The sequence below is a fragment of the Diadema antillarum genome, unplaced genomic scaffold (genome assembly GCF_040938485.1).
Source record: "Diadema antillarum isolate AM-2024a unplaced genomic scaffold, OU_Dant_1.0 scf00000008, whole genome shotgun sequence".
Lineage (NCBI taxonomy): Eukaryota > Metazoa > Echinodermata > Echinoidea > Diadematoida > Diadematidae > Diadema > Diadema antillarum.
Window position 1 is genome coordinate 4,709,725 of NW_027270897.1, and position 144,179 is coordinate 4,853,903.

The 144,179-nt window shown below is 39.4% G+C and overlaps 1 protein-coding gene across 2 annotated transcripts; it reads right to left on the reverse strand.

The window, feature by feature from the left end:
* Positions 1-56,139: 56,139 nt before the first annotated feature.
* On the reverse strand, positions 56,140-96,067 carry LOC139718211 (adenosine receptor A2b-like). 2 transcript variants are annotated; one of them, XM_071629693.1, is made up of 2 exons: positions 95,896-96,067; positions 56,140-58,520 (listed from the first exon to the last, which is right to left on the reverse strand). In XM_071629693.1, the coding sequence occupies exon 2, from the start codon at positions 57,638-57,640 to the stop codon at positions 56,432-56,434; it is 1,209 nt and encodes a 402-aa protein (XP_071485794.1). In that variant the 5' UTR covers positions 57,641-58,520; positions 95,896-96,067; the 3' UTR covers positions 56,140-56,431. The 2 variants fall into 2 exon arrangements, with proteins under 2 accessions (XP_071485794.1, XP_071485802.1); XM_071629701.1 differs by lacking the exon at positions 95,896-96,067 and adding an exon at positions 79,258-79,327.
* Positions 96,068-144,179: the final 48,112 nt, after the last annotated feature.

Genomic DNA, 144,179 nt, shown 5'->3' on the forward strand with positions numbered 1-144,179 from the left:
AACGCTCATTTTAATTACCTTCATAACAAAGTCGCCAAATATATATATATATATATATATATATATATTGTTAAGGTCAGTAACTTGTCCTGTATACTGGTTACTTCATAGTCAGGGTCAATGTCCTAATTCTTATCAGTATTCACCCACACATATATCTTGTACAGATTGAATATCCTTTGTCCTAAAGTCATAAACTGGAAAGCTTAGTTAGCCCCTATGTGTTAATTGAACCAAGACACACAAGTATAAGCTTAGTGTTGGTGCCTAGAATAAAGCAGTAATCGTATAGCCCTTTTCTCATCTACTATACTGACTATGCAACTTCCTATCCTTTGTCCTCCCCTAGTAGCTAAGATGTTTGATGTCACCCCTCTGTAATAGTCTCAACTTTATGTCCCTTTGTTCTATTGTTGTAGCCATGCCTCCCTCCAATTACCACCCTATTGCCCGATTGTACCTGTATTAGTTTCTCAGTTAATCTCTTCTATGACTATGGAAGTAGCCAACTGGTTAATTGTTTGTTTGATTGGCTGGGAACGATGCCAAGCTAAAACTCCTGTTAAGGAGTCAGTCTGAATTTGGTCCTCCTGAAGTCAAGACGCCAATAAATGTGCTCTCTGTAAATGCAATGATTTTATGTTGGTGTGATTGATTCATTGACTCTTGTTGGAAACGTAACACTGGTGAGCAGCGGTGGGATCCAAACTTATACACGCCAAAGAAATACACTTAGTTTAAGTATCCAAGATGCCGCAAACTCGAAGACAAAAGCGCCAAGCAGATGTGAAGCTGGAGAGAGAAAACAACGACCATGCTGAGGACGAAATTGAAGCTCTAAAGAAGGAAATTGCACAGTTAAAGTTGTCAAAGCCTGAGTTGGGGAATGTACCCCTCCCCCGTCAGACACCGTATGAGGGCACAACTTCCTTTGACGCCTTCAAACACCAGTTCCTGGGTTTATCGAAATGTAGTCGGTGGAGCGAGGAGGAAAAACGACTAAGACTCCTATCGTCATTGAAAGGTGATGCAGCTGATTATGTATTCCAGCTCCCAGACTTTTCAGAACTATCCTTTGAAGAGCTGATCGACAGCCTCGAAAGAAGGTTTGGAGATCATCGAAAGACAAGCTACTTCCTCTCACGATTGGAAACACGTCGACTGGGAAGGACAGAGAGCATAGCAGAGTATGTCGCTGACATCAGAACACTAGCCACCAAGGGATACCCTACAGCGGATCGAGAGACAATTGAATCAATATGCATTCGTCATTTCATCCGAGGGCTTGGCGACCAGCAACTGTCTATCACCGTGGGTATGCGAGAGCCTGCATCGCTGGAGGATGCCAGAGACATCGTTGAGATGTATAGGAGCTTGAGGGAGGATGAGGCTACCCCAGCTGGAACACGAGTCAGGCAGATCAACGTGTCTGATAGTGCAGTAACAGAGGAAAGACTCAAAGAATTCGGGGAGCAGCTCTCTGCCTCAGTAACTGGAAATGTCATCGCGCATTTGGGCAACATGGCACAATTCACTCGGGGGAGCTATCGTGGACGAGGTCGAGGATATCGACCGCGAAATACTGAACACATTCGCTGTTTCAACTGTGGCGAAATGGGTCATTATGCTCGTGACTGCAATGTAAACCAGCAGGAGGGTGCGCAGTATGGTGCCAGCTCAGCCACTCATCCTTCGGGAAACTAGTGGAGACCGGGTCATCCGGCCCGACACCGGTCTTACACACAGTGCAAGTGAGAAGGAGTGAGACAAACGCAGGAGCTTCAGCATCGGTGAGAGCTAAAGTCAATCAAGTCAAAGCAAATCTACTCATCGACACGGGAGCGGCAGTCACCATCATCTCAAAAAAACTGTATGATAAGATTCCAAGTGAATATAAGCCACCTCTCATAAATTCATCCGACAAAACAGTGTTAAAAACTGCCGATGACAATACAATGGATGTCACTGGACAGGTTACACTTCAAATTGAAATCGCTGGCAGAATATTCACTTGGGATGCATACGTGGCACCAATCCAAGATGATGCTCTCATTGGATTCGATTTCTTGTATCATTTTGATTGTGTTCTTGAAATGAGGAGAGGACTCAAGATTGGTGGTGTGTGGATCAACTGTGACTTGAGTGGAAATAATTTCCTAGTTGGGCGTGTGACTTTACATTCACCCGCAGTCATCCCAGCACAAAGTGAAATATTCACAATTGGAAATGTTGAAAAGGACGTCATAGATCCATGCCAGGAAATACTTATTGAACCGTTGCCATCTGGACTCGATTTTCACCAAAACACTGTTATAGTGGCTGCGTCTTTATGCAACTATGAACAAATTGAAAATGGCGTCCCTGTTCGAATTATGAACACATCAACTGAGGATGTTACCTTACCCAAAGGAAAAACTGTTGGTTTTGCTAGTGCGGTGGAGGATGTGCAAGAGTTTGACAATCAAGAAAATGACGCTAGTGTTATCATTAATCGTATCCGTCGAGTGAAGCCTAACACTACGCATGCAACTTGTCTTCCAGAATCTATCCCTTCCCCTCCCGTCGAAATTCTTCACCCAGCCTTAAATGAACTCTGGCAAAATAGCTCTGAAGGACTTGATGAGACAAGCAAAGATAAGCTACATGCGTTATTACATACACATTCAGATACATTTGCTAAGTCACCGAGTGACATGGGTAGGACAGGACTTCTACAACATGAAATTAGAACAGGAGACGCTCAACCGATCCGTCAGCCAGCTCGCAGACCACCCCGTGCGTTTCAACATGAGGAAGACAAAATAATCCAAGAACAATTGGATGCTGGGATCATTCGACCTTCTTCATCGCCATGGGCATCACCACTGGTTTTTGTGAAAAAGAAAGACGGCACTACTCGACCATGTGTTGACTATAGGAAATTGAATGCTGTGACTCAGTTTGACTGCTTCCCTCTGCCAAAAATTGATGAGTGCCTAGACAGTCTTGGTGGCAGCAAGTATTTTTCTACTTTGGACTTGCAATCAGGATACTGGCAGATCGAGGTGAAAGAAGAAGACAGACCGAAAACAGCATTCCGTACACGATCTGGTCTCTACGAATATGTCGTCATGCCCTTCGGCCTTTCTAATGCTCCAAGTACGTTTGAGCGATGTATGGAACTTGTACTGAAAGGTCTTCAATGGAAGACACTGTTAGTTTACCTGGACGATATCATCATTTTCAGCAGGACATTTGATGAACATTTGACACATTTGGATGAGGTTTTGAATCGTTTGAGCGGGGCCGGTCTCAAACTCAAACCCAGTAAATGTGCACTCTTTCAGTCAGAAGTTCTCTACCTAGGACATATTGTGACAGCAAGTGGAGTTATGCCTAACCCAGACAAAGTGAAGGCAGTCGCCGATTGGCCCATCCCTACTAATGTCGGAGATGTGCGCTCCTTTTTGGGACTGTGTTCCTACTATCGAAAATTCATCCCTGGATTTGCCACAATATCTCGTCCGCTGAACCGCCTTCTTAAATCTGGTGTGAAGTTTGAATGGAACGAGGAGTGTGAAAGTGCTTTCTCCCAGCTTAAAAACACTCTCACATGTGACACCGTCATGGCTTACCCTTGCAACACCGGAAAAAAATTCATTCTGGACACTGATGCATCGGCATTTGGTATCGGCGCCACTCTGTCGCAGGTGCAGACAAATCCAATGACAGGGAGGACTGAAGAAAGGCCGATAGCATTCGCTAGCCGGACACTAACAAAAACCCAACGTCGCTATTGTGTAACACGCCGAGAGCTGCTAGCTGTAGTGACCTTCGTTCACCACTTCAGGCACTATTTGCTGGGCCAGAAGTTCACTGTTCGGACTGACCACAGCTCTTTGAGATGGTTAATGTCGTTTCGCGAGCCTACAGACCAGATGGCAAGGTGGCTCGAGATGTTATCCCAATTCAACTTCGACATGGAGTATCGAGCGGGGAAGAGCCATTCCAACGCAGATGCCCTCTCACGAGCCCCATGCAGTCCAGACTCTTGCTCCTGCTACAATGGCCATGATGTTATTGATGCTCTACCATGCGGAGGATGCACACACTGTGAGAAACAACACGCTGCGTGGTCTTCATTCGTCAATCATGAGGACGTAATTCCACTCACAGCGAGAAGAGTGAGACATACCAAGGAAGATGGATTGCAGAACAATAGCGAATGTGTGACCAACGCATCAACACAAACACATGACACCAAAGATGAAGACAAGTCAGCAAACAGTGTGTATGGCTCGTATTTATGTTCTGCAATATGGTATGTCTCCTTTGTTTTGAATGTTCTTCTTACAATTTTTGTGGGTTCCCCTCTGCACATATGCAAGGTTATAAGAAATTTCTGTCTACACCCTCTTCAGGCAAAGTATGTAAGAGCAGTGACCACAAGATGGCAGTCCTCACAAAACAAAAGACCTCGTGACACCAAATATAGGGCTGGTAGTAAACAGAATGCAAAACAGGAAGTACAGTCACAGAATAGCGATGCAAATCGTATACTCAATGCTATGGGCTTTACTAACATCAGTCTGTCATCTCTCCAAAAGCAAGACAAAGATGTTGGTACCATCATTACTTGGCTTTCTGAATCAAACACTAGACCAGATAGACAAAGGGTGCAAGATAAGAGCCCAACTGTACGGCATCTTTGGTTGCTATGGGAACAGCTCGTTTTGATTGACGGTATCTTGTATAAGAAGTGGGATGATGGCCCCACACGATCACATCTAACTCTTGTCCCATCCAAAACCTTAATTAACACTATTCTCGAAGCAAACCATGATGCCGTACTGTCAGGCCATTTAGGCTTTAAGAAATCGCTCAGTCGAATCCGTCAAAACTATTACTGGTACAGAATGAGAGACTCAGTCAGAAACTATGTACGGGCTTGTAGTGTGTGTGGCGCTCGTAAAAGACCCTCAAAACTTCCACGTGCCCCTCTCAAAAATTATCACCAAGGTTCCCCAGTAGACAGAATTGCGATGGATATTCTTGGGCCTTTCCCCAAATCTGAGAAAGGCAACAAGTACATTCTTGTTGTCGGTGACACTTTCACTAAATGGATTGAGGCCTACCCCATTCCTGATCAGTGCTCACCTACGATTGCCAACAAATTTGTCCATGAATTCATTTCGCGATATGGGGTCCCCTTCGAAGTTCATACTGACCAGGGCAGGTCATTTGAATCATCACTATTTCAGGATGTTTGCAAAATTTTAGAAACCCACAAAACCAGAACTTCGAGCTATCATCCCCAATCAAACGGATTCATTGAGCGTTTCAATCAGACTCTTGTTAACATGATTTCTGCTTACGTCAGCAAACACCAACATAACTGGGATGCAAACCTCAATCTGCTAACTGCTGCATACCGTAGTTCAGTCCACGAGAGCACAGGGTTTTCCCCTAATTATTTGATGCTAGGGCGAGAAGTGAAAACTCCTCTTGAAGTCACCTTAGGCCTAAGAGCCAACCCCCTGCCTCGTAGTTATGAAGAGTATGCTGTCAACCTACAGGAGCAGCTAAGTGAGGCCTATCAACTCGCTAGAGAGCATATTGGGAAATCTGCCGAAAGGCAGAAAAGGGATCATGATGTCAGAGTAGCTTATAATTCTTTCGAATGTGGCGATTTAGTGTACTGCCTTGACACGACCAGAAGGAAGGGCCTCAGTCCTAAACTAAATTCGGAAAAATGGCAGGGACCCTTTGTCATAACCAGAAAATTGAATGACCTACTGTTTGAAATTCGCCAGAATAAATCCCGAATGAAGATAGTACATCATGATAGATTGAAGCCATACTTGAGTAACGATTTGCCCCAGTGGGTCCCAAAATTGAGGGAACAGATTTTATTGGGCCTACATAGTGCTTCTCGGTCACGTGCTGTACAAACTGACCGTTAGATCCCGATGCTTCGTTGTGTGTAAATAGTCTGTATATATATGTGTGTAATTTAGTGCACCAATTCGCATCTTATCACTTAGATTTCACATGCACATTGTTTTGGTTATGCTTTATCTTATGTGCTCTATTTACTGTTGCACATTGCTCATTCTGAGATCTCGAATATTCGTTAGATTATGGTTTGTTTGTTTTTTTTTAGTTTTTTAAAGATGTTACATGGGAGGGGAGAAAAGGAAGTTCAATTAGTGATGTTGAAACTACTTAAAATTCAGCATTAACAATTAATTGAAGTGATGAGTTGATTGATTTTTTTTCGTTTAGTAAATCCGTCAGTGATTTTAATTGGTGAGGGAATGACGGTAAATCCAACGATGGGGAAATCGGGAATCCTGTGTGTAGAGTGCATGGAGATTGGATTTACGATTACGATATGAATGTCAATGCGATTATTTTTTTTTTCCGTTTTACATGCAGTATATTGTCCATTTATAATTTTCTTACTTTGTTCCTTTTTAATTAAGAGTTTCCAGTACAGATTTATAAAATGTATACAATGATATTAGGCAGCTGGGACAAAATGGGCCATGTCCACAAACAGATGTTGAAAATGTGGCTATTGCAGCTATAGAAAGTTTAATCGGTGTTATGGACAAGACGTGCATATTGGTACTTGGGAAGTGAAACTCACAGGCGTGATGAGTGTGTAACCCTGTGATGAAGTTGGGATAATCTGCCCTGCATCTATACAAAGATGCCTCAGCCGGATATTTCCGGGCAGCAGTGATTTCCCCTGGAATTTGTGTAGATTGTGTTACCCACGAAGTTTACTGTGGAGGTGTATGCACTGTAGCTCTTGACTTTAAATCCAAACTTGTCCATAATACAATATACATTTTATAAAATTTTATAAGCATTTTTTTTTTGGCATAATGGATAATCCATCTAAGCTGGGAATTATTTTGCTCTGAACTGTCCTTTTCATCTCACTTTCATTACAATTCTTATTTCATGTTTGTTCTAACATGGGATTGGGTGCATTTTTTTTTGTATGTGTTTGGAACAGTGATCAATTTGTTTTTCACATATTGCAACATGTAAGCAAGGTTAAAACTTTAAGGATTCTTTTTTTTTTATTTCAATGATACTCTTGAGTGATTATGGTACTTTTTGTTTGTAACTGTGATTTTGCGACGTAGCCTTTCACTTTATGATTGATATATTTTGTGTTTTTATTTAGCTGTATACACAAGTGACCTCCTTTGATTATGGTATATGCTCAGACTTAGAGGTATATATCTGCACATGTACATTAACTTTCTTTTCTGTCTTCCCTAATTGATGGCACATTTCGCCCTCGTGTTCCTACCCTTCTTCTTAGCTAATTATTGATTTTTTTTTCTTGCATATTTGTACAGGTCAAGTTCAGTGACAAAACGTTTTGTTTAGACATGTTACTGCTCTGTCAGTACCGCTTATGAAATCATTATTTGTGTTTGTTCTCAATTTTTTTTTTTTGATATCATGTGATGTTAAGTCCCACATTCAATGTATATAGTGCGCACTATTTTTTTCACCTGGTAATCTTTTTTTTTCTTGTTGTCTTTGCCTTCTTCATTTCTATGCCTTCTGCTTCTAATAGCTCCCTCCCTGACTGATTCTTTATCCAGTAACTGTCATTCTTACTTCTTTACCCTTCTCTGTTCACTATGGTATCACTTCTTTTACCTTTCTTCCACGTTACTCTAACCCGACAACAAGTAGTAAAAAAAAAAATAAAATAAAAACCTTATTGCAGTATCATTATGATTCGCTATTAAGGTAATTCAATTAAAATGTATTAGTGAGCAAATGATAAATATGGAAGTGTATTTTTTTTTCCTCTCTCATTATGCTCCACATGCCACTCGATCTTATCAATGGTATGCGTTACATTTTTATGATGAGTCTTTTGTGTATGCTAGTTTTGCTAATAGCAATGACGCATTGCTTTGCATTTGATAATCCAAGTCATTCATGATGTTAGCTTTTTATAACTCGTCTCTCATTGTCTCTCTTCCTTTTCTCTTTCCTCTGTTTTCTTTCTTCATATCATGTAATCAGTTCTCCTGAGCACGAGAACATTTGACTCGATCATTATGACCTGAAGTCATGATGGAGCAATTTACTTAGTGTCAGTGTTTTGGGGTTTTTTTTTTCCTATAATTTGTGTATCTTGTATTGAGGACAATACCTTTTCTTTCAAAGGGGGGAGAAGTGTTAAGGTCAGTAACTTGTCCTGTATACTGGTTACTTCATAGTCAGGGTCAATGTCCTAATTCTTATCAGTATTCACCCACACATATATCTTGTACAGATTGAATATCCTTTGTCCTAAAGTCATAAACTGGAGAGCTTAGTTAGCCCCTATGTGTTAATTGAACCAAGACACACAAGTATAAGCTTAGTGTTGGTGCCTAGAATAAAGCAGTAATCGTATAGCCCTTTTCTCATCTACTATACTGACTATGCAACTTCCTATCCTTTGTCCTCCCCTATAACAGTAGTAGCTAAGATGTTTGATATCACCCCTCTGTAATAGTCTCAACTTTATGTCCCTTTGTTCTATTGTTGTAGCCATGCCTCCCTCCAATTACCACCCTATTGCCCGATTGTACCTGTATTAGTTTCTCAGTTAATCTCTTCTATGACTATGGAAGTAGCCAACTGGTTAATTGTTTGTTTGATTGGCTGGGAACGATGCCAAGCTAAAACTCCTGTTAAGGAGTCAGTCTGAATTTGGTCCTCCTGAAGTCAAGACGCCAATAAATGTGCTCTCTGTAAATGCAATGATTTTATGTTGGTGTGATTGATTCATTGACTCTTGTTGGAAACGTAACAATATATATATATATATATACGCAATATGATTGATTTCCGCGTCTCGTTGTTATTCTATAAATCTATAATACAGTCACATTTTGATTACCGTAATGTAGTCTGGGGGAATACAGGAAAGCATAACTATGATAAATTGCAGGTTCTTCAAAACCGTTCTCTAAGAATTGTCTTGCAGGTTGACTCTATGTTTCCTTCGAACAATTTGTATGACACTTTACATCTTGATTGTTTAAACGTTCGCAGGTCTAAACAAAAATTAGCTCACTCTCTCTTTAGAGCTGTGAGGCAGATTGGTCCCCCGTGCATTAGTGAACTCTTTATTCCTCGTGACGCTAGTTACAATACACGTTCTGGACATTCCCAGCTGAAGCTTCTTAGACCCAAAACCAATTATTGTAAGCGTAGGTTCGCATATAGAGGCACTAAATTGTGGAATAAGATTGAAAGAGCGGTAACTCCGTCCATGTCATTGGAGGCATTCAAGCGTTATATAAATACACTGACTGAAGATGTTTTATTGCTTCATAACTATGTTTGACTCATTGTATCTGTGTTTTATGACTGCTCCGTTGTTAAAATGAAATGCGTTTTTATCATTTTGTTTTATATGGTTTTATTTTATTTACATTAATTTAATTCAGTATTTTGTTTTTGGAACTTAAACTTTGTTTTCAGTTGTGTACTCTCTGCGTGACATTTACTTAAATTGTTGTTTGATGTACTTTTTAGATCCATATTTTCTGTAATGATGTGCAGTGTATTATTACGTTTTAACTTATTTTAGGGATTGTAATGGAACCAACTGTTTTTTCATTTCCAGGTGTAACTGCCAAAATTAGTTGTTACAGTTGTGTCACATGTATTTAACTTTTGAATCTAAGCTTGTTTTATGTATTTAGTATCGTTCTGTATGTATTGTTGTGTATACATGATTTTTGCTTTTACTCAAGATGTATGTATTCTTCGCTTTTTACCATTATGTATGTATGTACGTGGACCCCTATGGAAACCAGCTCTGCTGATCAGGGTATTCCACCCCATGAAGTGGCAATAAATTCAATTCAATTCAATTTATTCTACATGAAAGAAAAGTTAATTTGTTGTTCCGCTGCAGTTATTTCGTAAATTTCGATGACTTTCAAACCAAGATACAAATTGTATCTGCAAACAAAATGAAACCCATTGTTACATGAGTCATGAACGAACCTTAATCCTATGTGGTAAAGATATTTTGGTCTTAGTGGCAATAAGGTACAGAATCAGATCATTGCATCTGGACTCACTGTTTTATTTCCAAGAACGGTTTCAAGTCCGATCCTGGACGCTTGGTCAGCTCGTCTGATTTGACGGCGGGAAGGTGTCGTTGCCGATCGGCGCAGACGCACTGCCGACGTTATTGTTGGGAGTCAGTTGTCGAGGAGTTCTCCGGATTACAGAGCTGTACACTCGGGAGAAGTTGTGCCACAGTCCCCCACCTTTATTAAGTGTTGGGTTCCCGGGCCCCCTCTCAAACCACCGAAGCGCCATGTCTATTAAGATGAGCACATCTTATCTTTATCTTTGAAAGTATGTTTAGCTGTCTCCAGGTGGGAGAAGACGGCCGAATCGCTGCCCAGTGTCCCTGGTCTTCGATGTTGATATAATTGCTTATGTAGCAGCCGCTTCGTTTCACCAATGTAGTTCTCTTGGCAACCCTTCCCTTGACACTGAATCGCGTAGACGACGTTGTTTTTCTTTTCCTTTGGAACCTTATCCTTCAGACAAACAAAATTCTCCTTAAATGCATGTGTTAACGGGTTTGAAGTATATCGGAATACGGTAGCCCGAAAGGATCCGTTGGATTTGTTCAAAAAGTCCACTGACGTAGGGCGCAGAGACATCTATGACGCTGCTCTGCTGTACATGTTTCATTGTCCTGATGTTGACGTTTGCGTGGATGGGTAGATTTCTCGATACTCCATCTGTGGTTCCCACACACGCGAAGTGCTTCTCGTATGATGTTTATGCTCCTTTTCCTTTGCCTCCTCAGAAGACGTAAAATGTAAAAATCCCTGTGAAACAATGTTCTTACCACTCTCATCAGTGTGTGAATGAGGGGTTGGTGGGAGTCACACAGGAGGTATATTGGCCCGGATGGGTGGCTTTCCTGTAGACCGAGGAAAGGAGCGTCCCGTTGTCTTTGATGGTGATAAGACATTCTAGGAACGCCACTTGATTGTCTTGGCTCTCTCAACCGTACGGGTCGCAGCCGTTGATGTGTGCAAAGAAAGCGACTAGTTCTGCGGTCTTAATCTTGATCAAGGCGTCATCCACAATGAGAGGGTAAATTGCCGGGGGTAAACTCAAAGCTAGTAGTCTGCAAAATCTTCCATGTATAAACTGGCAAAAATTGGTGAGATGGGAGAGTCCATAGCACATCCATGTTTCTGTTTGTAGAGAGTACCGTCAAAAATGACATATGTTGTGGACAAGCATTAGGTCAGGTCACACCCGTAGCATTTCTGCCGTTGGGGCACTGAGATGTCGTTCTCCAGGTTTCCTTATCCTGCGCCATTAATTCTCATACAGATTTCCACCGGCTTCTCCACCCATCTCCTCACATCATCCACCCAATTCCTCCTTGGTCTTCCTTGAGCTCGCCGCCCATCCACCCGACCGTGCATTACCGTATGCGCTAGTGTACCTGGCCGTCGAGTGACATGTCCGAACCATTGCAGCTTCCTTCTCTTCATTGTGTCCAGCAGTGGTTCATAATCCCAGGTTTTCCTCCTGATCTCTTCCAGCACCGATGCATTGGTGCGGCGATCGTGCCAATGTATTCCGAGTAATCGGCGGAAACATCTCATCTCGAAAGCGGCTATTTTCTTCTCCAGATTTTTGCTGAGCGTCCGTGATTCGCATCCGTATAGGGCTATCGAGGTCACCAGTGCCTTCATCAGCTCAATCTTTGTTTTCTCTCTCACCTCTCTGCTTCTCCAGACATGGTTCATCTTGGACAACTGAGCAGTCGCTATGGCCATTCGTGTCTTTATTTCTGTTGCTGAAGTGGCCTCCTCATTCATCATGGCGCCCAGGTATTTGAATTGGTGGACTTCCTCTAGCGCGTGCCCATCCACCCATATCTTCTGCGCTTCGTCATTTTGTTTATTCTGTCTTGAAGTCGTCATTATCTTGCTTTTCTTGTGACTAATTTCCATGCCGTATCGGCGGGCAGCAGTGTCTAGCCGCGTAGTCAGCTCTGCTAGCTCTTCCCTATTTCCAGGTCAATGTCGTCAGCGAATCTCAGACTGCTGATTGTCCTTCCCGCGATTGCGACTGTGCCATCAAAATCTTCGAGTGCTTCCATCATGATCTGTTCCAGAAAGAGGTTGAAGAGGGTTTGCGAGAGAATGCATCCCTGGCTGACACCAACGTTGGTTTGGAACCATTCCAGAGTCCCGCTGTCATACATCCCTGCATTAGTGGCATTTTCATATAGCCACTCGCAGAGTTGGATCAGTTTTGGACTAATGTTATGTTTCCGCATTGTGTACCAGAGTGCTTTCCTCCATACCCTGTCGAAGGCTTTCTTGAAGTCGACAAAGTTATAGTTCTAGCAATATTGACAAATTTGATCAGGGTTGAGTTTGGTTCTTGAATTGAGAGCAGAGCCGTGAGCAATGCGTTTGCGAACTGTTTTTCTTGCCTTGTCGGGCGGAATGTTCTTGAAGAGGACAGACACATCAAGACAAACAATACATTCATCATCTTCCACCTTAATGTCCCGCATCTTTTTAATGAAGTCTTAAGTGTTTAACACGTTACGCTCTGATGAACCTACAAGCTGGCTGAGAATTGATGTAAGGAACTTGACAATGTTATACACACTAAGAAAAAATGATTCATTCTTGCACTTTTAAGGGTGCAAAGTGATGTCACACTGGTGGCTCCCTATGGGTGTTATCTTGCACCCTCGAGAAATGGGTGCAAAAGTGGTACCTTGCGCAAGGGTATAACCTTGCAACCTGTGGGTGCACCTTTGCACCGCCAAAGAAGGTGCAACATTGCACCCTTTATTGAGGGTGCGAAGTGGTTCCCTTGGGTGCATATTTCCACCCACACTAAGTGGTGCTAAGTTGCACCCTTTTCTTGAGGGTGCATCTTTCCACCCACACTAATTGGTGCTGAGATGCACCTTTCTTGAGGGTGCGATCTTTCTCCCTGTAATTTTCGGCGCAACTTTGCACCCTCTCTTGCCTCTACTTTTGGTGCAACTTTACACCTTTCGTGAGGGTGCAAAGAAGCACCCTAAGTTCCAAGATTGTAGCCTCTTTTGAGGGTGCGATTTTGTGCCATATATATAGGTATAATGTTGCACCTATGTGGTGCTTATTTGATCCATGACTGCAGCAAAATTGCTTCTTTAAAGGAGCCAGTCAGTGTCACTGTCTACGCCTTTAGAGGCGCAATGTTGCCCAGTATAACCTCAAGTGAACCTTGAGATTACTGGGCAATATTGCGTCTCTAGAGGAACAGGCAGCGACACTGATTGGCTCCTTTAAAAGAAGCAATTTTGCAGCAGTTATGGATGAAATAAGCACCACATATTTGCAACATTATACCTATAAGGTAAATATACTTAGCATCACATAACAAGGTACAATTTGGTTACTTAACTACTTTAAACCTTGAATAGTGCGAACTAATGCAAGCCAGTTTGCTCAGTATATCAAACTTATGCTGTTGTTGCACTCTGCAAAGTAAATAAGATTGGTGTAATTTGGATCCTGTGAATCATGAAATGTGTGCGTGGAATTTGTGAGTTTTGAAATGTTAATGTAGAAGTTAACTTATAGTTGTGTTTGAATGACATACTAAAACCAAATATTTACCCAATTACCTTTCCAATGAGGTGAGCACTATCACTATCTATCAAACAAACCCTCTAGGCAAGAGCATACATCTGCATGAAGGAAGAGGTAAAAATATGATATACATTTGTCTGGATACGTTTTATTCAAAACGTACTTGAATACGTACTTATTCACATAATCTATAAGAATAAGATATGCTTTTTGCCAGTACACAAAGCCTCAAAAAACAAAAGCATGCTACGTACATTTCTAAAGTATGCACCATATCTATAAAAAAAAATGTAAGAGGATTTAACAAGTTGTTTGTATGCATTTAAACGAATAGGCCTACATATTTCCATGCGTGCAATATTCATGTAACAGTGACGTCATCATGAATCATCAAAAAGATATGTTTCCAGCATAGACATGAATTTATCTAAAATTTAAAACATGTCTTACAATTAGGAGTTTGTTTTATAATGACGATGCCAATTGTCTTAAAGTCCTTATCACGACATGTCTTGGTGTTCACACTTATTCAAATCATGAGATTCTTGGCACTTAGATTACGACTACAATTTATTATGGTTTAGATACTTAACTGACATACGCATACCATATTCAGATATCCGGGCATTTCGATGAAAACATCTAAATACAAGGTGTAATTATAATATGAAAATCGAACTTGATACCAGCCCTTATGGGCTACCAATGGAGACTAGGCAGAATCGCAGTTATCATGGTTATGTATTCAGATTTTGTTTTGGGTGATCAATTCGAGTCCCTCGAGCTGAGATTCCGGAACTGCAATGAGCAAATCATCATAATGACTAACAAAGTGACTGAGAATAATACATGCACCAGTTTCTGTTTCGTTGTTCTATACATAGAAAGTTGTTACGTTTCCCAATCCTCTGTAGGCACACAGGGATTTGCAGATCACCTTTGGCTATAACGCCATGGTCGCGTGCAAAATGATTGCAGCTTATCTAACTTGTAGTTTTCACTACCGTGCTTATACATATTAATCGGATGATAGACCCCGTCAAAGAGTAAATTGCGGATATCGTATACCATTGTCAAATCCACTTTTTGTTCTGTACACAGTTTCACTGGACTCTAAATGAACCACTTAAGCATTACCAAATCATGGAGTATAAGAATAATCTTATGTTATTTCCTTGAAACGGCTGCATTTGGTATGAGCGGGAACAGTTTGGCATCATACATGACTAAATGCATGCATTATACAAGGTTTCAGGACACTTTGAACCGTGTCCCCCCCCCCCTCCCCCCCCAAAAAAAACACACACAAAACAAAACAAAGCAAAACAACAACAACGAGTGAAATGTTGTATACCCTAAGCCCATTAGTGTATGATCTTTGTCCTTTGAATACATTGCCCATATTTTTCAACGAATAAGCATCTGGATGCAACGTAGGTATATATAAAATGATTTTTTTAAAGGAAAATACATTTAACCACTTCAGAAATAACTATGGAACAAATAGCATAATATTGACACGTTCCCTTATTCCTAAATGACGTGACAGAAAACTTTCCTCACCGAAATCATTCTGTCGTTATTCAAGTACAAGACATTGATGCTTATATACCTAGTTCGATTAAAAGTATACATGGAGTCATTGCAAAAGTATCTAATGAATAGCATGCTTCAGAACTACATCATTGTCATTTATTCTATGACGCTGATAATAGAGTATTGTTCCGCCATACTGCCTGGCAGGTTGTAGTCCTCCTACGACGTTTGTTCAGCAAATAAGGCACAAAATAAAATTTTGCGAATTTTACACGCTGTTGCCAAAGTATCTAATCTTCTTTACCACTATTCTCAGACATAAGGTATGCTGATGCTGTATGAATTAGAAACGTAAGCTTCACAAATATTCACCATCTAACAAGGTAAAAGCGAAGTGATGTCTTGCTCACATATCGAATTTGTGATTACACTGATTTTCAAATGTAAGCTCATTGACTTTTTGACTGTTGACGGAGTCGGACTTCACCAATATCAACACTTGACAGCCATCTTTAGATGTTCTGGGGAGTGAATTAGGTGGTCATATAGCTCAAAAGTGTGGAAAGTTATTAAAAGAACACCACAATACTATGTCGACAGTGCTTACAAGGTGAGATACAAAGAAAGAGCACGAAATGACATTGTAGAATTTGACAATGACCTACAATATTTGACCTTGAACGCTGGCACCCACAAGGTGGTAGAAGTAACTTCATCCAATCGTACATACATATGCAAAGTTTCATTTGGATACCTCAAACAGTACTTAAAGGGGAATGAAACCCAAATGTACCCGTGGATTGGAGCAATATCATAAGAACACATAAGTGAACATGGAAAATCGTATGATCCAGTGGAAGTTATGCATTTTTTAAAGTTTCAGTGTCACTTTCATGTATGGAAACGTATATGACGAAAATATCAAGGGAATTCCATAAAATCTGATTCTAAATGAAAAGTACAAATTGCCTCCACTTATTTGTCGTTGCCATAATGTTAAGGGTAATATTACCCCCACCCCCTCCTGGAAGAAGTAAATCAAGTGCTCCTTTAGTAATGCTAGAAACGTGAAACTATGCCTATTTTCTTTACATTTCTTTATATAATTTTCCATGGTTGACGTCAAAGATGTAGCTTTCTCATCTCGTAATGGCGGCACTGAAACTCTAAACATATGTGTATATATAGCTCTTCAACGGATTTTCCGATATTCCTCAATTTGTGACGATGTGTTCAACTGCTAAAGTAATCTCCCTGCATTAATTTGTCCACTTGTACTTTTCGTTTCATTTCCCTTCGTGATACAACGTTGCCATAATCGATAACAGACTGATGTACGAACGGAGGGACAAGCTGAACAACATCATTTCTCTGGTGACAATTCCTTGTAAAAGTATACACCATGAAAACTTTAGGCTGGTAAACTATATCAAGACAATTATTGAACAATATTGTTAATGAAATGCCGTATGTTTTTCTTTGTGATAGTTGCCTGTTCAGATCAAGGCTTGCAATGTACTGCTGAAGTATGCATCAGGTGTTTCTGCCTTGTCTGGGATACTGAAAGCCACAGAGCACAGCAGGCCGGAAACATTGTAGCGAAAGAAGACACGATTGTATACAGGAATTCGGGCAGATTTCACAACCATCCAGCCAAATAGTGCGCAGCATTCACAGTGAAGATTGTGGGATTTAGTCCTGCCAGGTTCTGAAAGAGATTTTGGCATGAATAAATAATGACTGAATAAAATTTCGAAGGAAATAGGTCGTTTACACTATAGGCGGTTTTGTTGCTTATATAAACTAACAGGTTGCAACTATGACCATTGACCAGAAAATGGAAAATTAAATTGATTGCATAGATCTACTTCAGGTTTCTAACTGAAATAATGAGAAATGGTTTTGAAATAGCTGCGATATCCAAAACAGAGCAATAATAATATAATATAGGACTCACTTTTTATCACGATCGTTGCGTTTTATTTTGTTTTTGGATGGCTCATCCATTTCAAAACCAATTTTCATCAATAATCTTTAGAATTCCTCTTTAGAATGGCATACTCTCTATTATTTCATAAGTAGGTTATTGGTATATCACAAAAAGTTAAAAGCCCAAATCCTCACCTCCACCAATACTATACCCTTTAAGCTTTGATATTGGTTTCTAAACAAATCCGGTCGGATAGATTTATTTCAGCTCTTTGTCATATAAGTAAAACATGATAATGTTGCAAAGAAATATTCCTCTTATATTTCTAGTCACAAAGCAGATGGAATTCCCGTCTCCCATAAAAAAAAAAATAAAAGTGCAGCACTTACTTTGTCACAGACATACAGCATGTCCTCTCCAGGCAGACGGGGAATTAGGAGACAGCATGCCGACATCACTAAGTTAGAGCTGAAAAAAAAAAAGAATAAATGTGGAATAGCCTGAGTAAAGTCATGTTGAAAAGAAAAATGTCGCGAATTTGGACTGAGATGAAAATACACACCTTTTATGTAGGCCTGCATACATTTATGACATAGGGCATATTCAAATATTCCCACATTTTTCCTGACCAACTCAAAGTCTTCATAACATAAAATAACAAAGTAAGACAACATCAAATTACATGCCAATTTAACATCAGTTTGCTGTATATTTTACACAGTTAGGAAAGGAGTAAGACTTATAGACCTCAGCCATTCAGCCGTTGCTGAGCTTGCCACAGATGATGGTCCGGGTGCTGGCCATGGCAATGGGTGTAATGATGCCCATTATGGTTGACACCTGTAATCCTGCTACCACACACACAAAAAAGTGAAAATATAGCCCCCTCTACTTATTCATAACATTGATTTGATTTACTTTGATAATACTGGTTACAGAAAAGAAGATTACCCTCCCCCCCCCCCCAAAAAAAAAAAATAAATAATAATAATAATAATAATAAATAAAATAATATAGAAGAAAATAAATAATAAATAAATAAATAAATAAATAAATAAAAAATGAAAAAAAAATGAAGATTCTTGCGGGGTAGAGATGCTGTCTGTATGAGTTACAATCCATCATGGAGTTTTCAGGAAAAGTCCAAAAAAACTGAGAAGTAGAACGGAAAAGGCAAGAATGAATGATCGCAATGGTCCACTTGAGTAACATATCTCTCGATTATAGATGGTATCAAAAATTGCACTATAGTCTTATCAAATTTTCCGCAACCCACTAAACGGTGGCTACGTTATAGTAACTGATAAAACTGCGTTCATGTGTAATAATACGCTTTAATATAATATACTTCACGGATATCACATGCTGAAAATCTAGATGAATCAATAACCTGAAAATACATATACAAGTGTACATGTATTACGGATTAATCCATTAATGAAACTTACATATTCTGTTGAGGAATCACTCTGTCCTTCAGAATTGCATATCAGTTTACGTGATCAGGAGAATGCGCGCAAATTATTGTATCTTGCTTGAATACCTGAAAAGGAAAATAAAGTGTCATGAGTTCAAGGCCACTGTTCATGCGTGTGTAATAATTTTGCAGAAGAGCTAACTTATGTAAATGTGACTACATAACTCTCTCCATGGCAGCTTAATGTATAGTTCAATTTTCATGCACTGCCTTGCTGCATACAGGGTGAACTTAAGTCTACCACTAACACTACCTGACTACAGAGAATTATCCCAGCATAAAGATAAGCGTGCAATGTTTGCCATTATAAGTTTAGTTAGTACACTAGTCTATTTATCCATAAGTTTAACATAACATAACAATTATTCATCAACTTCAGTTCCGTTCCTTTTATTCGTTATTAATCAAATGTGGTATGGCACGACCCGATGTATTATCCTTGGGGATGTGTGTTTGTGTGTGTGTGTGGGGGGGGGGGGGAGGTGGCGTAAAGGTTATGTTAAGGATACACTTCCTATAGGAATATCCGATTCCACGTTTTCTTAACTATTTTGTTTTGTTGTTGATCGGTAAATATGAAGAATTACTTGAAATTTGTGATTATGTATGTGTTCACTGTATTGTGAGTATAAATTATGCTTGTATAATTGTGTATATGTAGTAAAAATTGTATCATTTATAATGTGTACATGTACATGAATATATGTGAGTTTATGCATGTATGTAGATATTCCTATGTGCACGCCCATGTACCAACAAAAAGAATTTCCTAAATGAACAATAAATGAATCTGAAATCTGAAATCGGAATGCCATGACGTCTTTAGCAAGACATTTTATCGCTAAAGCTGCTCTAATTCCACAGAATGGTTACGAAACAAAACAAAATAGAACAGAAAACAGCACGCATAAAACTAGCCAGTTTTAACAGAACTCTAAAATGAACATTTTAATATTACTGCATGCAAGCCTACATTATAAGACATGGCTATACAACCAAAAACATAACAGATACAAGAAATTTGATGAAGGGTAGTATCGAGAGTAAGGCCTTGGTCGAGAACATTGTGGATATTTCAAATCATGCTTTACGATGATGTTTTAACTCACCATTTTCCACGTGGTAGGAATCTGCAGGGTCTTGATATTATGAAGTGGACAAAATAATTTTGAAGTCAGAGTTGCAGTAAGCCGCTACGAAAAGCCTCAGAAGAGCTGATCTGCTATGGAAATGGAATTTGCGCTAGATGCTCAGCTCAAACACGCATGAACGAGCTGTACAATGAGCCATCTGGGAGTCAACTTATGTGCACATAAGTTTGCACGACTCAACAATTCATTGAATTCATAAATCATGTTCAAGAAAAGAATGAACATGCCCACACCAGGTGACCAAACTACTGGGTCCGTGAATTGACATTCTAGGAAACATCCATGTCATTATTTTGCATCGAATGTATTTTATGGATTAATAGGCGTTTAAAAAAAAATTCCACTTTTGATTCTTAATAATTCAGTAACTATATATCAGATAACACTATCATTGATATGGGAGATAGTTGTATAGTGTACAATTTCGTTGGAGGTGGTTTAAAACACAAATCAGTTTCATGAAATCCATGATCAATTTCACAGTTAGGTTACAGATTTTGCTCTATTTCCAACCCTCTGTACAAAATTTTCACTTTGCACAGGGGTCAATGGGTGTGTATGGGAGTATGTGGTTAACACCCTGACATTGGTGTTGAACAATAGCCAGGGTTTTAATGCTTTATTATTTATTCATGAGAAATTCCACTATCACAGCTAGTCTTTATTCATTCTAAAATGTGGTGTTTGCAAGCACACGGAAACATGTGCTTACATTTTTCATGTGCATGCATTTTACCCTTAGGCTTTACCGTGCATGAATCCATGAAAAAAAGGGGAAAAATCAACCCTTACAAATAAATCGTGTAGTTTGCACCCTTATATATCCGCGAGTTTGCTCTCTAAATGATTTTAGTTTATCATTTCCTTTACGTTCACTTAATAAAATATGCATACATAAAATGTGACAATGGTATGAATAAAATGACAATGTGACAAACAAACAAACAAAGCAAACAAACAGCAAAAGATATCAAGTGAAGGGGTGAGTGAGAAGGCAATTGGCCTTATTTAAAACTAATCCCGGAAAAGTAAATACATTGTATATACAGAGAAAAATATTGGCACACACACACACACACACAAACACACACACACTCACACATACACACACATGCATACACAGACAAAAACATGGACCAGCGCATATCAGCAATACACAAGATGTCATTTTCACAAACACACCCTATCTTGCTAGTCTCTTATAAATTCGTAAAATGATATTGGTAACTTCCAGAAAACCTTTCAAGTAAAATACGTTTTAAAGCTTCCTTAAAACTTTGAACCATTTCTTACATTTCACATCAGAGTGGATGGAATTCCAGATTTGAGGGCCTTGAAAAAATATTGACTTTTTTTTTCTGTCCCGAGATCGAGTCGCAACGAAAATCTTTAGCGTGTAGTAGGGTTTGATTCCATCATCGCACAGTAAGCATGCAGGGAATGCTGTGACATATTCCATTTTGATTGGTCAATACCAGACGAGCAGTCAAGTATTCTTCGTTAGCTTGTTCGCAGACCCTTTCATCAAAGACTCAACTTCATTTAAAGATGCTCCGATGAATGATTATGAAATTATGGGAGAACATCAAGTTTTATGATGTCTTTAAAAAAACATGTACATAGTAGCACCACGACGGTATGCAATATTGTATTCGAGTGTCAATCAACACCATATGGGTCTTTCTTTGAGACTTGTTATGGGCTCAATATTGCACCTTAGCAAGAATGAACCACAAACAGGAAGATATGTCTTTGTAATGGTAATTACGTTTCGACATCCCAACCAATAAGAGATAAGTTAGGTGAATGTTAAAGACACGGAGATACACGAATAGAAATTGCTCCAAAAAAATGAAATAAAACGAACATTATTCTAATAGGCATGCCTGGGCAGTAATCTGATGTTTCTATTGATAGAGAATTCTATTTGAAGATTCATATCAGTTTGCTTTGTCAGAATCATGAGGAAAAGTGATAAAATAAACCGGCTATCCAGGGTACAGTTTAAACACTTTCACATGAAACAGCTCTGATTAACACTTTTGCACAATAATATTTCTGTTCAGAATTGACTTTTGTTTTATATGTTTTTATCTTAAAGTATAGGATTTCATTTGAAGCAAAATATAGTCAAAATTATGTAAACGTCCAAAATGAATCTTCAGATTGCTCAGTGAGACGGCGGCATCGAATCCCGATCAGCGAAGGCACAAATGCACCTGTGGAATTGTTTTGTACAGCAATAGAAATCTGACGACTATTTGAATAATTACATCCAGTTGGAACTTCATCTGTTAAACCTCCTATGTTATGTGTACAATGTGATTGGTCAATACCAGACAAGCAATCAGGTATTCTACTTTTGTTTTTTTAGTAGACCCCTTTCATCATGGACTCAACTTAATTTGAAAATATACTCTCGATGAATGATTATAGAATGTGAAAGAAATTTAAGTTTCCTGATATCTAAAAATATATGTTCATAATATCAGCACAAGGATATGTACTATTGCATTTTAGTGCCGAGCAACACCATAGGATGGCCTTTGTTTTGAGACTAGTTTGGGGCGTAATATTGCACCGTCAATGACCGTGGCAAGATCGAACCCAAAATGAACCATATAAGAAGCAAAGTTCCACCATTTTCTCAAATCGTGTAGTTTGCACCCATTTTCGCGACTTCGAACCCTTCTAGCTCCCTTACTGAACCTTTTTTTCTTAGTGTGTATGTGACACTGTTTATGTTACTCTCAGTAGGTCTCAGAGGCACGTTCTTCTTGTGGATTTTGGGAAGCCCGTAGAAGGCGGGAACATTCTCACCTGGGTATAAACTGATATATGTAAATTTGTCAACAACCCCCCCCCCCCTTTCTCCAATTGTTGCAAAGTGACAATGGCTTTCTGTTAAAGATTGAAGAAGGATTACGCTCTTCAATTATGGCAATGTATTAAAGTAGATGATTTGACCAAGGAGGGTTAAGAGTTAAAGATCCAACTGGCTGTAGTTATTTAAACAGTTGTCAGATTTCTATCGATGTACAAAAGAATTTCACAGGTGCATTTGTGCCTTTGATGATGGATGTTCGACGCCGCTGTCTTGCTGAGCAATCTGAAGATTCATTTTGAACGTTAATGTTGGCCATATTTTGCTTAATTAAATGAAATGAAATTTCACTTAATGATAAAGCATGTAAAACAAAAGTCAATCCCGTGCAGAAATTTGTGCAAAGGTGTAAATCAGAGCTGTATCATGTGAAAATGTTTAAAACTGTACCATCCTGGAAAGCCGGTCTTATCACTTTTCCAATTATTTCCACATATAAACTGATATGGAATAATCTTCAAGTATAATTCTTTATTGATAGATACAATGTATATTAGATTAGTGCCCGGGTATGCCCAGTTGAGTAATTTTCATCTTTATTTCAGCATTTTTTTTTTGCGCAATTTCTATTCGCACATCCTCGTGTCTGTACCACCTACCTTTTATAAGAAGGGATAGCGAAAAATGATTACCATCACAAAGACATATCTTCCTTAGAAAGTGGCAGGTGATTATGCAATGAGACACGAGTCAATTGTCTTCCTATCTGCGTAACAGATTCTTTATTATTTCAATCTTTCTTTATTGATAATGATATTCTTTGCATTGTTCATTGTATAAGGTGTCTTCATGTATTTATGTATAATTGTTTTGTAAACGGGATTTATAAGTCTTCGGACTTTTCACCCGTCTGTGTGTTTTTGGATGGCAATAAACCTTATCAATTTCAATTTTAATGCAATTTCAACATCTAGCAAAGGAAATAAGACGGTTGTGACTCAATTCTCTTGAACCTCCTTGATTTGACTGATTGACAAATTGCCCTACATCGACGTAAATAAGCACTGAATTGATCAGCAAGTGTTGGTTCTAATTCTTATAGCATGCAGCGGGTACTGCGTAATTATTTAAATTCATGAAATTCTTCCGTCGAGATGTTTTCATTCCAACTGGTTGACAAATTGCCCTACATCGACGTAAATAAGCACTGAATTGATCAGTGTTTTAGTAGTAGCTATGATAAAAAATCATGGGAGTACATACTCGAGCAGGATTCGGATCTACGACCTCCTGATCTCCGGACAGGCGTCATCTCCACTATATAGACCACCAAGCTTCCGCCCGACAGCAAGTGTTGGTTCTAATCCTTATCGCATGCACCGGGTACTGCGTAATTATTGCGTACTTATAGTGGAGATGACGCCTGTCCGGAGATCAGGAGGTCGTAGGTTCGAATCCTGCTCGAGTATGTACGCCCATAGTTTTTTATCATGGCTACTACTGGAACACTGGATCAATTCAGTGCTCATTTAAGTCGATGTAGGGCAATTTGTAAATCAGTTGCAATGAAAACATCTCGACGGAAGAACTTCATGAATTTGAATAGGTGATTTGATTTGACTATCAATTGCTCTGCCAGGGTAGCCCAATTCAACAGAAGTTGGATTGAAATCGAATGGGGTCGTAGGATAAAATGAAAACACATATGCATATGTAAAATATCAACATGGACATAAGAAATAACAAGAAATGATAAGAAATACAATGTAAGCTGATGTCGACGTTTTTGTTCATGAATGAAAAGGCAGGAACGAAAATTAAAATCACTAACCAGTTCATGAGATCAAAGAGGATGATAGTATCATATCCATGTACACGAATGCAGATTTTATCGAGAAGCAACTGGTGCGATACTAAGACACACCATTGCTGCATCTGTCAGGGAAATGTAAGGACTCAAATCAAACTAGAATTTTGACTCCTGGGACACGTGTAAGCAGGCACGAAAACTGCTGACTCCATTGAACTTTAGTAAAAGACATATACACACACGCACACACACAAACTCACACAAAAATGTGTAAACAAATATAGCTATAGCTGTAAGCCCTTCTTACTTTAACGAAAATAATGTGTCAAAGTATGCTCCTATACACGCTATATCGAGCGTCTACAGGAGTGCGTGGCGTGGCCATTTTTATATATAGAGAGAGTCAAAATTCTAAATGCATTACAGGTTGAATGCACGGTTTGGTAAGCGGAAAGAGTGTGACACCTTCAGACCTGATAGGTCATGATGACACCTTTAGTGCACAAGTCTGAAAGTGTATCTTCGTCTTTATCTCTCTTTTTGCAAACCTTAAGTTATCATCCTCTCTGCCCGTTTCTCCTCATTCACTATGTATTTCTTTGTTCTGTGTCTCTCGCCTCCGCTTTTCAGCCCCATCACCGCTCACTAAAAGGAAAATGGAAACTCACACTTTCCTCGACCCTTGAAACCAGTCATCCTCCTTTCCTACCGTCCCGGCGAAGGAATGCATTGAGAGTGGAGCCAGCACATTGCCCCGGGGAGAAGATGAGGTGTATCTTACTGAAAACGGATATCCGGACAAACTGATAATTAGACGGGGCTATTTCTATGCACCACGGCACAGGTAAGCCGAGCGACAAAGTTAACAACTGTGGACTTGCGCTGTCTAGAGATACGTCAGCGTGTGTCCATGAATTATTGTATGATCATTATTCCACGAGGGTTCAAATGACATGAATGAAGAGAACGGAGAGTCAACTTGGGACAAAGAGAGATAGAATTTTTCTTGTACCTCTGTTCCTTTAATTCGACCGTGCTCTCGGTCAAATTCGATCAAACGGGAACACCAATGGGTGAAAACTTGATATCGTTGGGACATCTATTAAGTGTTACGTGATAGCATTTCCTCGGCTTAAGCACATACCGTCCGGGTGGTAGAAGGCTTCACGGTGCACCACGTATTCTTTCTAGGGTAAGTGTGTGACCCTAAAAAGGGCCTACCCAATCCCGACGTTTCGGTCGGTAGCGCGTCTGCCTCACGATCACGCGGCCCGGGTTCGAACCCGGGTCTGGACTGAGCAATGTTGTGTGTAGGCATACCGTCCCCTCTATGAAGAGGCAAAAAACTCTGTCCCTCGGATAGGACATAAAATGGAGGTCCCGTGTATGAGGGAGTAACAACTCATGCACGTAAAAGATCCGGCTTCATTCATTCATCGCATGAAGAGCAGGGTGTTTAACCCGGTGAAGTGGTCCCACCTCACATCCAACTGGACCCCATGGAAGACCAGCTTAACGTAGCTGAATATGGGCTATCCAGCCATCTTCTCAGATGGAAATGAACAAACAAACAAACGGTAAGCATGTTCACGCCGTTCTCAATTAAGGGAATGAGCAAGTGAGGTGAAATTCCGGCTTAAATACCGCCAGGAAGGATCAAATGGACTAGAAAGAATACGTGGTGCACCGTGAAGCCTTCTACCACCACGGAAGCCTTCAAAGATTTCACATACCGTCCATCCCAGCGTCCCAGGGTGGCAAATCTATCATCAAGAAGAGGAGACGATGTAGTCCTCTGTAACATCGCTTTTTCATTTGCAAAGTCGTTCTAGGTGAAAATTTAATGTAACAGACACTAGGTGTTGCTTTCATCTATAACTACTTTTATCGAAAAGAAAATCTATCAAGGGAAGAGATAATATAACCTTTCAAGGACGGATTCATCTGAAGAAGATTATGACACAAAACTGTAGATGAACTGTAAATTAGAAAAAAAAGCATCACTGTTTCTTTAAAACTGACAATGGACTAGAATAAAAACAAATATCTCTCGCCTATTATCATTTCTTACACTTTGAAGTTGGAGTGCCCAAAACATTGTCGCCTGTGAAATATTCCCTGTTTGGGAATAGTAAGAAATGCTTTAAAGTAAAACAAATTTAGTGTTGCGTCGATGTGGCACGGCTACTTTCGGAATCTATGGGTCATCTCTTAAACAATGTTTGTCCCTGTGTCCCGGAGACACCGTTTGTCCCTGTGTCCCGGAGACACCGTTTCTTAGGGTGTGATGGAAGGCTAATGATGAGTTCCGACTGATTTGTTTCTCACTTCAGGATAAATTTCAGAGAATGATTGATGGCAATGCACCTGAGAAAAGGAGCAGAGGGAATATTGTCAGAACGATTCCACTTTAGCTGGATTGAGGGAAAGAATGATCTTGGAAAAGATATCCTTTCCAGGCAATAAAGTTGATATTACTTCACCATTATAATGGTCATCATTCTTTCTGCAAGTCGGCTTTGCTACAGGTGACATTTGAAATCTAAAATCTCTCGTTAGATTTGCACTTGTACGAGGTAAACCACTGACTATTGCATTAGCAACACATCGGATGTGTTCCCACAGTGTTAATGATTAAAATAATTCGCTGTAATGGCTCCATTCCATCGCGCAGTAAACTAATACCAAATACAATCTACCGACAAATGTTTTATGGAGGTAACAGTGTATGCAACAAAGGTCGGCTTGTGCATCCATTATGTGATATTATTACATAGGGAGCATGGGCGGTGTGGAAATTGGGGAATGGCCGTGTAATACCTGTTGACATGTAATCTCATGACTTTCTACGGGCGCCATTATCTAGGGAGGGAATCAGAGGCGGAATTCTGTGATCTAGAAGACTGAGCGTTTCATTTTGAGCGCGACGCCAAGCCTTGCTCCCGGCGCTGAAATCTTAGCTCCATCTGTCCAGGAGTGGAAAAGGGTGAAGACTTGGATTAGAACTACTTGACGGGATTCCACGACTTGTAAATCGTTTTCATTCAGAGAGGCATCGACTGCACAAGAGTTTTCGCCCGGTTAAACTAAAATGACGCTAGAGTTTATGACAAAAACAACAGCCAAAGTTTTGCAGCACTTCTTTTTTTTTAAGCAGCTCGTGATTAATCATGACTTCGGCGTCCGTGAGAAGCCAATGCGAAACATTACCTTATTTTCCTGGACAAGTAAGGAAGCTAGCGAGCTCAAAACCCTTTATCCCTTGCAAAGGCATTCCAAGAAAACTATGGAGTTGGAATAAAGAGAAGAAAAAAATCGTTTCAGGTGCAGAATAAAAGATAGTATCACCTATAAAGTTATGGATGAAACTGCGTACAATTTCGGGAAAGGGCTTTTCGAGAAGCCTTAAATTTCCTCTTCACATGTCTTACTGTACATTGCTAATATTGTGAATATAGAGCATAATTGTAACATTGATAGTAATAGCTTCTATGGAAATGTCTTCTACAAATAGCTGCTCATGTTTCACGAACGTATGTGTGCTTTACAAAAGTTTATCAAGTTTGTTAAATCAAGAGATATCCGTACTCTTTAATCTGGTAAAGTGTAATGGAAAGGTACGTACGAAGACATCTATGCTATCAGTCTAGAAACACAATTAATCAAAACTTGAGGTGGCTATAAGGGCAGGTCATGACATCATTAATCACATGCCTTGGACAAATCAAACCATTAGCGACCAAAATTCTGTGTACGGAAAAACATCCCTAGCCTCGGGAATGCAATAACCAAATAAGAAGAATCATCGACTTTGAGCGAGAGGCATGCTTTGCATTCGAGGTATACGTTCGACTGTAACATTATTAATCAAGCATTGGAGAACACATTTTTCTCTGGCATAACAATTTTCTTTATTAGACAATAAAGAAATTTGACGTTATCAATTGTTATTTATTAGCCACTATCGTGCATGTCACGCGATGGAGACAGTCAATAACAGGAAACCACATGAAAGCATGTGACACGATAACTGATGATAATCACACATGAACACTACCGTCTTCTGTTTGGTTTTGGCAATGTACCCAGTGTCCTATGAAGTTTTTTTCTTCTTTAAACATCAATCGTTGGGGAACCTTCCACTGTAAGCGATTGCGTGTTTGCGCTGTTTGAATTTCACAGGTATAATTCCACTCCAATCCCTGTACTGACATTACCACATGATTAGTCAGGAGCTCCTACATATCTGTTTACTCTGCATGTTTATTTTGCATGGATACATAAAAGTCCGAGACTGCGTGCTATGTGCTTAAATCTGGTTTTCTTTCCCTCTCTCTCTCCCTCTCTCTCTCTCTCTCTCTCCCTCTCTTTCTCCCTTCTGTTCGGATCCCAGATGCCAATAACTTTCATCTTCGTGACATAAAATCATGAATGTGACAATAATTTGCTTGCATTGCTTCCAAAAGTTCGTATGGCCCAGTCAGCGATCAATGATACATTCTCGCCCAGGGGTTGAAACCCCATCCGGCCTCTTCCCCTATGCATGTCTGTCGTCGCTCGTAATTTCATGCAATTCGATACATTATATACTTATATTTAGAGGGGAAAAATCATGAAAGAGGTAGAGAGAGACGGACGGGGGCGGATGGGTTAAAGGACGATTGGAAATGCGCAAAGAAGAAAAAATGTTGAACTAACTGGGAACATTTCATCAACGTTTGTTTATTGCTTCTCGGGAAAGAGTAATCATAATTCAATGGTATAGTAAAGAATGAATTTGTGCATCAAATTACAATTTGTAAAATGCATACAGTTGTTTTATTTTCAAATAATTTCACTGTTGTATAGCAGGCATCCTCTAAAAGAGGCTTATGTCCTGGCAGGGTAGTGTATATCACTTACATTGTGAGAGTAATTGTCAACTGTCAACTCTGTCAACTTATAGCATGAGAACTTACTCCACCCCATGCTTACTATAGGTGCAGGTGACAAAGTCTGTTTATCATATTATATTTTACATAAAAACATAAAGGCATCGTGAGGTCAAAAGTTAAACACATTCCGACAAGTCAGGCTCTGATATTTAAGAGAGGGAGGCATTGTTCCTTTTAGTTTGTTTTGCCGAACCACCTTTAATAATGTAACACTTTGCAAAGTTGCCAGCTAGTTACGCTACGGCACTTCAAGTGTTTGTCACCCACATACACCAAGGACACGACACTAAATCGTTTATCGAGCGTATAATGTCTAGTGAATATTCATTACATGTACTACAATGTTTTAGAGTATCAGTTAAGAACTTCGTGCGTTTCATCCTGGCAGTATCAATGACAAGCACACCGAGCTACGAACTATACGTCGATAATTTTTCTTCGTATGATTTTCTGTCAATTACATATTTTTATGAGGTTTGTTTTTTATTTCTTTGTTTATTTTTTTTTTCTTTAGGGGATTCAGGTTGAAAATTTATCCTCACAGAGTAACGTGTCTATTCAACGAGTCCTTATCTTCAGTAGATAGTAACTGAGTATTCTCTGTCATCAATTACTGATGGTATCAAAACACATCAATGAAGAGACACTACCCTCGGTCTCAGGAGGATGTTATTACCCCTTATGACAATAGAAATAGGGTGCTCTTGAGGTTCTCGTGATTGATTGATAACACGCCAGCAATATAGAAAATATACGCCCAAAGCTATACCGGTATAGACATAGAATTCATTCAGACGTTTAAGGAACGTGCAGGCTTTGATAGTTCAGAATATGGACCTTATAAAAGTATGCCATTTCCATGCTGGTTTTATTTTGTGTCTATTGTTTCCTTAGATAAAATAAATAATTCTAATATACACACATCCAGAAGACATGTATAGTTAAGAAAACAAAATGTGAAGATATTGGGTAAAAGAAAATAAATCTTGGACTGGTTAGCACTTTCGTGTTTCTAGGTATTAAACATTGAGCCCGAGAGAATCACTGCACACGGCTGAATAACCAGCACTCGATCCTTCTCTTGAGATATGCTTTGAAGATTTCTACTAACGTGAGGAGTAATAACACTGTATCTGTAATTACAAACATGTGATGAAGACAAACATTTAGACGGAAGTTATTTATATTGAGGTTCACGTACGTCTTCATATGGACAGATGACAATCTAGATTCACTGATCCCGCGTCTTTACAACTTCTTTTCTCTTTGTTTGTATCTCCTTGTCTCTCATTACCAACTGGTTCTCCAAGAGTTTAAAACCTCCATTTTCTTTCTCATTCTCATTTAGTGGACACACCATGTTGCTCTCATGAGCTGTGTATGCTGGTGTGAAATCGTAATTTCCTATGTCGTTTAATTTATGGAAAACCTTCATGAAATTTGGCCATATCCTTGAGTGCAGTTCTGTCGAAGATGAAAAATGTGACAATAAGAGACGTTACGCATTGCATAATTGAAACGAGTAATGTGTTTTGGTCTATATTGCATTGAAGAAGGCGCAAAAAACACGTCTTGCTTGCATCAGCATGTGCGTCCAGCGAAATGACATCTTCGGGTCTTGATTGCGTTTCATATTTGAAATTCTCTAGTTCATTTTTGTAATCTCTGCAGATTACACAGATTATGGAGAAACGCATGCAGCGAAGCAGCAACTCAGCATTCGCACGCACACACACACACGCACACACACACACAAACAAACAAATCCTCCATAACACTAACACACATACACACGCGCACACACACACGCCTCACGCTGTCACACACACACACATCGAATATCAAGAAACACAACACGTCTATTCCCCTTTTTGACGTAGAAGACATCACACCAACACACAGTCACCCTGTACATCGGCTTCACCCCAGTGCCCCGCCGAAGGCGTTTCGTCCAGTCTCTGATCACTCCTTCCCCCAATTTCCGCTCCTGAGTTCCGTTGTGTTATTAGCTTCAAACCACCCGTTTTATAGTACGGACCCATTTTTTTTCTTTCTCTCTCTCCATCGTTCTCTCTTATCCCCCGTCCCTGCAAGAAGGAAAGTGTAGATGCGCATTATACATCCCCATAATCTTCCGTACTTCATTGTATTTCAACTCCACATTTCGATTATTTCAACAATAATTCTTTCAATTTATCTTTTTTTTTTTTCAATTTTCCTCGCTTCACGTCAGAATCCATGACGACAAAAGCGTGAGATTTTGTGATTACCCTCTGACTTTAATTTCCTCTTGGACATTCTCCCTCTTCACACACTGGCTCGGTTGGTCGAGTCAAGCGTAGGAGAACTAATGAATGTCATACCGCTTGTCAGAGGACAGATCGACAAGCTGCAGGAATGCCTTCCAAAGTAAATATTCATGAACAATTCTAGAGCAATATAGAGATTATGGTTCAGGGCTAATCCCGAGTACTCGTTGCATCAAATTATCGCTTGTGGTTACTGCGTTGGGTGACATTCAAATATAGATAGAAGAGACCCCGAAAGCCACGAAATCAGATTAATGGACAATAAATCGGTCGGCCACAAAAGGGTTTTTCTACGACCGACAGCTGGGATGTCTGTCATGGCTATCATAAGCATTCCGTCATTGCTATCATAAGTATTATGTATGAATTCATTACAGTATAGTACACGGGTAAAGTCAAATACTAGTCAGCGATTGGATAGATATGATCATGTGATAGCAAGACCATTTGTTACATTCTTCCAATGAAAATCATTTTCGCACAGTCAAGGGGCACACCAGCTGAGAAGCGGCGTTATGAAATGGTCTGAAGGTTAAGAATTATCGCCGATTTTATATGGACATCCTACATATGCCTGAAGGGAAAACTCATGTTAAAGTATTAGGCTTATAATCTATCATTCTGGTGAAAACACCTTTTAAAATCTAGAGCAAAATTAACAGCTGTTTACATGTACAAGTCGCCGATTAATTGGATTGCCACAGGAAAACAAAAACTGAAGCTTGCCAGAGCATGAGAATATCCATTTTTGGCGAAGTATCTGTGTGCACTTTGTTTCTTTCTTGAGTTTTCAATATATGTCTTTAATCAGAAATGGTCTCACAATACCATGTAAGGGTCATTAAAGAAAACCAAATCTCAACTATAAATGCGGATAGAGTAAATGTAGCAATATTAGTAGAACACATCAGTGAAAGTTTGAGGAGAATCGGACAATTCAATTTTCCTCTGTCTATGACATCATTGGGGACAACATAAAGAAAATAATGAAAGAAAATCAACATATTCACTTTTCTAGCATAATGAAAGAGCAATTGACATACATCTTTCAGAGAGCAAGGAGGTTATCTTCAACATTTTATGTGTCAGTAACAAGTTAATGGAATGTGTACTTTTGATGAAAATGACATTTTGTGGAATTCTCCTTATATTTTCTTCATAATGCCGTCCATAATGCCCTTATGAACTGTAGTAGTCTCCTTATCCAGCAATAACGGCACCGAAATTTTAAACATTCATAACTTTTGAACAGATTTGGTTTCCTGTAAGTGATAAAAAGTTAAGAAGAAGGAAACAGGTTTCAACACCCCTACAGCTTAGGAGACCTTAATTTCTGGGGAAAAAAACACCTTTTTTATTCAGACATGCAATGTCAAGACATAGCCCTGTATGACTACACTTTCAAGGTTATTTTGTGTGGACGTAGGGATTTTTTTTTTTTTTTTTACATACGAGTATCTCTTTCCGTAAAAAAAAACATGCGCTTTCCTAAGGACTAAGACGAAACAACAACACAAAATTTTGATAGGAAACTAGCTAAACAACTCTCTTTTTTTTTACATAAAGTAACGTGAAACAAACATTAACGTTTTGTTTGTTTGTTTTCTTTTTTCATCTGATTGTGAAATAGGAAAGATCGTATCGTAACGTCTCTTAAGCAATTTGCAGTGTCCAGACGAACGCCTTTCAATCATTGTCGCTCAAATTGAAATTTCCCTTATCGGACTCCTGTCGCCTGCATTTGCATCATGAAAACGCAACAATGTATCCCTCCCTTTGAACCCTAGACGGGTGGGACAGCATGGGGGAACTGCGATCGAAGTCTGTGGGAATGAGCGGATTATCAAAAGCGAGCATCACAGATTAGCGGGCTAGTGTCCAGCGATAAGACACACCTGCCGAAGTTAATTGGAAACGGCAGTGCATTCGTTGCGCCGCTTGACGGGGTGGGGGTGGGGTGGGGTGGGGACATCATCGACAAGTGGTATAGAGAGAAATCATCTTTAATAATGTCATAATAGATCAGAAAGATATTTTGATGAGGAATCGGTTGACCTATTCAACTGGCTGATAACAAATGCATGGCTTCTATCATGTTTGATATGAAAGGGATCGGTCACTCCATCTACAAAATATTCTTTTAGTGCAAAATATGGTTCTCTAGACACTTGAAAGAGCCACTCCTGTTTGATAATGGTTTCATTCATATTTACTCTCACTTCATTCACTCTCACATCAATGACACCTCCTAAACACAGCAGAAGCCAGAAAAGAAAAAAAAAAGAGCGGCTGAATTTTGCCTCAGATGATATATGATCGGCCGTCATCACTGGACACAACCAAATTATTTTTTGGCTTGGAATTTGACGTTCCTTTTCTTTGATATAAGCATGAAACAAATTTTTGTCATCGCTACTGTCAGTATGTCGCCGTAAACTGTTATGTGTTTTATGATCATTTTATTAACTCTGTCATTGCTTTACTCTCCAAGGTGGGTATATTATGTTACACGATTCTACACGATAGCACTTGTAAAGAAAACAAGATGCTACAGTAAGTTTATGATAAAGTCAAGAGCTGCAAGATTTCTGAGGTGTGTCTATAAACACAGAACAGAATTTAATATATATATGAATATATCTATCAATATATTACATATATAACATGAATGTATGTTTATCCCAGTACACCTCATTGAAACGATATTCCTTATAAGCAAATAAGGTACTCCCACTGTGAGGTTGTTCCTTTACGAATGCACGAAAGTTGTTTTCGGTTGCCCTTTGTAGTACCCCATGACATTTTACTCAGCAGATATCTCAATACCCTGCTGCCCCTTTATACTCTCTTCATTCCAGGAAGATTTCATCTGATATAACTCCATTCACCGAAAGGAGTCACATGGGAAGAAAACAAAAATGTTCTTTCCTAATATAGGTTTTCGCGGCCAATTTCATTGTTTTGTCAATCAATTTCATGTCAGAAGCATTCATTTTCGTCAAATTTGCTCAGGCATTGAAATACCGTCAATCCAAATCGTTTTTCTTCGTTCAAATTGACTAATTTGAAAACCGATTTCACATTTGCGCATTACAATTCATCGAATGGACATACATTTTCTGCAATGGTTATTCAACTTCATCTCCACCAGTCGCCACCTCTTTACGAGCGTTCAAATTCGCATATAGGCAGACAAGTTCATAAGTACATCATTCAAACCTTACCTGTGTGATATCCATTAAAAAGTACATTTATTGTACTGCGTTTTAAATTGAATGTTAAAAACGCCCTCATGTGGATCACACAATGGTGCAATAATGAGGATCACAAAGCAGTATGATGACTATGAATATGATAGATAATATGTCAAATGAAAATTATGAACACAATAATTTATGATAATCTCAGTGATAATAAAGATGTAAATTAGAGATAAAGAAAGTACCATGTGTTGACTGAAAAAATAAGGATTTTTTTATTGAAGTTTACATAACATGTTTAGCATCAGAAAATTAAGGATGGTCAAAATAATGAACAAATGCTGCTTATAATCATGCAATTCATGATAAAAAAGTATAAGTCTCATCCAATGATTAGCTGGACATAGTCACTCTTTCTTGTTTATAAGTGTACGAGCATCACGAAATTTAATACTCAATTGTAAAATTCGTTTGCTCAAAAACGAAATTGAAAGTGTTATTAAATGCTTATCCAGCCCATCGCACGAATTTAGATGAACAAGCTTGGAAATCCATGCCTAAACACGAAATTGAATGTTTACATCCGAATTTGAACTTGTGACCACTAATTTGGGTGCCTAAAAACGAATCTGAAAGAATTAGATGTGAAATCGTTTGACCAAACTCAGTGCACCGCTTCAAACATACGAAGTTGCATGCACATCATTATGAAAATTAATGGCAAGTTTACGAAATCAGACGGGAAAACCTATAGTTTCTTCATGGTACGGGTAATTATTCCGCTTAGAATTTTCAAAAATGAAACAAAATGATGTATCTTTCATGAATTTCATCTCCATGTAAATATACTCTCCCTTTAATATTTTCCTGTGGTTGATACAATCCAGAACAAATAGTTTACAAAATACTAGGAAACCTGCTGTAATGATTCATGTTCCCCAGACAGCTTCTAATGATTTATGTTTCTATGTGATTCTCTGCCCCACCCCTACCCCACCCCCATTAACGCTCTGTATTCTTCGGCTTCTGTCATCACTACATAATCGTATGCTCCCCACAGAGATATGCATCCATCGAGACATCCAGAGAGCACATTCTCCAGGCAAAGATGATCGATTTCATTCGGTCATATCGATCGTCAAACCACCTCCAGCGTTTAAACAAACCATTCGTCTCCATCTCAAGCAGCCGGGGTATTGCCTCCCCACTTTCCACACATCGGCCTCTGAACCCGCCTTGCCTGCCTCGTCGGTGCACGCAAAAGTCATACTGTGAAAGATGAACAACCACATTTTTTTTTTAAAGTCCACAAAGAATCAGGTCATCTGCAGTGACAAAGATGTTGACTCGCATGGGAGGGAACATACAGAATAGACCTATTCTATTTGAATAGTTTGGTATAGGCCTATGTTGTTGTTGAAAGTTGCAACCTTTTGGAATAATAAAATGCAAACCCTTGAGGTTCGACCAGCCTGTGTATTACTGACAGTATTGTCTGTTATATTACGTGGGTTGAATAGCCAAAGTATTCTGAGAGTACAGCATGCCTTCAATTTGAATTTTCGTTGGTAGCCATTGCGCATAGTCTTCAGAGCATCAGCCATAAGTCCACCGATAAATGCACAACTATATGCATCTTCGGTCTTCAGTAAGCAATACGTATGACACATCATAGTCTGTTTCCAGTTTTCTTTTGCTCATGTACCGTTTATTATATGTGTGTGTGCGTGTGTGTGTGTGGGTGTGTGTGTGTGTGTGGGTATGTGGGTGTGTGGGTATGTGTGTGTGTGTGTGTGTGTGTGGTGTGCGTGTGTGATGTGCGTGTCATTTGTTAACTCGAAAATACTCTCCCATCGGAGAACAACCTGAAAATGTGTTACCTATGTGAGAATATTTCTGGTATTCTATCACGACATAATGTGATCGCGTTTATCCAATCTGGCATTTGATTATAGTGTTTTTGCGTGTTTAGGTCTTTTAAAATGACATTGGTTATTGCCCTGTTTTATTCACTTCCTTAATTTAATGCCAAATCGTCGTACTCACTATTCTCCTCTTGCTCAATACTTTTATTTCAGTAACAAATTCAGCTACTGGTTTTGTTGCTATGTCACCATCTACTCTAGATTACAGTGCGTTTATTTTCTGAGAACATTAATCACTGTTAGCCGTCTGGGTAAGGACGTAAGTATCATTTGTTATATTATTAAAATCAATAATAGCAGTGATAGAAAGAACAAAAATCGATTTTGGTCCACGAAGTGAATGCTGGACAAACATATGGCCTATATTTATATACTCACAAAGACGAAGTGTCCACACATTACGTATATCGATTTTGCTTTCTTCCATTTGCATTCTTAATGTAGCATTTTTATTTTTAATCGTTGGAACATGTTAACCTGATTTGCGTGATGCGGTTGAACAGATTCTAGTAAAGTGGAATGCACGAATGTGTCTTTGTGAGGAACGGTTTACAATATTTACAATGTATGCTATCACGGAGAATGGATGACAAGTTACAAAGAAAAAATACTTCGCCAAGCGCTGTATCCGCAGTCCACGAGAAGAGTAACGCCCCTTTGGGTGGTTCCTTTGACAATTCCCTAACCAACCATCTGATCCTGCAATCATTGCCTGCCAGAAGGTTGAGAAGCTTTCGATATCGAAGCTAGTGTGCGGGTTTCTTACTTTCACGAGCTGTACCGTTTATATACATCTGTGAGAAATGATGCAACCAGCGCCCAACCCAGACAATGAAGTGGCAATTTAGCGGAGTCAAAGCGGTGTAGTATGGAGTCCTTTCCAGTGAACTCTATACGTCAGACGTATACAACCGGCAAAATGACACATACACTGTGGTAGAGAACTAGGAACAACGGAATCAGACTGAGTATGAATCATTGAATCACAGCATATTCCACACTATCAGTACATATCTTAACAGATGGTTTTTCCTGATAATGAACAAGGAAGTTCTTATAGAAAAAACAAAGACAGGAGAGGAATTACAACAATAACAACAATGATAATAATAATAATAATAATAACAGCAACATCAATATCAACAACAACAATAGCAGCAGCAGCAGCAGCAGCAGCAACCACAACAACACAACAAGCCGGAGGATGAAAAGAATACTATAAAGAGGAGGAGTATAATTATATCCCTTACATCATTCCGGTTATCTTGCTGTGGGGATTACTAATTTAAAGTTTTTATCTTATGGCTTGAAACGTTATATATTTATTTGAAATGTTAGTTTTGCAACACAAATGGAGAAATAAAGAGATTGCGACCATTTTTTGTTCTTTTTTTGTGGCAGAAATTTTCTTTGACAACATTACGTTTTGCATAAGTAGGACAATGAAGCGTGCACCCACCTGCTCCCCTCTTCCCCTCAGGTGGGAAATATATCAAATGTTGTCGGCATGTGCAGGAAAAGTGTTACTTTGAGTTGCGAGTACTTTTTTCTCCTCTGTTTCGTCGAGACACATTAATGTAGCAGGCTCTACTCAGCGTGGCCATGTGAGAATTTTGTCTTTTGGCATACAACCGCCGCACAATAACCACACAGAGACATGCCAACATGCGTTATAATGTTCACTTCTTCTTCTTCCAAGCAACACTGAACTCACAAACATGCACATAGATATATTTATTGGCATAGACGCAGAGAAGGAAATATGATCAGCATTGTGATTAAAGGATATCATTGACCAGTTTCACGTAGACTACCGAGTCACTCTGCATACAGCTTCCTCCTTATATAGCAGCTGCTTTTGTCTTGATAGGAGGGGTCAACTTTAATTCAGCTTTTCCTCGACACACTTGACACTATGAAAACACATAGGAAGAATTCCCTGTGGACAAAGCATTGACGAAACAATAGTAGTGTCAACGGCGATTCAATATTCATCGGAAAAACCAAACACAACAGCTCTCCAGAATTCATCAATGGATCGTAAAAAAAACAAAACAAAAAAAAAAAAACCCAAAGCAAAACAAAAGAAAAACCCTTCACCGTGCTCCTAATGCTAACAATGTAACATTTTCTTCCCTTTTCGCGTTTGTCACGTTGCTTGTTCATGGAAAAAACAAATAAAGGGAATAGTCCAGTGTGTCCTACGATGTTCCTATTTATTGGAGGCTATGTTGTCCTATTTCAAACCTGCATTTTCTACACAGACGTTATTTAAATGCTGTGCATATCATGATGCCATCTGCTGCATGTACTATCCAGGTGTACTTCTCTCATCGATAGATTAATCTACATAAGAGGCTCTTCCATCGGCCTCACCGAACCCATCTCTGCCCTGGACCAATCCTCTCTCGTGTCTCACGACAGAGGCAAACATCATCCTCCAGCCTCCAGACGACAGCCTTATACCAGCCGCCATTCACGGATGGCCGGTTTAATCAGCCTCCTCTGCACACTCTCACGAGCAGCCCCTTCCCAAATGAAGCGATATGTGTTCATACCCGCCAGTTCATCCCTTCACTTGGGTCAACATGCGTGTGAAATTAGGCTGGAAAAATGGCGCCGTGTTCGGGTGCCCAAGAAAGTCGTTAAGCGATCAAACAAAGACATGGAAAGACAAAGACCCCACAGTTATGGGAAAAGACAAAATTAGAATGACTCGGGATGCTGAAAGCAATTTTGTCGGAAAATAGAAGCAGAAAACTGCAGGATGACATTAGCCGAGGTTGAGTTGCGCTGGTTTTTGGTACATTGAAGCTCTGCCTGACACTTAAGTTTATGGCAAAAGCTCTTGAAAACTGGTGCATTCTCGCACAATAAAGCAATTATCATGAAGTAATACAACTCATCGTGACGTATATATATAGAGAGAGATTTAACATCAATATAACAATTGAATATTGATGACACATGTTAGATTAATTTAACGTGGATCATACAAGAATAATCTATTACACCACAACACTTAAAATACATTTGACTATTCTTTTTTAACTGCTATGCCATGAAATAGATAAAAACATATCACACATTTTAAGTTTAGACCTCAGATCTGGCTTAAAGTGCCGAATTTTTCTGTTTCTAATAATTGTTGTCTTGCCGAATAAGACATGCAGGACAGGTAGGTTGCAGTAAAGAATTGCTTTTTTTCTGCCTATAGTCTGTGATATGTGTACGACGTATGTGACTGCTAACGCCACCAATGTTGAGGATCAACGTAGGGTTTATTTTCGTCTCACTTTTCTCCGTCCTTCATCTCGTCTCTTCGCGGCCGGATCGCGGCCCAATGAACCGCACTCCGCAATACCGAGACGTGCTGCATAAACAGTGCCAATCATTCGGCCAATCAATATTTCCCCTCACTGCTGGATATCCCTATCTCCCATTCAAAGCAGGATCAAGGACAGGAGGAAGGATGACGGGATTGAACGTTTATCGACTGACAACTGAACAATCAGAGACAGGGACCTCTTTCTACTCACCTCTCTCGGAGGATTTCCATCACCAAGTGTCCGCTTTTCTCCAAGGTCTTTCATCTTATATGCACGTATTTCTTAAAGGAATGATGACTGCAACAAAGCGGTTGTTTCTTTAACGAGATAGGGAGTTGTGATCAAAGGAATAACAGCAGACTCCTTAAAGAAGATATGTTTCAAAATATGATCGAATATAAACGTTCACCAAGTCACTATTGTAATACATGTATATATATTTCGTTTTTGTATTACAGCCGTGGTATCAGGAGCAAATTGGAGTACATATTTCATTCACCTGTTGAGGAGCGTACAAGGAATTACTGTTCAAGTTTTTTTAACCCTCATTTTTTGAACTGATTGTATTTGAAAGTGTGTGTGTCACTGTGTGAGCATGTGCTTGTTAGTGATGAGTGTATTAGGATTGATTCGGATTTTTCCCCCGAGTATTCCCTAAGAGAATTACCCTTTTGGAAAGTAATACTTGCTGTAGAAAACAAAGTGTAACATTCAGAATCACTTTTTTTTTTCTTCCTCTGCAAAAATGATTGATATCATTCTGAAGTCTTTCTTTCCTTTCTCATTCACCGCCTCCCCAAAACGACAGCCCTCAGCAATATTTCTTGGAAAGTTCACTAAAAATTACTTAACCCTTTAAACAATCTGCGGTAACATCGAAATTGCTATGATGTTTCAAACGTCAGTTTTTCTGGGCGTTTTCCACAAAATGCAAACTACTATAGACTAGTAGGGTTCCAATTACCACAGCATTAGCAAATTAGCGATCAACGTACGTAATTTCCTAAGACGGTGGTTAAGGATGAGATTAATGTTCATCTAGCCAAGATTTTGCCCGCAGCCAATGGAGTGTAGTAAATGGAAGAAAACCAGTCAAGTGTTCTTAAGCTACTGTGATCAGTTTCGACCCCCCCCCCCCCCCCCCCCGTGCAGAGTTGAATGTACGAGTGGTTGGACATTGAGGGCGTTATTGGAGTGCGAATAATGTATAGTGTGAGTGCGGTAGATGCTTGACTCGTGTGTGTCTGATCATCAGGCTTTGCTGAAGATTACTGATTAAAACATATCCAGGTGTGCATATAGATGCTTACAACCAAATCCTTTGCAAGAATGTGATTAAAAAATTGATTGTTTTTGATAAACTACACCAGGTTTATGTTGTGTCAGTCGGTTTGTACCTCCTTTCATTAAAGAATATATATGTCAGAAATATATGGAGGGAGCGAAGATGAGAGTGGGGATGGTATGGGCTATTTCAATTTCTTCTTGGGGGTTGATGGTAAAGGCTTTGATCCAAGAAAGAAACTGCGATTTACAATTTAAAGTGTCTATATAGCCTGCTCTCTCCCTCTCTCTCTCTCTCTCTTTTTCTTGGAGTGTCATTGATCGTCTCTCGTGTGAATTTGTATGTATGTTATCAAAGTGAGACACAGCTCTGCCTAGAATTCTCCTCCTCTCTCTTTCTCTTTTCAACACATGAGGCTGTGCTATCAGTCGCATGCACTATTCAAAACACGCATTCATTAATGGGATATTGATTTGGAGAATATATTCATATGTGTATAAATATCCATTTTGAAAGCATCTCTTAATTCAACACAAGTTGGTGTTCAAATTCATGAATTTCTTCCGTCGAGATGCAGTACCCGCTGCATGCTATAAGGATTAGAGCGAAAGCTCGGTGGTCTAGTGGATATGACGCCTGTCCGGTGATCAGGAGGTCGTAGGTTCAAATCCTGGTCGAGTATGTACGCCCATGATTTTTTATCATGGCTACTACTAAAACGCTGATCAATTCAGTGCTTATTTACGTCGATGTAGGGCAATTTGTCAATCAGTTGCAACAAGTTGGTGTACTCATCATTTAAGAGGTTGATACATTAACATGTCTGTAAAGTTTTGTTGTCGATATATTTCTATTTCATGTACATGCTTCATGTACATACTTCATTCTCTGTTAGATTATATCATGTTTCGTTGTGTCATAACGCGTTTTTTTTTCAATGCTATGTTTTCATGTTCGAATGTCATGAATATGTTATTTTTCTGTGCTATATTACGTGTTTGCGTATTTACAAGGACTCAAAGAAAACGGACCTTCACCACTGAGGAGACTTCGTTGGATATAGATAACATTGGATAAATAAAAATCATATATATATATATATATATTATTATATATATATATATATATATATATATATATATATATATATATATATATATATGTATATATATACACTCAACAAAAAAAGTAAGTTCCCCCCCCCCCTAACATTTTTGGATATATCTCAAAAAGTATTTTACGGATGTTCATAATTCGAACGGGAATGGATAGGGAATTTCATTACTCATAACATGAATGGCATATCATTGCCACCAGATATCATTATTGGTGTAAAAAAATCGCATTTTATGTCAAAATGCATGGGAAAAAAGTTGCACTTTAGGCCATAGGAAGCATATTGTATACGTGTCCTATGTAAGTTAGCAACTGATCTTTTTAAATTGTGTAATTCTCAGGAATTTCTTCAGGTACAATGTGCTTCCCTATTAAACAGATGTTATGCATACTTTTTTAACAATAGGCCTTCACAATATGAAAATATTGGTAGAAGCCATGTGATTTGTAATTCCAATTTAGGTTGATCACATTAATGTGCCTGTGGGCATTTTGCATCATGTCCTCAAGTTGTAAATCAGTTTGCTGAGGGAAATGGCATCGAACGTATGGAGTGGCCTGCAAGATCCCTGACTGTAATCCAGTAGAGAATCTTTGGGATATCATGAAGTGGAAAGCGAGCAAGAAGTTGAAATATGACATTTCACTGCAAGAATTTCAGCGCATCTTGCAGAGAGCATGGGCCAACATTGAGCAGCGCCAAGTACAAACTTTAGTTAACAGTATGAGGAGGAGATGGCGGCTGGTTATTGCGGATGGTGGACATAATTATAAAATGCTTCACTGTAATTATCAAATGCTTCACTGTATGCTCATGAAAAGAAAGAGATAGAGAAATATGCAATAACCATGCTTAAATGTTCAGAATCATGAGTGATTGTTTGATTATTTGTGTAAAAGTCATTGCAAATCACTAAAGTGCAACTTTTGTTTCCATGCATTTTGACATAAAATGCATTTTTTCACACCAATAATGATATCTGGTGGCGATGGCTTGCCACTCATGTTATGAGTAATAAAATTCTTTATCCATTTCCGTTTGAATTATGAAAATCGGTTGAATACTTTTTGAGATATATCCACAAATGCTAGGGGGAGCTTACTTTTTTTGCTAAGTGTATATATATATATATATATATATATATACATATATACTATATATATATAAATATATATATATATATTATATATATATAACTACATATATATATATATATATATATATATATATATGTATACATACTTTTATGTATACATAACACGTATATACATACAATTATACGTATATGTACATAATAATCACTTCCATACATATGTAATGTGTGTTCGTGTGTGCGTAAGTCAGTTATAACTATTTTTTAAAGCTAGTTGATGAAGAAGAAACGAAATGAAGCAACATTTTACCATTTCAGATACAAATTTATTTTCAGATCCTCTTTTTCTCTCTGAGTAGTTTCTAATTTACAGTCGGAACGCAACCTCTATGTCAGAACAAACGCATCGATGTACCGCGCAGTTACTGTGTGTGAGCTGCCGAACCACACTTCGCCAGGTAAATGCACTTAATTCAAAAGATGTCGAATAAGTTATCATCTCATGGTATATACATACTGTACAAAGTTCTGACACCGAATACATGGATGCATCTTGCTCTACACACCGAGGCCGTGTCAGTCTCTGTGTTGTAAGGTCAGAGCTATAATGTCCTCATGTCTTGCAAATTTAACGAAGTTTGCGCGGTATCTTCTTTCAAGATGATAAATATATAGCACCCCGAGGCAACAATTAATTTCCATTTCCACACAAATACTAATTATATATTCTGTTTACTTTGAACTCGTTCGGCTTGGAAAGGACTTCTCTCGAGCGATATTCGGAGAGGAATAATTTTAAAAACATTACTCGTGAAACCACTGGCGTGTGACATATTAAAATATGCCACTCTGTCTAGCTCTTCTGGGTGTATGTTTGTTTTACAAATGTTTGGACTACAACTATACTCACTAACCTTATATTGCCTTAAAAGTTCCTGTGTTTATCTGCCTTCACGTTATTGATTTAACACTGACACTACATTCTCACTACTTTTGAGGGAAACATGATTGTTGACTCACAAATCATAATATCGGTGAGACTTGAAGTACAAGAGTTTCATATGATGATATGGCAGTTTATAAAAACATTACACCAGTAAATAAATCCACGTAAGACATATTAAGATTGCTTGTTTTGATACCATCATCGTGCTTACAATGCTCTAAAAATGACTGGCCAATAGATATTGGACACTGCTTGCAATGCAACGATGATCTAATGCAAAACTTTCTCACCAAAACTCATTATTTTCAACGTGACAACAAACATTGCTCCGTAAGCTTAATGATTACTGCGTATTACGATGAATAATTCCCAACTATCACAACTCATACATCAATGGAAAGACATATATATCCGTTGAGCTGGAGGTGGGGAGCTCTGCAATACACACCTGTTGCTAGGAGTTGCCACTCGATTTTGGAATGTGCCATTTATATATATTTCTTATAGTACATGAAGTAATCACGAAACTGTATGACGACAAGAAGTACTGATAAGTAGCATGAAAAACTCACGCTCAAAATTTTTCTGTGATATGGTGTAGTCGGTAGGACAACTACTAACGGGAATTAATTTCGTCATGTCAAAATATTGTAAAGATGTCGCGACGATTATGTCGTACCTTAAAGGTACACTCGTGTTCCTTAGTTGCTACTGCTTCTCTACTGCATTTCGCGTCTTCGCATTTTCCTACACATCAAGAGACAACGCCATCTTCAACAACTACATTGTAGATTTTTCTTACTAGTTCTTTTATTGGAATTTTAAGACTCAAATTTCGAAGTACCACGGTATGGTGTGCTTTACAAAGATCTAGACTCTGAAACAGGAAGTTAAATCATTCAATTCATGCTCGGCGCGCACATGCTCAGGCAAAATGTTTTTACCAACTACTATGCATTTCTGCAATGCATTTAGCTTGCTATTATGTAACATGGTGTCTTCAAAACGCGAAAAACAAAAATGCGACTCGTATTAACAGTGTGAATGTGATGCATATTGATATGACACGAACCACTCTATTTTTGATGGCGAAAAGGCAGAAGGAGCTTATGGAGCGGAAGACAATGAGAGACAGAGGGGAAAAGAGTGCTGATGATACCATTTTTACACTTAGTGAGAGTGAAATGAGAGAATGTGTGAATTCCCTCTGAATGAAGAATATTGACTGCTCGGAGCTAAGACGTTTTAACATGGAATCCACACATCTGCCTAATGGGGTATCAACTGTGCACAAGCGTGCATAACAGGCCATCTGTATCAACCAGGACAAGATCCAAGTTGCACAAGTTTGCACTTTCTGGACCTGTTATGATCTGCGAATGGAGAACATGAAAAAAGATGCGCGCACTAGCAACACTGTTCAGAAAATGTCAACCTAGAATAGAAATGGCTGGCGGGGTGGGGGTAGTTGCTGGGAGGATTATATGATGGCAAGAAATAACGTATGGTCTATTAGCTCCTTTCATGTTCTTTTTTTTACGTTCAACACCGTCTACAATCAAGCGCCTAAGCGCTATACCCTTGTCTCCGATATATTTTTTTAAGATTCTTTTTCATGTATCGGAATCGGGGAAAAATATCAACCGAACTCATCACTGTGCGGTTAATAAGTGTTCTTAAAATTAGGTTCACCATTGTAACATGTCTGCATGAGCGACAGTGTCGACTACATTTGCTAAATGTCCTGGAGTATCTCAAAAAGCTTATCATGACGTCAACCGATGACGCGAAAGGATGAAAAAAAAATCAACAATTTGTACTTAACCTGATGATGAAAGCCGTATTAACCCAGGGTGGCCTCCCCAGTATATGGGAGCTATTTCCCCTAGGGCCCTGTCACTACCACTCCCCTGATATTGCCAGCTACCCATCTATACTCGGGGGTCAAGAGGAACAATGAGACTTGTTTTCTAGAATATGGGACGATTCGATCCCACGGATGTCCTCATTACGAGTCGAGTGCTTTGTCCACAACGTCACTGCGCCCACATTGGAGAACACTGTCTTCAAAATCGCATGTCTGTGACGAGGTTCACGGAATATTTGGAATATCGTTTTGGTACAGTTTACAACAGTGACAGTATATAATTGTATTTCTGTTCATGGTATTTTCCTTTATTAAGATGCTGCATTGATTTTGTATAACTATGTATATGTGTATGTTACACTATAATTCATTTCTGTTGGAAACTGAATAAAGGACGTTAAATGAAATGATTAAACATTTGAAAATTTCGATACCGCGCTGTCTTTATGTCGAAAGGTTTGATTATCTGCGTTGTATCAGGTAGCAATAATCATAAACGAGATTTTGCATAATCATATTGGTGGCGTGCAGAAAAGGATTTTCTTTTTCTAATTCTCAAATTGGCGCAAAATATATTCTTGTAACAATCACTCCTTTTCTATATATTTTTTTACTTCCACTATACACATAAGGCTCATGATAACAATTGACTGTATCTTGTCATTTCTTTTTAAATTTGTACTTCAACTAATATGAAAAGCTCCATCACTGATGTAAATTTGTTACTGATACATTTTTGTGTTGCTGTTACTAAGGCAGAGCCAAACGAGATAAGTTTTACGTGGTGTCATTCAGTATCCATTTAATCTCCGCTCTACGTGGAATCGCTGAGCTACGATTGACGCATTGCCATTAACTCTTCGAGCCCAACCATACTCGCAAATTATCAATAAGAATTGATTTATGGAGGGTTTCCGAGAATACGAGAACATCTGATAACATCCTACACGTTGTCACTTTCATATATACCATCTCTTCACAAACAAAGTGGGATAAATTGGCGTGTTATTCAGTTACGACTCAAGTACAGTGAAGGAGAATTGTTAGTTATGACAAATTCAGAGGACAATAGATAGACCGACTGAATCAGTTTATTAGGGCAGAGCGCAGAGATGATCTCCCGTTATAGAGCACGTGGAATGTCCAGTCTCAGCGTTGTAACTTCAAGAACATTTCGCCCTCTTGCATGTATACAAAGATGCCTCATTTATAAAGACATACCAAAGATAATATTTATGATCAAGTTCCGACTAGACATTCTCATCAGATAGTGGCCAAACAGAATAAAACACCCTGGACACCATTTCACGAAGGTTGTCAGCCCTGACAAGTTGTCAGTCTCTGACAATTAACATAGCAACAGTCAGTGACCAGAGCTTCTCAGCCGATCAAAACCAACAGTTTTACTGAAATTGTCAGAGACTGACAACTTGTCAGGGTTGACAACTTTCATGAAAGAGTGCCCGACTGGACAGTGGTGCTTTTCACGTGATGACCGTACAACAAGTCAGGCACAAATAACGTAAACACTAGTTTGTGAACGCCTGTATTAATCTGAAGTCAGATGATGGGACAGGAGAAACTGAATATGATTCTGTAATAAGAAGCTCGCCGCCTTGCATCGTACGATTTATCTCGGTGAGCAATGGTGAGGGAGCGTTTTATTAGCTCAGATTGCACTATATGTTAGGCTCTTTCAGATCTCCCGTCATTCTTTCCAAAAAGTTCGATAATAATCTACATGATCTTGGATAACAATAGTATTGAAATAGTATAAAAATAAAATCGGTGTCAGTTTCACTCTTTTATTCAAAGGAGTTCTACCGGACTATTCGGATTTTGATTCATATCAAGAAAGATGGCACCTCTACATGACATTATTTCTCAGCGGTGCCAGTTTTAGATGGAAGAATGTGCTGAATGTTATCATCTTCTTGGTGGATTTGTGGACAATCACATCATGTAAAAGCCATCGAGAATGATGGCTGAAAACTCAAAAGTTTACAGTTGTTCTGACTTCAGATTAAAAAGAATTAAAAGAATTAAAAGAATTCTGTCGAATATTTTTTCTGTAGTAGTCATATGAAAAGGAACAGAGACATACACAACCCTTTCATCAGAACAGCTGTTGGTTCCCATGGTAGGAGTGGCGCCGCCATAGGGGAATGACGGCAATCTTACCCAATGAGACTCTCACTTCAGTAGAAAGCACGAATTGGCTTAGCCGCCTTTAAAGTGTAGAACTGATTATAAGGGAGTCGAATAGTAAGACCTAATTTTACGCCAGTCTCCCATTTCGGGAACCGCGCTGACACCAGCGCCTTGACTAATGTGCAGCGCAAGAATGAAGGTAATGTGAACATAGTCCGCTGTCCCGCAGCAACTATGGGGGATTAATTTTTCATGCCAAATTCCGAGGTCGTTAAGAAAATGTATAAAATTCGATTTCTCCAAAAATTGCATTCAAAATTTGATCGTAAATTAAGCTGTAAATGCATATTGAGGCTGAGAAAAGAGAGATTTTTTGTTGTACGCAAAGGTTGGAAGGTGGTATGCGTGTACAAGACTAAACCACAAAACTATTTGCATTGCTCAATTTTTCCAATACGTAGTGATTTAGGTTGGCATCCCACCAACAAATGTTACATTTTTCTTAGAGGAAAAAATGCGAGTGCTTCATTATCACTTATGCTTCGAAGGAGGGTAAACAAGGTAAACACAATAAGCTGTACGCACCGTATCGTCAGATCAAATGTGAGTATAAAGTGTTACGGTGGTGAACGATTGTAAATTGTGTGCAAATACTGATATTCTTTTGTTGTTTACCACTCTACATATCGAGCAAATTGGTTTTAAAGTTTATTTGCCTTGTGCTCTAACATTTTAATTGCACAAAGAATAAATTACTCTGAACAACAGAAAAATTGTGTGTTTTTTTAAAATATATAATACATACTGCAAACACGTAAAAATATAGGATTTCGTCTCTTTTTCACATTTAGGACTCTATTTTTTGTCCGAGTTATTCAGAAATTATAACTTTTCGATATCCCTGAGGGAACTTTACAAAAAGGCAAAAATTTCCTCCAAAGAATTTGCTTGGAAGTGTAGGTGCAAGAGGCTTTGGCGTGTGATTGTCTGTGTGAGTAGGCTCAGGCAGGTGAACCTCCCTGGTAGGCTATATGACATTCTATGTGCATATGTGTGCGTCAATATGCAGCGAATTGACCCCCCCCCCCCCGCCTCATATTATAATGGAGTTATAATTCAAACGGTTTTAAGGTTATCATGATGACAAATTAAGAGTTTCTTCCATAGCTTTCCCATGTCTTTGACTCGAAGGATTGAAAGAATTCAGATATGAGCGCATAGTAAGAGAGAACAGTGTTGACGTCAATCTGAAAACTTAATTTAGCCTTAGTTTCATCTACCTTTGCTGAGATTATTCATCCAACGTGGCGGGGTACAATTTCGTTCGACAGAGGCTCAGCAATTGGTAGCCAGCACCCGCTCCGCGCGGTGCGTGTGATCCGAGTCAGGTAGGCATACATGTTTGGCCTAATTCTATCATCCCTCTCGCATTTTCATTTGACTTATCCTCCCTGCTTCAGCCTACCTTCCTTCCTCTTTTTAGTTTTGTCTCTTATCCACGCCCTATCCTCCTGGTTCGAACAGCCCTCACTAACAAACTTTGTCACATAGCCAGGAGTTTTAATGAAACTCAGCTCCCATATAGAAGGAGCAAGAGAGAGAAAAAGACAGAGAGAAAGGGCGGGAGAGATGGCCGAGTAATTTTTCCATCGGTCCGGGGAGATTTCTCCAAACTAACGAGCTCAGAATCCTGGCTGTCTGTGTAGATTGGCCTGATTGGGGGCTGGCAGGGGCTCTGGGGAGGACCTCGAGGAGGAGAAAGCAGGAGAAAATGTGGTAAAACCATTCATAGCTATCGTGAACTCATCTCGCAAAAGTTATGGTTAATTGGAATGGCGCGGCAATGTATTTCCGCTATCGCTTTCTTTATGAAGAAACATTTGTCAGTTAATGTTTGATTGTGAAACGAGAAATGTTTCTTGCTCTAATGAAAACACTGTTTTCCTACACTTCGACATCTGCTTCATGCTTGGGTATATTGATTACTGCACATTGGTATTCAGTCAGATGTGTTTGAATATTATTGATCTTGACACAGGTGGATTCTGCCGCGTGCCTCGAGACCCGTGGTAAGACATGTGTCTTGGATTCTTACAACCGACTAGAATGAACCTGTCTCCAGTCTGATTATATATATCTACCAGTCGTCTAGTTCGGGACATTGAAAAACCTAGCAATTCTGTCGAGTGCGTGTTTCGTTTAAGTGCCGTATCACTTTGCCTGTTAGAAACTTGCAGTTTTATCAGCTGGGATTTCCTGCTGATGATTCCTACCAGCCCTTTTTATTTCATGAGGCAAATGATCCAGTTAGAATCCACATGTCTCACTTCGAAGGAAACCAACAAGGCCGCCTTTTCATCAATGCTGTGATTGATCCCAAGACTCATACATCGACAAGAACATCTTAATCACAACCCGATCCACATGGCAACAGGGGCCCTCATAATCTTGCATTACAAACGCATGAAATAATGATCGTTAGGCTGATATTGATCGTAACTCAATACCTTACAGTATGTAAAGGTAAAGTTACCATTAAATAATCTATCTTATATTACAGGGTCGGTGAAAATGAGTAAATTTGGCATAGTTCTGGCATTCAAGCATATTACGTCGATATTACGTTCACATCAATAAATGAATAAGGTCTATCGATTGCGTAGATTTTACGGAAACCTCATATCGTCCTAAGATCATTATTATACGTTGATTTTACGAAAGATATGATTAATGTGAAGGAAAACGTGAACATACAACATCAAAACCATCAAAAACCAACCATACACAGTGACAGTGACATCCAGCATTCACCTTGATATTCATAATATTAGCTTAACTGGTAACTGGCAACAGCTTAACTTCGCATTTCATTTCAGCATGTATGATGAATCTTGCGTTATTCACTTTCTTTTGCTGGTCTTTTAAATCAAAGGCTAAGTTCATACGACGGCGATAAAAGGGTAATTATTTCGGATACAATACCTTGGAACACATTCTTTTTGCCGGAGCATTATTGTCATCAAAGCTACTAGAAAAGAACGACAATTTTAGATGTTGTTCGTCATTCTGAAAATAATCTTAATTTGCAGTCTTTCATGCGGAAAAGCACCTCACGTCCGAACCTTGCGCGACCCAGATCTGCGTCACATGGTGCGAGTATAATCCGTGAGTGATTTAGCGTTTGGTATGCATTGCGGCTCGTTTCTCTCATGGAGGGGCAACTCTACTCCAGGACGCTGTAACCCATCCAAATGCGACGACATTTCCTGCTATGATGGGATAAAACCTCAACGATATCAATCCAAATCCGAAGATCGCCTTGGTAAGAGAGAAGTGTAGGCAATGCTTTAGCTCAAAAACTTTGGAGGTTTGCAATAATCTAGACTGGTAACATGACAGCTAGGCAGGCACGTGGGAGGTTTTCCTCATTTTTAAAAGAAAATTTGGCTAAATATGCTATATAACAGCGTATGATGGATAGTGGTGTCAGTAACAGAGGTGCTCATCACTCAATGTCGAATTTAGTACAATGTATAACATGATGTGACATATCACGCATGTATAAAGAAAAAAAATCATGGCATTTAGGAATCAATGAAACGCCATCAAATTTTTATTTCTTCTTGGATATCATCCCTTTTCTCTGTGTGACATTGCTCATTGTTTTGTTCTCAATTTTCGTTTCGCTCTGCTCCCCTTCCTCGTCAACAAAACATTTTTTCGACAGATTTTGACATGGTCCCGCATCTACAAATTTAAATTAAGCTCTGACTTTTCAAATTTTAATGCACGGCACGATTGTATTGGCTTGCATTTGATAACAAAAAGCTCCTTTGCCTCACTGGACGTCCAAAACTCACTACAGTGATATGTCGTTGGAGGTGTACAGAGAGAGTGCAGAAAACTCCCTGTCCTGCTTCTATAGGTTGATGAAGTCAGCTGTTTCGAGAGAATATCCTAAAGAACCTAGAGTATAAAGTCATTAACAACGTTTAATGGCTCTGTAATAAATGAGTGAGGCACTGTATATTTTCACAGGACTGTCTCCATCGACCTAATTCCTTATGCACCATCTATTAATGCCTTAAGGTCATTACCAGGTAAAGCGAAGGATGACTTGCACATTCTATACATATAATAGGACATACATTAGGGGATGAAATACTTATCGTTGCCTTTTGTTCACTGTTGTTTTTGTTCCTCGTTTCGACTATTGACGGTGCTACTCGCAGATCTAGCTCCCAAACTCCAAGCTTACACCACCTTTAGCCTTTAATCTGTGGAATATTATAGCCTTGGCTCCTAGAGCCTAGGGCACCTCAGATGATTTAGTCCTTATTTTATATGCATATTTGAAGATGAGCCTCAAACAAACTTTTACATTTAACTTTCTTCAAAGCATCCCTGCCGGCCATTGTGTCAAAGAAGTGAAATGATGTATATGTAGCGGTGACTGCAGGGACGTTACCGCACATTAATTTATGGGCTATTAACGCAAACGAAACAGACCATTAGGTCAATTAATCGCGATAAGAGAGCACTGTCTCTACAGCAAACGTCATTGATTTGTATCATGTATATTGGCTCTATCTCAGATAATATGACAACCGTAACCTATGTGATAGATTTGATTGGTTGGTTGAGTGGTCGGTTTGTTCTTCACGGCCAACCATACGACCTTTTTTCCGCCTCATGACATTCAGTGACACTCTTTCGTCGTTGGGACAATAGACTGCACAAATTTACATGCAGTTGGATCTGTATTTCAGGATCCACAATCATAGTGAACATTTCTTGAGTATCGAAGGTTCTGCCGACAATGAAAACGTTACCTTCACCTTTCACAATTTGCCAATCTGCTCCATGATTTCTCACTGTTATACATGGGACCAATGAGTAAAAGCAAGGCCACGCCATAACCCTTCTGCTAAAATTACGAATTACTAAATAAGAATAATAGCAGTATTTCTGTAACACTCTCTTAAGGGCAATCAGGGCACTCAGTTTTCAAATGTCGCACCTTAACATGATGGAGTAAAAATGATCCGTGTGTAAGTGTCTGTTTCTGTGTTATCACAGCATTGAGATCAATCGCCCGAGGAAAGCTGCATCATATTTCCATCGCCGTTACTGCTATTTCACAAATGTTTTATATTGGAAATATTCGATTGTCTTAAATCTCTAATAAATGGACACTTTTCACCACGCATACGATGCGCATGTCTCTTCCAATATTTCAGGGGGTCGCGCGCAGATTTAAAAAAAAAAACGGGGGGGAGGGGGTGTCGTGGATTTTTTTTTTCTGGAACGCAGCTAAGAATATCTTCATTGAATATGAAGTCGTTCGGCAATGTTGGGCACCCATCTCTTACTCTTTCTCTGTCTGGACTTTGTCGTCAATCTGATTTCTGTTTGATTTAAGAATCCCCGCAGCGCAAAACTCCTAATGTTTCAAACAAGATCTACTATCCGTGACAGCAAGTGGCGAAGTCACAAGATCCGAAAAATCCATTAAATTTCATCCTGGGATAACTTATAGCCAAAGAGGAACCTTTGTCTTAAGTTCAAGTAGAATAGCACTCTGTACGAAGAATTTAACAATTTAAGTCATTTTCTTTACTAAACATCAAAACATCACTTTTCTTTGATATCATAAAGAGCCGAGTGACGTTAGTTAGTCTGAAGGTTCGTTATTCCGAAACAACAACAACAACAACAACAAATTACAAATCCCTATACCTACAGTGGATGTTCGTTAATCCGAAGACGGAATAAGGTTCGTTCATCTGAGCATTTATGGCGTTATTCCAAAGGTTCGCTAATCCGAAGATGTAATGATATAAGGTTTGTTATTCAAAAAATGAAATAAGGGCCGTTATTCCGAAGGTTCGTTAATCCGAAAATGAAAGAAAGTGCGTACTACCGAACCCTCGGAGTTTCGACCCTTATTTTGTTTTCGGATCAGCGAACCTTCGGAATATCGAACCTTGTTTTTGTTTGTTTGTTTGTTTTCAATTTTTTTAGAAACTAAACATCAAAATAACAAACCTTATTTTATCTTCGGATTTACGAACCTTCTGAATATAGGACCTTATTTCATTTTTTGAATAACGAACCTTATTTCATCTGCGGATTGACTAACAAGTTGTAACCTCATTGAAAGCAGAAATATTGACATGTCAATAGGAAAGTGGAAATTTTATCATCAATTTCCTTGATTACATAAACTAATATGATCCCGGACAATGTGGAGGCTCGTAGTCATGACATAATCTTTGTCCTAAATATTCAACTCAGCGAAAATGGACGCTTTTAACGCCATTAACGTTTCAAGATTTATTTGTCTTCTATGGCTCTTTGGTTACAGTTCCTTATTACGAAGGCTTGTTATTCTGAAGGTTCGTTATTCAGTAAGGCGATCATCTTCCCTTAGTTTTACACTTGGGACACTGATTGTGTCACGACTATGAGCCTGCACATTGCCAGGGATATCATAAGCCTATGTAAACAAGGAAATTGGTGATAGCATATCCGTCTAGACTGTGCAATATTTTTGTTTTCAGTATGGATGGACCGAGACCAGATTGTATTTATGTGTTAGTTTGCCATTCGTGTTTTGACAATTGCCAGGAAACGATTGGTTTCAAGAGGATCTATCACTATTGACAATAGATTCAATCATAAACTTGCTAGTCAGTGCTCGGTGAGGACTGTACTGCCTTCTAAACTTCTTGAGGATCCCACACTAGAAGTAACCAATGGAAGCATCGTGATTCGACGCTCATAGAGGATATATGAATTCATAATAGCCACGAGTTTCATTAAAAAAAAACCAACTTTCTGTTCACGTGCTACCACTGAAGTATACTACACCGTAATCATGAGAGCAAGAAATTTGTTAATATGAGCAACAGTACACTGTACTTAAAACAATATGACAACAAAATAAATGAAATAGATATGCCAATAGATTATATCACACGAGTTTGTCCTTTCATTCAAACTTGTAAAGAGTATGTTTCACAATATACCAAGCAATACAAACTTGGTCGTGGGAATGAAATTCGCTTCCGACGGACAAATAAACAAGTTTGTTGACCATAATGGGTAGATTTCATCTTCTCAAACAATACTTTCTTGGCAAGACGGTTTTGAGGAACCATGTGTTAGGACAAGACACAGTCTAATATACAAGAGTATGTATTAAAATGCAAATGCTGATACATAGCACAATAATTGAATGGTGTATAATCCCAATTTGTTAAAACTTTCTCTCAGATTCTTCTTTAAACAGTGCAGATGAACATCACAGTAACGATCAGAATACCATGCAATCTATTACATAACTGATTAACATCCGTCAAGTTGCCTGTAATACGATTACATCATTATTCCAAGTTATTTCAGTTCCTTTATTATCAAACTCCTTGATTAATCATAGATTTTACTTATAAACTAAAAAAAAATGGCTATCACCACTTTGACACTAACAACAGTTCCTTTTTGATCAGTTGTTTTTATCTTTCGTAGCGATATTGGGTGTAAAATTAATATGCAGAGCCACCAAATATTCAGCAATGACGGGTCTAACCAAGGTGAAATACATATAAACTTTACATATTGTATGTAATATCAATCGAAAAATAATGGAATAAGATGACTGCATTTTTACAGACAACAAAATGCATATGAAAAATACGGTGTATATGTATTTTTTGCTGACAAAATAGTACTCACCTATCGCCCATGTCAGACATACGCACATTATATGGCACGAAAGTTACACGTCAATGGATATAATCATAAGCTGCACATGGATATTTCTATTCATGCATTGTATTTAGTTAAATAAAAAGCACCTTCTGTCAGACGAAAGCGGCCTATTACCTATCCACCGAGGAACTCCTCTGACCATTGGTCTGTGACTTTGGACTGCCATTAGTCCGCTTCCGGTCAATCTTTTGCATGCATATCGCTGATTTCCTATTGATGTTGGATGTCGTCGAAGTCGGCATGTTAGTAGGTGGCGAGCTTCGAACTCCATTCCTCACCGTCTGGTATCCGCTGGTAAACCGCGACACCTCGTTGCATTCCGGACCAGCTGTCATGCCCGCGTAGTCGTCCCCCGAATCGCAGTTATTCACCTGTATGATGCCGCAGAGAGTGACCCGGAAGATGAGCTTGTGGAACGTCCGTCTGAACTCGCGATTGCTGAACGCGTACAAAATAGGATTCATGGCTGAGTTGGCGTGCGAAAGGATAATCGCAGGAAGGAGAACTTCGTAGGGCACGGGTTGCCATAGCAACGAGATGCAATTCATGACGTGTAGGGGGAGCCAACTGATTGCGAAGAGGAGGATGACAATGGCAAGAAGTTTGGCGGCGTTTCCCTCTTTCACCGCGAGACGCGACCGTCTCCGCGACATATCATCCTGGCTGCCCACGACTGTCCGAGAAATGGCGGCATACTGAATGCGCACCACTTGAAAGATTTTCACGTAGACGAAGAGCATCACGACCAGCGGAGGGAGCACGAAGCCGAAGAAGTTAAAGTACACCATGTACTTGAGATCGATGAGTTCTACAAAAATACAAAAGCCATGATCTGGCTTGCCCATGTTCCACCCAAACAACGGCGTGAGTCCTATGATGAAGGCTAGTACCCATGTTGACAAGAGAATCATCAACGCGCATCTCGACGTCGCGACCCGCCGATACCGGAGTGGCCGCGTTACCGCAAAATAACGGTCCAGTGCCACCGCAAGGAGACCGAAAATCGAACTTTGGGTGAGCGCCACCACAAAGGAGTTGGTGAAAAGACACGCATAGAAGTTGTCCTGCGGGAGACCTGCATTGGTGGCCAGCGCGAATGGGATGGCGAACAAACCTACGAGCATGTCTGCAATGGCCAGGGATACGATGTAGTAGTTTGTGACAGATCGCAGCCGTTTGTTGTAGTACACGGCCCATATCACGAGGAAGTTGCCGAAGGTTGCGGCTATCGCTATGGGAATCTCCGTGGCCAAGCCGGCTATGATGTACTTGGCAGTAGGCTTGTAGCCGGGATCTTCTGTATCGTTATACGAAGACATTGTGCAAGGATAACAAATCAGACAGTACCGCTCTGTGTACTTGCAGTTTACAAACTAAATAGGACTATTGACAATGGACTGGTTTGGTAATATTTCCTCGCAGCGTCTAAATAGTACATAGTCGCCCGTGACCCAATTAAAGAGTGACATGACATGACGGGCTGGTTTTGATTGCGTAGATGTGTGCAGCCCTCGAGCATCGATAGCAGTCTCCCCTGTCACTATGTGCTTGGGAAGCATCCGAAATCCCGTCATCGGTGGCCGTTGCGCATGCAGTAGAATCGAATCATTAACCGCTGTTGTATTTCTCAAGTACATGTACAGAAGACCTTGCCGGGTGACGAAAAAATTGTGGGTATCGATCACACCTCAAAACACTGCAGAACTCCCTGTGTTCACGACTGTCGTGTGTATAAATGCGGATGCGCTAAAGCTTCCATGACATCGAATTAGGTAATGTTTACGCTACAGACTTGAACGAGTGCTCAAAAACATCAACACTGTATTTCTCGTAGCTGGGTAGCAAAGAAGTGTTTGACAAACAATGTGTGACTAATGCAGCTACGCAACATCGAAGTAGTTCTCATTCGTGCAAAATCAGCAGCGAAGTCCTTGAACAAGTTTAATCATGAGGTGAACGAAGGGTGAAACAGCTGACAGCTTCCACCCTATGTCGGCATTGACCTCAGACACGGACCCGATGCATTTCAAACCTGATTTCGGATCCTTTCCGGAAACACCCACATGTGTGGACGAGGTCCTGGATACCTCTGACAGTGCAGCCCCATTGTGCTGCCTCCATAAATAGACTTGAAATAGCGATGAGTGCAGTTGACTGATGGCACACGAATTTCCACAGCATCTACAATCGAATAGGGTCCTGCATGGGGAAAAGATAATAAAAGCAAACCTTATTGTTTGGTGTTGATTACTCGCGAATGATGTGTGAGCAGAGTTCGTTATCAAGAGTTAACCACGTGTTACGTTCTTCATTTCAAAGTTTGCACAATCACAACTCTTTTAGATTCGAAACATTCATGACCCGCGTGGACAGTATAGTCACGATAGTAGACTTCCTGTAACAGGAAATACAAAACTTCGCATCTGACTATTCTGCACGTCATATGGGCCTTTGATTAGCACGTTGTTTCACAAGTCATAAGTGGTGCCATTTCAAAGTTTCAAGACAAAACAAAACGAAAATAGTTGAATAAGAATGTACTAATTAGGGGATGCCGTGAATGGAGAGAACATGACAAACAATGATTATTGCATCTACACAACTTACCTTAAAACCCTTAAAAAACATTTAAACCCGCAGAGTTACAGACACAAACGAAAGATAAGTGATAAACAGCATTACAGAATAACGATTACACCCTTAATGGAGGAAGGAGGAAAAATTGACCATATTACAATGTTTGTTGCGTGCTTTTATATCATAGCTCTAATACCCTTTGTGCGCGGTTGGATGATCAAGTTACATCTCATAACCATCTCCAGGGCAGTCATGATTAAGCACAGAAACTCCCATAGAACAAGGTTTCGTATGAAGTGGCACTTCGACAACATTGTAAAACAGACAGTGTGCGTCTATGACAGAACTACGACATTGTAATACACTCAGCAAATAAAAAAAAAGGTTAACACTTTTTCAAGGTTATTGTGAAAAATATCAGCCCGCCCCCTCCTTTACTTTTTGTTAAAACAAAAGAAAGAAAAAGAAAAAACGGGGGGGGGGGGCGTGCGCCTCTTTAGATTTTTTAAAGCCCCCCCCCCCCCTTTTTAGGAATTCGGCTCCGCCCCTGAATATGGTATGCAATACATTGATCTTTATCAAAATCATCCATGTAAGATATGAATTAGAAAAAGTATACACCTTCTTTTTACGCATAGTGTAGAATAGATTCTTTTATAAAACACCCGCTATGATACATGACATTGTATTTTGATGAGAATACTTTAATATTCGATACGTAGATGTGACTGCAAACAAATCATTTTCATTGCTTTGCTTTGTATTTGTCTTATCTTAAATTTCTCTGTTTCTGTGAAGTAGCTGCTCCTCTCTCTCTCTCCCTCGTCTGGTGATCTGTCCCCCAGTGTTATATTTTGATTGAACTTGGAAGCTCCATGGTATTTCTGTCTGTCTTTGAGTGCATTCTCACCTAACACCTCACGTCCTGTCGGTTCGTACCTGAATCAACCACTTCACCTCCACTCACTACCCCCCCCCCCCCGCCTACATACACACTGTCGGGATTCGCCTGAAACTGAATGTTTTCACCGACAACTGTGTCATGGTGAAAGACGTGGTATCGATATCTACATTAGCTAATGTATACAGCGATGGGGATGATGGACACAAGGCGAACTTAACCCAGACACAGCCAACTCGCCAAACTGTCATTCGCATTGTACACGAAGAGGTTGTTAATGGGAATGATAGAGCTATACAGACGCTGTTTGTATCGTTTCTATTCTAAAACGTAGCGAACAGTAATCCATCGAGGACAAAAACATCAACGGCTTCCGGCTCCATATCCCCCTCGTACTGAAGCTTTTTAAGTAATTTTGATGCCCAAAGTCTAACACTGCATTGTTAATACAGAATTAAATATGCCTGGTATAAAGAGGGTTGTTGGACAAAACTATTTAAAGTCAGCAAAGTAAGAGTGCCACGGAGCGTAGGTAATCAATGATTTGCAAACATACACGCACACACACACACACACACATACACACGCACACGTTTTTTAAAGCAAACATGGAAGTGAGAGTGTATGTGTATGGGGGAGACATACGCAGACAGATGCGTATGTCTTCCTTTCGTACTATATGCCAACGTCTAGACGTGGGTATATTCCGAAAGGGAGACATCTAACAGTAAAGATTACAGCTTGGATTGGTTTATCAAGTTCTTTTTGGGTCCTTGTCAAAAAAAACATGTCTATTTTGGTGCATTGCCGATATTCGAGGTACCAGCTGGTACCATATATCTGTATCTATTTATTTGACCAGAAGTGAACAATAGTTGATATCATAATCATGCTGTCATATGGAATCAACATCCCAGTATCAATCCGAGTCACCTGACCCAACAAATAAAATCTGATACTTTGAACGTATCGGCCTCATGAGATCAACAGTCACTTCTGCACATTCACAAAAATTTAGTACACTTGTAACACAAAGCCACTTTCAGACCATAAGGGCGGTGATTTGGCTCAAATCCAAAGGACCCGGGTTCGACTTCCGGGTCTAGCTGAGCAATGCTGTGTGTAATCATACCGTCCCCTCTCAAGAGGCAAAACTCTCTGTCCCTTGGATATAGGACATTAAATGGAGGTCGCGGGTATGCGCGAGTAACAACTCATGCACGTAAAAGATCCCGCTTCATTCATTCATCGCAAAGAGCAGGGTGTTTAACCCAGTGAAGTGGTCCCGCCTAACATCCAACTGGACCCCATGGAAGACCAGCTAGTGCAGCTGATTGTGGGTTATCCAGCCATCTTCTCAGATGGAAAATAAAACAAACAAACAAACAAACAAACAAACAAACAAACAAACAAACAAACAATAAAACAATAAAACAAACAAAACCACAGACTGTCAATCTGAGGTGCGTGATTTGAGATCCACCTAGTAAACCTACAGCGGTTATACCTCTCGGCAAAGCAGTTTGTCCTAATTACCTAGTTCTTCAGACAGCTAGAGGGTACTTTAAGCCCGTCAATCGCGTGTTTGCTTCCTTAACATGAACCCATTCTTCCGTAGCGGTCACGTAAAACGAATCAATTCAGTTCAGCTGTCTGTCAGTTTGTATGTTCCTTTAGCCGCGTTTGAATAATTTGCCAGGCGTTTTGAGCATCTTTCTAGATCGAGTTCGATGCATCATCAATTGTCACTGTTATCATATCAATTACTCAAGCCAGCTGGATGGCCAACGCGAAGAAATAGTCATCTATTTTCATCTATGTTGCAAGAATGTTTCTATCTCTAATTTTACCCTTTAATGGTTTCTCATGCATCTTGTCCCTTCAGGTAACAAATATTCAGCAAACGATGTCCCATTTGGATGCACGAGTTCTTGCTACAAGACGCGACATCGCCGTTCATTCTGCAAAAGAAAAAAAAAAGCTGCAGCGACAGATGAGGAGGAAGAGGACACAAAAGGCTCCCCACTTTGATAGCTTTTAATTCTTATTTTACACTCGTCCTGAGGTACATATTATGTATTCATACAGTAAAAATGAACAAAATGAAGCAGGATGAGAATTGATAGCAATTCAAGGTGACCGTCGATGTAGAAAGTATACAGTCCATCACTTCGGTCCTACCGTGGAGGTGATACAACAGTATCTGCATGGTCCCATACAGACCCTTTAATGGTTTATGAGAACCATCGGCACCCCGTTGACTTGAATTAGGGTCTTTATGAGAAAACTTGAGAGTGAATCCATGAATTCTCCTCAAAGCAATCCAAGACATAATAAAGGATGGAAAAGGATACAGTGGATGCTTGAATGCAGTTTTAATCAAAGCACTTCACATTATGGACTCAATTTAAGGTTTCGCTTTCGCTCAAGTTAAGCACACTGACTATACTTCAGTATTCGATGCTAATCACGATGAACTGAAACATAACACTTATGGTTCCCTTCATCTGCTGGTCTACTTTTAGTTATGCCCACCTCCCAACACACACGCACACACAGACACACAGACACACACACACACACACACACACACACACACACACACACACTCACACAAACGCATGTAATTGGACAGATGGTGATAATTACACTACGCATGGAAAATAAGTTTTCTCCTTGACATAGTAACCCACTTCCTACAACGTAATTTCGGTTTAGGATTATGCGTGCCGTCATTGTATTCACCACAGGATTTCGTGCGCTGTTCGCAATAGACCATACATTATGAAAATAATTAGTAAGCGCACGTAGATGCCGAAAAATATTCATATAAAAGATTTTCATATAATAAGATTATCGTATCTAATATAACTGTGCTCCCTCGTAAAGGCATTGTCTACCATTAGGAGCAGTGATGTACAAAAATGGTTGAGTTATCACATTTGATGTATATGTGTAAGTCAGCTGTATCACAAAACATCCTACTATATAAAAATCTCGCAATAGAGCCTATAAGGAGATAGCACGATTTCTCTCGATAAACCGTAACTATAGACGGTTTATTCTGGAAACAATGTTATAATGTCAAAAAAGTATTTTCACGTTTTTTTTTTATTCAAGAACACTCAATAACATTGGTTATATTGATTAATATTTTTACATTGGTTGTTTCTATCCCGAACTCACATTTTGAAACTATTTTAAAGCACGAAAGCTGGGTCTTTGTTTCATCTGCAAATGGTAAATAGTATAGGGGGACTATCCGCGCATATCGAAAAAGATCCCATTTTTTAAATGCATAATCCACAACGTCCCATGTCCCTTCCAACAGACGGCAGCCGTCTTCATATGGTCTTTACATTTTCAATCACGGACATTTTGTTGCACGCCCCGATTTCGCGGCGACAGACTCTAAAGCCCCCGTTCCACTATCACGATTTGGACCCCGATCTGTCCCGATCTAGCAGATCGGGAGAGAGCGGCAAAAGCGTACGGGGATCGGAAGCATCGTAGCAGCAGCGTGTGGAGGTCGGGGTTGGAGCGGGCAGTTTTTCAGATCGGGAAGAAATTTTGAACCGGTTCAAAATTTCTTCCCAATCTCCCCGATCAAAATTGACATATTTTTAATCTTACGGCAAGCGGGGAGAGCGTAGTGACAGCGTAAACGCAGCGGGGAGAGCGTAATGACGGCGTAAACGCAGCGGGATGAGCGTAACAAGGTCTTTCTGAGCGTAGTAACATCGGCACAAGAACGGGAAGTAATTTTAGCTGTAATTTTCGAAGAAGAAGAAGAGATGAAGAAAAAGAAGAGAAGAAAGCAGCGAAGCAGCTACCCAAAAGGCGAAGAAAGAGAGACTGCACGTGATGCTGAAAGAGGAGGAAGAGGACATAGCAGAATTTTGAAGAATATGAAATCATCTACAACTGGAGGAAGACGGACGATAAAAGCAAGGACATCAAGAAAAATCCTTTGAAAAATCAGCACGTCTTTGTTTATATAATGCATTGCTGCAAAAGAACCGTGAGTTGAGGAGGCTCTTCAAGTTCAAGTTTAAGTTGATTTATTTCACTTCCAACAAACAAATAATAAAAAATACAAAGAAACGCTCATATGCACAGACGTCATGAAATCAGTACCACAATGCGATGAACAGAATAACATCGTAAAAGAGATACAGGCAAATTATCAACAGAGATACAAATAACAGTTACGTCACTGTGGTAAATGCATACAAAATATTGCTGGAAATGGAGGGGACTGCTAAAAAGCAGAGCTTGTAGTATTAGAATGCAGTCCCATCATAGAGAAAAATATATAATTGCAAAAAACAACAACAACAAATTTCCCTAAGCGGTAGCAAAAAAAAAAGACAGACAGAGTAATACACACATACATGCACACATACGGACGCACATTAACAAACACATGGCGGCTCTCTTGTAAGGAAAAAATTGATGAGAGGATAGAAAGATATAGTAGTGAAGAAGGTAGTAAGTCCGAGGTGGACAAGGGGGGGGGGGGGGGAGGAGGGGAGAGGAGAGGGAAATGGTGGGTCATAACCAGGGATGGAGGCACAGAAGCACGGGCTCGCTGATGAAGAAAGAGTAGTGAGAATAACGAAGCAACAACAACTTTGAAAATCAAAAGTAAAAAAAGAAGTATGAATCTTCGAGGTCCACAGTATATTTCTTCGGTTCTGCATGCTAATAAGTTGACTGACTGCTGACCCACAGTCGAATCGGGGTACATCGGGGCACATCGGGCACTTTTCAGCTCTCTGAACGGGGTAACAGCGTGATAAGATCGTATAGATCGTTCAGAGCGTAGATACAGCGTGCATTGATCGGATAACATCGGCAACATCGCACTAACAGCGTAGCTACATCGTTCTAAAGCGTACCGGCAGCGGCAGAGATCGCAATGTCTAATTCCCGCTCATCGTAGTAAGAGCGTAGCAAGCACTTGGTAGTCGTAACTGTAGCGTACTTAGAGCGTTCTAACATCGTACTGTGTCCAGATCGGCTCAGGTTTTACCCGATCCTTCCCGACCTGAGATAATTGTCAAATCGTAGCGAGAACGGCATAGTGGAACGGGGGCTTCACTATTTAACTATTATGCTCCATGTAGCCACGTACTGCCTGAGTGAAATTAGCAAGACGGTCGGTGGGCCAGAATTGAGACTCTTAATGCGTCCTGGTTGGTAAATGCGATCGCCACAGTGCTCACTTGCCTCATTAAGTACAGTTAAGTCTACACGCATAGAGCAGGTGCCAACGAAGGACATAGAAATTGATATCCGTGTAAAACGTGTCATCTCTTATAATGGTAGAGATATGCATTGGTGTGCACATGTGTGCGTGTGTGTATTTCGTCACTCTTGCATACGCTATGTGTTTTGAAATTACATTGTAAAAACTGAATTGTAATAAATGGCTTTGTGACTGAATTGTTGAATTATTTAAAGAATATCAAATGAAGACTTAGGAAAAACAAAATATGCGCTTTGGATAGCAATAAAAGGGGGAAAACCATCCTTACTCGTAAAATAATAGGCCTATACTAGAAGCCATTTGGAAAGAACCTTCTTTGTGTATAAGATCGAACCCTAAAGTTTACTGCTATAGAGTGTATAGGGATAATTATGATGTACTTATGTCCTGCTGTAGACTTTGAGTTTGCATTTGAAGTTTAATTCCACTTTAATCCATTGCCAAACACCCGAAACTGTTCACCATGAGAAGGCCATCATAAGTTCAGCTGCTTTTAATTGTCAAGGTAGACAAAGATAGCACACAAGGGACCTGGGCGACCACAATTCACCTTCGGTTACTACTGATGATGAATGATCCTAGCCTAATGCGATGTCTGACTGACAGTGAAAACCTTTTTCCATTAGTGCTATCATGCCTCATTTCATGGGGCGAAGGATCCACGAAATATTGAAAATCGCCACCACGCCAGAAATAATGAAGGACGATGGTGGCCGTTCCACTCACCACAACGTGACTATTAAATCAATCGTGATGGTAGGAGCACGACAGGGGAATATCTCGCAGAGCGGACTCGTATAGCGTTTTACAGGTTCAGAAATGATCTTCGTGCTTTACAAGCACCTCGCGTCATGAATACTGAATTAAAGGCGCACGTTCTAAAAGGGATCTCCACTCCTTGTTTAAATCTACTTTATGAAAAAGGTAATGTCAAGCAAATAGGGAGTTGAAATGACACAAACACACGCACGACGCACACGTGTAAAGTAAGGCAGAAAAGGGGTAAGATTACACGTATTTATAACAAAACTTTCATCCTTCTGTTATCTAAAACTTTGTTCATACGGACAACTCGCTCAGGATATGAAGTTCTACAATCATAATTATTCTATGTTAGTTCTGATATTCAAGAACCACAACTTCTACTGAAACTGCACAAATAAAAACATATGCTATGTTGGCTAAGGTCAACTTGCACAACAGATGAGATTCTAAATTATATTTAGTTCCGATATCCATATTGTCACTGGAAATGAACATCACTGAATGAAATGAAATTGATAAGAAAACATGGACGTTGAGATCTGTCAGTAGAACTATAGCGAAATGTCCGTTGCTTGTCGAAGTTTAGTGACAAGCGATTCTTCTTTTCATAAAATAGTTAGTGTTGATAGAACGGTTCACAATGTGAATACGCCATATACATCACGTTTTACTATAAGGACTGCCAAGGACCAACCACTCTTCGTAAAGTTCCAGAGACATTTACAATTTCACACCCCCTTCCCTGCAGAGCAAAGATTGAACATGTATGCAGTCTGAAAACTTTTCAGATTCAGCAGATGATAGTGCAGAGTTAATTATGTGTGCTTTATATTTACGTCGAAATTTGTTTAGTAAATGGCATATCTTTAGCCCAGGATACATACTGAAATAACGTGTGGCAAATTATCATAATTTGGCCTAATGACGTCATAACGCAACCTCCACAACCTTTATGACGTATATTTTCCGAAAGAAAAATAAAGTGGCTCTCCAAAGAGTTGCCGATGAGATTCAGACGGCAGGGACAGATGCTCCCTTTTGACTGTATCCGTTGCCTTTTTATAGAAAATTTAGACAAGTTGGCGCGCCTTCATTCTATTAATGCTTCCAAGAAAACAATTGATTTTTGAAAGTTAATATACCTTCTAATCTCTAATCTCTGCGCTCTTTAAACTGTCTTGTAATCAAATAGTCAACGTCTAGAAAAGATACGAAACGCAGTCGAAATGTAGTAGGTATTCCTTTATCTATGTTCTTGTCTCTGTTGATGTGTCAAAAAAGGAAGAATCATGTAAGTGAACGAACTAAATCATTTAGTTTAATGTAAGCAAACCCAGGGTAAGAGCACAGCCGTGTCGATAATTAAACAGGGGTGACGTTGGGACATTATATTTGAATAATAGTACGTTGAACTTCAAAAAAAATCCTGCCGTACTTTGACGAGCAAAATTCTTTCTCCAGTCCCATACTAGCATGAAAGAGAGATGATTAAGTTGATTTAAAAAATTGTCGTCAATCATTGCCCGTATCCCTCCACTGAAACAAGCAAATTCAAAACGGGGTGAAAATACGATTAAGGGAGAGTTGAACATTTATTTTTGGAGACAGTGCATCTCATGTCTCCCAGCCGGCAACAGACGCCGTTGTCGCTCGAGGTATCACCGCAAAACACACACACACACACACACACACACACACACAAAAAAAAAAAAAAAACCGGGCTCGTCTGTCCATTCTGGAGTGGGCGGCGGTCAATCCAAATGGGATTTGCTGTCGGTCGTTGTGGGAGAACTGCTAGTCAAAGCCGATACATCCACATCCCTCGTGCTCTTGGGTCCTCTCTTAGTATCAGCCAGTTATAGACTTGAAGAGCTCGCTGCTAATCGAGAAGGAAAATTGATGCCTCGAGTCCAGGCGTGGCGCCACCAGTCATTTTTGTCCACTTGTTGCTAAATATATTGCTAACACGTCATCCTAGTCATGGTAGACATACCGTGCACCGAGAATCCGGAACTCCACCAAACATAGGATAGATCGCAATGGAAGCAAAACCCCTTACACATCTCGCTTCGTAGGTCTTTTGTCCCTTCTTTGCTACAGGAATATAATTAACTAACAATTTCCCCTCTCAAAATAAGCAATTTTGATAAAAAGACTTAATACTGATTAGTGAAATGGTTTCTTAGAATTTCGAAACACATAACCAAAAATGTATCAACAAGCGTCTGTATTTATAAAAGTTACCATCCAGGAGCTCAAGGGGAGGAAACAGTCCCAATGTAAAGAATCTCCATGTGATAGGAAAATATTACTGCCGTAATATACAAATTGCCCTTGGTGACAGAAGACAAAAAACCCCACAATACGAAACAAATTGTATACACTGCATTCTCCTTCAGATTGGCTCTGCGGTAATGCCTGGTTCTGCTCTGTGGAACCTTTTTTTTTTTTTGCTAACATTTTGCATTTTCGTTGTTACCCAACAGTAATCGTGTTATTACAGCGATATTTCACACATTTCAACAGGCATATCATGAAAACTACGTTTTCACTTTAAGCTGTGATTTCTCAACCTGGGTGTCAGAGGCTGCCTTTACGTGTACGCCGAATGACGTGGTTCTTGAAACCCGTATATTTCTATGCGTAATTCTCTGTACACTCGTGAACTAGAGAAGACAGTAAAATGAACAGACTCCACCCTGTTATTTTTAGTCATTCTGTGCGGGTTGCGATCTTAAAGGAGACCTCCGGATGATTTTCAGATTTTTACATTTGAACAACTGTAAATTAGTTAAACTGAGGATAGAGTTTCAGAATTTGTGATAATTGGGATGAAGAATAAGAATATTTTCAAAAATTTAGAACAAATTGCAATGAACAAGGATGATGACATGGCAGAGTCACCATAAGAATGCATGAGTTGGGACTCAAGGAAATAGAACAAAAGAAGAAGGCATGCATAGATTATACACAGGTGAACGAGCAAGCAAGCGGCATTGTAATGGAATTACACTGCTACATTTCTTATATATGTGAACCTCCTATGTCATCATCCCTGTTCAGTGTAATTTGTTTAAGTTTTTAAGTACTGTTTCTCTGCTCAAGAACCACAATAAATTCCAACAATCTATACATGGAGTTGTCGATTTATGTACTACATGATGTGAAATTATGAAAATCGTCTGGAATGTCCCTTTAAAGGCAGAATTCACCATTTGCAGATGAAACAAAAACCCAGCAATAGTGCTTTAAAATAGTTCTAAAATGTGAGTTAGGGATAGAAACAACCACTGTAAAAATTTGAATCCGTATAATCGATGTTAAGTGCTGTTAAATACACAAAATGTAAACAATAGTTATAATAAAAATGTTTCCAGACTAAATCGTCTACAGTTACGGTTTATTGAGATAAACCCTGATATCTCCTTAGATTTTAGGTTTTATTGCAAAAAATTTATATGGTAGGATGTTTTGTGATACAACAGACCTACACATATGCATCAAATGTGATATCTTGAACATTTTTGAAATCACTGCTCCCAAAGGTAAACTGGACCTTTAATATTTATAATAATTTCTCAGGAGTATTGGCTGGCATGGTCATAATAGTGCAAGAAGGCATTTTAAAGAAAAATAACAATGAAAACAAGGTTATCAACATGAATATTTCTCAGAAGAAAATCGTTATACGTGACGTTAATACATCTGAAGAGTGTAGACGTTTTCTCTTTTTTTTTCTTGCACCAACTACGTCTTCGTGAGCAATGGACTGATCATCACATACATGGAATCAAACTTCTCAGTTAACCAGTTCAAACAATGCGAACGCCATGGGCGTAATCATACACTGTACCATGGCTTATCCCGGGTTTCAAACACAACATCTTCCCACGTCTGAAAGCATTATCATGTTCCTGACCAACCGTTAATACAGACTTCTCTTCAGTTCTGCTTAATCTATAGTAAACGTCCTGGTCCAGTCTGGAGTTGTTTGTCGATCGTTGTAAACTGACACAGTTATTTCGGTTCTGTTTCATTCTGTCGATACTGAAGTATGATGGATATCAAGTTGTAATAGGATGCACCTCAGAGGTCATGACATCATCCAAAGTGCACTTACAGTCTGAAAAACAAAAGTAGAGCCTGGTACGTCACGGACACACCAAGGTATATTGATTGATAGGCGCATAATTTGATAGGACTGCCGGATGGTTATGATTTAACCAGCAAAAACATTGGGGCAAGCTGTCTGAGGCGGGCATTTCTTTAAAACCCAGTCTTCGGGCATCTCAGGGCTACCTGAATTTCAGCGACCTTCAAAAAATATATATGAAGTGGAGACAGCTCTTCTTGTCAGGTAGTCCATGGGCCAAGACCCGAAAAATGGGTTGTTGGTACCATCTCAGGTGGCACAACCTGTTTGGTATCAGTTTGTTTGTCGGGCATAGATATGCTTATCAAGCTATGATAGCATTTCCAAATGAGTAGCTTAGTCATAATAAATGAAATTTTAACCAATTTGGTCTCGTTTTTATATCCCTAAACTTCTGAATCGAAACTAAACCGCTATACAAAGAAGAGCACTGTCTTCTGTATGTCCACAGGTGTTCTGTTGTAAACGCGGTGCGCTAAGTCTTTATTCAAGGCAGTGAAGGGAATATCCAAAGGGTTATGATGTCCACAGCTGTCACGCGGTGCGCTTAGTCTTTATCTAGACCAATGTACCGTTCATATCTAAAGTTCCTCATAAAAGGGATTATCTATACTGTTTTTATACTACCCTATCAACAAATACATCAGTTTTAAACAAAAATCACTCTGTTCATTTACAATATTATTCATTATAATGTATCGTATAGTGTACCGGTACATTGTTTTTGCATTATCGTATATTGTTGGAGGGAAATAAAGCGACATTGGCGTGGTATCAGCGTTTTCACCGTAGCGTTTTCGCCGGAAAATGATAAATAATTGAAAGATACGGACAATTCACGAGGAATTGCTTTTGTTGTTGTTGTTGTTTTTAGATAAAAGGATATACACTGTATCATACGCTTTGGATATTCCCTTCGCCGTCTAGAATAAAGACTAAGCGCCGTGGACATCATAATCTTTGGATATTCCCTTCGCTGCCTTGAATAAAGACTAAGTGCACCGCGTTTACAATAGAACACATGTGAACATACCATAGAGCTGCATTTTACAGCTCTAAGGAACATACAGAAGACAGTGCTCTTCTTTGTATAGCGGTTAGTTCCGATTCAGAAGTATAGGGATATAACAACGAGACCAAATTGGTTAAAAATTCATTTACTACGACTAAGCTACTCATTTGGAAATGCTATCATAGCTTGATAAGCATATCTATGCCCGACAAACAAAATGACACCAAAAAGGTTTTGCCACCTCAGATGGTACCAATATCTGGCCTGACCCATGGACTAAGGAGCATGCAGCCGTAACTGGGAGGAGATAGACCCACGGGGTGTTGCAAAATATTTGCCATTACTCAACTCCTTCTGAAATCCAAACCAGCCATGGGCAAATTGCATAATTCATGCGTTCATCGGAGCTGTAAAGACGAGCCGTAAAGGTCACATATGAGGAAACGAAGACAAGTTTGTCCTGTATTGACCTTCCATGAAAAGTGTTACATGCATCATGGTGTGTCTCGTGAACAGCCCAGGTGCTGACGGTGATTTGCATTGGGGGCGCTGGCGTAAATTTATTCCCCTTCTTTTCCCCGCGGATGCTACTCTGTTAGGGTACCGTGTACGTCACAGTCCATGCCCATTGAATGTAAATAGATGTTCTATTTGAAGCAGTCTGTGCTTTCTAGTTCTGATCCAGAAGTAAGCTACCCTAGTAAAAGAGAGGGGTTTACCCACAAACACACAAACAAACAAACACACAAAACCAGACAGTTCATGATGCCTCTACCACTGAATCGTTCCTCATGTTCTACTTAAGGAGCTGTAGTAATGAATTGAAGGTAAATCGTAGTTTCCATAATTATGACTGCAGAAACTGACTACTACGTATTTTTGCCCTAAAATAGACTCTAATACATAAGAAACATGTTAAATAACGCTGTGACAACACAATTTCACTTGGGTATTGACGAAAATGTGAAATATAAAAAAAAGTACGCCGGAAGTATAGCAATCTCAGACAATACCCGATCGTGGGTGCTACGTGATGTTTTGTACTCGGTTACATCCATTAGAATAATCAACTATTGTATATATCAGACCACAACAGCAAAATCCCTGCTGGAAAGAACACAGTGTCCCACAGTATGAAACACCACGTGAAACACAGTTTGGACACATTGTGAACATCACATTGTGTACACAGTGTGAAATCTCTTCACATTGTTAAAATTAGAGCGTTGTAACTTTGTAAATATATTGTGAATCCTCAAATCACAGTGTGAAACAAAACATACTTTGTGAATACCTTGTGAAAAAAAAGAACACCACAGTGTGAAATCATCTTTACACTGTGAAATTCGAGCGTTTTCACATAGCCGACTATGTGAACGTGTGAACACACTGTGGGACACTATGTTCTTTCCAGCAGGAATGTATCCATCGCATTGCGTGAGAGCGAGTTGCAAGCAGATAGATATCTGCATGCCATTTAATACTACTTCTGGGGCACGATTCGATCATAAATAAAATTTTATTTTCTCTTTAATAATTATTTTATAATCATTAAAAAGAATGTCTTCACTCGAAAGTGTCTAGTCATGATATAAACGGGACAAAGTTGTACAATGGTCGACACAGAGGAAAACTGTTTGGAGACCCCCAGATGATTTTAGACTTTTTGCATCTGAACATCTATAAATCGGTTATACTGGGTACAGAGTTTTAGGATTTATAGAGATTGGGATTAGGAGTAAGAATGTTTTCGAATTCATTTCACACCACAATGAACGAGGATGATGACCTAGCAGCTTCACATAAGAATGCATGATTGGGTGCTCAAGGAAGCAGAATAAAAGAAAAAAAAACATGCATAGATTCGCCACAGGTGGATTTGGCATTGCTACATTACTGGAATAATTATGTGAGCCTCCTATGTTATCATCCTTTTTCAGTGTATTATTTTTTTTAAGTATTGGTTTTTCTGCTGAAGACCACAAAAAATTCACAAATCTATATATGGCACTATTGATTTATGTACTACATGACATGGAATATGAATCGTCTGGAAACCCCCTTTAATTTCTTCTGTAACCTCCCCCCCCCCCCGCACACACACATACAAGAAACCCACATTACCGAAGAAAGAATGAAAGCGACCATGTCGCTCTTTCCGCCTGTTTTGTTATTTTCCGTGATGACAGTGCGGCGGTAATTATAGAAACCTTTCTTCAGAGATAACGTCAGTAAAGGAAATGCCAAGACAAAAAATGGCACCAGTCCATTGATAACATGTGATTTCTCCCTTTCATCGATCTATCTGCCATTACACTACATTCTCTACTGGGCTAGGTCCAGCCAGCGGTTCAGATCACATGACATCAACGTCATACACACTGTCTTCTCCAATATCATTCTGTATGGAAGTAATCACCATAAAAGCCAGCTTACCTTTTTTTCCAGCAAATAAGCTGTCGATTATCGTGCAATTATTGGTATATCAATAAACAAAATGAAATGAAATGGAATTAAATAATTGATCTAAAAGTCAAGATCAAAACAACTTCAGAGTTACATTAAGAAATGCAAAAAGAAGTTCATCTAATGCAAAAAGAGTATCATCTAACCAAGAAATTATGATTTTGTAAGGTGTGTATTGGTACATTGAACGTTAGTATCATCTGCTGTTTGAAATCACAGTGATTTTGGCTGATATAACTTCTCAGATACAGGGTTATTTTGATGGCTCCATTTGGCTGATTTTCCCCTGGTTTGGTGGTGCGCATTCGGTTTCGGATACTAGATCTTGGAATGAGCTTTGGCTCATTACTTTTTTATTTCATTATGATTTCTCTCAAGGTCAAGGATATCCAGGTCTGGTTCAGGCTCTTTACAGCAGTTTGATTCATATGATATTAAAGTTTAGAGGAGATGGGCTTGAGAAAAGTATTCCTTTTTTTCAGTAATTACAGTAGGAGTAAATTTTGGTAGTCCAGAATAAAGTGTGCAACTTGCGGTGGAGAATCATATGTGTAGTTCCTATTCGAGCCTGATCTTTGATCTGGGAAGACACTCTTCCTATGTATGGGGCGTGGTGTCTTCGAGGAAGCTTTGCTCTTCTGGACGTTTCTTGATCATGGCGCATGGTTCTCTTACATAATAATGATGATAATGATGATGATGATGATGATGACGATGATTAAGATGATAATAATAATACTAACAATACTAATAGTAATAATGAAAATTATATATATATATATATATATTTACATGTATATATGTTTCATGAAAAGTTGTCATCGTTTTCTTTTTGCTTTATTTTTCCCTTTTCCACAATGACAGCTAATTACTTGAAAATAAAACAATAAAACACACACTAAATTGAAAATGGGCAAGTAAGAAAGAGAAGATATATTAAGAGATTGGGATAACTCGTACACCAACATGACCCAAATAGGAATATTCTCTAGCCGCCTAATTTCATAACATCCGCATTGTTGAATAACTCGGTCGAAAGTAATAGTGAAAATTGTGTGTGTGTGTGTGTGTGTGTGTGTGTGCATTTTTGTTTCTGTTTTTTTTTTTTGCATGTAGATGGACGTGAATACAACGATATACTCTATTGTTCCCAACAGATACATCACAAGGTCTCGTATGAAACGTTAATTAATGAATACTTTCAGGGACAAGTTCAGTGCCAAAGTACACCAGGCCTTATTACCTTCAGCTAGCGACACACATTCACTGCTATGTGAGAATGCCATTATTTTCCGCCAAAACAGCCTCGCTATCGATCAGACGGTCTCGTGCGCACTGGAGGATGACAAGTGAGTATTAATGACACCAACAATAGATCACGTGATACTGTGGCGTCACTCCCTGAAGACACCTCTGCCAGTGGAGGTGAACAAAGGTCCCACCGTAACAACTTGACGTCACCAAAGTCAAAAACACACAGGTGGGCACAGGAAGTCCATCATGTTTCTCCATTTTATTTTGATGTTATTTTCTCTCTTTTTATCGGGGGGAAGGGGTGTTGCTGATAACACCATTTTAACATTCCTTTTAACACTCCTCTTTCAGACCCTTGAAAGCTTAGTCAATATCAGACCGACACACACAGAGACATACACATACAAAATATAACATAATATGTAAATATATTTATATATGGAGAGAGACTTTCATTTTCTTTTCTTCTTTTTTTTTGCAAAATGTACGTCATAAAAGTATGAAGGTTGCATTATGACATATCATAGGTCAAAGTATGATGATCTTAATACCACAAGTTGTTTAAGTATGCATCATAAGCAAAGATATATATTTGCTAGTTAACGACACAACATCCTATCAAAGCCTAGGCGTGATCTCAAATTCATGTGACTTGACCTTTCCGTAAGTGATGCTTCTCTACAAAAGAGACTTCCCCTTATACTGAATGTTTCTAAGCGATATATAGCTACAAAATGTTGCGATGAATAATGCAGGTATTGTGATGATATTGATAGTGTGATAGTAACTACCCGAGTAGCCTCTTCAGTGTTCACGAGTTCCCGAGTTCCCTGTCACTGCCAGATATCCATTACAGTGTTATTTTACACCTTGAGGAAGGACAGACATTTTGAATATTGAATATAAATGAAGAGCCACATACAGCACTGAAATGAGGTCATATCAATTCAATAAACACTTTAAGGGTGGCTGTACTTTTTTGTTTGTTTGTTTGTGTGTGTGTTGTTGTTGTTGTTGTTGTTTGGTTTTTTTTTTTTTTGGGGGGGGGGGGGGGTTGGTTAAAAATACATCTGCAAAAACAGAGAGTTGAAAATGACCTGTTCTGAGTTTCGATATCGGCTCAGAGTTCCGCTTTCCCGCAGCTTCACCGGCCCACGCTCCATTCCATTCTACTGACTGGATGTGTATAGTTATCCTATGATTATTTGCCTGTAAACAGCATACAGGAAACAAACCCCTTTAAACGACTTCCCTGGCGGAAGAACTCTGTTGGATTATTATACAAGGGCAATCAGGCACTCTCGTGTCAACATGAAGTTTCATCCCCAAAAGTCAGAATCGACGACACCAAAATAGGTATCATTCCGCTTCTCTAAATCTTTATCGTTTAATACTCTTTCCCTGTTGAAAACTGAAAACTTAACAACTCAAGACATGATTGGAAACAAATGGACTGACCTGAAACAAAGCTCGATAATAATGTACCGCATACCATGTCACTTTGATAAAATTGGAGGTGGACAACTCGTTGTAACAAATCCTTTAAATTGTATAAAAAGTTTGTAGCTTCACAGCTGTAACAAAAGTTTGTTCGCGTAGTCAGTTTGTGCTGATACGGTCGTATTGTTTCTGCAAAACTGTATCTGAAACAAAATTATCAAATGCCTAATCCTGACATCAATATTTCATCGATTTACACCATATGCCTTTCCAGACACAGTGAGTAATTTGTACTCACGTTTCTTTGTACGTGACATCACTTTGAAATCAATAGGTAAAAAAATATTTAATCCATTACTCCATCATTCCACTCTGGTTTCTTCATTATGTTATGAATATCGGTTAAAATTCACAAATATTGATCTGATATCAGTTTCATACATGTAGTCATTACAGACCATGCAAGACGTATTTGGTATAAGAATCAATCGTTTTTATGTCGTTCTTTATGGTCGATATTATCAGGTCGATATAATCAATGGCTGGCTGCTGTATGTGAGTTATGAACTGATGATGAACAAGCTTCATTTGACATTAAATGGACTACATATTGGACTCGCAGATATTATTGTAAACTACTGGTAAACTTAGAAGAAGCAGATGGGAGACGCATAGGTACATAAGTAAAAAGAATTAAAGATACAATGAGGGTTAGAGGGCAAAACAGTCGCTGCGACGCCCTACCCCTTATGAAATTTCAGGATTGAAGCAAAAAATAAAGGGCATCACGACTTGAAACACGAAGAACAAAATCGAGCACCTTCGGCGCTTACAGGTGTGAAACCTGGATATGTGATCACCAGTCTGACCCACATCTCACAATGGCAGAAGGGTGTCAGGAGCGAGGGTGGGCTTGGGTTTCAACAGTGCTTGGGTTTCAACAATTTCCCGTCAAATTTCTCAGGTCAGAATACCAAAGAAGAAAACCATAGATGTGCGAGGGAGAGGCAAAATCGAAACGACGAACGTCACGCACGCAGCAACATGAATACATTCCACGGCACATTATTCTGCCTCAGTGTGAGGTCACTTCTATACCAATCTGATGCCAAAAGCAGAGCAAACAAGTCTCTATCTATTGCACGATTATGACTGAAACTGCAGACTCTGGAATATGCATCTGTTCTGAATAATAACAATGTATGAAGGCTTCCATATCAAGGTCGCTTGTGACGTATTACACGTTCTACAATGTTCCTTCATGGCTGTAGACAAATATGCTAAAGTATGCTTCCACGGAAGAAGGAACGCCTTTGGTACAATCCAGTACGATTACTCAGCAAGTCCAGATGAAATAATACATAATAATTATCACCAACAGTCCGTATAACAGAGGAAGCAGCAAGAAATCTTGGCAACAATAATCAAAAACTGGAAGAAGGCAAGCTCTTTAGTATGGCAATCACGCCAAGGTGAGATGAAAGGATTATAATTATTATAAACAGAGATCTATGGGTTTCTTTGAAAAGGAGTCGCCTTTTTAACGGGAGGTGGGGGTATGGGGTAGGGTAGTCTTTGTGGTTGGGTAAAGGGTCAATGGTAGGCCTATACCTCCTCCGCCACCCCTCCCCCCCCCCCCCACCCCCCCCCCCCCCCCCCACACACACACACACACACCTCCCACTCCGACGGGAGAAATCTCTGGGCGGAACTCTCGGAAAGTAATTTTATTTATCTATCTATATCTATTATTTATATTTATTTTATTTTATTTTTTTTGGGGGGGGGGGGACAAAAGTGTGTGTGTGTTGTGTGTGTGTGTGTGTGGGGGGGGGGGGGGGGGGTGCAGCCCAGACCCCACCCTGTTCTGCGACCCCCTGTAATAAGTGGTCTATACCAGAGCCATGATAAAGTCGTGCAAAGACAACCAGGAATGAAGATTCACGAGTGCACGGAGCTGATAATCAGGAAATAAGATTAAAACAACCACAGCAAACGAAATTATTTCAATCGAGGTCTCTTCCGAAGCGCTCAGTTGGTCACAATGCACGGTTTAACACAGAAATAAAGACAGGATGGAATGAAATGATTTGTTATTATTACTTTTGTGGATATTTCCTTACACCATGGACATCTTCTAATTCAAGAGAGATGTCATAATATTATACTAAAAATAGTATATACCATGCCCCCAGAACGACATGGCTTTTTTATACGCTTTTCAATCATTAATAACAATTCCTGTGTAATCCTATGAGTGCGGTAATCATTATACTGTATTCATTGTATTGTACATGAGATATCCTGTTTGCAAGGGAATTCAGAACACAGCAAACAACATATCAAACATCGATAGACTGATCGATCACAGCCATGCGGCGATATGACGGCCCTCGATTTTTTTTAAATTAACTTCAGCCATTCAGGTTATCGTATCAAAGATTTTTTTTCCCTCTTAATAAATGTTGTTTGTAGCAGAAATGGCTATTAATTGGTGTATTTTCATTGTCGATTTTTGCTATGGCGAGTCATCTTATTGTTGCTCTTTTTTTCTCTTATTCGGCTTATAGCATACAAAAGTAGATGAAACTCGTCACCATCTGTTGCACAGGAAACCCTCATATCCCTGTAATATAACTACCAGTGACATAGTTTCTGTTTTCAATAACTATCACTTGACGTCAGTCATAAAGGCTGTCTCGATACCGAACGTGATGTTACCTGTGTTTCGTCGGCTACTCGTACGCCCAAGTCTCTGACACGCTGGCCTGGTATGATCACGGTGTTATTTGGAACCCTAACCTAGCACAAACTCACAGATTGGATCCATGTAAAAAACGATATTTCAGCTGTATCAACACCACTATTTCTCATTTCCCCTTAATTCACGAGGGGTGAGGGAGGCGACGACAATGTAACCCGTTCTAGCTGAGATAGATGAAAAACCTTCTCTGCAATAACTGTATAGGAAATTGATAAAAACTGTACATAAGTTTCACACAGATGACATGGACAAAATTACACAGCGAGAGAAGTGGACATGATGTTAGTGAGAGGGAGAGAGGGAGAGAGGGTACTACACAAGAAACCACTCACCATAAGTGTGTACATTCGGCTAATCTCGCTGGTTTCAAGAAGCAACTCCCTTCGATCGACACACCAAAATAAACACCACGTCCACCTTATTCCATCTTCCAAACTCCCCTCCAGAATGAAAGCGGAAAGGGCATTAGAAAAAAGCAGCATTCCGTGCATTGGAAACACGCTTGTAACTCTTAACTAGAACCGGAATTTGTCAACACTGACAAATTAGGTGATCCGATCTCTTCGAAAATCAATGATTTGAGTCCTGATCCCAATAGGCATGACCATACCGGTTTCATTTGTGTCGAGGAGACATTGGCCATGTGATGTTTGGATTCTCATTTAGAAAAGGAAGTCAGACTTGCCATCTTTGGTACCGAATTCCGTATCCACTAACAAAGATACAGAATTAAGTATATTTGACATTTGACCCCACTTTGCACACCCAAGATGGCATCTGAGCAAAAAGTGGTTATTTAGTGAAGTGATTATTGTAACATGCCCTTTGCCAGGATGAACAATTTGTGACCTTTGACCCTAATTTACCTACCCAAGATGGTGTCCGATCAAGTAGTTGTTATTTTATGAAATAATGTACGTGACATGAACTAAACATGTGCAAAATATGGGGGTGATAAAGGCTGTTTTTCTTGAGTTATTGCAAAGAAAGTTTCAGAAAAAAATATCACAAAACATCGAAGATAAGCTTTAATTTCAACCAAGTTTTTGACATGATGCCGACGTTGTATGAAAAAACAAATTGCATAATACGATAGCCCAAACTCTCAGCTACAACATATTAAAATCTGGGAGAAATTCACTGAAGGATAAGTGAGCTAGTTCTCGATAAAGACAACCATGTCAATTTTCACATCTAGAAAAATTCCCTCCCATAGAGATAACACGTCATAACGAAGATAGACGAAAAAAGTACATATGACCTTTGACCCCACTTTGCACAGACAAGATGGCATCTGAGCAAAAAGTGGTTATTTTGTTAAATGATTCTTGTAACATGGTCTTTGCGTGTGCAAAATATGGGAAAGATAGGACATGTATTCACCAAGATACAAGATAAAACATTTATGACCTTTGACCCTAATTTACATACCCAAGATGGTGTCTGATCAAGTAGTTGTTATTTTATGAAATAATGTACGTGACATGAACTAAACATGTGCAAAATATTATGCTTATAGAGCTTGTTTTTCTCGAGTTATTGCAAAGAAAGATGCAAAAAGAAAGGAATATCTCAATACATCGAAGATAAGCTTTAATTCCAACCAAGTTTTTGGACGTGATCCCGACATCAAATGAAAAAATGAAGGGCACATTACCGATAGCCCAAAGTCTCAGCTACAACATATTAAAATCTGGGAGAAATTCACCGAAGCAAAAGGGAGCTAGTGCTCGATAAAGATAGTCATGTCAATTTTCATTTCCAGAAAAACTGCACTCCCATAGAGATAACACGTAAACTGGTCAAATTTGACAAGATTACTTTCAATCCATTTTTACGAGGTGATGCCGTCATCAAATCAAAATGTTGTTATTACACTAATGAAAGAGTATTTAATAAGCTACATCATACTGAAATCTGGGTGAAAATTGGCAAAGGATTAGTGTGATACGCTCGAGTGAACTTGAAACTTGATGACGTCATATTGAAAATTTACTTTTTTTATTTTATTAAGAAATTTGATATCTTTTAATCATTTTTTCAGCATCGCCAACCCATGAAATGACATGTACAACTCATCAGCTTTCAGAATATGAAAAGAAAATGGGGGGTCACCGTCCATCCTGACGAGTAATATCGGATTTCAAATTGGCGGTTTTTTGGCATTGTTGCACTGTATATCGCCATTGACGCGCGCGCGGAATTTCAACTTTGACGGGCCCGTATGACGTCATATTGAGTCGGATTGACTTGAAACTTGGTAGAAATATTCCTTGACATTTCAGGCATCCGATAAACGTAAAAAAACAAGAAATTTCAGTTGCATATGAGCTGTGCATGCGTATATGTGCGCGCGCGTACGCGTCCGTCCGATTTTTTCAATTTTGCAAAAAATGCTCGAAATGGTCTGAAACGTGTGCAAAAAAAATTTGAGCTCGATTTGAGCATACAAATATTTCAACGCGCGCGTACGCGCGCGTTTTAAGAGAAAATGTGAATTTTGAGAATATGAGTAGAATGCGCATAACTTGAAATATATGTGACGTAAATTTCATTGAAAAATTCCATTCCATTGATGAGATATGATTGAGAATGTGTTTTCATATAATGACGTCATAGTGACGTCACGGTCGACTGATCACTATGATTTTATTAGACCCGTCGTCTTTGGGACATGATACATATATGGTATAAGTTTGAAATTGATAAGAAGAACACTTTCTGAGCTAATCGATACACAAATTTTGTCCAGAAATAAAGAAAGAAGAAGAAGAAGAAGAAGAACCACCAACAAAGAATCCGTACAGATACAGAAGGTGATCCGAGAGGATACTCGGATCACCTAATAACCAGCCACTCATTTAGCTGCGGAAAGTGGCGTTAACCCACAAATTGAATGGGATTTCAGGCGGTGGGGTGGTCGTGGCGCGATAAGTAGTGCGTTGACTTCACTGGAAGTACTAGTACATACGGCGGGATCTTCCAATGGCGCTAAGGGTAAGTTCGCTTACAAAATTCAGGAAAAAAAAGGATATCTCCTCTCTCTTCCTCTCTCCCTCTCTCTCTCTCTCAACATCCACATATCATATAGAGGAAGAGAGAGAGAGTGGGACCACCGCTTACTGAATAATATTCTATATCATATGATTATATACAGATATTCAAATTGATGAATTATCATGGATACTACTAAAACACTGAATAACAGGTGATTATCTACGTCGATGAAGAGCAAATTGTCAATCAGTTGCAACACATATTATGTTACTAGTATATTATTTTATCATAATCGTTACCTCTCTATATATAAATACAATCTTTATTCACCAATTGTGAACAAAGTTCAACGACCTGATTATCAATCCTGCATACTATGTCCGCCGTAGTAGTTTGAATCTACTGTAGACCCATTTTTCTGTCAGTCTGCGTAATAAGCTCATTCTCTGAAATGCTGAAATGCATTCTGCATACCTAATAAGGAGGTTCTGACGAATATTTTTAACGCAACAAAGACAGCATCCCGGGTGAAACACAGAGATCTTGTTGGAAATCGGAGCATAAGAGAATTGTGTTGCTACGTTAGCTTGCAGATGATATAACTCTACAATATAGTTCACATCTGCCAAGGAAAAGAAAACTCTAAAATGAAAGCACCTACCACAGAAATGTATCTTCTCAGATCTTGTTTCATGGAAATTATCTAACAGCCTTGATTTTGGGCCTTTATAATACTGTGTGCTCCGTGTGTGTTTACCATGCTTGTTTTACTACACATTCAATTACGGAAACACTCATTTTAAGTTTGTGCTCACAAACGACTGGTGTGTATCTATCGTGATCGTGATGATAAGTACCCTCTCCATAGATAATGCACTCTCTGTGATATTAATTTTCAGTTTCGCGCCAATGCTATAGATTTCCAGTCTGCACTTGTATGTCTTAGAGACAGACTGAAATACAAACACTCAACATAGTATAATGGTACACTGCAAAAAGTCCGGTGTTAAATAGTGAACACCAGCTGGTGTTAAATTTTCGGGGCTCGTTTATGGTGTTAAATTAACACCTACGGGTGTCATTTCCAAATTTTAAACTGTTTTTGAAGAGTTTCTTAGTAACTGCACTTCTTGTTGATTTTTAATTTAAACAAGACGATCAAGAATTTTACATTAAAATACTAGATTTTTGAAAAAATGTGAAAATAAATTTACACCAAAGTAACACCAGCTGGTGTGGTCCCTCATTGAAGCTGGACGGGTGTTAAACCATTGATATTAACACCAGCAAATATCAAATCAACACCATGTGGTGTCATTTTTTAATGAACACCAGTACAGTGTCAAAATAACACCAGGTACAGTGTCAAATTAACACCACGAAGTGTCAGGTGAACATTTTTCAACACCATCACAGTGCATTTTTAACACCTGTGGGTGTGGTCCTTTATTGAAATTTGATCGGTGTTAGATTTAACACCAGTGGTGTTAAATCTAACACCGATGTTTTTACAGTGTAACTTGATAGACGGGTTTGCCTTCGTTCATGGATGGCTTGAATACTTCCGATATTGTGGATTTGGATATAAGGTAAACATACAACCATATCAAGTTAACATCAAGGCGACAGCTCATGCCATGTCTAATGTCTATAAGTTTCAGTGTCGCCAAAAGCGTGCAAATCTCTATCAGCGTTGACATACCCTCATATTTTGTGGAATATTCTCAGTCCTCGCGGAAAAGCTCGTTAAGGACGTGAATAGTGGTTACTGTACCATATTTCACAAAATGTAAAGCTCCGTCGTTAACGCTAAATACCGGTTTCTTTCTATTGATCACGATCAACACATGCAGGAGAATAAAACTCACTGCGATCATTCTGCAGTGTGACAATTAGTATATTATAATATGGAATATGCCCCACGGCGTGTTGCAAATGTTTACGTATTAATAAGGCGGCGAATAAATTTATTTCTTATATTACATGTTTGCCTTTAGTATAATACACGAATTAAGGGTTTGCGCCGAAGAGGTCACGTTTAATCTCTTTACTAGAGCCCTTTATATTTTGATTAATTAACAAAACTGGTTTCCTACCCAAGTTAATTTTCTCTTTCTTGTCCATCTTACAATGATCCAAATTCCTGCTTTTGCCCGAAATTATGTGCCGTCAAATTCTTTTCTGTACCAGACACTGATTTCATCAGACTTCTTTCTTCTTGAGCCTTGTTCAGGATATAGCTGTATAATGGTGATATTTTTCGATTGAGTATCATCATCAGCAAACATCTGTAAATCTCAATCAGCACCGCATTTTAAACGCTTTATTCCCACTTCACTTTAATGCCTGTCTTTTGTGTCTTCCAATTTTTACATGATTATAGCAGTACTTATTCACACAAGTGGTATTTTCACTGAACCCTTTTCTTTCTTTCTTTTTCAAGAGGTGAGCTGATTATGTCATCACCTAACCGCTCCCACATGTTGAAATCATGTTTTTGTTGATATTTGCAAAGTTAAATCACTTTCCTTCAATGTCAGCACTGTAAGAGGTTATTTAAAAAAGATACCAACTTGATTTGAAGGGTTTAAGATTTCCTTTCTGAATTGATATTCAGTCGGTAGGCGTATAGCTGCCTTTCAATCGAATGTCTCGGGTTCGGGCACAAGTTCGAATCCAATAGAGTCTTACTGACCTATACTATAATACCATTCCCTCTAGAGGCAAAACATTCGGTCCCTTGAATAGGACATAAAAATAGAGGTCCCGTGTGCAGGTGAATGAGGGAGGCACAATAACCCACGCAGGTATCCCCGCTTCATTCATTCATCGCAAAGAGCAGGGCGCATTTATAACCCGGTGAAGTGATCCGCACAAAATATGCAATGTACAACTGCATGGACGCAATGCATGCAAGACCAGCTCAGCTATAGTACAGCTGAACACGGGTTATCCAGCAATAGTTAAATTGTCAGATGGAAATATGAAACAAATTAAGAAGAGAAAATCTAGTGAACATGTGAATTTGTATGCGGGTAAATAGGAAACACGTAAGATAATGATATCATCATCAAATCCATGCAATTTGCATAATTAAAGGCACTGTTTGTGCCATGACTCTATAGTTTCAATGAGTGTATAAGGTATACGTCAGCAAGTGTAAGACTAGTAAGATTTTAAACTTAAATTTCTCCCGTATTCACTTAATAATGACTGAAGTCGCCTCCTTAGGATTACGAAATATAAAATGATTGCATGAGCGTGTATTAGAATTTTCGTGACTTAAGCCTTACCAAAAGACGATAAGCTTGTACCACATTCCAATTATAAATGCCTCTTGTTAAAGCAAAACTCTGAATATAAAACGCTTGGTACACCAGAACTAGTCTGACACGTGTACCATCGACAGATGATATCCAAATATTAGTCAGTTATAGAATTTAGAATTCGCCAGTTTGTTAGATAATTTACGTTGTATTTGTATTTCCATTTACTTAACTTTTAGTCTTTTCATTCTTTAGCCTTCCGTGCTGTATTGTGGACCCTGAAATTATTGTCTTAGGCAGTGACTGGGAATCAATATTCATAAGACACGCTGACAAATTCAGTGACAAAAGCTAAGACTGAGGTCCCTGAACACATCGACAGATTGAACTTTCAAAATTAGGACTATATATTTTGATACCCTTGATTGGTCTTTCTTCCAATATAATACTCAATAACAGGCTTTTCACAAAAATGTACTCGATAAAGCTCAAGGAGAAGAAAATTGCGTGTTAAAGGCGATGCTATTTTTTCCTGTTATAACACCAATGATATCAAAAGGAAGGAGAATGATATCGTCACATCTGTACTATGGCATCCTTTGCCCTGTTGCATAAAACCCTTACCGCTGGACTTACCGCTCCTTTCTAGCGGTAAGTCTTCAAATTAGCGGTAAAGCTTATAATCCTTGATGCTGATTGGCTGTGTTGCATAATTTTGACGGTAGTTACCATTGAAATTCAACGGTAAGTTTCATGCAACGGGCCACTTATCTTATTCTTTTTAGAGTGTTTGAAAGTGACGACTATCACTGTTTATGAAGAGTACGTGAAACTTGAAAACAAAAACCTGGACTTTCTTATTCTATGTCCGGATTAATGATACTTCTGTTATTCTGTAAAATGTTTGTTGTTGTTGTTGTTGTTGTTGTTGTTGTTGTTGTTGTTGTTGTTGGTACTCTCTCGAAATTAAGTAGGAGGTGGAGTCGAGTTACCTGTTCCTGGATACTTAAAACCGCTGACTGAGAGGCAATAAACTTTGATTGTCCCGTCGATAGTTAAGTTCACCTTGACTAGTGAGGACACGGTCTTTACACAGACCTCCCATTACAACATTTTAATTGCCATGCTCTTTCTTCCCCTCGCTTAATCGCAGTGCAAAGAGCCTGATATCTCTTTCTGTGTCGGCCATTTTACTATCTAAACTGTTGACGTTGAAAAACACACTTCATCGTCCTCTCTCGAAGGCATCAGGTTACGACATCATGTGAATAACGAGGGCTGTTTTCTCTCTTCATTAAGGTCTTGGAAGTACAATAAACACTGCTAGGTTAGTTTCGACCTAGTATGATATTTCAATGAGACAGACTTGGAATGAAGGGTTCGTTATGAACGAATTACAAAGAAAGAATTATGTTGCAATTATATGATACTTAAAGATAATTATATCATTTTCACAAACAATGTATGAGTTTTTGCCACTCTCGACGAACAGATGGTATTGTAATAAAAGCATCAATACGGTTATGATATTAGTATAGATATGGAACATAGGCAACACAATGAAAATACAAGTAACATTTGTTGTTGTTAGTAAGTTAGCATAGGAGAGACCTGGTACAAATAATGATGGTGCGTGGTGGAAGTCGTCATCACTCGTGTCGATATATTAAACATGATTGGTTATGAGTCAGACGTAAAAAATAACATGTATTGGAAGAGTTGCAGGTGATTGTCCCTCATAGCTTTACCCTGTGAGGGGCACTGAAGTTATGTGAGACTGTTCTCGAATATTCTGCAGCATGGATCAGAGAAGCTCGAAAATAACTATCACCATTCAAGACAACAGCGAAAAACAATCCCATTCGTAGCTTTGACTAGCCAGTGTAGGCCCTATGCGCGTTTTTGCGCATGAGTATGTGCCAAGAAGCGATTGCGCAATGTATTGCAGCTAGGGTACGTCTTGTTACAGTACTTGAAAGTCTGCTTACCCTTAAAAGTATCCCGATGTCCAATATCAAGGCGAGGTTGTAATGTTAACCGATGTAGACATTTACGAGCCCGTACCAGTACCTCGCAACTTTCTTTCAGCCATAATGACGTCACGAAAAATGCGTCACGCACTCGTCACCGATACTTCCCTCATTCGTGCAGCACATAATGACATTTTGATAGTATATTTTACGTGAGAAAAGCCACAAAGACGAAGGAGCGGAGTGAACGCGTGTGCACGATGTGATGGTGGAAAGTTTATCGTGAACGGCATTAACTTCATCGAATCTCTTTCATTCAAACCAATTGAAGGGTGTCTTTCTCTATACAATGATGTTTTTTCTTTTGATCAACAAGTGTTAATGACGGATAAGATTATAAAAAATAGATACAATAAATAAACCATGATAGCTATGATAGCGATAAAGAATATATTTTACCAGTTGAAATAGAGTTTCAAATTGCGTTAGCAATGCCTATAGTAATAATTGCAGTGCAAAGATTACTTTCTACAAGCATTTTGTTAATCTTTTTCTATGGCCATGAAATACATTACGAGCAGATCTGAACAGCAATGTTCCCACAGCGAGCTTACCCTCGTATGCCGTGCAATATTATAATAGTGCCATGATCAAACTTTCATACGTGCCACTGCTCTGTATTTACGTGAGAAACAATATTCCTTCACCAAGGCCTAGAGTCAACGGAGGTTCTGGTAATATCAAAATGGATCTCTGTCTGTGTATTCATTCATGTTCACTCATCGGACTACATACAGCTCTCACTGTCAACTGATTTCAGGGCAAAGTGGAAAATATTTTCTGCGTATATTTCGAACTTATGTTTGTACTATTTATACGCGCTCCGCAGGCAGGGCAAACCTGAACGTCGTTGTTCAAATCGTACACAGTTTACGTAGTGACGGATGAAACACCCTGGTCATTTTTTTCCTATTGAAAGATGCGACATTTTTAGTTCGAGTATAGCTTTTCGGATCTCATAGTGGCATGCAAAAAACTTGGTATCACATAGTGAATGCATCTGAAGCAAACCCACAAACAAGACGTACCAAGAAACACACAGGCACGAATGCATCTTTTAAAAAAAAATAAGAATCACGAAATATTAACTTCCTGACTTTGGCATTCAATGGTTTTCTCGACTCAAAGCAAGACAATATCATATCATCTCATGATATGTTTCTAGAACAGATCGACACTATAAACGCCGGCTACCAGATTTAAACAAAGTTTCGATATAGGTTGAGATGTAAACAAGTGTATAGGACATTCTCATTCAAACCCAAATGGTCATACACGGCATCACAGTAAAATGCTTCAGAAAAGTTTCGTTTAAATTTGCAACTGACACAGGAGGTAGAGAACGTACCAAGCTTTTGACATAAAGCAAAGATTGCTCTTCACATTTTCACTAATATCAATTCATCTAAAAACGTCGCGGTTATTCATATTATACGTATAGGCCTACATAAGAAAGATTGTATTGGCAGATAATATTGTCACAACATGTTTCAGATACCGCAAACATTTTCCCCTCATGTTTCAGATAAACGAATTGCACTTGGCAACTCAGCCTTTGCTCTTGCTGCTGCTGCTGCTGTTGTTGTTGCTGTTGATGTTGCTGTTGATGTTGTTGTTGTTGTTGTTGTTGTTGTTGTTGTTGTTTTATACGATAACAAGGCATTTCCGGCGGTGCTCTTTTCCCACGGCTCTCCATCAACTGTAAGAGCGAATCACCGCCATCTTAGCCAGAGATGGCAGTTTTTATGTTGGCATCTCGAGAGATAATGATACCCTCTCTCAGTGACTAGGTTCAACATCCTATAGTCGGCTCCTGCAGTATTTCGCCTGAAGTATGCTTGGACTCCGCCTCCGAAGGGATATAGTCCTAAAATCGTCAAGCCACGCGGAATGCCGCTCATCGCATCAATGACCAAATCTGCAGCAAATCACGGAGATTCCATGACCTGAAACCGGGTCAAACTAGCCAGGGGGATTTGACGGACATGCCAGCGTCTAGTTCTGAGCTGTGCTATTTAAAGTCTACGGCCCGCCATAGCGGTCGGCCCCTTTGGGTGTCCGTTGGGCGTGCTTCCAGCCGACGATACCACCTAATATCGCCGTGATGGCTTCATGCAGCCCCTACCTGGTAACTTGTGAGAGTGTGCTGATTCAAACATCCACAAAGCAAAGTAAATTACTGGATGTTATGCAGCACTATACTCTCTTATCCCGCCTTACAGTCAGGCACAGGCGCAGAAAACTGCGCCTCCCGCCAGGCGCAGAAAACTGCTACTTTGGGGTTATCCGCCCGAGCGCCGAGCAAGTGTGCCCGCTACAATCGATTCTCGTAGTTTCCGCGAACAGTCGGTTCCATTGATATCGTCTGTGTACCAGGCGCCCGTTACTGCTTTTTACTGATTTGCAGTGCACTAAGTACTGTATGCAAGACAAATTGCCAAAACACAATAGTATGTATGTGTATACTGCACTGTATCACCATAATTATATCGAAATACAGCATGCATCAGGCACATCCAGAGCCACACGCTCTCACCAACAAACACCATGCGCTATATAGGTCTCTCCACACTGACCATAGCTCATTTATAAATCAAGAAATAGGCTAGTGAGATTGAGAATGAAGTAGGAGTCATTGGGATTACCTTGCTGTTACGATGTTACGCTGTTCTGCTTCCTTTGCAGAATCATCTGCAATTAACTCTGATAACTCATGTTTATCGTGCTCTCTTGTATAACTCTGTCTCTCTGGAATCTAATCCAAAACTGCAATACCTATCGCATAGCCCCTGCCTCTGTGCTTTGCCCATGGTCATTTCAAGACCAGGGAGGTACGAGGTAGGCCCCACAGAGAGCCTGGCCGCACTTTCACAACACTTTCCTTGTTTTAAACTGCTGCCCTATGTTTACTCAACAGAGATAAGAACCCAACCTGCCGGGGAGAGTACCACAGAGAAGAGAGAGGGGGAAAGATATGATGCGTTGAGAGATGGAAGGTGGCTGTGCTGGGGGAGAGAAAGGGAAAGAAGCCACGAGAGGAGATGAGAGAGGAGAAGCTCTGGAGAGAGGAAGGTCTGATAGGAAGGAGTACATTTCTGTTACACTAGCCAACACCTGTTGCACAAGGCTAAAAAGAGGGCAAACCGGTGGTCATTCAAAAAAACATTTACCTAATTATGTATTCCGACCAGAATTACGCCAGATGTCAAGGTTTTATTCCCCTAGAAATGATTATTATGCAAGATTAGGTATTTGGCTTACTACAGAGGAAATATCAGAAAAGTGTCAAGGTTAGAATTTTCGTACGAAATTAATATCGATTAGGTGTCTTCATCACCTAAATTTTCTCCATGCCTTTTACACTACGAGCATCGCGTGGCATGATGGGTATTGTCATTATAATATTCATGATAGCAGAAATCGGCGCTTTTCGACAGGCGCAGTATTCTGCGCCTGTGCCTGACTGCCTTAGGATGAAAAGCGAGTGAGATTTTCACTTGCTCGGAAAATATTAGTTGTACAACCATTCAGGCACCCAGGGAGCATCGCAATCAATTTAAACGTTTCTTCACGAGGAACAATTAAACCAGAGTTTTGCACCATAACTTCATAATGGCATCACAGTTGGACTGTTTGCAATGGCTCCGTGATTAGCAGCAAAAGGTGTACATAATAGTTGCAATTCTCCCTATCGCATACTAGTATATCCGATATCAAGCGATATCACCTCGCGATACCGATATCTGATTGATCGCTTTATGGACTTATACTTCCGGTTTTGCGGTTCTGGAAAATCGTACCAAAGATCCCACGTAGTGTAGGATCTTTGATCGTACATTCAAAACGCACCGAAGTCGTCATGCACAAGCAAACATGGATCGACCTCATGACCAATTTCGGAGAATGTCTGTCTCGCGATTAAACTTTGTCTATAGGGAACTTCACCCACGTCACGTCCTTCATCCACGGATATTTTCCATAATTTCGTCGTTTGGCATCATCGGCCCAGCATTGGACCGCTTCGCAGAAGAATCCCATTTATCAAATGATAAGTTACAGATTAGAAAATAACTCAATTATTCGCGAGATCATAAGACAGATTCTGATACGGTCTAATATGCAATACTAGGTTGTACTTCAGTCGTTCAGTGTTCAATGTGCATATCAAAAAGCGTACATTTACACATCGCGCGTTCATAACCGGAAGTTTATTTGCCAAGAATTAAAGGTAAAAAAAAATCAGAGCGCCACACGCGTTCAGATTCGGAGAGCTATAAGCGATAGGGATAATTGTCATTCTTCGAGCGATAACCTCACGAATTACACGACATGAGGTTTCATACTAGCACCTACTCACCTACATGTTGTATATTTCAGAAGACTCTCAGAAATGATATAATACACAGACTCTTGTCAGCTAAAGGTTACCCCTTATATTTATTTTTTTTTTACTCAATTGTCTCGCCACTACTGGATAAGCAGTTTTCAGCAGCTTTTTTTTTTTTGCTACACTTTGCTACCCTTATTTTTTTTCAAACGATTCTGCAAACTAAAAAGACGAATCCTGCATTATTTAGATTTAAATCCTCATGAATAGAGATTACTAAAGCGATTGACAAGATTAGCAGTTTATTTGTAAATCTGGTACCCTGTAAAACTTCAACTAAAGCCCTCGCTTGTAGAAAAAAAAAGCCATTAAATGATTGATATGATTAGCAGTAAGTGGGTAAAAGTGAATGAATAACAATATCAGAATAATAATATTGATCAAGTTTCCATCTGCACAAAAGGCGGAAATCTCGCTCAGGTCTTCTAGGTCGTCATGTCTCTATTCTATATGACCTGACGTTCATTTGCCATTTTAGATGAAATGAATGTACTGGGCGTCTCCTTGGATACTGACCCCAAGCTCCGACTTTTCCGAGCCGATCTGAATAACGGTTGGCTATATTTTCAATAAAAGATTCTTGCAGAAATCAATAAGGATAATCAATAAAAGCAGACAAGCGTTGACATGTTACAAAAACAGCTGTGCCGCATTCTGATGCGATAAACAGCCTCGCCATATCATTCTTTTTTTTTCATATACTATGACCAGCAACGGTCCTTGCGCAAATGTTTGCAATACAATTTACTAAAGAATCAAGAGAACTATTTTATCCAAGTAAGTCGTCAACAAAATGTAGACGGATAGAAATCAAGGGGCGGGAAAGGCTTGCAGGCATACAGACGACGACTTGCAGACAAGACGGATCAGCACATTTTCGGCGTATGAAATATTAACTAAACAGCATCAAATATTCATGAAGCAGCAAAGGCTATCTCGGGACATTCATCAATATGCGACACCGCGCTGCCACTAATCGTATTTGTCAGACGTAATGACTGTAAATGTACTCGCGCGGATAATGCGATAGATGCCGAGTATAGCGCATGCAGCAGGGGAATTGCCCGATGCTTCTCTGAAGCGCGAGAAAATGGGGGGCAACATTAGATTGGCTTTATAACAAAACATGTCATAAAAGATTGCTATAAATAAATTGATACTCTGCGAGGGTTCACGCGCCAATGCAAAACTGAGCAGGAGCAAAAGCACTACGACAGCTAAGAGAAAATTACACAAAAGTAATTCATCTGGTTCTACCAGATTATAAGCAGCGCAAGATTTAAAATTTCAAGCTTTAAAATGCCATAAAGTGCAAATGTGTATGGACAGCTTGTCACCCAAGCAATCTATTTTTAAATAGGTCATTTTGATTGATCCAACTAAGATAGACAAGGACTTGCTTAAATTGCTCTATAAGGTTTTCTTCGGAACGGTGATAATTCAGTTAGATATCACTTATAGTTTGTAATGATAAATGACAGCAAGCCAGTGTATTATTAAAAGACCTATTTTGTTGGCTTTGACTATGAGGTTGTATGAAATGTAATTCATTCAATGTTGCGATTTTTTGCAGTATGTAAAGGAGAGGAGCAACAAAAACAAGTATCAGCAGGTCAGGCCGTCTCAAAGTAACACCTGCCCCATACAATGGGTGCACGTCACGAGACCGACACCCACGAGTCATACAGCCCATACAGCTCACAAGTCATACAGCCCATGAGTTATACAGGTCACGAGTCATACAGCCCATTAGTTCGACACTAAGCTAACAAGGCCCACGAGACCAACACATTAAGCCCCGTGTTCTTACCTATATAGTGTTGAACTCACGGGCTGTATGACTCGTGAGCAGCCAATGGACCTGCTTTCTGTATGACTCGTGGGTATTGGTCTAGTGGGATGACCCCGCCCCAATAAGGGTGTTTGCATGTTATTGTTTTGCTCCTGTTTTGTTTTTTGTTTCAGTTTCTTGCCTTTCCATGATGTATACACAATCAAGCTTATTGACGAGGCATGCAATTGCACAAAGGTTTCCAAAACTACATGAGGTCGACTGACTAGAAACACCCCCCCCCCAAAAAAAAAGAAAAAAAAATATATATATATCAGGTGGTCTATGCTTACACTGAAAGATATGACGTGATTTGTTCAAAATCTGAAGCAACCTCTCTCAGTTTACTTACTACATTGGAACGAGACGAGAATCGACATACGGCCCGCATGCTCGTGTGTTCCTTATTGCATGTGACAGCATAGAACGGATGACTTGATCAAATACGTAAGCTCTGAACGAGCGCTCAACCTGACCACCAATAGAAGCAATAACATGCACCAAATCGCCACAATTTATCGTAATCGAATCGACAATCATGAGCTGTTGCTGAGTGACTTGAGGCCAGCTCTATGTTCCTTTTTGAACACTACTCTCAATGAAATCATTACGTTTCTACTGGAGCGGCTTCTCTGCACAAGACTTCATTACGGAAGGTAAGACCCTTCAGGGACGAAAACGAATGATTCTTTCCAAGCCCTGTCTCCCCTTTCCAGCCTACTAGGGGCGCCTCCATTCGTTGCATTTCACCCTTTTCTTTACTCTTTTTTTTGTTATTACACCGGAGCAAAACAGCGAGGGAATTACTCGACTTTGTCCATTAGCATCAACGCACATCATACATCAATATTCATTCGGCAGAATCCTGTGTTTGATCGTAGCAAAGAGACAAAGAAGAGGAAAAGAAACAAAAGACGATTGCGGTTTCCAGAACTGAAGAGATTCAAGAGACAGGTAATAGACATGGAGAGGTATAGACGACATGGAACGACACGGGTGTGTTCAGGGATGACAACTTGGTAAACCAGTTAATCTATTCTGTCTCTGTTCTACGGGTGTGGTGGGCTTGGGTATACATCGTGCGGTAGCAGTCCTGGAAGCTGTATGCATTAATGAGAAGGCAACGTCTAAGGCACTTAAGGACGAACATGAATTCAAACTAACTCTCGGTTTTGCCGAAGCAGGCACTACTGCCTAGCTGAGTCACAAAGCGTTTCATGCTGTCGATTTTGATCGACATTGGTGCAACAAAATGTATAAAAATCAAAGGAAATAGACAGATATAGGCCTACAGTGCTGGTGTATGTGGATATGATTCAGGAAAATAAAATTTGTGTTACTGAGAAACATGATATGAGAGTGTTTTAATTTTCCTAGTTTTTCATGCTTGTGCGCTACATCTCAATCTTGATCTTTTCTGTGGCACTGATAACACAAGTACACTTGAAACTTCCTGGTCCTGCAGACCTCAATCAATTGTGTTGATTGTTGTTGTTTTTTCTTACTCGTTAAAACAACATCAACAGCGGCTCCGATCCTTAGAAATCTGCATAATTAAATTTGTCTAGAATTTCATTATGGATATGAAAATGCGTGTAGATCCAACCGACTACCTTGCGTCCACGCTGGTCTAGTCTAGCAGTATCTCATGACGTGCGTTACCTGCTTGTGTGCACTGGGGGCGAGACCTTAATGGCCTGCGTAACAGTCGAGACGAATCAGCATCAACAATTGAAGGAGGAGAGAGAAACAGCAGAAGAAGAGAGATGGAGCCAGGAGATCGGGAGAGAGGAGGGGAGGGGGGGGGGGGTAGGAGAGAGAGGGAGGGAGCGAGGGAGAAAGAGGGATGAGGAAAATAGTTTGCCGCTTTTTTGCTCGTCACTCACGTCACCCTTGATTTCCTCTCCCGATTCAGATAAGTTTATCACCGAGACATCAGTACTGTGATCGAATGGGGGGAGAGAGAGGAATACTTTTTCGGTCTCTATCCCTCATCCTTCACACACACACACACACACACACACACACACACACACACACAAACACAGAAGAGAGTCCCGACAGGAGACTTTGAATGACTTAATAGGGTGAATGGCTACAGCGAGAACTGAAGTCCACCCGCGAAGTCTTTGCTTGAGCTTGCGGAGAATGTATAACGTAAGGGGCCAATGAGGACGTGATGTGGTCACGTGATAACACTGGTATTAGAGGTGGAATAAAGCTGACTCAAAGCCGACGGCCAAACATAGCACACATACAGCGCTGTGATGATGACGCGATTCTGATGACGGCGAGAACTGAAACGGCACCTAAGATTTATATGATAGCCATTTTCACACTCAGGTATTTGTTCGTATTCCAACATGAATTTGCATTTCAGTTATTACAATCGCAATGACCACACAATTACACACACGTACACGTACCAGCGGTAGTAAGGTTATTTTGATTTAACCTACCTTTAAGTCACAGTTTGTATCACTTCAAGCAGTCGGTAAATTTTGTCGCTTTATCATTCCAGGTTCCTCCCCTATGTTTCCAGATGCTTAAGGAACCGTCATGAATATCCAACTGGAAGGAGTCAACAGAAGAAGACAGTGATCTGATACCCAGTCCAGTGTTCAACCATACGACCTGCACGAGACATAAAAGTAGATGCAATACGTTTTATTACAAACGAGAAAAAAATCCCCACGCACACATAGCTGTCAAATCTACTCGCAAATTCAGAATTGTATGAAAATTGACAGTTTGCCATACTATTGATCGTATAATTGAATAAACTCTTTGCAAATCTTTGCAAGAACAAAGGATGGACAATACTGAATATATACGTGATGACTCAAAGTATACAGGCTCCGAATTTGAGAACATCGCTGATTAGGCATTATCTGTCAGCTGCCTTGGCAACTGCATCTTGCTATTTGTCAGTTGTCCTCGTTGTATACATAAATTTGGAAGAAGAAACAAAGTTCACTGACCTTTCAAGACATTCAGGAGAATCTTAAAGTTGCATGAATGCGTTTCATAGTGTGTTACCGCAGTAATTACAATGCTGGCAATAATGTAATTACTCACGAGACACTTTGAACAGAGAAAATAAAGGGAAGGGAAACCCCTGCAAGAGTGTGACATGTTGTTAAAAATATCAATTTTAAGTGTCATCATCTTATTTTGTAACGAGTAAAATGTCAGAACCCATTCATACACTTTTTGTTCGCACGATTAGAAAGAAGAGGAAACTACTGTTTCTCTATCCATGATATACCCAAGCATTCGCAAAAGTTGTTCAGATAAAAATGCACTGTGGGTATCTGTTTTTCCTTTTGAGTTATCCTAGAAACGCGGAAATCGTGGTTTGATACACCGACAATTGTTCTTTTCGTTCACTCCAAAGCATATTAAAACAAAGTAGGTCAGGTACAATGAAAGGTGTGTGCAGCACCACTATTTCCCCGAGCGTATCAATTATCTTAATGGTCCACCAAGTCCATACACTGACTGCAACGCTCATGCACCTAGAAAGTGAAATTCCTGTTAGTTATTCTTTTTGTTTGTATTTCTCTTGCCTCTATTCACAAATGGGCTGCACTGGAACAATGAGGCTTTAATACGTTCTCTACAACCGCTAATCTTTCATTTCATTTTCCTTTCATTTTATTTCATTTCCAACAATGCAATGCAATCTTGTAGGTTATACACTGAAAAAACAGCTAGACTTGTCGATTGTCTCGATTAACATTACAGTAGCACTTGCAGCGCTCGTGCTGTTTTGCTTTTTATCATTTATACTTTATTCATGAACAGTATTATCTTTTGTGTAAGGATATCTGTTTTTATTCACAAAGAAAAACCAATATTGCATGCCTTACTCGCGTAATCACTATAATACGGACATGTTTTGTCCTTCTTTGACATAATTTTGATTTATTGAGACTTGGATTCCGAGAGCAAGGGCGAGAACGAGGTTATTTAATTACCTAAAATGGGACTGCTGCTAATCTGGAGATGCAAAGTTGGGATGTGTGTGTTCCAGCGTGATATTATTCGGGTCATATCATTTCTTTTTGAACGACTGGATCGCCCTTTACCTCGAGACATTTCAGGTTACAGCACAGTAGAGAAAGGTTGTTGTTGTAGCCAGTTTTTTACCCTTTTTTCATGAAGGATAACTTCATGTGAAAAACATCCACTGGCTTTTCCTTTCACATCTCCGAATACCAATGGACATGATGAAATCGAAATTGAAAACAGGCAGTAAACAAAGCCTGGCTTCGCCTGTCTATGTTACATAGCCAGTGTTTTTATGGGATTGAGGTCGCCGGAGGCCTCCCACCGGCAAACATGAATCCACTGGTAGTATTGGTGTACAGTTTTCATCAGGTGCAGCAAACCTTTCTCTGTTACCTTTACTAAAATTGATGTTGGGCAAAGGTTGAATGGTGCTGAAATCCCTGAGATGAAGTCTACCTGTCTTTTTCCATGAATGCCTAAACTTAACATCTATCTGTGTGTGTGTGTTCTCGCGCGTAAGTGTGTGTGTATGTGTGTGTGCGAGTGTGTTCGTTTCTCATAATCACAATCTTATTTCCTCTTCTCCAAAGAAACAAATCAATATCCCTCATCTCATCCTATATAACATGCATTGATCAGGAGGCAGTCCTTTCGTCCCAGCCGGTAAACTTCAAACAGTGTGAGAGTGGTAAAGTATATTGCATAAACTGCCTCTGGGCTTTCGCCATATTCATATTGATGAAAGGGAGGGAGATGTCGTACCCGCCCCCTGGGAAGAATCTTACTTACGTAGAATTCAAAGACAGACAAGCTTTCGCCAATTTTCGTCAGTAAGATGTTTTTTTTTTTTTCAAACACCATGTCGCAAATACACCTGGTTTTCACTTAGATCTGCTTCATTACTGCCGTCAAACTTTATTCGGCATCTGCGGGATAATAGAGATAAGGTACGCTTTGTTTCTAATCACACATCTATGTCCATCACTGCTGAATTTCACACTTCACGATGAGGTTCATGGCATTATAAAAGAGTACCCAAAAAAGGTCCAGGCTGATTAATGAAAAAGCCAGGGACGGTAATTAAAGCGTCCCAGCAAAAGACTGGCTAAAGAGCGTTCAGAGTGATTTTGCAAAGGCCGAAGACAGAATGGTGCAAACAAAAACATGAAACCAAGGAGGTATGAAACTAAGTAATAAAGGCATCGCTTTCACAAACAGACGACACTCCGGTGCCAAATTTAGCTCTCTAGAGCCAGAGCAAAACAGCTCCAACAAACTTCACAAACGTCGGAGGTTCCCTTGTTTGCCAAACAGCGTGTTGTCTGGCTCGTTGATTGGGTATACATCCTGTTTGTCTTACTGGTATTTATTTCCAGAAAGACATCATCACTCTCATCATTTCCCATCTCTACAAAGACGAGGAGCTATAGATCACGATCCAGTATCCCTGTCTTCTGACCTTGTCTAGTCCTGTAGAAGAGATACTGTCAAATCTTTTGTTCTATCAAATGTATCTGTATATCTTGGTCTGGTTCTTTGTCAGCATTTCTTTCGAGCCGATATAAAGAGAATACGATAAGAGACAACATCTGGAATAGACTGGAGAGACATCACAAAGACCCCAGCGCTGACTGGCACACTACAGCAACCACAGGTTACGGTGGCACCCTAGCAAGATTGTCTCATGACACTGCCCGGAGTTACGAGCAAAGGATTTAAAGAAAACAAAATAATGATATCACTAAAAACTGATGACGATGATGATGATGATGATGATGATGCTGATGATGATTATAGTGATGGTGGTGATGATGATTATGTAGCCTAATAATAATAACAATTATAATAATAACATAATTACTTGATAGCAAGGTCTTACTTAAACTGTTTTAACACCCCAAGCATTATTATGTACCCATATACACCTGGGTCAGGAAAGACGTTGTGGCTAAACATCTCGTACAAGGATGAGCACAACAGACGAAATTAAAATCCATGCAGAATCCTTCGACAAACTTCAAGGGTCTCATCCTTTGCAACATGGCCGGTGCTCCAACGTCGCAAGAAGAAAATGATTTCCATCTTCGCTGCCTTTCTACCAAGTAGTGCCTACCCCTCCTTCCTACTCGTCAAGCTCCCTCTCATCGAGCCAGCACTACGAGCCAGCTAATTCTTTTTTTCCCTCGACACTTCTTAATTCCATTACTGCGTTGGTTTCCGCACCTGTCGTATACTATCCTAACCCATCTCACAGCTCTTAGAGTGCCATCAACTATTGAAAGTAGGATCAGGCTTCTCAATGTGTTTCACATCACCTCTTTTGTGTGTCTGCCCACCAGAAGTAGCCGCTTGGCTGACTTTGGTCACGTGGGTGTTTGCTTGGGGTTTTTCTTTTTGCCATTTTGAAGGCTTTTTCATTATACTCCACCCAGGAAGCATCAGCGTCATAGTAAGATTTCAAACAACGGAACATCATACTCAAAATATAGTTCCATACATCTACTTCTGACATCAGTCAATTATAAGTCGACTCTAAACCAGCCGATGGAACACGAGCTGACGAATATTATTTCGTTTTATCCTATTATACACTCCATCATGCTTTAAAATGTAAATTTTCGAAATATACTGTTACAGTTATAGAGGTCATAGTTGTCTTTTGAATATCCAGTATACCGGTTATCATAAGCGGAAATATAATTTCTTTTTGCAACATAATGACATGCACATACATACACACACGCACACACACACACCCACACGCACACACACACACACACGCACACACATACATACACAGACAATACTTGACAGTTTCACCTTTACACCGTCACTATCTCTAAGATAACCACACACACACACACACAAAGAACAACTATAATGCACCAGTCTTTGTCGTTCAAAATATTCATCTCTATGCCAAGCGTAACATATTGCGATTCATGAGACGTTCCTGCCCCGCGTGTCCGTGATGTTGAAGAAGGGGCGAGCGGTGACGTTTCGCCGCAGTGCGGTTTATCAGGTAACATCCTTGAAGGAAGCATCACTGAGTTTCCTGGAATCGAGATGTCTCGCCACCAGCGTCGCGGTGAGTTTGTTACCATACGACCCTCCCTTCGAGGGAAGCTGGAGGACTTTCTTCTTTTGTGGTTAAAGGAATCGTTTCTGTATCAAAATGGGGAAAAAATCAATGCTTGTAACAGGCCGTATTTAAACGATATTCCTTACGACCCTCCCTTCGAGGGAAGCTGGAGGACTTTCTTCTTTTGTGGTTAAAGGAATCGTTTCTGTATCAAAATGGGGAAAAAATCAATGCCTGTAACAGGCCGTATTTAAACGATATTCTAGACCCATCGCGTTGGCCAGTTTAAGTCGCAAGCAATAAAACTGACGAAATCGTTCTGAATTATTGAAATTATTTGGCACCTCCCCCCCCCCACACACACACAGCAGCAGCAGCAGCAACAAAGTTGATATCTGTTTGAAAATGTGATGTTTGTTTTCAGAATAATCTTTAAACTCCGATAATATTAAATTTTTGAAATCTTCAACTTTTGCGTTTACGTTAAAATGATGTTTTAATTGACAAAATTAATCAGAAAAAGCTTACGGGGCAAATATACCAGGCTTCGTGGTATCCTGTCGCATATATTGCACATATCATTTCGGCCTTCCTGACGTTGTGCAAAAGCGCTATGGGCTTACCGTTGTCTCAGAATTAAGCAGCTCATAACAGATGCTGCATTCAGCAATTGCAATGTCCATGGGAGCGGTCGAGCAACAACTACAAAGCTGCGAGTTTCGGTTGTCACTCTGGTACTTGCAATAAACATTATTCTAGCTTGAAATAGTTACGAATCTTTTGATGATTTGTCATGAGACCCAAACCAAGCAATGCATAAATTACATGCTAGGAAGGTATTGTCACTTCAGGTACTGATTTTGTTGCTATCTTACAATCTACTCTAGATAACTATTTCCTGAGAACGTTGATCAAGTGAAGACAAAAACATCATTTCTTCGATTATTCAAACCAATAATAACATTAATAGAAAAATATTGATTTTGGTTCACGAAGTGAATACTAGACAAACATAGGGCTTGTACGTATAGTCACACAAAGGCACGAGGATTCGCATGTTATGTAGATCGAGTTCCCTTTCTTCAGTTTTTATTCTCAATGTAGGGTGTCTTTCATTATTGGAAAATATTAAGAGAAGCAGGTGGGAGAGTTAAAGATGCCATTTTAAACCGATACGTCTCGTGGTGTACGTTATGCGCGTGTACATAATTTATAGTCAACATTTAGGGTTGCGATCATTCTACCCATCCCTTTAATTCACGATCATTTATTCGTTTATTGAAAAAAATATGCGTTGATAGAAGATTACTGCTTGTTATTGGAAAGAGGCATTTGAGAGTGTTATGAAGCAATATGAATATCCTCACACGTTCTATTAAAGCTTTGGGTTTTCCGTGTGTCGTCTGTATAGTGGAGCCTATTGTGGTACTGAAGATTTGATATTATAGTCGATAGCCCGCCTTCTTTATGATTCGTGATAACCAGTTGACTAAACAACCGCCTTTCTGTGAACTTATAGGATACGCATGTAGACTACGTAATGGTTCTATCAGCTACCCGATGATTGCATCACTATTATACCGAACGAGGACCCGTGCCCTTTTCCCTCCTTCTCTCCCCCTCTCTTTCCCTCTCTTCATTGTGCGAAAATACATACGGATTAATGACAGTAAAGAATTATTTATGATCAAATTGATCTCCAGGCATGATCGAAAGCTGGGCATCTTCTCTCTAGCGGAGTAGATAAAATAATTTACATCACTATAATCTTTACATCATTATCATCTATATAATATCATAGTTGAAAAGGAAGACCTAAGTAATTTGACAGATGTGTTGCATGCGTTTGTTAATCGGGTAGCATTTGGACATGGAAAAAGCTGTGTCAAAATAGGGAGGGGATCAAAATAGAAGAAAAAACAATAAAACAGAAAAAGAAAAACAAGGAAAGAGAGCTGAATGATCGAGCCCGTCCTGTCTCCTCCAAAATAGTCCATATAAACAGAAATACTCGCACCATGACGCCAAATAACATCTGAAGTCAAGCGTTTCACATCTCCGGTAGACAAGCCAGCGGGGATAAAAATCCCTATAAGATTACCCAGAAAACCATGTTGGTAGGAGTATTGACTTCGGCCGCTCATTTTCCTCCTCCACAAATGATAAGGACCAATTACCCACATCCGCGTGCGCATCCCACCCTCCCCTCCTTACCTGGTGTATTATATTCAGGAATGATCAAAGCAGAAAAGCGATCCAGCGAGCGAAGAGCACTTGTTTCCGGGACCCGCTCTTCTGCGTTTTGAGGAGCCCCTTCAAGAGAGGAGGGGGTGACCCGTAATCACTTTCTTTACGATCCTCTTCAAGAAGTCTCATCATCAATCACCGGAGAGAGATCAAATGATATCTCTGCTACGTCGAAATAAGCGAAGGCAAAGTCGCCTATATGCTACATCCTGGCTGGTCCTAATTGTCTTGCGAAGATTTGGGATTTCCTTTTTACAAACGACAGGCTCTCTGTCAAGAACATTAACATGTAGACTGCTGATGAGACAAAACATCTCTGGCTGAATGAAAATGCAGCGTGGATTCTTTTTTAAAAACAGAAGTCATTGATACTCTGCCTAGTTTGAGGATGTTCATTATTTTTTTTTTCATTTTTATTACAGTCTAAGCTAGAAATAACCACACAAAGCGATGGGATCAATATCGTGATTGCGGCAATTTTGGATGCATTCAAATAATAATTTACCAAAGTAAACCGAGATAATTTTGTTTGTTTAGTTTTATCCCCAGGGCAATCAAATGAATTTTAAGTTGGTGCTTTGAGTGTCTTTGCGTAGGGGAGGAGGGAGGGGAGGTAGGGGAGGAGGAGGATGGGGTAGGTAGGGGAGGAGGATGAGGATGGGGTAGGTAGGGGAGGATGAGGATGAGGATGGGGTAGTTAGGGGAGGAGGAGAAGGAGGATGGGGGTAGGTAGGGGAGGAGGTTGAGGATGGGAGAGGTTTTGGTGTGTCACAAAAGTGAGATGAGGGAGGCAGTGAGTGGATGAATGAAATATTACCCAACGGCAGGGTTGTTTACTTGTCACTACACACACTCGCAATCATATACAGACACACGTATTTATACACATACGTTGCATTGAGCATTGTCTAAAATCTGCGGGAAGAAAGATACATTCATTATTTTGTCCTGCATGGACAAATTACTTATAGAAGTCAGAGCTCATCAGCGGAAAAAATACTTCATATGCATAGGGGCCAGTACAATATATATATATATATATATATATATATATATATATATATATATATATATATATATATATATATATATATATATATATGTGTGTGTGTGTGTGTGTGTGTGTGTGTGTGTGTGTGTGCGTGTGTTCATAATCTTTCGGGCATGTAAGAAGATCTCTACTTTCACGATCCTATCGGTTCTGTTCTCTTTAAAAGGGAACATAACAGAGATAAAGTTGAGCAGTGACCGAAAATATCGGAGAGCTCCATGTCCCCGACAGGGTTCCTTATGAAAGCCCTTTGTGTTCACTGAAGACTATTGTCGGGATCAAGGCGGAATATCGTGTGAATTTGAGTTTTGACAATATTTCGTCATCATGAAATGCACTGGATCCATCCATCCAGTAAATATTTGCGACCTTACACCACCCACATGGTGGAAATGCAACAAAGAAGAATTAATTCAGTTGAGAGAATAATCACCTTTCATGGCTAATATCTGAGAAATCGAGGAGTAAAATCCAGAATATTCGCACTGTCTTGTGGACGAAAAGATTTTTTTTTTTTGGCCTATCTAGCACATGGAAAGGTTCACACGTTGTTGGGCACTTTTATATTGAATCCATGGGAAGAAATATAAAAATTTCAACTGACAAAAATATACACAAACAAACTACAAACACAAAGCACAAATAAGCCCAATCAGCCATGATATTGTTCAAAGGAGCGGAAATCTCAGCCGCAGTATAACAATCAAATATTTAGAAGGTCAACATTAGATTATGAAATGCAAATATTGCTCTGATTATAGCACGCATTACTGACCGAGATATGTTTCTTGGATGATGGAATAAATACAAAATCCACATCATATTGTGGTAAATCGCTAATCGGATTTGCGGAGACCCACCCATGGAGACACTCTTCGAGTGAGCCACGATGAAATATGTTTCAATCTACAGATCCTGTCATTATAAAAGAAACAGTAAAGAAAAACCACACCATCATACTAAATGTCATCCGCGCCACAATCATAAAAAGACCCTCTATCGATTTTCTTTCTATAAGCCGAATGTGACAGCTGAAGTATTCAGTAGTGTAATATTTTCGTCATATCAATTGAAATCCATATGATTATATGCAATAATCTTTAAATCACGATGACTTCCTGCCACCATCACCGTCACACCACACACACACACATACACATACACACACACACACACATACAACACCACACACACATACAACACCACACACACACACACACACACACACACACACACACACGTAAACCCAGACACTGTTGATCAGTTTGATTGAATTGAATGTAACAAAATTAAGACGTGCCATCGTGGATAACAATTATGCAAATCAAAAAGAAAAGTATTGCCGTGTAGAAAATGAGCCACGCGTGGTTATACACAAAAGAGAAACGTTCATTAGCACATACATTCAATAAACACACACACCATCAGGTTTAAGTGGTCCGTACTTACATGTGTGAAGTTGCTATGTCAAAAAAAAAAATGATAAGTGCACTCCATTCAGTTTGTTCGAAAGACCAACTGGTAAAGTTCAAGTTTACATTTATATAATATCATTTCAGAACCACAAGCGGAGCCATCGGTCAGGACGGATGTCGCTTAAATTGTTCAGTCTCAAACTTCGTAGACCTTTGGCTAGTCTTCCAAATCCATTGGTAAATCAACTTCATTCTCTTGTGTCTCTGCAGCAACACGAACTCAGCCCAAGATCGCATCACGAACACTTAACTGAATTACTGGTAACAATGGCCCTCACATTGGCTTGTACGTAGTGGTTAGGGTCGAATACACAGTGAAAGACCATGATTTCTTTCTTATCCAAACAATATTCAGCGCAAAAGCAGACCTACTTTTTGGAACATTGCTCTCAGGGTTCCGCTCGAATGATACATCTTGGAAACAATACTTTAGAGCATGGCTGCACATCTCCATTCTATTCATCCAGGCACCACATGCTGTGTCTGTCGAGGTTTGAGTTAGAAACCACTATTTTCTAACATCACACACTGTATCGAGGCATCTCTCTCTCCCTCTGTCTTTCCCTCCCTCCCTCTCTCTCTCTCTCTCTCTCTCTCTCTCTCTCTCTCTCTCTCTTTAGGTAAATCAAGTAAGCAAACAAGGAAGTCAAACATGCACAGTTTCGAATTCTGTCTTAGTCAACATTAGCCCGTAATACATAAACGCGTGACGAAGAGCCGCATATAACCAAGAACGAACTTATTCACATGAAGATATTTTTGGAACGAAGCAAATACAACATTTCACTACTGGTTATCAGGGACCGTGTGCCAAGCCGACATGAGTACTGTGAATTACTTGCTTAGAAATATGCGTCAATATTTGTTCAATCGCTCTTTAGTGTATGCTTAACCAGACTTCAAACATAGTAAATAGTTCAATCTCAGTAATGACGTTTCCAAAGGTCAAAAGAACCGGTGAAGAGTGAACAGGAAATCTGAGATTTTTTTTTTAATTTTAAATTATGCTGGTATCTTATAGAACCGAAGCTATTAAATACAGGCAGAGAGATTTCACTTCGCAAGCTGGCACTGTGTATACTAATATTCTATTCGTTATAACTGGGTTTATAACAATGAAGGTGCATCCCCTAACGACAACATTACAACACATTTTATCTTCAGTCAACTTGATATTGAAATGCAAGGCAGATACTTTGTGAAGCATATACAAAAACCTGTCATTTGATATCAAGCTATAGTCACAAAGCTTCTGTTCGGTATGTTGTGAGCATTAATTTTAGACCAGCCGTTCTGATCGGCCCATGGTAGGCTTTGACCACCATCCTTAAAGCACTTGCATTGTGCAATGAGAGAGAATATACTGGGAACGGATGGGAGATACTATCACAAGTACGGGGAGATGAGTGGCGAACTGTATTATTCCCCGGGAAATAGTCTACACGGTGACAACTTTCAGCTGGAGTAACTGAATGTTTCTTTCAGCTGACTTCTCAGCGAAAAAAAAAAGGTATATTCACTATGTTTATGTAAAGAATGGAAGAAAATATCACCAGAGATTGAAAAGTAATGCAATGTACTAGTATTGAATTGTCTGTATCTTTATCTACTTTCCTTTCCTTTACATGTCACCGTTTTGCGCACTGAGTAAAAGTAACTAAATACAATTATTTCACTGTTCTGAAGCAGAATACTACCTTATTCCCCATATACAATTACTAGGTGTGTGTGTGTGTGTGTGTCTTTCTCCTCCCCCTCTACCATTGCATACACAATGTATATATATATATATATATATATATATATATATTGATATATCCCATGTATAACTTATATGAATGCAAGTAAGAAGAGGAGAAAGCGAAAAGGAATAAAGTGAGTCTGATTGCACTGGAGAAATTTTCCCGTCTAACTTGTCCTCAGAGCTTTGCTGTTGTTGTTGCTGTTGTTGTTGTTGTTGTTTTCAGTTTTACCTATCTAGAGATTAACAAATCTTCACCGAAGGCAACACTTAAAAAAACCCCGAGACGCATCATTGGTCAGCCAATCAGCTGTGAAGGCAGACGAGGGTGATACTCCTGAGTAGAGTGTGAAAAAAAAGGTACCTCTGCCTGAATGGCGACAGGATATGACGTGTAGCAGAGGTTGAAAAATGACTGCCATAAGCAGGTAGGAGTGTCAGGAACCGATATACATTGCAACGGCGAATCCATAAGGCACAATCTTTCCTCCATAACGCAAACTTTCAGGTCAGTCATTTTACGGACCGACGGTAATATTCAACTGTGTGAAAACTCTCTTATATACCGTGGTATGCGCGTGATTATGAGAGCTCCATGCGCCACAACGTTTATTACTTCGCTTAGTAGCAAATATTAGCCATGTCTACCCCTATCCAAAAACTTGTAGTCATACTAACTACGAGCGCAAAAATTCCTTCCCCTAACCACGAGAAAACTTCGATGCCGTTCACACCTACATGCAGTTAGCAAAACCTCGAGGTAAAGCTAACTACGATAGAAAATAAAGGGCGCCTAGTTCGCACATAGGGTTGCGCGCTATTGTGGAAAAAATTGAGCGTCGTGGTTAACAAAACTCCGTTCACATCTGTCATAGTTTAAGCGCGCTGTGGGGGGCCTTCCCAAAACCATGACGAAACCACGACAACACCCTGAGAAATCTTATGGTTTTGTCGTGGTGTCTTCGCCTTAAGATTTTGTCGTGGTTTTCAAAACTACATGCGTCTACATCTACGCTAACTTGGAGTTTAGTGCCTCTTAGTTTACAAAACCTTAAGGTAAAGGGATCTAGGTGTGAACCTCACTTCTGTTTCGCGTATTTCTCTTAAAACTTCATACGCATAAGACAAAGAGACGATATGTGCATACAATGCGGGTTTTGAACTCGATGGCGGTCTCAGGACGTGCGCGGGAGAAAAAAAAGACAAGGCATGGAGAGAAGGCATCGCGGCGACATCCTACTGTCAACATCCAGTTGGCACTTTCCTGACCCAGTTCGGTCAAACTCAGATTTAAAGGGAAAGTATTCCGACAAGATACTGACTAATCTACAAAGTCAAGATTACTGTCCAGGGAATTCGGTAACGAAAAGTTTTTTATAGTAATGAGATGGAAAAAAAATTAAGGAAAACAAATTTACGTTCATGAAAATGTTTGTTGGATTATGACTTGTCTAACATGAACACTGACGTAATTTTGATAAAAGATTTCATCGCTCTATAACCCTTCACATTCCTTAAAGATAATTTGTCGAATCTTTTACATGCTGTGATTCATTCAGAAATCAAAACTTAAGTGATAAGTTTTCTCGGGACTAATATTAATTGGTACATAATGTGAATGGTGAGATCACAAACAAGAGATAGTCCAGGCACTCTGATTTCATAACCAAATAAAATGACAAAACGGTAGAAGTCAAAATCATGTCTATGTCATTCAACTTTCGCCTGTAAATATGTAATGTATTATGGGCTTTTTACTTTACAATTGAAATCACCAGAAGGAAGTCATGTGAATACATCAAGAAGTGAAAAGTATATGAATATCACACATTTTCATACGTACTAAAAAGGTGGATACAGCTATGTACATCAAATATGTACGCAAGAAAGAGTTAATCGGTGTCATCACTTCATTTATTTGCACGAATCGGACTGGCGTCAACTCTGACCTTCCAATGAAACGCGTAGATACATGAACTAACTGTAAAGAAAACGTGGGTTCATGAGCGGACAGCGGATGATGGATACACTTCGATTAGCCAATGCATCTCCGAGCGGATCATCCCCGCTGTGGTCACGCAGCGGTTCAAATGGAGTTGTCACTCATGCTGCGGCATGCCGATATCTTGACCGTTAGTGTCGATCGGATTCTAGTGCTCTCATGCATATTGCCACCAAACACTATCAAAGTAAACTTGAATACCAAGCCAAATAAAATACCATGAGTTGGAGAGCTTGTGAACTTTTGCTCACCGGTTAAGGATTGTTCCCTTTATTGAGAAAATTACATATGCGAGAGGTCCCGGGTTCAATTCCCGGACAAGCCCCCAATTATTACGGAGGAGAGGAAAAGATCATGGTAACTCAACATGCCACACGTATCATCACTGACACCAAACAGATCACCACCATACCACACTTTCTTAAAGTAACAACAAAACTTTATTCCTCCCCTCGAGCGCCATAGTCCCTAGGTGTCTCGAATCTTCCTCTGCCCCACGTGGGCTTAACAGGTTATTCTTACTTTACGTAAATGCATATTCATGACAACATGTTATGCGTCGTGTGCATAGGATTGGACCGATCACGACATTCGAGCGAGTCAGCAGGCCTATTTGCTACATGCTATTTATGTCAAGCATCATCGATGTTACCAAGTATTGTGTTTGTCGCCAAATTGGACGTGGTTTTAAAGAAGAAAAAACTAACAACACCAAGATCACAGATTGCCTCCAAAATTTCAGCTCGTCACTGCCAACGCCTTAATTGGCGTATGAAAGGGTACCTGCGTATGAGAGAGAGAGAGAGAGAGAAGACAAAAATCCCACCTATGCCATTCTGCCTCTCAAAAACCCGACGAGTTTTACTCCTGATGTCAATATTCATTCTTAATTATAACGGCATTCGGTCCATTTTTTATTTTTCGTTCTTTTTATTCCCGGGGTACTGATTTGTCAATTACATTCAGCTAAGACGTGGCAGAGGAAGACAGTGCAAATACCTTTCAGTGAACGGACGAACCCTCGGCAAAAGTCACAGCAAGTGTCTCGTCAAGTGTGTTAAAGCTCAAGATGACAGCTTAAGTGAAAAGACGATCAAGAATCTCATCGTGTCGTGTCATTAGAGAGGATCTCCGCTCACTCCGCTTCCCTTATTTGAGTGGGTATATAATTGTGGGGTGTATTATGCGCATCCACAGTGTCAGACAGAACGCAACGACAGGGAGCAGCATTAAAAAGCATGTCGTCTGGACCACATGACACATTAGCCATTATTTTCCTGAAAATAGCCGGAGAAATTTCCATATTTTCGACGACTGGAGGAAATCCTGGTTTGAGGGGACTGTCGAAAAGGTAGCAGCTGTGGCGACTGGAACGATGCGGAGAAAAGTAATGATGTCGTACATTTTTATTTCTTTTTCACCGCACATCTTTTGGCGAGAGTTTGGGGATTACCACTCCACTACAGCTGCAACTTCTTGAAATGATTAAAAATAAACATTCAAAGTAATATAGAGTATTTTCTGAGCCATGAATACACGAAAACAAGCGATATGTTGCCAAATATTTCATGTGCAAAGATCGAGTATGTCGCCTATGAATGATTTTAAGCATTTGATTAAAATCATTGCGTACTAACAATTCATTAATCTGAATGAACTAATAATTGTCCATACTGAATATAGCATGACGAATACAAGATCTGAATCTGAACGCTGGCTACCCTACAGCCTGATCAATTCATTCTGTCGCTTTGTAATCATAACTAATCTGTGTCAGTACACCTTGATGAATGCTTTATTGTACATCAAATGTTCGATTTGTTTTCGACTTTAACTCATCAAATCGTGGGGAAGTTTCGCAGCAGAAAATATAATCACTTTGTCCACACTCAACTGGCAACTCAAATTCACTATAAAATCAATGATGATATCCTGTATTACAGAAAGATTAAGTGGAAGTGGATGAATTCATCAAATCTGGACAAATTCAAAAATGAATGTCCAAAGATTTATAAAATTTGAGAGAGAAACGGGAACAGGAGAGATAATTCGTTATAAAGTTAGTGACTGGGTCACTGTGGTATAGAAGATAAAACTCCTGACTTTCAAACGGTGGTCCCAAGGTCGAATCCTGCTATGTGCTTACGTCCTTGGACAAGACGTTATATACCCATGATGTCCCTCTCGACCTGTAGGTGTAAAAATGGGCGGCTGACGATGGCGGGGTGTTAATGATGACAGGGCCCTCACGGATAGCAGTGATGACACTAAAAGAGCCTAGCATGAATTAATAGATAAGACCAAACTTATTATCATTATTATTATTATTATTATTATTATTATTATTACTATTTACTGTAATCATTATTACCATGATTTTTGTTATTATTATCATTTACTGTTGTTGTTATTATTATCATTAGTATTATTCATCATCATCATCGTCATTACCTCACCACTCGTACATTTTCCATTTCTACTTATATTATTAGGAGGTTTTCAAAATTTCTGCCGCGGAACAATATTATACGAGCAATCAAGGTCTCCAATTATTGTAAGACATGTTTTTACTGTACTTAAAAAACATTACCAATGAATAATCAAATCACATATTAAATATATGCAGCACAGAATGACAGAAATATGGTTTCTCAGATTCAATGGTATAATAGGGAATGACTTGTGGAGAAGCGGATATATACCCTGATCCACGAAGACTTGTGGTAAGTCGTGCTCCTCAGAACTAATCCAAAGCACCGCAGTGTGGGAGTTTGCCTGCCTGCCGAACAAGGAGATAATTCTTATTAGGCAACCGCGATGTACTTGAAGCAGAAATCTTCTCTTCTGATAACAAAATATCCCTTGGGGAGGCAAGATTTATTTCAGTGTATTAAAAGCCAAAAAGGCTGACTGGCATGACAATGTTGATCTGCGACTGAAAGCTGGATAAGCTTCTTCAACCAGTTGTTGTTGTGTTGATGTTTTTTGTGTGTGTGTGTTTTTGTTATTGTGTTGTTGTTGTTTTATTGCCAATGCCTTTATCATTTCTCTTCATTACTTTGTGTGTGTGGTTTTTTTTTCTTTTTCTTTCCTAATTTTCGGGGAACAAAGTCAGAAAATTGCGTAGAATTGAAACTTGTTAAAGCTGAGAAAAATTTTTCGCAGTTAAAAAGACAATAATTACAGATCAACGATACTCTACCGGGGATGCGGACAGTTTACCGCTTTGTTACTAAGCACTGCTTTAAAAACAATTTACCATTAATATACAATCTATCTTATAACTAGCTAAATGCACTGATATTGCTTGAATACTCTGTGAATAGCTGGTCACAACAAACGCTTTCTATCTTTACAACTTCAATTGTCTCTTAACTTTGAACAAAACAAAAATCTGCAAAGAAAACTGCATATCACTTCATATCCAATCAATTTTAAGCTTGATATATGCACACTGTTTTATGAATTTACTTGATATACTAAGCAATAGTATAAGGCACAGGAATCGGTATACAGCAAAACATTATAAGCATCACTTGTGCTTTTCAACCCACCACCTTTCATCCCCAATAGGGATGGCAGGAAAGACGTAAAACGAATTATAATGTCATGTCAGCCGGCATAGTAGTTACAGTTTAAGTCACCATCCTAAGCTCTTAAGACAAGTGCCTGCTTCAGAACGCGGCACCGCGGCACCTCGGCAATCAAAAACGCGGATTAATCGTAAATTACAATATCTTTCTGTCAATTCGTTTACAGCGATCTGCCGGTTCGTTTATACAATCACAGGATGAACAAATGAACATCACTGGAAGGTGGCGCGAAACTAAGCACAAATTGCCATTAACAGAAACATGAGCCAGAGGGGGAACATAAGTCCTTCTTACTTTCGCTTGGTTGTTTATGTTTCGTCATTTGTTTATATTGTATGGACATTTTGGAATCATGGTTCTCAAAGTCGTGTAAACATGGGGTGCTCAACTAGACCAACAATATCGAGTGAGACCAATACGCATACATTTCTATTTCCAAAATCACCTTGAACTTGATTCACTGGAATGATTACTGATATGATACATCACTTGGCCTGTTAAGACGTGACTGGGTTTGTCGGTTGGCAGAATGCCCTTCAAGATCAGCTCTGCCTTGGAGTGGAAGGCATTCTCGATATCTGACTTATTTTTGCTTGTTTCAATCACCACAAATTCTGAATTACCGAAAAGCCGAAACTGATAGGAAGAAGTTATTGAGGCAGCAGAAGACCATAGATTGGTGATGTCACAGCTATATTGAGACTGAACGGAGTCAAACAGAAAATTATCAAAGTGAAAAAAGAACAAGTAGATATTTCATCGTTCATTTCAGAGAATAAAGCCCAAAATCATTGTGTAAGTTCATGGCGTCTTTTGGTTATTCTCGAATAAGATGTAACAAAGTGATAATCGACGCGCAGGGCAATGCTGCAAGGGGATTCAAATGATAAATGGCATCGCGAGCTTGTCTTGACAGTAATACTCCGGTAAAAACCTAATCACGTCTGTGTTAATTGCTCTACTCTACATTCTCTCAGTCTCAGGTTTACCTATTGGAATGCGTAAAGTTTGGCGCCATGGATAATACTCAGACACGTAAGGAGTGACTCGAAGAATTCGTGCGCGCCCTACTATCCGCAGCGACTAAAGAAGTTTACCAGTAGCACACTAATACTCAGGCATGGCATTCACGTACTGCGAACATCCTCGTTTTTCTGTCGTCTCCCTCTCAAAGTTGATGGCTCCAAGAGATATCGACTCGATACTTTTGTGACCACGGACGGTTCAATCCAACTGAATCTTAAATGGAGCTCCCCAGTGGCGCAAAGGTTGACTCGTTTCTCATCCTCCCCTTATCACTTTCGGAAAGACGACCTCGTATCAACGAACAGTGAGTCTTTTTTCCATTATTAATCGTTTTCATATACCTCGTGAGCAAACTATACTTGTTGCTTATTTTGCACTGGGTATCAAAGTAAACGCCTGTCCACACATGGAATGCCATTATATCACATGATATCTATGTGATCTGTGACTATTTTGCGCATTTTTATATCTCGTGTTAGGTTGCCCCATCCCACCACTAAATTCCCATTCAAGATTTATCATTGGCGGTTACCAATGATACTCTTTACTTCGACCGATCACTTTTTTAAAGACTTTTATCTCTTACGTTTTGATCTTGCTTTTTGAAGAATACATCAAATTTAGATATTAATCTCACTATAAGTTAATTGATATTCCCCGAAAACATGGTGATAACGGCAATGCAGTTAAACAACATTTAATTTATGCTAGCTTGCTGTATCAACTTATTAGGTCAAGAAGACAATGGTGTGTCAACAAAGTCTCTACTCTCTTATGTTCTCATTTACTGCGGTAAATGATAACATAAGAGAGTAGAGACTTTGTTGTGTGTGTGCTGCTTCAAAGGCAGTCACAAAATATAACTATTGATATAGAAATATAGTGAGGTGTGATATGATTCAGGGAGTATTCACATACCAACTACAGGGTGCCAGTGAAAACTCATAAAAAAACCTCTTATTCTGTAAACATTACACTATAGAACACACAAACCTAAAAAAATACACACACACATTCACACACACACACAAACACACAAAGATGCAACATTGTAAAAGTGCACTGTCCTGAATATGTATTTGTACAAAGTGGGGGTGGTCTGTTCGGACCAGGTTGAAAAAGAGATGGATCGAGACTGGCACGATGCCGTGTGAGGCGAGGGAAGAATAAAATTTTTCGTTACTTTAAGTTTGATATCATTGGTGGTGGTGATTTGTTTTGGTGTCAGAATATGTGACATGTTGTTGGGCCACCAGTATTTCCCTCCCTTCCGTAATAGCACAAACAGAAATAAGACACAAAACAAGCACAGGATTAAGAACTACATGATTTCCACATGCCAAATCTATCTGTATTCGTGGAGGTGACATACGTAACGATAAAATCATATTCTTGAGTCATTGTGGACTCTACGTTAGAGAGAGGGAATGCCTAAGTTTACAAACAAAAGAATAAAAAAAGGTTGGAAAAGGGCGCGAAATGCGGGTAAAAATAGGATAAAAAGGTGAGAGCAGGGAATGCAATGAACAGGTAGACATGCAGAGAGGGAATATTGAAGCAGAAATCGAGTTGCACCTTATGAGATTCTGAGACAGCACGAAGAGAGGCAGAGATAGAGAAGTTTTTTGATGAAATCCGAAAAAGATGAATGGAAAACTTGAGGGATAAATAAAACAAAGGAGAGGGAGATTAATGCAGAGACACAGAAGCATACTGATTGAATCCTTGAAAGATGGACAGATGAACTGAGGGATGAATAAAGCGGAGAAGTGAGAAAAGGGAAGGGGAAGGGTTATTTCACATCATCATCTCACCCATGAGCTTTCCTCTTAGCCATTCACACGTCACCTCTCTTTACTAACTCCATCCTCATACGGCCCCCACAAGTCCGAGATCTTCCCCCGTCTACTCCCGACATGTATCCGCAGTGTTGCCAATGCAACAAGGTAGCATCCTCGGGAGATCTAGGGGATAACTCTGTTTGGTGATAGCCATCTAGAGGTCGGTGGGGTTTATTGACGAACTTATCAAGTCGAGATATCCAATGACGGTTTGCGAGATGCATGGGGGAACTAATGAATTTTCCCCCGGTGGATGTTACACCCAAGCTTTTCTTAGAGGTCTGCAAGGAGCATACCCACAATGTGGCAAGCCGTCTGAAGCAACTGTTTGACTTTGATGAAAGTATTCCAACTTGGCTCCTCAAACCAGAGTATCAATTTCAACCGTGCATTCACCATTCCATGATAATTAGGTCCTCATGATACTTCGATGAAAGAAGTCTATTCGCTTTATCAAAAAATAACGAGCGGGCAAGAATTCAAGCGAAGCACTTGAACATTTGATTTTCAGAACGATCGGCTTTGGCTTTGTGCAGTTTGCGTTTTTCATATCAACGGTCGAAAGGATTCAAATGTCAACACATTGCCAGTAATCGATCATGTCATTTGATGCGTAGCAGCGAAAGAAATCAAGATTAGAAAAGAAAAAACACCTAAAACAATGACGAAGGTTGGAAGGGCATTCTACACATCACTGCCAAAAAGTGTGGCCACCTTGTGCTACGATCAGGACTAATGAAGCACAGCTCGCCACACTGTCATGACTGGACTATTCATGCATTCAGTCATGAATAAAGAACAGCAGGATTGATTGCTAGAGCATATCAGTTGCTCAGCACCAAAGGTTAAAGAAAAAGACAACCAAAACCTCAAGACGGAGACAGCTGCCTTGATGAGTAGACGCACTCACACATCCTTTTTTCTTAGTATATTATATACACTATATATAAAGATCGTGCGACGCGTAACAAATTTGATTGCAATTCAATCCGTGCGAACTGATGATCATAAACTGAAGTCATCCGCAGTGACGCAATGTAGTCGGATTTGTGTCCCAGAGACTCTGGCGGATAAGGGAATCAGGAATGGATACTGTGATTGGCTCCGCGAAGCACGTGACCTTAGCTTACAGTGTCTCGGCTTTTTTAATGAATGATGTAGAGTAACATCTATTCGTGATATCATTTTCTGTTACGCCAGCTTACATTTCGGCAGGACGTCTGCGTTTTGTTAGAGACTAGATCACCGGCGTCATGGTTCCTTACTCATCCCGGATTGTGTTTAGCGTTTTCCCGATGTAACTACACTCTTCATCCTTTTCTTGTCATGGTCCAAGAGCTATAATAAGTTCGCTTTCATACAGAGTTCCACGACGTCTTCATTTCGATTGCCTTGTCACGACATGGTGTTGATGAAATTATTGTGATCGTGACTGATACTGTGCTATATATTTGTTTCGTTTTTAACAATGCAATATTAGTCATTGTATTCTCCTTCGCCATTAAGAAGGCTATTTGATTTTGAAGTGTATATCAACACAAACATTCAATTTAGATGAGCTAAATACTGTACTGTCTTTCCAAATGCGCATGTATTATCCTTATGAATATTAGTCTCAAAACAAGGCAAACGCCAAGAGATGTCTCGCCTGCATATCTCAGTTTGTATATGATTTGGTAACTTGAAACAACTTCAAAGCAGGAGAATGCCAAAAAGAGCTGAAGAAGCTGACCTTTTGACCTTTAACATTGTCCGACCTGACCCATATTCAAACTTGATTGTCATCCGTACAGGTAAGGTACATACTGGTACCTATTTCATGGTCATATAGTTCAAAGCTGTGGAAAGTTATTGAGAGTACATCATATTAATATTGTGAGCAAAGTGTTTTGCGATGTGAGTTCATTGACCTTTTGACCTTTGAACTTGTCAGACTTTACCCATATTCAAACTTTACCAGCATTCTTAGGTGATGTATATACCTGTGGTGTGAGTTTGGTGGTAATAGCTCAAAGCTGCAGTGGAAAGTCATTGAGAATACACCAGATTGTTGACGACGCCCCAGCCCCCCCCCCCCCCCCCCCCCCGACGACGACAACAACAACGACGACAACGTCAACGGAACAGTAACGCTTCCGCTACTCAGGCGAGACAAAAACTACTGAGAAATGTGACATTTGTTAGAGGTACTTTATCCATTCTTAGAATCAGGCTTTCATGCGATGTTGAACTGACACAAACTAATTTATATTACTCGTACACAATCGTTCCAATCTTACGTTTGTCGTGTTGTGTCTTCATAGTCTTTGCACAATATTATTACAGAAAAATATCAAGTAAATGCACAGATGAACCTTTCAGTTAACACAACATTAAGGTTTGATTTTCATCCTCTCTCTCTCCACTCAGAATTATGGAAATTGCAATTTTTATGGGTTGTGAAATTTTCCTTCTGTGCACAATCTTGACAATGTAGAAAACACCAGAATTTGCCAATCACTTCATATGACATCGTGTGTCGAAATCAAACAGTTATTTCTAAATTCTGCTAGTTACAAACATATATTACCAACAAGTTACACAACACTATGATATCTCCCCCTCCTCCTCCATATCTCTCGTTCTTCTGTCCTCTTCCTCCCCCCCCCCCCCCTTCTCTCTCTAACCTTTTCAGGACCACTTTGAGATACGTGTTGTACCAGTTATGCATCTTACACACGTAAGTTGCCAGTGGCACAGTCAGACATAATCGCTTTTTATATTTACATACATTCATATAAGCACACGCGTATACCGTCTCATCTCACACTCCTCTATTTCCTGTCATATGCTTTATCTTTGGCTCTCACATTTCTAACCATTATGTCTAAAAATTTCTGTCGCCTCATCATGTTATTCTCTCCTGCCTCCCGGCACACTTCAATTTTCTAATTTCATTAATTTCAGCATGTATCCACTCGATATTCCAATTATGTACAATGCGCAGCCGGAAGACCGAAATACTCGGATAGCTCGGGAAAATGGGAAACAGCCAATAGTTTACGTTGACAACGAATGAAAAGAGAACGGCATAAAAAAAAAATAAACACACACACACCTCTATAAATCTGTGCAATCAATGAACATGAAAATGACTGTGAAGGTTTCTCAACAGCTGATATATATTTGAATGAAAAGCAATAGACTTCAAGAAAAAAAAACAAGGATGCTCATCAATAAACGAAAGAAATGAAAATCCCTTGAAGTACAGATTCTAGGTAGGACCTAAATAGTTCATCAGTTGGTATTGGGCTATATACATAAACCGACATATCTGATTCTCCGTGATGAGACGGTGGACAATTTTCCTCACCAATCGGTCGTTCTGGATTATCAATTATGATAAGTATTTTATGGAGGTCGGCATTTGTAGCTTTTGAAGAGAGCATGGACCGTATTTGTTGGCAGACAGACATAAAGCTGCATATGTGCTCCATCACCAAGACGCAAAACTATTTACTTAATGGAGCGCAAACAACACTTCAGTAATATTTCATTACTGCAACCTGAACTCGTTGAAGAAATTTTCCATTGTTTTATTCATTTCAAAACCTTCCATGGCATCTTTAATTAGTCAGAGAAAGACGTGGATCATATACACACATATTTCCCTAACACAGTGAATACTGCTTGAAAAATCTTGCAAAGCCACCTTCGATTTTCAGAAAATGTGTTTTAAGATGAATATGACTGAAATACAATCATTACAAGTATACATCACTTGTGCCAACAGTGGATAGGTATGGTTGTTGTTTTAAAGCATCAACCTAATGGCAAAGTGTTGATCCATTTCGTTGAAATCCCCAGCATTGATTAGAATTAAAAATTAAAATCAGCCGAAGATGTTACTTACGAACTGTAATGATCAATTGATTTTTGTGAATTGAAGACAAAACGTTACGTTATCAAAAATTGTGTATTAATTACTAAATGAAGACAGAGAAAGAGTGTCTCTCTTTTTCAACAGACGACCGAGCACGGCTTTGTGAATTTTTTATTCTCTGACATTAACAGAGGAATCTTTTATATAATAGATAGATAAATAAATAAATAAATAAATAAATAAATAAATAAATAAATAAATAAATAAATAAATATATATATATATATATATATATATATATATATATATATACATATGATGCATTACATACATGTGTGTGTGTGTGTGTATGTGTGTGTTAAACGATTGCAGCAGCCAAACGACTCATTCCTCCCCCACAGGAGTCATTTATTCGTTCTCATCTATCGATCGACGCTTGACAGTGGGTCACCTGGAGGAAAAGGTTGCCATTTTTAATTCACATCAGATTTTTCAAATTTTCCGAGACCTATTCAACCTCTCTTCGAGCCTGATGAGGATACGCTTCTCTTTCAATAAGGATGCCCCCCCCCCCCTTCATGTCATCACATCAACTTTTTTTTTTGCTTTTTGCTTTAGTATCATTCATTTATTCCAGAAAATGAAAAGCTTCGTGATTCTTTTCTCTTTCCATGAAAAGTAATTGTCCGTGCAGAAAAAAAAGAACAGAGAAAAAAGTGGGACAAAAAAAAAGAAGAAGGATGAGATACATTAAACAAATATTTTCTGCAACACACCACTCTTACTCCCTGTTGAGTTAGTGCAACAGCTTAGGCAGTAATCGATCATATTCTTTCTACTTCCTCTGGATTGATCGATAAGCAATTAGGCCTGATCGGCGGCAAGCGAGAGGCTGACTGAGAAGACGAACGGCGGGAAAGATTTATTGTTTGCGTCTCTCGATCTTTACCTGGTGATTGTGGTTTCTGGCGTGTTTGATTTCAGCACTTTCACTGCCTTCCTCTCTGTCTCTCTCCCGCTATCTCTGCTCTTTTTTACCTTTAGACGCTTCCATTCCATCAACTCGATCCGTCATAGTCAAGTCGGAGTGAGGACATGACGAGGGTTTTAACAAGCGAAATGAATCCCAGCAGTGGTTCCCGTAACATACTTCAAAATGTAACAAACCGAAACGGCAATACAACTGCGCCATATCAAAATCTGAATCAGGGCTACCTTTACAATGTAAAAGACAACTTTATCCATACAATTCATACGTCTCAGAATAGATTTGTGCTTCTTAAAAATGCACGTGCTCTCGGCTTCCTTTCTTGATTTCAGTGATTATTATGAAATATGAAAAGATACTATTACAGCTAGTAGAAATTCAAAGATGGCGCCCTTGGAGTGAAGACGCATCCAACTGCAGGTCTCTCAAATCTTGGAAATATTTTGGAATTTAGGACATTCATTTGAACCTAAACTGCTGCAAACGACATTGTTGAGGTCAGTAATTTATTGTGACTACTTTCAAGCTATATTTGAACCAGCATGAATCCTCAACCAGTCAAATCAACTACTCGAAAAAATCCACCCAGGACAACCAGAGCTGGTGCTTCTACCCACGGCAACCCTGGTACACCCATCCCAGCAGTTACACGTCACGGCAGCCCGCCATTTTCGAACGCAGCATGCTCCACCAACCGTGTCTTGTCAGCGGTCTCGGAATCCATTGCTTCCGATAGCTCAGACAATGAACTCGGGGTTCCTAATACATCAAACATGGCTGCTTCACCATCGAACCAACCTGTACCGACTCCCGGACAGCAACAAGCGCACGGAGACGATACTACACCATTGCCGGCTAATCTGGAAAATTTCTTCAGAGCAGCGACGGAGCGATTTGAAGCAACGATTCGGAAGGCAGTCGACAACTTCATCAGTAAGCTGACCGAACTGGAGACGAATTTAGGCGCCTCGCTTGAATTCGAACGCAAACGCATCGACGACATGCAAAAAAATCAAGAGTATCTCGACAAGAAGGTCCACGACATGGAGAACGAAATAACGCAGCTCAAGTCGAAGCTTGAGTTACACGCAATGGCTGCAAACAAGAATGAGCGATTTTCAAGGAGGAATAACGTTCGAGTTATTGGTATCCCCGAAGCTCAAGAAGGAGAGCGCGAGGACTGCATTAAGATTGCTGAGGACATCCTCCAGAAGAAGTTCAACATCAACAGTAAAGTCGAACGCGCACATCGCGATGGTAGGCGATATGAAGGTAAACCACGTCATATTCTCATCAAACTACTTTCCTATCGTGATAAAGTAGATGTGATGCGCCGAGCGCGTGATACCCTAAAAAACGATCGTTACTTTATCGTTGATGACTTAACCCCCATCGACCTACAAGAAAAAAGGAAGTGGGTAAAAGAGGTCCAAACTTTGTACGCAACAGGTACAAAACTGAGATTTTTCAGTGGGAAGTGGCGCAAACATGACGGCATCCCATATAAATTTGAATAATGTACCTCTTGTTTCAGAGAAGCTAGGCCCTATGTGATTATTTCTTCACACAGTAATAATTTCTATTTCTCAGAAAATGCCAAATGCATTGAAAAGTTATATCTCATGTCTGAAACAAAATAGGCACTCATTGTCGGTTATATATTATATTAACTAATTCTACTATGTGACAGTATCTCATTACAGTGTATTACTGGTTTAGTATGCATGAGGCATAAAACGCAGACCGATTCAATGCATACCACTTGAGATTGCATAGATACTTGTTCTTTTTCTACAACCATTAAGATTCGTTTCACACCTTCCAAAATATGTAGTAGCATATCCTATGTAGTAGCATAATTTTGATTATCCTGTTTTGAGTAGCAATCACGATTTAAATAAGTCAACGAACTTGGCTCATTCAGCCCTCTTGGCGTTTGCTTGACAGTGGTTATGTAACAGTTACTGCGATAACGAGGGCACCATATAGATTCACATGTTTTCATGCTTATGTTGCTTTTGGAAATTCATTATCTGTTATGCAAGGCAACCATTTAGATCTCAAGTAAATTTACACATGTTACAATGGAACATACCTGCTTGCTCACTGATTCTCTGGCTTGCTCTTGTTTAACAAATATGCATAAAATTTGAATATCTTTAGCTTGCAGGTCTAATGCTTCCCGCGGCCAACATACTCTGCCCCTCACTATAGACAGGGGTTAGTCTTATCGTAGCAAGCTTATAATGTGACCCGTTGTCGCGGTGCCCTGATGGAGTCGCTTATCGTACAACATAATTACGAAAAGGGATAGAACTAAATACTTTTAGTAAAAAACATTTCTAACTTTTGCAGCAAGTAATGGACGTTGAACTTTTGATATCGAAGGACATTTCACCCTCATAATTATTCTCCATCTCAATTACAACATTTTGCAATTTTCCTTATACATTTGGGGTATGCGACTTTATCGGGGTATTGTGCCGACGGGTCACAATCAGTGTATTCTCCAATTCTAATCAAATTACTATCGATCGATCTCTTATTCCAATTGATTTATGTAGTCAAAACACCAGTGATACTATCATAGTGTATTGAATTATTCAAATTCAGTTGTTGTTTTTTATTGTATGTGCGAAAAGGGGTAAAAACGCATGATACTAGATACATGCACCTTACTGTTTGCTTCATTATTGTGCATGTAACATATAGGCAACATCCATTATTAAAGTTTTGTTGCACCCGATCGTGCAAGACGCACGATTCATTTTCAATTTTCATGATCGATCGATCTACTTATAATCGATCAACTTATTGATCGATCTACTTATTCCACTTGATTTATGAAGTTAATAACATCCATCATTAAAGTTTTGTTGCACCCGATCGTGCAAGACGCACGATTCATTTTCAATTTTCATGATCGATCGATCTACTTATTCCACTTGATTTATGAAGTTAAAACACCAGTGATATTATCATAGTGTACTGAATTATTCAAATTCAGTTGTTGTTTTTCTTATTGTGTGCGAAAAGGGGCAAAAACGCCATATTCGTAGCCTTTTGCTTTTTGTTTCAATTGATAATTTTATGTCTTTGTCCAAACGCATGATACTAGATACATGCATTTTACTGTGTGCTTCATTATTATGCATGCAACATAGGCAACATCTTAAAGTTTTGTTGCACTCGATCGTGCAAGACGCACGATTCATTTCCAATTTTCATGATCGATCGATCTACTTATAATCGATCAATTTATCGATCTACTTATTCCACCTGATTTATACATTATGTAGTTAAAACACCAGTGATACTATCATAGTGTACTGAATTATTCAAATTCAGTTGGTTTGTTTTTTTTTTCTTATTGTGTACGGAAAGGGGTAAAAACGCCATATCCGTAGCCTTTTGGTTTTTGTTCCAATTGATAATTTTATGTCTTTGTTCAAACGCATGATACTAGATGCATGCACCTTACTGATTGTTTCTTATTATGCATGCAGCATAGGCAACATGCATCACTAAAATTTTGTTGTACCCGATCGTCCAAGATGCATGAGTCATTTTCAATTTTCAAGAGAAGCTTGAAATTTTCAAATGTTTACGGTCCCAAGATGTTTATTTACATAATAACAAGTCACAAACCTGTTCCAACAACTATCTGTTGGGGTATTCGGAAATTAAGAATTAGTGAGACTGTATTGATAACTATATTTTTTTCTGATATTTCTCGCATTCATACTATCGTGAATTTAGTTTTGAGAATCGCTACAGTATCTTATGCCAGATTTTGTTTCTCGCGAATTTTGATGTATATATTTCTCGAACAATTACAGTCATATTCGTCGACTTTTAGTATTCATTAATTCTGAACTATTTCCTCGTATTATTCCAATTTACAAATTTCTACAAACTTCTACTGAACAAAATAACAAGTTTTGTCCTAAATTATCATAGAAAGATATTTATCAGAGACTTGCAATATTTCCTGCACTTCACAAAGATAGTCTGCTATAACTGTCCGAATCCAGTAAAGCTAAACATTTTGTATCTTTCCCTCTCGCACGCGAGATGCACACACACAATAGGCAACCTTCCACTCATTCACTTGCACTCACCCACAGTACGACGCGCGTCTGTGTTCAATGGCCTCCATTTCTTCCGTCGTGTTCTCCTTTGAATAATGAATAACGAACCTGCACACGAAGCTGTGGACCAATATTTAACAGATCATCATAGTGAATACTTCACAATTGACGAATTCAATTCCGAATTTTGCCCCCAAACTGGAAATGATAGTCGATCTGTTCACAGTTTTTCCATAGATAAATACTTCAGCCTCATTCATATCAATTCACGAAGCTTGAATAAGAACTTTGAATCAATCGAAACGCTCTTAAACTCTCTTCACCATTTTGCCTTTTCCGTAATAGGAATTTCTGAAACTTGGTTGCATTATGTCTCCCCAAATATGTTTAGTATTCAAAATTATGATATGATTCGTGCAGATAGAAGGACTGGAAGAGGAGGTGGAGTAGCCTTGTATATACATAATCAACTTCGTTACAAACTCCGACCTGACTTATCCATAAATGGTGTTGAAAGCTTATTCGTCGAAATTATAAATGATAAAACTAAAAATATTATTATAGGTATTATTTATAGACCACCAAATAACGAAATAGATTTATTTCTAGACAGCATTGAAATTTTTTCAAATACAATTATTCATGAAAATAAAAGTTTGTTTTTAATGGGGGATTACAATATTGATTTACTAAGTACGACAAACCATAATTCTTCTAGATTTCATAACACATTATCATTAAGTAGTCTTTATCCTCACATTAATAAGCCTACGAGAATCTGTAACACCACGTCAACTGAGACTTTAATCGACAACATTTTCTCTAATATTATTGATAAAAATTATACTAATGGCATACTTTATTCAGATATATCTGATCATCTTCCCATATTTACCATTCACGAGCAGATTGGAAACGTTCAACCAAAACAAAAATGCTATAGAACGCGAAGAAAAGAATCTCACGAAAATATTAATTCATTAATATCTGATTTATCACGCGAACAATGGCAAGATGTGACTTCGGTCAATGACGCGAATCTATCTTACGAAATGTTTTTGCATAAATTTCTTTATTATTATAATAATCGTATTCCCTTAGTTAATAAGAACAATCGCGCAAAAATAAAACAACCATGGATTACCAAAGGGCTAATGCGTTCTATACTCACCCGTAATCGCTTATATAAAATGTCCTTACGTAAACCAACACCACAGAACAAAGCAAAATACAGAACATATCGAAATACATTAACCACATTAATCCGGGCATCTCGAAAGCGATATTATTCAGACATATTAGAATCAAATAAGGACAGTAAAACCAAACTGTGGCGAACTATCAATGACCTTATTAAGAATAAAAAGAAAGAACTCCCGACCGTTATTTCCGAAAATGACCAAGATGTTAACGACCCTGAAATCATTGCAAATTGTTTTAATAAGTTCTTTACCAACATAGGCCCCAATCTCGCCTCAACAATACTTCCAAACGCTGGAAATTTTACAGATTACCTTCCTGAAAGTAATAATAATTCTTTATTTTTTACTCCCACGAATGAAAATGAAATACTGAATATTGTTCGATCTTTTAAGTCGAGTAGATCATGTGGCCACGATGGATTAAGTATGCACTTACTAAAACAAATAATATATTTTTTAGTAACCCCCATAGTACATATCTGTAACTTATCATTATCTACTGGGATCTTCCCAAATTCTTTAAAGATTGCGAAAGTAATCCCTATTCACAAAAAAGATGATGCGTCCCAAATAAAGAATTATCGTCCAATTTCATTATTGCCCGTCATTTCCAAAATCCTTGAAAAGATTGCACATGAACGTTTGTATAAGTTTCTAGTTGATAACCACATTTTAAATCCTAACCAATTTGGTTTTCGAAAAGGTTTTTCTACAGATTTTGCAATTATTCAAACTTGTGACAAAATTATCGATTCTATTGCGAACAAACAGCACGTGATAGGAGTTTTTATGGACCTGAGCAAGGCCTTTGATACAATAGACCATGGAATTTTATTAAAAAAGCTACATAATTATGGCATAAGAGGAATAGTTCTTTCCTGGTTCCGAGATTATTTATCCCAACGTCAGCAATACGTAGCATTTCATTCAAGTACCTCGTTTAAGTCATATATTACTTGCGGTGTACCACAGGGATCCATTTTAGGACCTCTACTTTTTCTTATATATATTAACGATATTATAAATTCCTCAACCCTTCTCACCTATGTATTATTCGCGGACGATACCAGTGTCTTCTACTCTCACAACTGTTTAAACACACTAGTGGATATACTTAATTCTGAGCTTGCAAAAATTTCTACATGGTTTAAATGCAATAAATTATCATTAAATATAGATAAAACGTGTTTTATAAACTTCAATACTTCACATTTGCAACCGATAATGCCTAATAACATTATTATTGATGGTATGCCCATTATTGGAAAAAAATCAACCAAGTTCTTAGGGGTAACCCTTGACTCCAATTTAAATTGGAATAACCACATTGATAATATAACCACATTAATATCTAAAGTCATTGGAATACTTCGGAGATTAAAATATTTTGTAACGGAAAAAGTACTCACTATGTTATACAATGCATTAATCTTACCGTATATTAATTATTGTAATGTTGTCTGGGGAAACTGTAATAAAACCAAAGTAAATGTTATTTTTCTTTTACAGAAAAAGGCAATAAGAATATGTACTAACTCACATTATTTAGAACATACTGATCCATTATTCCTTAGACTAAAAGTTCTTAAAGTTGACGATATACACAAATTTCAAACAGCAATATTTATGTTCAAATACACGCAAAATCTACTCCCACTCTTCCACAACGCATTTTCCCTTAACAGGGATGTCCATGCTTACCCCACGCGCCATCGTAATGATTTCCATTTGAATAACCCTAAACTCCTATTAGCTCAAAAATCAATTCGGCATAACGGGCCTGATATTTGGAATTTACTCCCTCTCCACATAAAACAGTGCACATCTCTCTATTCCTTTAAGGCAAATACAAAGAAATATTTCTTGGCACAATATCATACGGTACAGTAATCATTAAACATGTACCTCTTATACTCAACAACAAGGCAATATTTTGGTCCACCCCCTTTTCCCTTTCTTTTACTTTGCTGCTTGACCCTTCGCCCATATTATAACATATTCAATCATTTTCTTAGAAGTGCTGACCATCAACACTTTCGCGCTTCATCACCTGCACACGCACTCACAGGCACCACTCCTGTTTACCAAGTAATTGTATAAAACTGGATTTACACGCATTTTAACATGGCCCATCCGTATTAGTGTTCAAGTACTACAATAAAAAATGGTAATTTCACTCTGGCTGTCCGTCTGTTCAAGCACGGCTTATAACGGCGGCCTTCTGCATTATATGTATATATTATATATTGTACTGTGAATCAAGTCATTATTGGCCATATAAACATTTTGTATGTTATTTAACGTTTCATTTGTCTTTATATACAAAATATGACTTACTATGTAATATGTCAATAATTTTCAGAATTGTATTTGTGTAATTGAACCTGCCTTTGTTATTTTTGTATTCTGAAAGAAAATATGAAATGCAGAAAATAAAATCTTTTCAAACAAATAATGATGATGATAATTAAGATTAAAGTAATACAGCGTACAAACATAATAAAATCATAATACCATATCAGTAAGCTTATGAAAACGATGGTGATGATAACGATCATAATTACATACATGATTAAATCTCATTGAATCTGAATAGCTCATGTCATACATGACTTCACCCACTCCATCACAAGAACTTCGTTACATGCCATGTTCAAAGTTAAAGCGCACAGAACATTCCGTTACTTTGCCTCGTCTTTGTCGCATGGTAGATCCGCCTTACTTCACTATCAGCAGTTGATCAAAAGCAGCGAAAAGCAACAATGGGATGGCGAACAAACGGGGAGAGGAGTCATTAGGAAGCTTGCTGGCGAGGTAGGGAGAAACGAAATGGCTTTGATATACTTCTAGTAACGATGGGAGAGACGCGCTGCCATAATGATCAGACTCACGGTCAGATCTGACTCAAATGAATGGAAATAAACCCTGAAGAAAAATACTAAACAAAACTCAAGGTGTTGATGTATAACAAAGAGAGATCTTCTTCGAGGTGGAAAGAGCAATTACATCTACAGTATACCTTTCTTCCTTGTCCGTAATTCCTACACCTGCTGCAGCCACACCTGCTGTAGACATCTTTTAAAGGTTTGAGTTTGTAGAAACTAGTTTTACCAATTATTCGACTTCATCTCTTTGTCCCAGACTTCTTGGAGATCAAACTTCGATACAATTTGCAGACAGTAGTGACAACTGCGAATGATTCCAAGAAAGTTGCATAATCATTAGTTGTTGCTTTTTTTTGGTTGTTGTTCAGGGTCTTAATTTGTTTTAAATATTCGGACAATGAAAGTAAAAATGCATCTGCGGTATTAATCAACGAAGTCTGGATAGCAAGAATAAAAGATTATATCAATGATGCTTTTCATTATAAAATCTTGTGTGAAGAGGAGTCGATATGTCGTTCAAAGATGTCACCGTTGCTCTGTTATAAAGTCAACATATTGCGATACCAGGTTTGTCACGGGTCAATAAAGGTCACGAATTTGTCTCTGCTATAATCATGGGTACGGGGACTCCGAAGATCTGTTAGCACAACCCTGATGATGCTTTGGGGTTTGAAAAACTATTGCTGTTTTTCTACAAGTATGGCAAATGGACGTGAAGATGTCAATCAGTGGGTTCATATTGCGTGTTATGTGCGTGTGTGAGCATGAGCGTTGTGCTGTTTGCTGTGTGTGCATCATGTGTGTGTGTATAAGATAATAAGTAGAAACATAGACGAGGAAGGAGATAACAGAGAGACTGAAAATGTTAGAAAAACAATGAGTGAATGTTGTAGCAATAAATGCACGTGCACTCCTCGGGGAAATCATTAGAAGATGGATGAGATGTAATTGGCAAATTATCTGAATTTTCCTCCAATCTGTTATTCTTAGGGTTGGAATTTTGTGAAGACTGTAGACTGTACATGCTTTCGGAGTTTTTCACCATTAAATGTTTTCTTCATCAATTTCTTCTCACTATCTATCCATTTGTTTATTTCCAGTTTCTCTCTATCCATCTGCCTATTTAACAATCTTGCTATAATTTTGTTCCCAAATTACAGAGAAATGTAATAATGATGAATGTAATCATGGCACTTGGGACAATATTATGGTTGACGATATGCGAATATTGCCGCCACGCAACATATCAAGGAAGGTTTATCGCAAGGCATGGCATAACCATTAACGAAGCACAAGTACCTGCACTTAATAATCTCTCGCACTTGACGAGTACATGACAGGTATTTCGGCGTCCATGTCACCGTACTTGCGATACGACTGTTGCATTTCAGTTTAAAGTACATTCCTACATCAGGTTCTTCAAGGTGACTTTCATGCATAGAGTGAAATAACACGAAGAGAATCAAAGGAGTTACACAAAAATCAGACTTAGAACAAGAAAGATGTGGATTTGTGCAAGGTTATATATCCATGGCAACTGCATATACAAATTATCTGAGGTAATGATGAGCTCAAAACTACACCTTTGTTTTTTGAAAAAAAAAAGAAAAGGAAAAAGAATAGCATTGGAATCATACTTAATGCTGATAATTCAGTAACTACAACCCTTCCATTATAATCATAAGTAAATTATACGTTATCGTCAGGGGGGCATCCCACGAGACCGACACCCACGAGACATAAGGTCCACGAGACCGACATCAATAATAGGTCCATGAGTCATACAGCCCATGAGTTATACGGCTCAGGAGTCATACAGCCCATGAGTTCGACACTACGCACAAAAGGCTCATGAGACCGACACCACGCAAATATAGCCCACGAGACCGACACTAAGCAATAAAGGCTCAAGAGACCGACACTAAGCAAAGAAAGCCCACGAGACCGACAGTAGGCAAAAAAGGCCCACGAGACCGACACTAAGCTAAAAAGGCTCACGAGACCGACACTAAGCAAAGAAAGCCCACTAGACCGACAGTAGGCAAAGAAGGCCCACGAGACCAACAGTATAAACATCGCCATCTACATGTCAATCACCTGTACAGGGTGTTCCATGAACGGAAAAATAACATACTGGCGCGTGTAATTTCTTCACACTATCAATTGAAAGATGGTGACCCTCTACATAATTATGAACGACATCAAATATGTGTTTCTACATACTTCTGGGGGGGGGGGGCAAGTGTGTCAGGGAGCGACATTGTTATCAAGTAGAAAAATAGAATTGCATTCTTCATGCCCCCGCCCCCACCCCACCCCCCCCCCAAAAAAAAAGAAGAAATAGTATTCTTCATCCCCCCCCAAAAAAAGACAAAAAACACAAATGAATTAAAAAGCGGACAAGAACGATGTATGGATTAATTTTAGAGCTTTGATAATGCCATCGTGCTATTCTTTAATAGGCTTTCCCATATTTTAGCTAGAAGATGGACAGGATATAATTTTTACCTCTTCTCTTTCCCGATTCACTAGTTACTTATTCTATTCTAGAAATTCTACCCTCCTGCTTGGACGTTTTGCAGTAAGATCTATTTGCAATTTTCTCTGTAACTATAATGTAATTCTACTGATTAAAACATTTTATATCGCAAGGATTCACCTCAATTTGTGGCTTGTGTTATTCTCCTCCAAGCAGTACATTATTTTTCGGGAAATACAATAGCTGTTTTCATGGATGCGTCTGGTTTTTTCCGAATCCCTAACGCTACCTTAATGGACGATTCCGTTATTTTTTTTATTTTGAATTAATACTAAATCAACACCCTCGCAGGTTTACTGTGGAAAGATCTGTTAAACACTTTTACTGTATTTTGTTCATTTTTTTTTCACAAACACACACCCATGCAAACACAATTAAAGATCCTGATCATTTCGGGGGGGGGGGGGGGGGGGGGGCAACTGATGGGGGAACACCCTGCCGGAGATGGCAACTCTTCTTTTCCATCTCTCATATCTTCCTATGCTATCATCAGGACACCCTATACAATGTATTGGTCTATAGGTGGCGCTGTTCATCATGTCGGTCTCGTGGGCCTTCTTTGCTTAGTGTCGATCTCGTGAACCTCTATTGCGTAATGTCGGTCTCGTGAGCCTTGTATGCGTAGCGTCGGTCTCGTGGACCTTTTAAGTGTAGTGTCGGTCTCGTGGGCTTTGTTTGCTTACTGTCGGTCTCATGAGCCTTTTGTGCGTAGTGTCGGTCTCGTGAGCCGTATAACTCCTGGGCTTATTTTACTTGATGTCGAACTCGTGGGCTTCATTTACTCAGTGTCGAACTCGTGGGCTGTATAACTGGTGGGCTGTATGACTTGCGAGCGGGATGACTTGTGGGCTGTATGACTTGTGAGCTGTATAACTTGTGGGCTGTATGACTCGTGGGTGTCGGTCTCGTGACGTGCACCCATTGTCAGTGTATGCCACCAAAGTACGACGCAAGGGTGCATCTTCTTTTTTTATCATTATTTCATGTCAAAAAAGGAAATTAAGTGGAACCTTGGGGTGGAAACCGCCACATCATCACCTTGGACAGGACATAAAATGGAGGTCCCGTGTGTGAGAGAGTCACAACTCACGCACGTAAAAGATACCGCTTCTTTAATTCATCGCAAAGAGCAAGGGGCATAACCCGCCAGTGAAGTGGTCCCGCCTCACATCAAACTGGACCCCATTGCAGACTATCTAGTGTAACTGAATATGGGCTATCAGGCCATCTTCTAAGATAGGACATGAAACCGAAAAAAAAAACCCAACCATACACCTCATCAAAATGGCGGGGTAATATCACTGCTTGGTTTAATTCAAAACCTCAGAATTGAACCACTTTCTAATGCTAGGTCATTTCTATTTATAAAAACCTCTACTAAACGGTTTCTTTGATTTTATCTCGTAGCCCAACTTGAAAATGGTGAAGGATTCACCACAAATCGCAGTTCATCATCAGTTCTTTAACTGATGCGCACGCAATGTCTTTATTTTTGCCTTACTTTTGGTTTATCAGCTGTACCATAGTTTGCTCTATTTGCATGCATGTACAATTCTTTATGTTGCACGCGGTTAGTCACAGGGATTTGAATTCAAGCGTTGTAAAATATGCTATTTATTAATGCTGCTACTCTATCTTTGACACAAACTGCAATTAACAACTTAATTTTAGTATCACGATCTCGAGACCACGGCGAAATCAGGCAATTTCTTTCAGCATACGAAAGGACGCTACAGATTCCTGAAATATCAATCTATGGTGGAGAGTGAAACCTATTTAAAACCAATCTACTAGTTTATAGGCACGGGTCATAAAAAAGATTATGGAGATCTAATGACAATTAATGCCAACCAAAAATTACTGTGGGTATGTCAAAAAAATGCCAACGAATTTAACCATCCCACCTTCCCTTTTTTATCAATTGGGGCGCTCAGAAAATTAATCATCCAGTCTTTAATCAGTGCCCCTGTAGGAAGAGAGAAAAGAAAGATCTACGGGAGACGGTTTCACTGATCCCGCAGGAAAAGACCGCGAGCCAGTGCAATCCCGCCTGCATGGATTCCCAAATGCGCTCGATAAACGATGCATATTTGACCTAGTATCCCACCAGTCTTCTGCCCACAGACGGCGTGGACATGACGTGACTTATTCCATTGGCAGAAATTTGGATTGATAATTGTAAATAAAGATGAATCTTCTGAATTAATTTCTCACCGTAGGAGACTGTAAAAAGAGAAAACGATGGCGAGATGTGACGCGGAAAATGTCCAGGGACGGAGAAGTGCCCAGGGAAAGGAAAATATTGCCTCTGTCTACTAAATTTGTGTCAGTTTACGTTGTGCACGTGACTTTTTTTCCACGACCTAGAAATGGGAAACAGCTAAAGGAAGTTATAACCTAGAATGGACCAGGCTCTCCGGTTGATATTTCAGCGTCTGCTCCAGGCTAGATGAAACCGTCTTCTTACTTCAGACGATATCGCAGGGGACAAATCTTTCCCATCTTAAGTTCTCAAAGACCGCTGTTTTTGCATTCGAGAAAGTTTATTCAGATTCCCATGTCCACGGGGCTTATTATCAATCTGGAATTAAAGTTTAAATCCACATATGGAGCATTTCCATGAAGGGAAACATGCGAGACAATCACGGAATCTGAAAAAGAAACTAAACTGTCTCTGCAGTGACAAAATAACGCAATGATAAATGAAATTCCTATGCTGTCAAACTTTCTGTGACTGTTGGAGCTTGATTATGGCTACTTCCAACGGGTGCCTGTTGCGTCAATCGAGTTACACTTACTAGTTTGATAGCGAATTTTCCTAGTACATGTTTTGTGTACACAGCGTCATCAAAAGGCAATGTTTCCTTCATGACAGTGAATCATGCTATTGCAAAAGAAAAAAAATCAACCAACTAACCAATCAACCAAATAACCAACCAACCAACTAACCTACCAACCTTCTAACCATCAACCAACCAACCAACCAACCAACCAACTAGGCAACCAACCAACCGACCAACCAACCAACCAACTAACCAACCAACCAACCAACTAACCGACCAAATAACCAATCAACTAACCGACCAACCAACCAAACAACCAATTAACCAACCAACCAACCAACCAACCAAACAACCAACCAACCAACCAACAAGCAAGCAAACAAACAAACAAAAACAAACGCCCGGGTAGGCTGGCATTCGACAGAGAGAAACCATAAAACCTACAAGCATGATCTACCCCCAAACGTTCGAGTAAGAGAGGCGGTGACGACAGTGAGGCGGCAGCGGAGTTGGGACAAAATATATGACAGCAATGACTGGCATGGAGCCGCTAATGAGGTAGCCCCTGCTGCATGCATTATTATGGATTTCTAGACTTGGTGCGTTAGTCTGCTCTGTTTGTGACTCTCCCACACTCACTCTGAAAAGTCAACAAGTTTCGAATGTCACACAGGTCTATCCAAAGTGCCCGCTTCCTATGACAATCATGAGAATGGCTGGTCTAATTCTATGAAAATGGCATTCCTATTGATATCTTTATATTATGGGAAAGAAATACGAACAAGTAAACTAGGATCACAGTTTCAGCTTATGGTTGGATTGATTTCTCAATCTGAGACAAGAGAAGTCTTTTAGTGGCAATTCTTTAACAGAGATTGAGCCTTTTAAAGATGGGTAACGAGCTAGAAATGAAGGAGAAACCATCGGAACTTGACTGAAGACTGCCTAGACTGGTTTTAACGGTTGGAAATGGCGTTAATTTGTCACTTTGCTCGAGGGCGGCGTTGCAAACTGAGTCACGTGATCAGCGCTGTAACCGACCCTGCTCCGCTCTGTCCGCAGACGAGTTTGTCACCTCGAGGTAACGGATTACACAGTGGGCTCCTGTCTGTTAACCTCTCACGCCCTGGGTGTGCGGAAAGATACGATTTATAAAAATTCAGCGTTAACCATCAGAGCACCACCAGTGTCATCTCTACCTCACGGTGCTCGAACCAACAAAGAAACCAGGATGCAGGGAGCCCCGAGTTTGACAGAGTGCGACAAAGCGAAATGCGATTCTGACAAACAGGGGATTCCGACAGCATTCATCAGAGAGATAACAGACATTGAAAGTGATTACGTAGGTGTTTATGTTTTGCTCCTATAATTGGTTCGAAGGTGGGCTTTTTTTTCAGGTTGCGATGAGAGGAATATCACGGACAATGCCCTCCTGTAATGTACTCCCTCCCACATCATCTCATGCAATTCATGCAGTGTGCCGAATGACTTTAAGCCAAAGCTATTGATGTAATTTTGGAAAATTGGACATCGCATCCATACCTGATTATCATTTTTTTAATGTCAATCTAGAAAAAACTCCAGCATCATGATGCTAATGAAAGAATAGCTTGCATAATCACGATTGTGTTTACCGGTGGAGGGTGAAACAGCATCGTCCACAGAGGTCACTTAATTTCTCGTAACAGAAGGTTGTAACCTAATGAAGCAGTTAACGACACAGTCACGCTCCATACACTTTCTTCCTCACACGTCATAATGAGAATGTAACATCACACACACACACACACACACACACACACACACACACACACACACACACACACACGCACACATCCTACCTTATACACGTATAGAGAAACATTGGACCACTTACTAACCTAATGTTAACATTTCTTCCACACCATTATAACAAAGGTTATTTCTGAAAACCAGAAAGGTTGTCTGACTGGCGTCATCCCACGAGACCGACACTCACGAGCTATACGGCCCACGAGTTCGACATGGAAAATAGGTCCATAAGTCATACAGCCCATGAGTTCGACAATCGGCAAACAAGGCCCATGGGCCCGACACTAGGCAAACAATCCCCACGAGTTAGACACTAAGCAAAAAAAAAAAAAAAAAAAAAAAAAAAGGCCCATGAGTTCGACACAAGGTAAAAACGACCTTTGAGTTTGACATTACAGTACGGGGCTTAATGTATCAATCTCGCGGGCCTTGTTTGTTTAATGTAGAACTCGTGCGCCTTGTTTGCCTGATGTCGGACTCATTGGCTGTATGACTCATGGGCTGTACGACTCTTGGGCAGTATGATTCGTGGATGTCGAACGTGTGACGTGTACCCGCCTGACTTTACCCGACATATCAACAGTCATGCATTCAAACTCGATTCCTAGTACATGTACTAATAGTTAGATTGAACAGCTTGTATGTCTAACTCGTATCCATGGATTCATAAACATTAGTACACCGACTATTTATACGCTCACATAGATCGGCCTACACACTCTACACACTCATTTTACACAGAGACGACTAGCGTTTGACACCGACCGTGTTGCTGACCACTGAGTACGTATCCACTAGACACACTGTGCAACAAGGATGGGGAGAATGATGATGATGATTATGATAGAAAAGAAATAGAATGAGTAAAAGCAGAAGAAAAGCGAGAAAGAGGAAGTAAGAGGACGAGGACGAGGGAAAGGGGTGATTTGCATTTCTTAGGCTACCTTCAACCAGAACCTGTTAATTACCAAATTTTTTTTATCTTTTTGTTTTCATTAACGTATATATAGTGTATAACATAGGATGATACAAGAAGAATGATAAGTAACATATTTGCAAAAATATTGCACAGTTTCTAACAAAACGATTGAAGCACAGGAGTAATAACACATGAGAATTGTAAAATGAAACATATCGTGATTTAGTGGCTATATAATGTTAACATGTGAGAGCTAAACAAATTAGGGTTGAGGTCAGACTTGATTTACATCGTGTATTGAGAAGGACAACTTCTTGAAGTGGGCATTTTACTTATTTCGCTTCTGTGCTATTTTGTACTCGATCTTTATTTTATATTTCATATTTTGTATTATATCAATTACCGAATCTTTATAGATATTTCGGCACTTTGATTTGTTTTTTTCTTGGAAGTGGCAAGGTATATAATCACGGCGTCAGTATGAGCCAAATTTCTGTTCAAATTAATATGCGATTAACGTTGTGAATCGAAGTTTGTTTTAGTTTTATTGGTGTATGATAAGGTTTAGAAATGTTTCTCATGTCTATTGAGCCACGGGACCACAGGACTACGACTTTAGTCCTCTCCGAAGGATAAGGCAATGAGGACACGGCGCTCTGTCTGAGAACAACGGACATGATCAAAATCAGTCTCAATCTATTATACTATCATTAGTAGATAATATCTTATTTCTTCTACAATTAAAAACGAAGACATTTCCCTCACTCGGTACAATCTGCATGATGCCATACAATTTAGATTTTAATTTATGGTATGAAACATAACACCATATTTGTAGGTTATAGGAATGAGTAGAATCTGTGACAAATTCAAACCAACCCCCTTACATAATCACGTAATCATTTTCACATGAGTTTCTCGTGATTCATCATTTTTTGCTCTTTTTTTTTCAAGCGCGATTTTTTTTGTTATTGTTGTTTCTGCTCTCTCTTTGTAAACGCCAGACTTTAAGCCATGGTTTGCTCTTCTATTCCACACGAGTATGCGTCGCACGTAATTTCCTTGCTAATTACCCATCAAAACACAGTGAGTGCCCTCTTCACGGAAAAGTGTCTAACCGGAGAACGTCCCATTATTTCTCGTATCTGCCGGACTAATCAACCGGCACGCGCCGTGCACTTGGATGGATTGCCAGCGACTTTAGTTTCGAGTTCGTTTCATCAATGTCAGGCCGTGAGAAGTAGGGACGCTTTTATAGAGAATTTACTTGTGATGGAAAAAGAAATATCGCAGTGTCGCTTTCCTCAGAATCTTTGCCTCACTATGTCATGATAAACGAAGTCGCGAGAGTTAAGTTAAGAGTGCAGATATTCAACCGGGCATTCACAATCAGTGAAAAGTGCATCCATCATGATCGATAAAAGGCTTGCGATATAAACGTTGAGTCCAGTTGCCCCGAGACTTCGTTGTTGTGAAATTGTCATCTAACATCGGTGATTGAAACAGCTTTGGTTCTCCCCGGCAATTTATTGTAGGAGATTAGCTCATCAAAAGAGCGGCCTTGGGCGAAGGCTAGAGGAGGCTGCCAAGACGACAATTCACTCGCAACTGCTAAGCATGACAACAGTCGTGGCTGGATGGAGAGATGAAATTCATTCGAGGTGTCTTACGATCATGTGACGCACGGTTATTACCCGTGACCTTATCATGACGCACCCCTCTCAGACCACATTGCACCGAGAAAACACCTGCCCTTACTCTTTCTTCGCGACCCCTCGATATAACTGAAGACCAGACACTCATGAAGTAATTTTCCCGAGAAAGTGAGCTCATAATGAGAGTCTAGTCGTAACACTACTGGGAACTTGCGGGAAAATTTAACGCTTCGCTTGCATCTACCGCTGTATTGCCACTTTAATAAGAAAAAAAAAGTCACTTGTCGCTACGTGAGGTGCACTTCACTTTTAGACAAGACAAACATCCCAGCATATTAGATCAAATTTCGACAACCATTTCAATTCTCTAGAGGAAGTAACACGTGTTTGTTCAATGTAGTATCACAGCGAATTTTCTTCTCGTTATAGATAAGCAAAAAAAAAAAAAAAAAAAAACACCAATGAAAAAACCCGCAAATACTTTTCAACTAGTATTTACGTAGGCTTCACCTTTCAAAACTTTATTGGTCAACTTATCCCGGGGAAACCATTTGATTTACTCTATTTAGATACGGCAATCTTTAGGGTAATTGTATGTTAATGAAACATGAGTGTCTGTCATGGTCGACCATTCGACAAACGCTTTCTACTATACGAAAAAGAACAAAATGTGTTTATATTTCGAAACTTATATATTGTTTTTATATTCATATCATGATATGTCCTGTGGTAATTACCAAGGAAGTTTGAGTTAGGAGTTTAATTCGTTTCTCCCTATTCTGACACTTTCACCATTCTTTGGGATGTGTGGTCCATTTCTATGTCGCCTGGGCGCCGGCTTTAGTATATTTATCATTCACGACATTATTATTATCATCATTGTTTTATTGTCATTCTTATCGTCATTCATCGTCAATATTATTTATCATCGTATCAGTATCATTATCACTGCAACCTAATAGATTATGTCGAATTATTATTGATTAGGCGATGCAGATACGGCGTATTACAGTTTTATCTTTTGACAGTAGTTGTGGATGCGTACAAGTACATGCATATTAGTATCTGCATATATGTGAATATGAAATATACATAATTATGAATATTGTCTGTGTGGATCTATCGTATGATTGTGTGGACCAAAATAAATGATGAATTGAAGGTTGGTAAACTGTTTTTCATTTATTATTCCGAATTCTGTTTAATGTTCAATTTCAGTATTCTGTAAATGACCCTGAGCCTCATGGGAAGAGGATATTAAACACTGATTGCATTGAACTGTATTGTGTACAATGTATCTGAGAAAAAAAACGGGGAAAAACAAGCAAAGGACACATCGGGAAAAATCTGTTCGAAACATGATTTTGTCAGTCTGGATGACGAGAAAAACACAATTTACTAAACTCTGGTAACACTTACTCTGCTGTTTCTATTACACACTGTTTTTTGGAAAGAAGAGTGGGCATAAGCTTTCTCTCCGCCCACTTTTTTTTTCCAAACGGGAGAGTAAATACGTCTGTCTGTCAGTCTGGACCACATCTGCGATGCAATGGAGGAAACTGTAGGTGCCGTTCCGTGGCATTATTGTGCGAGCTTTCACACTTTTCAAGAAGAATAGCTTGTACTCACGTTTCTATAAAACTCTCGTTTAATCGCATTAAATGTAGGCCCTACCGAATGTTCACCATACCTTGTCGACAGCTAACCGCAAATTCTTCATTTCATTACAACATCAGCTGTATCACAACCTCCACTTATACGCAACTTTCAATATGTCTATACATGTATATGCAAAAGCAGGTATTTTCATATGCATAACACATGGGTAGGTTCACATGTCAAGGAATCTCCACCTCTTCAATCGTTATTCAGACGTCAAGTCGTTCAAATTTTCAGATAAGTATCTCGAGTCAATCAATAATCTTTCTGCCAAAAGTTATTTGAGTCACGTGTTTGGCAGGAACAACATTTTGAGCTTACAGTCACACTTTCAAAACGAGTCACTCGAGTGGCATGAAACGTGTGTGCAACAATTTACAAACGAGATCTTCTTACGCTGTGAAAGCCCTCTCCGACAGTCTGTAACCCCGTTACTCACTATACAGCATGTTCCCCTGTACAACCATACTGACAACAAACTGCTTTCCATGCTACTATGTGCCGACTGTGAACCCCTCGAAAATTGTCGCGTGACATGGAAAGCTTTGCACAGCGTGGAGGAGTCACGGAACCAAAGTGGATTAGGGTGAAATAGAGGGAGGGGATTTGACAAATTTCATTGCTTTGCATCACTTATCATATAAAAAGGGAAGGATTGGCTTTACCTGCCGCGAACGGATGACACCTGATTGAATGTAAGTTGATGTGATGCAGCAGGACAGGACAGAGGGGTGGAATTGGATTTGTTATAGGATGCAAGAGTTTAGATGCAACGGTGGCTTTTATTTGATACCGCGTGGACTCGGGATTCATTAAAGTAGTGCGTAATTTTGTTTCTGCGTTCATCTCTCCCTCTCTATCTGTCAGTCGATTTTTCTTTTTCTTTTACCTCTATCCCACAGCTTCCGTAAGGTTTATCGAGTCGGAATAGAGTCGAGGCTTACCTACAATAGCTCTTTTATATGTTTCAAAGAACTTAACCTCTACATTCTTATTTCCAACCAATCGCTATTTCATTGCAGTCTCTCGTGTGCCGTCTAAACGAGATTCATCCTCTGTACATAAATGTCCATAATACTTAATCCAGCTTTCTCACAGAATTGATAAAAGAAATGAAGGGTGAATCGATTTCCTGCCCTATTCATTCGTCAAATCCTATCATGTTTGTTTGTTTATCGCATCTGCAATTCTGGCACTCGCTTGACTTTAAAAGTACACAGTGCACGAATACGACAAGTCTCCCTGCAGGAACTATGGCATGATCTACATCACTCCCTTCGCATCAAAATAAATGATATTCACAAGTGATGACAGTCAAATTATGGAAACGCAATTCCCCCGGTGATTTTCGGGGGAAAAAAAGAATTGCGTCTCATTCTACGACCCGTCATCCGCGAAAAACCAGAGAAGGAAAGCGCACTAGACTTTGAGAATAAGAAGATGGTGATACATTTACGGCAGAGGAGGGTGAATGGATAAAAAGAACGGTGCTATACAAGATTGTCGACCAATTCGTGAGGAGCGTACCAAGGACTGGTGAAATACTCCACGGGTGGTAATCATGCATTCGCTTCCTACTCCTCAACTCCCAAGCGTTTTCTGTACCTGTATTCTTAGTAATACAGTCATCATCAGAACGAGGCCCCACCCCCATCCGCAATCCCTTCCCCACTGGACGATTAAAATGAACACCCTGAAATGGAAAAGATTAACTTCAATTTGCTCATGAGTCTCTCGAGGAAAAACTGCCTTAATCAGTTGATTTAAACATTAATGATCAAATTATAACTATCTTTGAATGCGCATAGTCATTCATTTCGCCTGGGATTTTCGATAAATGCCTCACTTCTTACTATCCATCTCGCTTGTGTACCTGCTCATTTATGACGTCACGGAGCAAAATTATTATGAATGAAATATTCACTCGAGATAGCTCGAGTGGCAATTACTCTTAACAAAATGAAACGTGAAGACAATCAAAGCTGAGTATTCTAAGCTTATCATAGGATTTCGAATCAGATGCTTTATCAAGAAAAAAAAAAGATTTCATTCATTTCTCATAAGAGTCGCTATTCGCTCACTGTAATGATATAGTCCGTTAAATTTATTCCTTATACTACGGAAATCATCAACAACCAAGAAAACAGAAAAAAAATGATAAGACTGTTTGAGTGACATTGTATCTTAAAAAATTATTAGTCAACTAAGAGGAATGATGAAGGAGGAGAGGCGTGATTTTAACCAACGCTTGATTTTCTCTTTTTATACTCTTGGTTTCTATGGCTACGGCCACCTGAGATGCAGTCTAGGTGAAGAAGGCGTCAATGATAGGAATTCTGAATAGAACCCTTTCCAGCCGACTGACGGAATTGACACGGGGAATCATTTGGTGCACAGATCAAATCCGTTACACCAAACTATGATCGGACTTGATAGGAAAAAACATGATGGGACAAGTGTTAAATGATTGAGTAATTATTCAAATCAAAATCATACGTACAGTAGCAAGAATTGAACAACATAATTCTAAGGAGATATGCTTTCTTGCTGAACATTGATTTTGAGTATTCCTAATTTCGCTCTTTTCGTTTTTCTTTAATAGGTGTATTGACCGAAATTGATATGTAAAGTGGAAAATATCAAATATAAGTATATATATACATATATATATACATACATAAATATATATAAACATATACATATACACATCAGTTATCAGTTTGAAATGGTATGGATGTTGAGACAAGAGATATCTGTCTCGCAATAGTGTACTGACCTCTAATAACCGGGCTTCAAAAGGTATACGTATACTGTTCACGTAACTTTTGTTGAACTTTGCTCATGCAATTTCCTGTATGTTTGTGTCATCAAGAACTAACTCAAGATGTTTTTACAGAAACATTCCGGCAAAGTGAAAGTTTTTATTTGATTATTCAAGATCATTACGTATTCACATAATTCATCAACCTCGGTTTCTGACTTTTTGTGTGTGTCAGAACAGGAAATAGGCAAATGGAGCTTTAAATGTCATGACAAACTAAAGCAAGTCTACCAGGAGAAACGTGAGGGCAATTATACCTGAGAGAATTCGAAGTGCTTCAGTATCCGGACTGCCTTTCAAGAGATTTGCGGCGTAGAGTGGCGGGTAGGGAGCTACAGAAAAGACTGCACCGCGCTCTGCTCTTCATGACAGAAAATAACATCAACTCTGAGTAAGAGCCATGCAATCTCCTGAACGTTTAGCATCCCAATGCATGATAGTGTGTCATTCCAAGCAGGGGAAAGTAAGTAAATCTGTAAACAAGACGATTGAGAGCTTGCGGGAAAGAGCGACCGAAAAGAGAAGAGAAGTATATAGCGAAAAAGAGAAGCATTTTCATAGGAGCGAACCGCATGACGGCTTTAATGCGGTATATCCGCCTCACTATGATAAAAAAAGGAAGCGCATTACAGGCAGGGTTTCAAGAAAGAAATGAGTCCGCCACAAACGGCGTGCTCATCTCTCGCCTCCACAGTAATTGTAATTATTCGCTCCGCTTTGATTGCTCTTCCCGAACAACGATTAACGGCCCCCGTCTTCTTTTCATCTTCTCCATAGACAGACAGGTCGGGGAAATCCTGCGGGACCAGAGTCATCAGGCTTCACTTCTTCCTAACATCAATCATGTCGAATGATCGAGCCGCATGTTTACGGGTTTTACGACGAGCGTGTTAGGCAAGACGTTATGGAAGAAGATCATACACGAAATATTCAAGAATTTCGATTCCAATACCTTCTTCTTCTTCTTTTTTGGCAGTCCATATTGCTTTAAATGAGATGAAAGTTACATGTAAAATTATCATCAGAAACAATAATTATTTTGTGTGTTTTTTTTTTCTATGCGAGAAGCAGAAATATAGGGCTACGTTTCGTGCTGGTTTGTAGCGTGTTTTTTTTCTTTTCTAATGCGTTCAAGTGGAAATAGATGAATGAGAAGTGAACATTGAAGAGAAATATATCACACACCATGTTCAGTCACGAACTCGTTATTACCTCGGCAATATTCATCATAAATCATTCAACTTGTAATTCATGATTCTATCGTTTCTCCGCTTGATAATGGTCTTCTTGGGAGCAAAAAGGACGGCCGGGTTTTAGACCCTTTCTGGTCTCATAAAACGGCCTGTATGACCAATTCATGTCTTATATCACGACAGTGCTGACGCTAGCCGCAACATGAATACAAAATAAACAAATTATCGAATCGACATGACTAAATTCTTAAGAGGAACAATAAGCGTTGGGATGTATTTCCAT

Coding starts and splice junctions, on each gene's coding strand:
- LOC139718211 (XM_071629693.1), bottom strand. CDS start 57,640: ATGTCTTCGTATAACGATACAGAAGATCCCGGCTACAAGCCTACTGCC.